Source organism: Hemitrygon akajei, chromosome 3 (genome assembly GCF_048418815.1).
Source record: "Hemitrygon akajei chromosome 3, sHemAka1.3, whole genome shotgun sequence".
Lineage (NCBI taxonomy): Eukaryota > Metazoa > Chordata > Chondrichthyes > Myliobatiformes > Dasyatidae > Hemitrygon > Hemitrygon akajei.
Window position 1 is genome coordinate 40,782,248 of NC_133126.1, and position 144,179 is coordinate 40,926,426.

General features: G+C 40.9%; 3 protein-coding genes across 5 annotated transcripts in view; 1 reads left to right on the forward strand and 2 right to left on the reverse strand.

Annotated features, from left to right (window-relative positions):
* Nucleotides 1-13,207: 13,207 nt before the first annotated feature.
* On the reverse strand, nucleotides 13,208-24,500 carry LOC140724887 (protein kintoun-like). The gene is made up of 3 exons (XM_073039636.1): nucleotides 22,576-24,500; nucleotides 17,374-17,520; nucleotides 13,208-13,930 (listed from the first exon to the last, which is right to left on the reverse strand). Exons 1-3 carry the CDS (start codon nucleotides 24,472-24,474, stop codon nucleotides 13,271-13,273), a joined length of 2,706 nt encoding a protein of 901 aa, XP_072895737.1. The 5' UTR covers nucleotides 24,475-24,500; the 3' UTR covers nucleotides 13,208-13,270.
* Nucleotides 24,501-26,629: 2,129 nt separating this feature from the next.
* pole2 (polymerase (DNA directed), epsilon 2) lies at nucleotides 26,630-75,914 on the reverse strand. Its single transcript, XM_073039637.1, has 19 exons — nucleotides 75,823-75,914; nucleotides 62,195-62,295; nucleotides 61,430-61,505; nucleotides 59,994-60,071; nucleotides 55,258-55,351; nucleotides 54,748-54,822; nucleotides 52,209-52,292; nucleotides 50,453-50,509; nucleotides 48,749-48,797; nucleotides 45,685-45,757; nucleotides 43,602-43,774; nucleotides 43,090-43,179; nucleotides 42,955-43,009; nucleotides 34,483-34,542; nucleotides 33,969-34,046; nucleotides 33,751-33,859; nucleotides 29,573-29,749; nucleotides 28,949-29,016; nucleotides 26,630-26,781 (listed from the first exon to the last, which is right to left on the reverse strand). The coding sequence occupies exons 1-19, from the start codon at nucleotides 75,885-75,887 to the stop codon at nucleotides 26,763-26,765; spliced, it is 1,581 nt and encodes a 526-aa protein (XP_072895738.1). The 5' UTR covers nucleotides 75,888-75,914; the 3' UTR covers nucleotides 26,630-26,762.
* An 8,118-nt stretch (nucleotides 75,915-84,032) lies between these two features.
* LOC140724889 (kelch domain-containing protein 1) overlaps nucleotides 84,033-144,179 on the forward strand; it is an 82,863-nt gene continuing 22,716 nt past the window's right edge. For 2 of the 3 annotated variants that reach the window (XR_012098205.1, XR_012098206.1), the window contains exons 1-8: nucleotides 84,033-84,227; nucleotides 110,812-110,882; nucleotides 117,297-117,414; nucleotides 123,619-123,737; nucleotides 130,312-130,390; nucleotides 134,382-134,465; nucleotides 134,813-134,893; nucleotides 143,560-143,618. Coding sequence is in view for 1 of the 3 variants with exons in the window: in XM_073039638.1 (XP_072895739.1) it covers nucleotides 84,132-84,227; nucleotides 110,812-110,882; nucleotides 117,297-117,414; nucleotides 123,619-123,737; nucleotides 130,312-130,390; nucleotides 134,382-134,465; nucleotides 134,813-134,893; nucleotides 143,560-143,618 (707 nt within the window). In the remaining 2 variants the exon portion in view is untranslated. The remainder of the gene's footprint in view (nucleotides 84,228-110,811; nucleotides 110,883-117,296; nucleotides 117,415-123,618; nucleotides 123,738-130,311; nucleotides 130,391-134,381; nucleotides 134,466-134,812; nucleotides 134,894-143,559; nucleotides 143,619-144,179) is intronic. The other variant, XM_073039638.1, reaches the window with a different exon arrangement.

Sequence of the window (144,179 nt, forward strand, 5' to 3'; positions counted from 1 at the left end):
CGAAGGGGGTCGGTGTCCGGACGAGGACGAGAGGCAAAGGGGGTCGGTGTCCGAGCGGGGACGAGAGGCGAAGGGGGCCGGTGACCGGACGGGGACGAGAGGCGAAGGGCGCCGGTGTCCGGACGGGGACGAGAGGCGAAGGGCGCCGGTGTCCGAGCGGGGACGAGAGGCGAAGGGGGTCGGTGTCCGGACGGGGACGAGAGGCAAAGGGCGCCGGTGTCTGAGCGGGAACAGCACGGGGACGAGAGGCGAAGGGCGCCGGTGTCCGAGCGGGAACAGCACGGGGACGAGAGGCAAAGGGGGTCGGTGTCCGGACGGGGACGAGAGGCGAAGGGGGTCGGTGTCCGAGCGGGGACGAGAGGCGAAGGGGGTCGGTGTCCGAGCGGGGACGAGAGGCGAAGGGGGCCGGTGTCCGAGCGGGGACGAGAGGCGAAGGGGGCCGGTGTCCGAGCGGGGACGAGAGGCCTCGCGTTCAGATGGATGAGTTGCGGACTATCGGTGAATTTGTGGAGGGGAATGAGGACTGGCCGGAGTATGAGGAAAGGTTGGGACACTTTTTCTGTGCTAATGGAATTACTGAGGAAGCTAAGAAGCGCTCTATTCTCCTGAGTGTGTGGGGGGCAAAGACTTACAAGCTGATAAGGATCTTAGCCACACCGCGGAAACCGGGTGAAATTCCATATGACGAACTGGTCAAGCTTGTGGGAAACCACCGCAATCCAAAACCCTCTGAAATAGTCCAACGGTTTAAGTTTCACAGCTATTTCAGGAAGCCAGGTCAGTTTGTGGCCGAGCTTCGGCAGCTGTCGAAGCAGGGTGGGATGGCGTGCTCCGTGATAGATTAGTATGCGGTATTAATAATGACGCCGTCCAACACCGCTTGCTGGGGGACCCCCCCCCCCCCACCGTTGACTTTCGAGAAAGCCCTAGAGATTGCCCAAGGCATGGAGATGGCGCACGGCTGCGATTAAAACGCGGCAAATGTGTGTTCCTGGCACCAAGTATGACTTATCTGGAACACCAGATCACAGTTGAGGGGCTCTGCCCAGTGGAGGACAAAGTCAGAGCTATCAAGGAGGCCCCAAGCCCCAAGAGCGTCACTCTACTCAGATCATCTTTGGGCATGGTGAATTATTATGGCAAGTTTCTTCCGGACCTCTCAAAGGTTTTGGCCCCACTGTATAAGCTGCTTCACAATGACAGTAAGTGGCGGTGGGGTGAAGAACAGGAGGAAGCTTTCAAGAAAGTGAAAGAACTCCTACACTCAGCGAAGCTGCTTGTTCACTATGACCCAGACAAGGAGATCACCCTTTCATGTGACGTCTCGCCCTATGGAGTCGGGGCAGTTCCCTCACACGTAATGGAGGACAGTTCAGAGAAGCATATTGGTTTGTTTCACGTACCCTGACGGCTGCTGAGAAGGGATATTCACAACTAGATATAGAAGGTCTGGCCATTGTTTTTGAGGTCAAATGCTTTCATCAGTACCTCTATGGATGTGTATTCACAATTTATACAGACCATAAACCACTGATGAGCCTTGTTAGGGAGACCAGATGCATCCCACCGCTAGCCTCAGCCAGGATACAGCGTTGGGCTCTCACGCTGTCAGCCTACCAGTGTATTATAGTGTACAGAGCGGGTGGGGGTAATGCAAACCCCGATGCGCTGAGTCGACTCCCTTTACCTGAGACGCCTGTTACTACATTTGTGCCTCCAGAGACTGTGTTTTCATTGAAGGGACTGTCAAAGACACCTGTATAGACGACCCAGATCAAGCAATGGACGGAGAGGGACCTTCCTGTCTCAAGTCAAGACTTTTCTTTTACAAGATTGGCCGAGAGTTGTGGGAGGAGAGGAACTGAGACCTTATGCCAAACGGAAGACAGAACTGAGTCTGCAGGATGGTTGCATTTTCTGGGGGGCGAGGGTCATCGTGCCTCCCCCTGGCCGTTCACAGATTGTGGGGGAGATTCATGAGACTCATCCAGGGGTGTCTCGAATGAAAAGCCTTGCAAGATTCTACATCTGGTGGCCAAGAATGGATCAGGATCTGGGGAACAAGGTAAAATCATGCACGCAATGACAGACCAATCAGAACGTGCCACCACCAGCTCCTTTGCACCCATGGGAGTGGCCAATCTACCCCTGGTCTAGGCTACATTTGGACTTTGCTGGCCCCTTTATGGGACAGATGTTTCTTGTAATGGTAGATGTGCATTCCAAATAGATCGAAGCTCACATCAGGAGCAACATCACAGCCCCTCAACCATAGACAAACTCAGGCTAGTGTTTGCAGTCCACGGGTTGCCTGACACTCTGGTCACTGATAATGGCCCGACGTTCACCAGTGAGCTGTTCGGTGAGTTCATGCTGCAGAATGGCATTCGTCACATTCGGACGGCCCCTTTCCACCCAGCCTCAAATGGTTTGGCTGAGCGGGCTCTTCAGACAGTGAAGGAAGGCCTGAAGTGGATAACAGGAGACTCTCTCAGTACCCGGCTTTCACGTTTCCTGTTTAAATACCGCCTCACTCCACAGACTACGACTGCACGCACTCCAGCAGAGATGCTGATGGGGCGTAGGCCCAAGTAAAGATTGGACCTGTTGTGCCCGGACATGAAGGCAAAAGTGGAGAGAAAGCAGGAAAAGCAGAAGGAGGGACATGATCAACATGCACGAGACAGACACTTAGAACCCGATGACAATGTGTATGTGAGAAACAATCAGCAATGGCTACCTGGGGTTATTCTTAAGCAGAGTGGTCCAGTCTCCTATGTTGTTAAGCTGACTGATGGGCGTGTTTTCCGCAGACATCAGGACCATGTGCGCCTGCGTCATGATTCCGGCTCAGAGGTAGACAGTTCCATGGAGTTTCCAATGGTGAGATGGACTACTGGGGAAGCGTGTCCTCCAGTGACTTTGCCAGAGAGAGAGACGCTGGCAGAGGGGGCAGAGTCCCCTGAAGAGGATGGACATTCTCACACGGATACACAGACCCCTCTCATGCCCCCAACACCAGATCCACCCAAAACATCCTCACCAGCGGTGCCTGCTGGGTCACCAGGGGTAGTGCGTAGATCGCAGCGCCCTCGCAAACCTCCTGACAGACTGAATGTTTGGCTGGACATTTTTTTTTGTGTTAGACTGAAAGTTGAATCTGCCACGTTTTTCAGGTGTTTTGTATTGGTAAACTTACTGAGACACTTGTGGTGAACTAGATATACCTGTCTGACTGCTCCTGTGGCTCCTCCCAAGACCCTGCTGACTACCCCTGTGGCTCCTCCCACAGACCCCTGTATAAAGGCGACTGTGGCCTGCTGCTCTCCCTCATTTTCCCCAGGATGTAGTGTTGTCCTTCAGTCAATAAAAGCCGATATCTCACTTCCTAAGTCTCGGCGTGAGTTATTGATGGTGCATCAACACTAGTACAAGTTTCAGGGGTACGCAAGCTAATGACACCACTGTTATTGTTTCCTAGTTCTTTTACATTTGGGGAATGTTGGAATTGTAAGGGGGAGAAGTGTTGTAATGTGAGCATTATAAAAATAAGTAAATACTAATTAGGATAATGGTAATATAGCAATACTCCTGCTAGGGGAAACTGTTTGTAAAGAGAGGCTGGTTCCAGGTTGGGGGGGGGGGGGGTTTACTTCCGTTTTCTGTCCGGTGTGCATGTGTTTCGCTTCTCTACCATGCAGTACGGTTCACTGAAAGCCTCTGCATGTAAACATTGGTTTTGCCGTCCCAGATAAAGTTGTTCCTTTGGGCATGAAGTTGTCGAGTGGTCCTTTTTCAAAGTAGAAGTTTCCACACTTAAGATTTCCCTTTGCTGTGGTGCATGAAAGATGATTGATTCATGAAGACCTGTTGTAAATAGGGCCTGAGGGTTCTTCTCAATATTTCCCTGATTCTGCTCAATAGGCCTTGGTCAACTGGGCTGTCATTCTGAATGCCTTTGAAAACGGTCACCAGAGGTTTAGGCTGGATACACAATACTCACTTCTAAGACACTACATTTAAATACCAGAAAATCAGGAAGTATAGTAATTTGATATTCTAGAAGTCAATCAACAACAAACAAGCAATACATTGATGGTCTTTTTTAGTAGTGCAAGGAAAGAATTTTCCTGTTGCTATTAGTTGATCCTCTGCATGTCTTGTACATGTGCGCCTGCAGTTTTTTGGGGAAATTCTTCTCCAACACAGTTATGTTTTCTTTCTGCAGTGCAGTAATCAGAATTCCAGTGGCCAAACATTTTAATTTTGACTCCCATTTCTGCCTGACGTGTCAATTCATGGCCTCCTCGTGTGCCAAGATGAGGTCTCTGCTTGGAGGAACAGCTTGTATTCTGTCTGAGTACCCTCCAACCCGATGGTACGAAGGTTGATTTCCCCTTCCGATGAACAACCCCCAGTCCCTACTGTGACTTTTTACTTCTTCTCACCTGCCCTGGGTACCCCCTCCTTTCTCCTACAGTTCGCTCTCCTCTCCTATCAGCTTCTTTCTTCTCCACCCGTTGACCTTTCTCACCCACCCATCACTTTCCAGCTCGCCTCTATCCCCACACCCACCTTTTTATTCCGGCGTTCCCCCTTGCTTCTCAGTCCTGAAGAAGAGTCTTGGCCTGAAACGTCGACTGTTGTACATTTCCGTAGATGCTGCCTGACCTGCTGAGTTCCTGCAGCATTGTGTGTGTGTGTGTGTGTGTGTGTTGCTTCAGAATACAACATGTCACCTTTAGTGTGCAGCTTTCCAGCTCTTGCATTCTATGATTTTTTTTTAAAAAAGGAAAGCATTTTTAAACTTATTGACTTGTACTGCTACTGTATAATGACTTATGTATGGATGTATATTTAGAGGTTCTCCACCTCACACAGTATCTTACTATGTACATTGTATTCCCTCACCTTGTTGCAGTTTCTGAAATGCATTACTTAATACTTATCTGGATTGGATTTCACTTGCCATTTTTCTGTCCACCTCACCAAACTACTTATGCCGTCCTGAAGTATTTAATGCTTTCATCACCTGTACTACACAGCTAAATGTTATAAAATGTGCGGACTTCTTTTTTAATCATGCCCCATATGTTTTAAGTCGATATCATAAATACAAGTAAGTTTAGCCCAGCTATTTGTCACTCTCCCTCTTTAAAAAATAGAATTAATACTGCATGGAAACATGTTTCTTTGGCCCAAGAGAGATGCCCATCTGAGCTTGACCTCTTTGCCGGCACTTGGCCCTCGTGCTTCGAAACCTTTCCTATTCGTGTACTTTTCCAAGACTCTTCTAAATGTTGTTATTGTACCTGCCTCAATCACTTTTTCAAGCAGCTCATTCCATATACAGAGCAGAAGACATAGGAACAGAATTAGGCCACTCAGCCCATCAAGTCTGCTCCGCATTCCATCGTGACTGATCCCGGGTCCTGCCTTCTCGCCGTGTCTTCTGATGCCCCGACCGATCAGGAAATGATCAACTTCCACCTTAAGTATATGCTCAGACTTGGCCTCCACCACAGTTTGTGGCAGAGCATTCCACAGATTTACTACTCTCTGCTAAAAAAAAAATTCCTCTTTACCTCTATTCTAAAGAGTTTGCCCCTCAATTTTGAGGCTGTGCCCTCTAGTTCTGGTATCCCCACCACAGGAAACATCCACTCCACATTCACCCTATCTGGTCCTTTCAACATTCAGTAGGTTTCAATGAGATCCCCCTGCATTCTCCTAAATTTGAATGAGTACAGGCCCAAAGCTGCCAAACGGTCCTCATATGTTAACCCCTTCATTCCCAGAATCATCCTCGTGAACCTCCTGTGGACCCTCTCCGATGACAACACATCCTTTCTGAAGAAGTTGCCCTTCGGGTCTCTTAAATCCTTGCCCTGTCACCTTAAACCTATGGCCTCTAATTAGAATTATGCCCTCCAATTAAAATTGTCCTCTCGTGAAGACAAAGAAAGGAGCCTCACCCACTTCGCATAGCAAGCATTTCCTTTTTGACCTCTGATAGCACCATCTGTAATTGTCCACTTGCTTTTTACATAACTATAAACATCTTTGATCTTACTCGCTAGTATTTTTGGACTTCTGTAAATAAAATCTCAAATTAAATAACCTAATATTTTAATTAGTTATTTACATGGCTTGAGATTGTGATTTTTAAAAATCCAAATCTGTACAGGTCATTCGGTTGTCTACCGTTTATCAAGAACAACTGATCTCATATAGTTCCAGGAACGTGTCATAAACTTGGTTATTGTTGAATCCCTCATAAATAATTTTAGCTGACAGAAGCATGGCATAAAAATGGATTTTTTTATTGAAATATTTATTTTTGGCTTTTAGATGATACTTTGATTAATTTGTGATCACAATTATTTCATTGAATCACTAATTAAATGTTTTTAAAATAATTGAATGTTCACAAATTGTGACTGAGATGTAGTGATAGTTTGGCCTAATTTCTAAGCTCTGTTAAACTAGAGGTGCTATTAAAGGTGGCATTCGCTATTGTATGTGCAAGCTCTAAATACCACTGCCATCGGTAAAATTTACTTGAGCTACACCTTCCAGTCTTTTCCTGCAGGATTTTATGATCGGACGTAAGCACAAGGATAGATACTATGAATTGTATTTAAAGGGAAGGTTAAAGAGGAAGCTCTAAGAGGGATTATACAGTTGAAACAGCAGGGACCAAAAAGTGTAAGTTCTAATTCTGTGGTGCAATAGAACTTGATTGGAAAAGTAGTGGATTCAGACAAGAAGATTCCAAAGATAGGTAGGGTCACTACTTAGAGATAATTTCTAATTTTTTCAAACCTTGCGTTAAATAATAGGAAGACATAAAGCTACATAAATTTTGTCTGTGACGGCTTATTGAGGCCATGGGATTCATAGATAAAGATAAATAGTGCAATCATGATAATGAAAATAAAAGAACTCTACTCAGATAGTGGAAAAGAGTAAACAGTCGACATTTCAAGGTGACACCCTTCATCAGTCCTGATTAAAGGTCTTGGTCTGAAACATCGACCGTTTACTCTTTTCCATAGATACTGCTTGGCCTGCTGAGTTCCTCCAGCATTTTGTGTGTTCCTCTAAATTGTTTACTGTTCCTCTTTTCACAGATGTTGTCTAATTGAGTTGTTTCAGCTCTCTGTTTTTATTTCATCTTAATTAATTTGTAACTTATAGTGTTATCAATGATTTTTCATATTAATTCTGAACATCTTTATTCTTTGATTTAGTGAAGAATTCTGAATCTGTAAAACTGCCATTTCCCAGCCTCACCCTTCAATCTTTTTCAGACTTCTATTTTATTTTCCACTTATCTTTGAAAACTATTAGCCCTACATTGGTTGGAAATGTTACATGACCAGATCTCTTTCAAGTCATCCTTAAGAATGTGTGTAATTTGTTTGTATAATTTTATAAAGCATTTCTAACTTTACATTTATTTGCTTAAAATTTCATTTTTCACTTTTCTCATTTAAATATTTAGTCGTTCCAGAATTGCCCCTCTAATTTATTCCACATCTTCCTCCAGAATCATCGATTTACAACACAGATATGCTGATTCAAAAATGATTCTAAATTAAGTATGAGCAATAAACTCTGGCCTTAAACATAAAAAATCCTTAATTGAATATAAGTAATTGATGTAAATAATACAGCATTGAAGATTCTTCTTAGTATCTTGTTCATCATTCAGGAAGGACGTGTCTTTGATTTTCACTGCTTTCCTGGCTACTCGTACTTGAGGAAAGTCTTATTTATGTTTCATCAGGTTGGCAATATTTTCCTATTTCCCCTTTTCCCTCATTGTACATTTAATATGTTCCCGTTTCCAGATTACAAGAATGGTTATACTTCAGAAGTTTCTTGATTCATTTTGGGTTATTGAGGAATAAAAGGCTCTACATACATTAGTGTTGCTTTCAGAAAATTCCTTACGGAATCTTATCCAACCAGAACATCGAACATTTAGGTCATCTTTTCACTTGAGATACTACTTCCAGGTATAAACGTACCCTGTAAGCTGAGCATTACTATGAAGCCACAATTGAAAAGTTTCTGAGGAACCCAATACAGTGACAATTTGCTAGATGATTATGATACTAAGTGTTTCACTATTTCACACAATAACAATGTTTAGCACAGAGATTAGACTGGGAAAGAGAATAGAAATGCTGGAATTGGGATGCCTGTAATAATGTTTGGTAAAATGCTGTCTGGCATGATTCCAAGTCAATTCAATAAGTAAGCAAACACCATTACCATTGTTCGGTCAAGTCCATTACCAAGCCAACAACATGCCTGTCTTCATGGGTGTAATCTTGATTTTGTGTAGCACTGATTATGAATCTAAAAGCTATTTTACGTCTCTTTCATTAAGATGATTGTTTAATCTCCATGACTATGATGAAATCAAAAATAAAGCCAGGAATGAGAACTAGCACCATACTTTAAATTTATTATGGTATTCTATTTCTCCTATTGAAAATAAATTATTATGCAGTTTTGCTATTTAGTGGTAGTGTGGAGAGTAAAATACAATTATGAGAATGCATTAGGAGAAAACTATTAGACTTCTGCAGCTACAGTGAGCTAGGTAAACTAGATCCAGATTCCAGATCTGACCCAAAATCAAGAATGAGATTATGTATTCTACAACAGATCTCAGCATATCCAGGTTAGTAAATAAATATATAAGGCTTATATCTGGATGAGGACAGGATCAGGTATGGCTTCAATCTCCCTCTTATTAATTGCTAAGAATTATTATTGGATCATAAACAGGAAAGCTGACCACTAGGACAAGTGGTGTGGGGGGCAGGGTTTCAGATTTCTGGACCATTGGGATCTCTTCTGGGGAATGGATGACCGGTACAAAAAGAACAAGTTACACCTGAACTCAAGACGGACCGATATCATTGCGGTCAGCTTTGCTAGAGCTATTGGGCAGAGCTTAAGCTAAGTTGGCCAGGAGGATGGGAACTGGAATGATAGGGCAGTTGGTACAGTCGATTCAGTGTGTAGTAAGACTGGGAAGAGTAAGCAGATGATAGAGCAAAATTGCAATCAGTGGGATGAGGTGAAGTGTAACAATTTGACAACATTGACAAGTGTGATGAATACAGGACTGAAAGTTATACTTGGATGTATACAGAATAAGATAGAGGATCTTGCAGTGCTGTTCAGCATTGGCAGGTATCTTGTGGGCATCACTGAGATGTGGCTGAAAGAAGATCATAGTTGAGAACTTAGCATCAAAGGATACACCTTGTATCAGAAGGACAGACAAGTAGGCAGAGAAGGTGGAGTGGCTGTATTCATTAAAAAAATGAAATCAAATCCTTAGAGAGAGGTGACATAGGATTGGAAGCTGCAGAACCCTTGTGAGTATAGTTAAGAAACTGCGAGGATAAAAAGATCCTGATGGGAGATAATGTACAGGTCCCTGAAAGATAGCCACAATGTGGGATATAAATTTCAATGGGATATAGCAAAGGCATATAAAAAGGGCAATGTTATGATAGTCATAGAGGAATTTCAAAATGCGGGTAGATAGGGAAAATCAGGTTGGTGCCGGATCCCAAGAGAGGAAATTTGTAGAATGCCTAGGATATGGCTTTTTAGAGTACCTTGTGGTTGAGCTCACCAGGGGAAAGGCAATTCTCAATCGGATATGGTATAATGAACCTGACTTGATTAGGGAGTTTAAGGTAAAAGGTAATGATCATAATATGATAGATTTCACCCCGCAGTTTGAGAGGGACATTTGCAGGGATGATGGCAGGACAGCAATAGCTGAAGTTTCTGAGGGCAACTTAGAAGGATAGATACATCCCAAAGATGAAGTATTCTAAAGGGAGGATGAGACAATCATGGCTGACAAGGGAAGTCAAGACAGCATTAAAGCAAAAAAAAAAAAAGAGGGCATATAATATAACAAAAATCAGAATGAAGTTAGGGGATTGGGAAGCTTTTAAAAACCCAACAGGAGACAACTTGAAGGCGACATCAGATATACGACAACTCTGGCAGGTTTTGCAAGACATTACTTCCTACAAAGCGAAACCCAATAGCATGAATGGAAGCAATGCTTCACTACCAGATGAACTCAACACTTTCTATGTCCACTTTGAAAGGGAGAATATAACTACATCTGTGAAGATCCCTGCTGCACCTGATGACCCTGTGATCTCTCTCTCAGAGGCAGATGTTAAGCTGTCTTTAAAAAGAGTGAACCTTCGCGAAGTGCAAAGTCCCGATGGTGACCTGTGCCAACCAACTGGCAGGAGTACTCAAGGACATTTTCAACCTTTCACTGCTACTGCCGGAAGTTCCCACTTGCTTCAAAAAGGCAACAATTATACCTAAGAATAATAATGTGAGCTGCCTTAATGACTCAGTAGCACTCACGTCGACAGTGATGAAATGCTTTGAGAGGTTGGTCGTGACTATATGGAACTCCTGCCTCAGTAAGGACCTGGACCCATTGCAATTTGCGTATTGCCACAATAGGTCACTGGCAGATGCAATCTGGCACTCAACGTCAGTAAGACAAAAGAGCAGATTGTGGACTTCAGGAAGGGTAAGACAAAGGAGCACATACCAATCCTCATGGAGGGATCAGAAGTGGAGAGAATGAGCAGTTCAAGTTCCTGGGTGTCAAGATTTCTGAGGATCTAACCTGGTCCCAACATATCAATGCAGTTATAAAGAAGGCAAGACAGCGACTATACTTCATCAGGAGTTTGAAGAGATTTGGTATGTCAACAAATACATTCAAAAACAAGGCTGCATCATTGTCTGGTATGGGGGTGGGGGGACTACTGTACAGGACAGAAAGAAGCTGCAGAGGGTTGTAAATTTATTCGGCTCCATCTTGGGTACTAGCGTACAAAGTACCCAGGACACCTTCCAGGAATGGTGTCTCAGAAAGGCAGCATCCATTATTAAAGACCCCCAGCACCCAGGGCATGTTCTTTTCTCACTGTTACCATCAGGTAGGAGGTCAGAAGCCTGAAGGCACACACTCAGCGATTCAGAAACAGTTTCTTCCGCTCTGCCATCTCATTCCTAAATGGACATTGAAGCCTTGAACACTACCTCACTTTTTAAAAATATATTTCTGTTTTTGTACAATTTTTAATCTATTCAATATACTTATACTGTAATAGATTTACTTATTTACTTTTCTTCCATATTACGTATTGCATTAAACTGCTGCTAACAAATTTTGCGACGCATGACGGTGATGATAAACCTGATTCTGATTCTAAAACATAAGAGAAAAGATGAAATATGAAGGTGAGCTAGTCAATAATATAAAAGAGGACATCAGAAATTTTTTCGGATATATAAAGGAGAGGTGAGTGGAGAAATGGAAGATGAACTTAATGTCTTTTTGCATCAGTCTTCACCGTGGAAGACATTAGTAGTAAGCCAGAAATTCAAGAGTGTCGGGGGAGAAGTGAGTGTAGTTGCTATTACTAAGGAGAAGGTGCTTGGGAAGCTGAAAGGTCTGAAGGTAGATAAATCACCAGGACCAGATGGACTACACCCCAGGGTTCTGAAAGAAGTAGCTGAAGAGACTGCAGAGGCATTAGTGATATTTCAAGAATCTCTAGATTCTGGAATGGTTCCAAAGGACTGGGAAATTGCAAATTTTACTCTACTCTTTAAGAAGGGAGGACTGCAGAAGAAAGGAAATTTTAGGCCAGTTAACTTGACTTCAGTGGTCGGGAAGATGTTGGACAACATTATTAAGGTTGGGGTTGCAGGCAACTTGGAGGCACATGATAAAATCGGCCAAAGTCAGCATGGTTTTCGTAATGGGAAACCATGCTGAGGGTGGCACAGTAGCGTAGTGGTTAGCACAACGCTTTATAGTGCAGGTGACTCGGGTTCAATTCCTGCTGATGCCTGTAAGGAGATTCTGCATTCTCCCTTTGACCGCGTGGATTTCCTCTGCATGCTCCAGGTTCTTCCCACAGTCCAAAGATGTACCGGTAGGTAGGTTAGTTGGTCATTATAATCTTGTGATTAGGCTAGGATTAAATCGGGGGATTGCTGGGTGGCATGGCTCTTATAGCTCTATCCCGCACTGTATCTCAATACAGTAAATAAAAAAAAAATTATAAATAAAATAAATAATAAGGGTAAATCTTGCCTGGACAAATCTGTTGGAATTCTTTGAAGATATAACAGGCAGGAAAGACAAAAGAGAGACAGTTTACTTGGGGTTTCAAAAGCCCTTTGACAAGGTGCCACATGAGGCTGCTTAACAAAGTAAGTCTAGGGTATTACAGGAAAGATACTAACATGGATAGAAGATTGGCTGATTGGTAGGAGGCAAAGAGTTGGAATAAAGGGGGCTTATTCTGTTCAGCTGCTGGTGACAAGTGGTGTTCCACAGGTCTGGGACTGCTTTTCACTTACATGTCAATGATTTAGATGATGGAATTGATGGCTTTATGGCCAAGTATGCAGATGATACAAAGATAGGTGGAGAGGCAGGTAGTGTTGAGGAAGTAGGGGATCTGCAGAAGTACCTGGACAAAGGCTGAGGAAATATACGATTATGAGTTAAAAGGAAAGAACTATTCTCCTCAGTAAAGGCATTGTACCACGCCTAGTAAAGCTGGTTCAATCCTGATCTCTGGTTCTGTGTGTAGAGTTTGCACATTTTCCCTGTGATCACTTGGGTTTCACTCTGGTCTCCTTCTACATGGAAAGATATGTGTGTTGATAGGTTAGTTGCTTGTTATAAACCTTGGTTCTGCCTGTGTAGATGATAGAATCTGGGGTCATTGTTAGGAATGTGGGACTCATGTAAATTGGTGCTTGGTTTGGACTCAGTGGCCTAAAGGACTCATTTTCATGCATCTAACTCTACAAACCAGTGGGCATTTGGAAAAAGATCTTTCATCATTTGTTTTTTGCTTAGACGTGGTGGGGGCTCTGCTAAAAGGACTTCCACTATATTAAAAAGTACTTGGATGGAACATTACAAGTTATGACCTACAGAGCCATGGATAAGGGGCTGGAAGATGGGATTAAGCTGGATAGTTATTTCTTGTCTGACACAGACAAGATGGGCCAAGTGGTCTCCTTTTGCATCATAAATTTTATGTGATTCAAGAAATAAATCTCTAATGCATTCTTCTGAATTTTAAAATAACACACATTACAATTCTAAACAAACTTACATTTTATTGTACAATAACACTGTAAATTTATAAATAAAAGTATTTCTTTAATCTAACTGATAAAGTTCAGTATTCTGAAAGATGAATGCAGAATGTGTTGTATGGTCACAAATAACCTTAACACTTTTATCAGCATGATCAATTTCCTCCAGAACTTGGAATGAAGCTGTTTCTTTAACAAACTCTGAATGATTGTCATTCATTTGATCAGCTGGAAGGTCATCTTCATCAAGAAACTCATTATCAACAGCCTCCCTTTTTGCACACACAGAAGTGGCTGAGGACTCATTATTCAGAGATATTGGATCCTCTGCTTGCAGTACATCAAGGTCTGAGGGTGATTGACTTTCAATTTCAATTTCCTTAATAAGCTCATTCCCATCAGTGGGATTCATGCAGCCACTTTCAGATACCTGGTCCACTCCAAGCTTCGAAATTACCCTTGTTCCTTCTGATGAATTGTGTAAATGTACAGAAGCATCACAATTCTCTGACAGGATAACCAGTTCATCTTGTTGATTAGACACAAATTCAACACAATCATCTGACAATGATGTATCCTTCTCTGTCTTTTTATCACTTGCAGTAGATTCAGTCAAGCCAATTTCCTCTCTGTGTTGCTGAAGGTTTGATGGAGCAGTGCCAGCTGTATTGTGATTCAGATCACATGCACGAGAGGTGATTTCATCCTTCTCTTGCTGCTGAAACTACAAAACCACAATATTTATCTAAATTTGTATTTTAAAATAGTAGTTAAACTTGTTTCAAATATCGCCACTGATCCATTTCAAATTTACAAGGAGCTGTTTTATTGCTGATCAAAGGACAGATGTATTACATTTGAGTGTACGTTCAAGATGAGGTAGTAAATTGGATTAGACATTAGCTTTGTGGGAGAAGCCAGAGAGTGGTCATAGATGGTTGCCTCTCTAACCACAAGCCTGTGTCTAGCGGAGTGCAGCAGGGATCGGTGCTGGGTGCATTGCTGTTTGTCATCTGGATGATAATGTGACTAAATTGAACAGCAAATTGTGGATGACACCAAGATCGGGGGTGCAGTGGACTGCAAGGAAGACTATCTAAGCTTGCAGTGAGATCTAGGCCAGCTGATAAAATGGGCTGAAAATGACAGATGGAATTTAATGCAGACAAGTATGAGGTGTTGCATTTCCATAGGACCAAGTAGGGTAGGTCTTACACAGTGAATGGTAAGGCACTGACGAGTGCTGTAGAACAAAGGCATCTGGGAATACAGCACCATAATTCAGTAAAGTGGCATCACAGGTTGAAAGGATTGTAAAGAAAGCTTTTGGCACATTGGCCTTCATAACTCAAAGTAGTAATAACAGGAGATGAGATGTTATGTTATATCAAAGTTGTACAAGACATTGTTGAGGCTTTATTTGGAATATTGTGTGTAGTTTTGGTCACCTACCTACATGATGTAAATAAAGTTGAAAGAGAGTGCAGAGAAAATTTACAAGGCTGTTGATTGGACTGGAGGCCTGAGAATGATTCAATAGGTTAGGGCTTTATTTCCTCGGAACGTAGAAGATTGAGGAGATATTTGATAGAAGTAATACAAAATTATGAGGGGTACAGATAGGGTAAATATAAGCAGGCTTTTTCCACTGAGGTTGGGTGGGACTACAATTAGAGGTCATAGGTTAAGAGTGAAAGATGAAAAGTTTAAGGGGAACATGAGGTGAAATTTCTTAACTCAGAGTTATGAGAGTGTGGAACGAGCTGTCACGCAATGCTTAAGAGAAGTCTGGATCAGTACAGGGACAGTAGGGGTATGGATGGCGATGGTTCAGATGCAGATCAACGGGACTACACAGTTTAAATGGTTCAGCATGGACTAGATGGGCCAAAAAGCCAGTTTCTGTGCTGTATTTTTCTATGACTTTATGTGATTTGTTCCTTAGTAGCTGGTATCATATTGCTTTTTACAACTTGTGTCCTTTGGCTTTGAGGACAGTTTTAGAAATAATGCTGTTTAAAACTAGCCAATGATTATAAGATGACAATTGTAAACAGCACAAACGCATTGCCAAGAACACAAGCTTAATACAAATCTAGACTGTGCTATTAGAAAAGGAGCTAGAAGAAGAATCAGCTGGATCTTTGAAAACAGAACTGATCATGAACTAGAAAAGGTAACATCTGTTCATAGTGGATTAAAAGCAGGGAAATGGCACTTATTTCTAAAAGGTCTTCCAACACAGGCCAAAGGTTTCTGAGAACAAGATGACACCAGCAGTACTGGAACATCTGGATAGCAAAGATGTAAACGTCAAGATGCTCTTTATCGACTACAATTCAGCATTCAATACCATCATTCCCCCCAAAAACAAATCAATAGCCTTCTAGACCTTGCACAAAGCATATTATAAGTAGCATTCAAAAGTAAAACATAAATTAAAAGATTAAATAAATCGTACACAATTTTTACAAGAAAACACAATTCCAACAAATGTCCATTTTAGTTCAAAATGGTCAAAGTGTTCATGGTGTTGCTAAATTGTCGTGACTAGGAATTTGCCAGATGGTTCAAGAACTGAATGGTTGAAGGGAAGTATTTGTTCTTTAACCTAGTGTTGTGGGGCTTAAGTTTCTGTATCTACTACATAATGGCAACTGTAAAAAAATGGCATGGCTCAGGTAGTGGGGATCTTAGATGAAAATGTTGCCTTCTTGAGGCAGCACCTCCTATAGATATTACCATTGGTGGGGAGGGATGTAGCCATGAGATACTGGGCAGAATACATGATTCCCTACAGCCTCTTACATTCCTGTGCATTCAAGTTGCCATACCAGACCATAATGCGAATACATTTACCCCATATGCCCTTGATTACCTTAATATCTCAAAAGATATTATTCCTGGCCTTAAATACACTCAGGGACTGGGCCTCCAACACCCTCTTAGCCAATGAATTCCATAGATTCACCATCTTTTAGCTGAAGAAATTGTTTCTCATTTCTGTCTTAAGTGGCCAAGCTCTCTTCTTAAGGCTGAGACATCATTGCCAAGGAGAGAACAGCTCTGTCTCTACCCAGCAAAGCCCCTTAAGAATATGTGTTTCAAAAAATGTATGATATTTTAAGTTAATATTTCCTTTCCTGCTTCATCTGACATGAATACTCTTTTCTTTCCGTTTCCAGCGAAATAGCAGAAAACCTGAAATAAAAATAATTGCTTTTTACTTTCTAGTTTGCTAACAATAAGAACTTATCGATGTGATTGTCTTCTTGGTCTTCCTGAACACATCATTGTTGCTGGGGCCATGGAGTCCATGAACTTATTCCTGACAGTAATTGATGTAAAGAAGAACGAATCCACATCACATGGATTACAAATCTTTGTGGGCTCCTGTGGCAGTGCAATCACTTCACTGTTGACCATAAATTCTGGATCATTATGTTCTTAATTAGACCTTTTGCTATTTTACAAAAATAGAAAATACCTAATTGTTAAACAATTTCACATGACCTGTTTTTATACTTCCAGTAACAATTTTTTTTTCTACAGGAAGTCAAATTACCATGGATGACAAGGCATGAGGCTAATGTGAGTTAAATGCCAAATATTTTGAGAAAGCTTTGGTATCCAGAAATGGAATTAGTAAGAAAAAAAATGATTAATGCAAAACCGTAAGAGCTGGGAGTTAGGTTACACTGCGCTAAATGTGATCAGCCAAGTGGTAGAATACACCTGCAAACGTCCTTGGTTCAAAAAAACTGGCTCGTAATCACAATCTTCTTTAAAACAACATCTGCCTGGATGTTGATGAGTTTACATCCAGGTTCAGCTGTAACAAGCTCAGCAATAAAGCTACCTAAAAATGACAGTGCAGTTACACACAAAAATAATGGGCACCTAAATGAGATATAAAGACAACCAGGAATCAACTTTGAACAAAATTGAAACCGTGTGGAAAAAGTTATTTAAGAATGGAGTGGAGGTAGAACAACCTCCATTGAGCTTTAAAAGGAACAATCTATTTCTGCTCTGTGAAATAATTTCCAAAGGTTTTCTGTAAAGTTTCTCACAATGGATGGATAGCAAGAGTATAAATACTTTCTTGTGCTTAAGAGTATAGTTTAATAAATGCTGGTTTTCTTTCTGTAGTTCTACATAGCTTACCTTTGAGTAAATAACCAGACCAGTTTCATAGACTTCTGACACCCTCAACTCTGCTGAACATTTCTCAGTTGGATCAGCGGGGTCTGCTTCCTTTAAGGATGTACTCAGGAATTGATCAGCATTTTCTGAAGTTACAAACAACTTGTGCTGAACAAAAAGAACAATTCATGTTCACATGATTAACAGAGAACATCCAACAAAGGCAGATACTTAAATGTACATTTAATGTTACAAAATAATTCTCCTGAAACAAACGTTAATGACTTAATGAATGAACTCAGCAGGCCAAGCAGCATCAATGGAAAAGAGTAATTTGTCGATGTTTCGGGCCGAGATCCTTCATCTGCCCTGACAAAGGATCTCAGCCCGAAATGTTGACTGTTTACTCTTTTCCAGAGATTCTGCTTGGCCTGCTGAGTTTCTCCAGCATCTTGTGTGCATTACTTTGATTTCCAGCATTTGCAAACTTTCTCTTGTTTGTCCTCAATGACTCAAGGCCAACACAATTAGCTTCCTAGAGACTAATGGATTCATAGCACCATTATAAAGTCCACAGTGGGTCCTGTGTAACCAATGACTAAATGAAAATGTTTTTGGTCCCTTATGGCTATAGTTGATGAATACAACCATTAGATATATAATTGTACTCCATACACATAAAGGCAAACTCAATCCTCCGAAACTGTTTGCTCAATATAAAGGAACCCCTAAGGAAGGAGAGATCATAATAGGACAGAATTCACCCTGCAGTTTGAGAAGGCAAAGGTAAAGTCAGATGCATCAGTATTACAGTAGAGTAAAGGAAATTATAGAAGCATGATAGGAACTTGTCAAAGTTGACTGAAAAGGGACACTAGCAGGGATGATGGCAGAACAGCAATGGCTAGAGATTCTGGGGCAATTGAGAAGGTGCAGAATAGCTACTTCCAAAAGAAGTATTTTAAAATGAGTTTGTGAAAACCATGACTGACAAGGGAAGTAACTGACAGCATAAAAGGAAAAGAGAAAGAATATAACAAAAATTAGTGGGAACTAGAGGATTAGGAAGCTTTTAACAACCAACAGAACACAACTAAAAAAAGCCATAAGGACAGAAAAGATGAAATATGAAGGTAAGCTAGCCAATAGGGATAGGCAAGTTGGCTGAGTTAAGTGGTTAGGAAGATGTTAAAGCCTATTATTAAGGATGAAGTTTCAGGGTACTTGGAGGCACATGATAAAAATCGATCAAAGTCAGCATGGTTTCCTGAAGAAGAAATCTTACCTGACAAATCTGTTGGAATTCTTTGAGGGAATAACAGGCAGGATAGACAAAGGAGGGTCAGTGGATGTAGCTTACTTGGATTTTCAGAAGGCCTTTGACAAGATGCCGCACATGAAGCTGCTTCATGAACAAGATAAGAGCCCATGGTATTACAGGAAAGATACTAGAATAGAACATAGAACTGAGAAATCTACAGCACCATACAGGTCTTTCGGTCCACAATGTTGTGCCAAGCATGTAACCTATTCTAGAAACTGCCTAGAATTTCCCTACTGCAGAGCCCTCTTTCTAAGCTCCATGTACACATCTAAGAGTCTCTTAAGAGACTCTATTGAATCCACCTCCATCGCTGGTAGTGCATTCCACACACCCACAACTGTGTGGGAAAATTTACCTTTGACATCTTCCTTGTAGCTACTTCCAAGCACCTTAAAACTATGCCCTCTCGTGTTAGCTATTTTAACCCTGGGAAAAGCCTCTCATATAGACCTCTACCAGGTCACCTCTTATCCTCTGTCGCTCCAAGGAGAAAAGGCCAAGTTCACTCAACCTATTCTCATAAGGCATGCTCCCCAATCCAGGCAACATCCTTGTAAATCTCCTCTGCACTCTCTCTATAGTATTTACTTCCTTCCTGTAGTGAGGTGACCAGAACTGAACACAGTACTCCAAGTGGGGTCTAACTAAGATCTTGTATAGCTTTAACATTACCTCACAGGTCTTGAACTCAATCCCACGGTTAATGAAGGTCATCACACCATACGCTTTGTTAACAACATTGTCAACCTGCGCAGCAACTTTGAGCCTCCTATGGACACTGACTCCAAGATCTCGTTGATCCTCCACACCGCCAAGAGTCTTACCATTAATATTATATCCTGTCTTCAAATTTGACCTACCAAAATGAACCACTTCACACTTAATCTGGGTTGAATTCCATCTGCCACTTCTCAGCCCAGTTCTGCATCCTATCGATGTCCCACTGTAACCTCTGACAACCCTCCAGACAATCCACAACACCCCCAACTTTTGTGTCATCAGCAAACTTATAACCCACCCTTCTGCTTCTTCATTCAGTCATTTATAAAAATCACAAAGAGGAGGGGGTCCTAGAACAGATCCCTGAGGAACACCACTGGTCACCGACCTCCATGCAGAATACGAACCATCTAAAACCACCCTTTGCCTTCTCTGGGCAAGCCAATTCTGGGTCAACAAAGCAAGGTCTCCTTGGATCCCACGCCTCCTTACTTTCTGAATGAGCCTTGCATAGGGAACCTTATCAAATGCCTTGATGAAATCCATATGCACTGCATCCACTGCTCTACCTTCATCAATGTATTTTATTACATCCTCAAGGAACTCAATCAGGTTTGTAAGGCATGACCTGTCCTTGACAAAGCCATGCTGACTAATCAGATTATGTCTCCCCAAATGCTCATAAATCCTGCCTCTCAGGATCTTCTCCAACAACTTGCCCACCACTGAAGTAAGACTCACTGGTCTATAATTTTCTGGGTTATCTCTACTCCCTTTCTTGAACACCTTCCAATCCTCTGGTACTTCTCCTGTCCCTATTGAAGATGCAAAGATCATCACCAGAGGCTCAGCAATTTCTTCCCTCACTTCCCACAGTAGCTTGGGGTGCATCTCATCTGGAGCCAGTAACTTATCTAATCTAAAAAGCTCTAGCACATCCTCTTTCTTAATGTCTATACACTCAAGCATTTCAGTCTGGTATAAGTCATCCACACAGTCCTTTTCACTGGTGAATACTGAAGCAAAGTATTCATTAAGTACCTCTGCTACCTCCTCCAAATCGCACCTGATTGGACGTATTCTCACACGGCTCATCCTCTTGCTCTTCACATACTTGTAGAATGCTTTGGGGTTTTTCTTAATCCTGCCCACCAAGGCTTTCTCATGCCCCTTTCTAGCTCTCATAATTTCATTCTTGAGCTCCCGCCTAGGTAGCCTCCTCCCTGCTGGCATGAACATTCAACTCACAGACCTCTGTTGATACCCTTGTCCCCCCCCTCCCCCTTACCCCATCCCTATCTATAATTTTAGTCTGGTTCTCTTTCTCTCTCTTTTGCCCCCTTACTATAATCTCCCCCCAGCCCTACCTTTCTTTCTCTTTTATTTCCCATAATTCTCCACCTTCCCCCTAGCCCATCACTTCCCAGCTCTCTACTTCATCCCTCCCCCCACTTCTTATCCCCCCCTCAACCATCCCATGTTACTTCACTCCTGATGAAGGGTTTCGGCCCGAAACGTCGTCACTACCTCCTCCCCTAGATGCTGTCTGGCCTACTGAGTTCTGCAGGCATTTTGTGTTTTTATACCATCTGGGAATCTCCTCTCTGTCCTCCTAATCAACAAATCCCCTATCACTACTTCCTTTCTGAGCTACAGAGCCAGAATCACTGCCAGTGATCTGACTGCTGTGGCCTTCCTCTGTTAGGTCATCCCCAAAGCAGTATACCTGCAGTTGAGGGAAACAGCCACAGGGATACTCTGCACTAGCTGCTTATCCCCTTTCCCCATCCTGATGGTCACCCAGTTACCTGTGACCTGCACCCTGAGTGCAACTGTAGGATAATATAAACACATAATTTACAAAAACTGACATTGAGTTGGGGTTCACTTTAAGAGGTGATGACATAGTTACTTAAGAGTTCACTTTAAGAGGTGATGACATAGTTACTTAAGAGTTTTAAGCGCGCTTTGTGTTCGGTGTTTGGTGTTCAATGAAATGTGTAAGTTTTTTCTGAAACATAAAACGCTTCACTTCATTTTATTTGTATGTCCTATCAATCCGTCAGCCTCCCAATTGATCAGGGGTTCATCCAGTTCCAGCTCCAATGTGGAGTGTTAGGAGCTGCAGCTGGCTGCACTTCACACAGGTGTAGTCGTCAGGAACACTGGTCATCTCCCTGCCTTCCCACATCCTGCAAGAGCATTCCACTATCCTGCCTCACATCCCCACCACTCTAAATGTGCAATAAGCAAGAATTATTAATGAGAAAATCTTATGGTTTACGCCTCTCCTCGCTGAGCCAAAACCTCAACTCCCCACTCTAACACTGGCCCACTCCACTTAAACTTAACCTTTTATTGGATTTTGCCAAGTGCCTAATTATGTGCAGTCCAATGTCTCCTTGGGAGCTGCTGTGTTCAAAACATATCAACTGCCCGCTTGCTTTTTTTTTTTAAATTCCCTCTCCCACTACGCAATCTGTCTCCCCGGAAACTGTGGTGTGCAAAATGTGCCAACCAGCCCCACTCACTTTTTTTAAACTCTCTTTCGCTCGACGCAATCCAACGTCTCCCTCAATGCAATGATTATTTGAAATTGATCCAGTTATTTTAACATCTAACACAACAAATGTTGCATTGTAGCTCAGTTCAAGTTGTTCACTGTTTTGTGATTGCTCCCAAGTGAAATCATCATAAGTTATATAAGCAACACTATTTTCTCATTCCAATGTTGACTTATCTGTCTTTGGATTCTTCTACAATACTATGAAAGCAATGCTGAATCCCAGCTACTTGGTCTAGACTTTAATATCCGGGGGATCTATTTTTATAAATACTAATTATCAATTAGATATGTCAAAATAACTGCAAGAATAAAGTTATCAAATAACACGTCCAAAACACCTTTCTTTAAAAGTAAATATACCATTCCACTGTACATTATTTCTACCAAGTCATTCTTTAAATATTTTATGTTTAGGTACTTGAAAGCAAAATTCATCTTTTAATAACCCAACTACTAGCTTGTCCCCAAAAATACCCAACTCAAGTTGAATTAAAATATTTTCAGTAAATATTCTAAGAAAAAAGTCAGATCACTTTAAAGATTAAAGAGGGAAAGCAAATGAATGTAAAGCCATGTTTTCATGACAGATGACATTTTGGGTTGGCAAGGTTACCTGCAATGAGTTGTGTGTACTTCCAGCACAAAAGCTTTGCCACAAACCTCGGCTTTCCGATGACTTCATTAATACCACTGTGGCATTGTCTTTTGATAGGTTCAGTCTGCTCTCTCTGGTGTCCAACTGATGTTCAGATGGAAATTGAATAATCAACGAATATAAGGTATCTGAGTGTGTTGTTCCAAAAGTTATGTTATAATTGTGGGTATGAAGAACAGATTTCAAACTATTTTCATTGATGTTTTTCACTTGCAGTATAAATGTAACCGAGTTTTCATTCTGATGGTAATGGAAATCTGGACACACAGCTTCATTTTCCTTTAAAGAGTCTTCTGAGCAGGATTTGGTATTTTCAGATGAATTTACTTGTGGGTGCTCAGTTATTTGCCCATCTAGTGTACTATTGCAATGCTTTTCCACATAACTTTTATCATTAGAAGTTACTGCAACTTCCTCAGGGAGGTTCTTCTGTCCTGAATCCACTTCTGAGACATTTTGGGGAGAAACAATCACATCATTTGTCTTCAGAAAATGGGTACTTGAACTAGAAGTAGTTACTTTCACATTTGATGTGATGGATGCTGTAATGTGGCTGAATCCAAGGTGTTCATTAGTTTGAGATTGCTCCCGATTAAAATCCTTACACCCATCTTTGTCATTTATACAAGCTGTATCACTTTCTCCATTTTTCTCTAGGGAATCTCCTTCAAATTTATTCATTTCTGGTATCAGTACTGACTCCTCATTCTCCATGGATTCACTGTCCTTCCCTGCCGGCTCAAAGTCACTATCGTGGGATTTTCCCAGTTCTAGGACTTGCTTTGCAGGAACAACAGGTAAAGTAACCACAAGCTGTCTCTTGGATTTGTTAAATTTAGCTGACCCCTGATTTTCATCTACCGGGTATGGGAGGGTCAAATCAAGTTTGTAAGCTGGTTTCTGCGACTCCAAACATAACAATTTTTCGGTCACATCCAAACTAGCATTCTCGACAGAATTAAGCAGAGGAAGGTCAATAGTCACCACAAGTTCTTTAGGTCTGGTACTCGGGACAGCATCGCGGGCATATCGATAATCTTGCAAGTCAAAAGATGATCGGTAAACAATGGAGTAGTTAGGTTGGGTAAATTTGTTGTCCTGCATTTCCTTATTCTGATACTTCCCAAAGGCATTTGATTTCTCAGTCGTACTTTTATTCTTGATATCGCTTCGAGTGGTCTTTTCTGATTTTGGAAACTCGTAGGGATAAGGGAACCGGAAAGGGCTGTCTTCTGGAATTTCCTTAGGGCCACCAGGAAGTGGTTTGCGGATAACAGCAGAGTGGGGCAACCCCTTATATTTTAGTTTCAAAGTTTTAACATTTCTCAAATCCAGCTTTGCATTTAATTGCTTCTCTATCGCGTCCAGTGAAATCTCATCCACCATTTTTCTAAACCTCTTATTCCTGTCAGCCATATACAGAGTGTCTGGGTGAAACACCACATCATAAATCAGATATTTTTTACCCTCTGCTCCCAGATCTTCCCTCCCAGGCGTGAGGCTGTAGGGCAGAGACCACTGCTGCCCCAGTGCCCCGTCGTTGCCCTTTGCCGGTTCGCAAGCGGGTTTATTTATCAGATCGTTGCTGCAGACGTTTATGAAACATTTTTTGTCACCGTTAACGCTGGTCTTCAGGACATGGCCCGGGTTGGGGTGCACAAACTTCACATCCACTCCTCTTTCCCTCTCCAGCTGGGTTATTTCCTCCTCGTATTTCTTCTTATTTTCTGGATTAGAGATTTCCTCCGCATAGTCCGATAGCAGTTTTCTGAACTTTTCATCTTTCAGCGCTTTAGAGAAGCGGTCCACTTCCTCGCGGGTTAACTCCAGCTCCTCCAGTTTGGACGAGGCCGCCATGCTTCAACGCGAGCCCGGCGTCCTCCGCCGATCAAGGCGCACGCCGATGACGTCAAGGACGGGGAGGACCACAAATATTTCAACTAAATCACTTTCTCCAACTTCTCAGTAATTAACAGGTCATCTTAAAAATTCCATTAAGCTATTTAAGGCTCACAGAATCGTACTTTAGGCCTTCAATACATATTACGCCTCAGGGATTAATTTGTTACTGCGGAAGACGACAGGAACACGACGGTGTGATCCATTGTGGTTGCCAAGGAGAAAATGCCAAACAAAACCTGACTGGGAACAGGCGACCTTAAAACATGCCATTGGTGCCTGCAATAGGAAACCTCTGTCTCCTAGGAGGTTCAGATCAGGTTTAGCTTTGGTATTTATATTATACATTTAGAAAGTGTATAACTGGCTCTGCACCACAATGATATGGAAACAAGATCACTGATTCTGGCGGGTAATCAAGCTCTAAGCAACAACTTCTCCCATCAAGTCGTTTATTGCAGGTACAATGGGTTGGTTAGACCCTGGCTCATCTCCTAGGAGGTAAAATCTGACAGAGCCTAGCACAAAGTAACTCAAGTTACGGAAAGGAAAATGATATACATGCAGATTAGCATATACTAAGCATTCAGCAGTTGTGCTCAATCTATAAAATTATTCAAACATTCATTTATCCCTTAGACTAACAAATGATCGTGTTACAACCTTACAGCTATTGTGGTCCTTTTTTGGACATCTGTTCAAAGTATCTTTATAATCAAAGTACAAATCTGTCACCATCTACTACTTTGAGATTATCTTGCAGGCATTTACAGGAAAATAAATAAATATAACATAATTTATTAAAATCCATAAACAACAAAGACTGAAAAACAACCATTGTGCAAAAAACAAACCCTGCAAATAATAAAAAGGTAAATAAATAATATGGAGTTATAGACTTCTTGAAAGTGAGTCTCTACTTATTCAGCAGGTTGCCATCAGTTTCCTGAAACTTTATCAAATCAACAAGTTTTAAATTGCTGATATATACTTTGGAATCAAATTCAATATTATAATACTTATTTTCAGTTTAATAGTTACTTTTGGAATTTAATTTAGCACAAAATATTATTAAATTTTCAGTGCATTTTGACTTATCAAGATTTAGCTTAGAAAATATTGCACCAGGAACAAGATCCACCTTTAGAATTAGCTTCTGTCCAAGTGAACTAATCATTATACAGTTTCTACAATTTCATTCATTTGTAGATCTTCAGTAAGGCCTCCAAATTAGGATGCATCTTTTGGGTAGAAGTATACATGTTGAAAAGCCATAAATCTTATTATTGTACTGGCACCTGATTATAAAATTGTTTTGTATGTTTAAGGAACTAATTTAAAATCTATCTAACAATATATTGAACTGCCTGTAATAAATGGCTTCCTAAATAAATAGCACTTACCTATGATTGGTTATGAAATAGTGATGGCCATTTATTGAAATTGTATTGTTTGATTGAATGAAGCTGATATCTGAGACAAGTTAATTTTCATAGAGAAATCTAGCATCTTTAGTGTCAAGAAAAATTCAACCACAAAACTTCTTTTAAAGCAGAAAAGGCTGCAAATATTATTTCTTTAAAAAATCTTTAGTTCGGAATAGAGCACTTTAATTGATCATGTGAAATCTATATTATGTACACAGCGTATCTGTGCCATTTACAAGTTTCAGTGTTTTTTTACTCATCAATCAGCAGTATTTTAACTATTTTAAGTGTAATTATAGGAAATATAGTTTATGCATTACAGACAACACACACAAAATGCTGGAGGAACTCAGCAGGCCAAGCAGCATCTATGGAAAAGAGTACAGTCGACACTTCAGGCCAAAGTGTCGACTGTACTCTCTTCATAGAATCTGCCTGGCCTGCTGAGTAACTCCAGCATTTTGTGTGTGTGTTGCTTGGATTTCCAGCATCTGCAGATTTTCTCTTTGTGCATTACAGAGTTTTTAAAAACTAAAACCACAACAAACGGGCAAAATATTTATATATTTTAAATAAGAAAAATGTTCACAATTAAAATAAAATGAAATTTTAAAGGAAAATGATTACACCAAGCTCACAAAAGTAAAGAGAGTTCTCAATAATCCACAAAAAAACTTAGGCACAAATTCTAATATTTAATTTATTTTAAAAGCATCAATATAAATATATACAAATAAACATGAAATCATCAATATTATCTCTAGATGCTGTGCATAGTTCTGCAATGTCCATACTTTTCCAACCTCTTGAAATTCACACTCAAAGATTCTGAAGTTTACTGAAAAGAAAGGAAAATCTAGTCAGTGAAGCGTTTTGAAAAAAAAACAATAAAATCATAGACACAAATTTCTGCCATGTTAAAAAATGTTGGAGGAACTCAGTTTAGTCAGCATCCATGGAAATGAACAAACAGTCTTCTTCATGAAGATGGGTCTCAGCCTGAAATGTTTGTTCATTTCTATGGAGCTGCCTGAACCTGCTGAATAAAATCACAAGGTATATCAAGAGTATCATGATCTATTCTTTGTTAGATCTAAGGCTGTAGCTAAATTGCAGCAACTGCAAAAATATTGTTGTTGAATTGCGGACAGAGCAAAAATTGCAGAAAATGCATACTTTCTGTTACTTGTGGTAATTTGCAGGTCAATAGGGAGGAAAATCCCCAAGAAGTGTGCGGGGGTGGGGGGGGGGGGAAGAGAGAAAACAGAAAGACACTGAATGACACGGGAAGCAGTTAAGAGAAGGGCTAGAGTCTCCTGGAGAGTGACTGCCAGTCATCCTCTAAAGTGTGGGGTCAGAGAGATGGACCGTATACTTTTCGACAGTTGTGGAAACCTGATACTGTACGCTCCAGAATTTCACATACTAATTATAGAATAATCAGTAGTCACAAATATAATTACATTTCGTTACTTCAGATAACCACTTCCAATTGCACAGAATTTTTCCCCCATCCCCATTTCCCAAGTGTGACACAGGTTCCTCCATGTTGTTTCAAAGGTTTGTAGCCAGAGGTCTTTATCACCTTGACATGCGTCTTCCCAGATGATACATGAAACTTGAGCATCAATACTGCATGTAAAGAAGTAATTAGATGTGGAGCTTATATTCCTAGCATAAAATATCATTATTAGATTTTTTTTTAAGTTGGAAGGAAAAGTCTACAACAGGAGAAGAGATTGTAATCCCAGGAGAACAGACAGACAGACATACATACTTTATTGATCCCGAGGGAAATTGGGTTTCGTTATAGCCGCACCAACCAAAAATAGTGAAGAAGTATAGCAATATAAAACAATAAATAATTAATAAGTAAATAATGCCAAGTGGACATTAGTCCAGGACCAGCCTATTGGCTCAGGGTGTCTGACACTCCAAGGGAGGAGTTGTAAAGTTTGATGGCCACAGGTAGGAATGACTTCCTATGACGCTCAGTGTTACATCTCGGTGGAATGAGTCTCTGGCTGAATGTACTCCTGTGCCTAACCAGTACATTATGGAGTGGATGGGAGACATTGTCCAAGATGGCATGCAACTTGGACAACATCCTCTTTTCAGACACCACCGTCAGAAAGTCCAGTTCCACCCCCACAACATCACTGGTCTTCCGAATGATTTTGTTGATTCTGTTGGTGTCTGCTACCCTCAGCCTTCTGCCATTTAGGAGTAGTCAGTAGGAGTAAATGGGTCAGCCATTTAGGAGTAGGTGATAGCTATTTCCTAACTTCAAGTTGGGAATGGTCAATCAATGATATGTTTAAGACTAACAAATGTTTGCACATTATTGCTCATTCTGTGTGGAATGAGCTTCCAGTAGAAGTGGTAGAGGCATGTTCGGTATTGTCATTTAAAGCAAAATTGGATAGGTATATGGACAGGAAAGGAATGGAGGGTTATGGGCTGAGTGCGGGTCAGTGGGACTAGGTGAGTGTAAACGTCGGCACAGACTAGAAGGGCCGAGCTGGCCTGTTTCTGTGCTGTAGTTGTTATATGGTTATATGGGAGAGCACTGGATTATGGATACTATGTAGGGCTCAGAAGTTAAGTTACAATTGAAGGTCAGACACAATAATAAAACGATGAAGACGGTTTATGAGGCCACTTGGACTAGTCCTCTGGTTGATTATGTAATAATTGTTATGACAATAACACATCACCTATCACAACTGGGGATTACTGGGATAGGAGACAAGACAATATCTTTCAAGGCAGCAGCAGACCTGCCTTCGGAGAGGTACAAGGGCAGGAAGGGATGACGTCAAGCGCACTTTCTCTTAAAATCCAGCAGCTGAATCCAAAGCAGACTTGACTTTCATTTGTATTAAGCAAAATAATTTTCAGGTTTACGTTACATATTCACAAATTCTTTTACATTAACTTTAAAAACCTTCTTGCACTATGTCCAATGCCACTAGGAAGAATATATTTAACAGTTTCTCTATTACCTGTCCTCCACAGTTTTACTTGAGGGATAGTACACCTTGAAGCAGAAACCACTGCGTGGAAATGAGCCCTTAAAATAAATAAACTTGCATGAAAGATGTACAGTTATAAGTAAAACAATTGTCATTTAAGTGTGATTTTAAACACACTTAAAAAGAGGAAAAGATCGAGGAAATGTTTAAAACATCAAAAACTGTTTACTTGGGTTTTCATTATCCTCCTTTCCAAACCTTTCCTTTGTTTTACGTCTTTCATCAGATTTACTTCCAGACAACTCAATGTAAACAAGATGGTATGTGAATGACTCAACCTTTCATTTCCCAAAAGTTCTAAGCTCCTAACCCCCACAAGCTAACTGCTCAAATTATGCTGTTGTGATTGAAAATCTCACTGAAAAGGAAGGAAAATGAAGGAAGGAAACATGCATTATAAATGGGGACAAAATAGTTTTCTTTAAAATATTCATGCTCAACAATCATCAAGATATTTTGCCAGTTATATTGAAACAAATTTTCACCTCATTAGAGAGAAATTTTAACATTTTTAAACAGTTCTTCTGACCAGTTAGACTTCCAGAATTTAATTCTGTGTAAAACATGGCAAGAATGTTACATAATAGTGCTTACAGGATTGACAGAGATGCAGTCTGTATGGACAATGTTGAATGGATCATATTTGTCAGCAAATACAAGCAGGTCTGGTACTGGGTACACACGAAGAGCATAATCATATGCCCAGTAGACTGGACTAACATACAGTGGCAGTGGTGTCAGATGGCTTTGTGCAACGATGGTCTTCACAAACTATAAAGATAACAATAAAGAGAGGGGTTAATTTTGTACTGTCCCAGAAAACTATTTTTTATGTTATACTTTGACACAATTGCAGACCAAATTTTTACAACTACAGCAGTACCAATTTTGTCCCTACAAACCAGAAATAAAATTGCAAAATGTTGAATGTAAGGGGAAAGCAAAACTAAGGCTAAGGTTTGAGGAAATGAACTGGGGTAGACGTGTACACAGTGTGTGTACAGGAAAAGGTTGTTTATATGTCGCAATGTGCCTGTGATGCTGCTGTAAGTTAAGCTTTCCTCTGTACTTGTACATACTCAGACGTGTGCACATGACAATAAACTCGACTGGAGGAATCCTGCAGCAAGCAAATCACCTCGCAACTCCCCAAAGCCTATCCACTATCTACAAGGTTCGTCAGGAGTATGATGGAATACACCCTATCCTCGTTATATGCGGGGGATACGTTCCTTGCAGTCAATGCATAGTATGGGAAACGCATAATGGGAATAATTATTTAAATGGAGAAAATAGGGATGTGTTCTGGACGGCTTCCTAAATATGTTTTATCTGTAATTAATTCACATTTTCATACCAATACGACACAAAAGCAGTACCACAAGGCAACATTTGTATTATATTTCATCAATTTAAAGTAATATTCAACGTAATAAATCATAAAATGTTAACCTGACGCTGTCTTTTCATCCTTGCTTATCTAAGTGTGTTTCGGCATACGCTTCCAAAAAAGCCCGGTCTCGTCTGCATTAAACACCTGCTTTGGTGTGATGCCTAACTCAGCTATCACAGCCCGCAACTACAAAGGGTAGCGTTAAGCAGTTTCGTGGTCAGCACTAGCTTACTCACCACGCACAGCTAAGTTGTGAAGCCTGTGACGATTAACAAACTTCTCCTTCTTGCATTAGAGCTAACAATATCACTTGACACTTCCTCACTAGCCTCTGAACAAAGACGACCAATAAATTTCCAAAGCTTTAACACAAAGATGATTGGAATTGAGGGTTTTTTTCTTTGTTTCATGCTCAATGTACAAACTCAACATTTCCTCCATTTTTGTCATATTCCGGTTATGCACTTTGGTAACAATCTTTGAAGACACTTGTGATGAATCAATCACTGCACTTTTTATTTCCTCAGCATTTTTCTTTATGTTTCTGATCGTGGACTCACCCAGGCTGAAGTAGTATTCCAGAGCTGTGTTACCTTCACCTGATGCCGCCCTGTTTATAATTTCCAACTTTTTTTTCAAGTGTTAACGCAGTTCTCTGTCGCTTAGCTGATGGCCCAGGACTTGACATAAGACGCTTTAATGCGCAAGATCGCACATCCACACACTACCAAAACCAATGCGAGACTGGCGGGAGTGAGACTGTGAGGCGTGCGCACGTGACTTGTATTGGCGGAAAAGCGGTGCTTCTCATCCCAGCAGCCTCGCATAACTGTGAGTTTTGGACGCATATAAGGAGAAGTTGGTAGAAATAGGTTCGACACATAACTCTGAATCTGCATTGTCTGAAGACACATATAACGAGGATAGGGTGTACTGTCCACTTGGATGTAGGACATGGCAGTCCGTTTGATAGGCACCCATTCTCAAACACTAGCAATTTGTACCATCTTCAGCAACTCAGCAAGACACATTAGCACCTTCCAAATTCATAACTTCTTCCATCAGAAGGGCAAGGGCAACAAAAAGCACTGGAACACCACCAGCTAGAAGGTACCCTCCAAGCCATACAGCTTCATGACTTGGAAATATATTGCTCCTCCTTCACAGTCACGGGGTTAAAATACTGGAATTCTATCCATTGTCCACCTCAAAGATTGCAGCTCGCCATCACCTTCTCAAGAATAGCCACGGATGGACAATTAGATGCTGGCTTAGCCCGCACAGTCCACATACCTTGAATGACTATTTTTGAAAAACTAATGGCTTTTCAATGGAACTTGGCAGAGGTACAATGACTAACCATAAGGATCAAAGGAGAATAGAGGATGCAAGAAAACATCATAAATACAAAAATAGGAAATGTGCTGATGCAAAAATACAATTAGTTTTCTGCTCCAATGAATAATTTGATTTCATTTAATACTTAAAACACCAGAAATTAAAACAAAAATTACATTGGGTACGCACTGTACACTAGTAAACCATATTCTAGTACATGTACAAGTACTATTGAAGAAAAAAAAACGTTTCCCCATGTCTCTACTAGAGAAATCTTAACTAAAGAACCAAATACTCATTTCCTGATCTAGTATCCTCGTATATCTTCTTTGGAACTTCTCCATTTTCTTAATTTCCTTTCACAATTCAGTCACCAAGGTTTACATTACACCAAGTTGTCTAAGCAATTTCACTGACAAAGTTCATGTGTTTCAATTGTAGATGAAAGGGCATACAGGAGGAGGCCATGGACCAACATGTTAGAATGGGAATGGGGACTGGAATTAAAATGCTTGGCCACCAGGAAATCCAGCTTGTTTGCAGATGGAGCAAAGGTGCTTGACAAAGCAGTCCCCCAATCTACGTCGGGTCTCATTAATATAGAGGAGGCCACCTCAGGAGCACCAGACACAGAAGACAACCTCAACAGATTGGTAGTGAAGTATTGTCTCACCTGGAATGACTATTTGGGGCTGCAAATGGAGATGAGGGAGGAGGTGAATGGGCAGGAGTAGCACTTCTTCTGCTTGCAGTCCTAAGTGCCAGGAGGAACAAATTAGACAAGGGAATCACTGAGAGGGCAACCCCCATAAAAAGCGGAGAGTGTGGTGGGGGATAAGGAAGGATGTGTTGGATGTGGAGGCTTATGATGGGATGGTGGGTAAGGACAAGAGGAACTCTATCCCTGTTAAGGCAACAGGAAGATGGAGTGAGGGTGATTGTCTGGAAAATGGTGGAGATGTGTGTGAGGGCAGCATCAAAGTGGGGGAAGGGAAACGCTGTTCTTTGAATAAGGAGGAGAGATGTTCTGGAAAGCCTCATCCTGGTAACAGATGCAGCAGAAGTCAAGGAACTGAGAAAAGGGAATGGCACCAGGTTATTTCCATGAACACTGTCTGCACAGTGGTCTTCAATAATTAAGCATTTTGTCACATATATATTGGAACATCAAAGCATACAATGAAATGTGTCGTTTACGTCACAACCACAGTCCGAGTGTGCTGGAGGCAGCCTGCAAGTGTCAGCATGCTTCCAGTGCCAACGTAGTCGCCTCACTACAGGAAGGATGTGGAAGCCATAGAAAGGGTGCAGAGGAGATTTACAAGGATGTTGCCTGGATTGGGGAGCATGCCTTATGAGAATAGGTTGAGTGAACTCAGCCTTTTCTCCTTGGAGTGACGGAGGATGAGAGGTGACCTGATAGAGGTGTATAAGATGATGAGGGGCATTGATCATGTAGCTAGTCAGAGGCTTTTTCCCCCAGGGTTGAAATGGTTGCCACAAGAGGTCACAGGTTTAAGGTGCTGGGGAGTAGGTACAGAGGAGATGTCAGGAGTAAGTTTTTTTACTCAGAGAGTGGTGAGTGCGTGGAATGGACTGCCGGCAACGGTGGTGGAGGCGGATACGATAGGGTCTTTTAAGAGACTTTTGGATAGGTACATGGAGCTTAGAAAAATAGAGGGCTATGGATAAGCCTAGCAATTTCTAAGGTAGGGACATGTTCAGCACAACTTTGTGGGCCGAAAGGCTTGTATTGTGCTGTAGGCTTTCTATGTTTCACTAGCATGCCCAAAACTTATGTCTTTGGAATGTGGAGGAAACTGGAGCACACAGAAGATACCCACTTGATCACAGCAAGAACATACGAAAATGCTGGTAGACAGCAGCAGGAATTGAATGCCAATCAGTGGTGCTGTAAAGTGTTAAGCTAACAGCTACACCACTGTGCTTTGGATCATGGGATTAAAAGGTCTGATTACAGTCATAACCAAAGACAATAAATACAATAAGCATTAACTCCATTAGAAAAGGATTAACTCACATGGTTTGGAATATCCAAATTACTGTTAGGAAATCGAATGCAATTTCTACACATCTTGTTAACCAGATCCTCACGAAAAATTATAATCTCCTGTGTGCAGTACTGAATCCTAAAAATGATGAAAACATAGTAAGTCTGATGTTTTCCTGTGAAAAGCTATTGAACAAAAAGGCAAACACACTGTAAAATTCTGATATATATATATATAGAAAGTTTACCTGCAGGGATTTGTAGTAAATACAGAATATGGAACTCTCTTACTGAACTCTTCTGTAATGTAGTTAGCTAGTGGAGGTCTTAAAGAAATGAAGAGAAGCTATTAAAATAATCCTTCATTGAGGGACTGAAGGCAATCATGTTTTACTGTGCATTCAATTCAACACCTTCAAGAGCATTTTAGAGATTAAGTGGAAAAGTCAAAATATAAAAAGACTATCTGGGCTATTTTAAGAATGGGAATAAAAAAGGCAGAATGCCTTTCATGACTCTGCATACAAAACAGAACAAGAAATGAAGGAAAGCCGAGGCAATACTGGAAAGGCAAGAATAAGAATGAATTGTCACAGGAAAGTATACAGGTGACTGATTGAGAACAGACAGCAATGCTGTGAATTCATTCAGTCCCATCATCACTGCTGAGCTAATGGATGGGTATTAAAAGCAGTAGCAAAACTGGGAACACCAAGAACTGTGGTGTCAGACTGAAAAAAAGTGTGAAAAACCAGTGATTACCTGGGTAAGATAGAACTTGGACCTGGATCTTCCGGACCAGGAACGAAAACAAAGCGGCTGCTGCAAATTGATAGAAGAAAAATACTTAGATTTATTGTTAACTATAATATAAAAAACAATATGAATAATGTTTTTAGAGATCTTCTAAAATATCCTTGATATTCAAATTGACGTGAAGTAAAATATTCTACATTTTGAAGAACGATGAAGAGCCCCGAACTAAAAATTTTCATTAAAAATGTCAAGAGTTTCATTATAATAAAAACAGAAAATGCTACAATCAATCAGCAGGCAGCGTCTACAGTACAAGATACAGTATAATAGTTCAGGCAGAGGACCTTCCTTCAGAACCACATCTGAAGTGTTACCATTTTTTAATGTTTTCACAGCGTTGAGGCCTAAAGGAAGACCTTACAGAGGTTTTCGAAATTCTGAGAGGGATAGATAGGGTAGACTCTTATACACCAGAGCAAATATTTTTGAGGTTAGAGGGGTTAAGTTTAAAGGTCAGAATCAGGTTTAAGTAGTGCAAAAATAGGATATAAAGAAGTAGTGAGATAGTCCTCATGAGTTCAATGACCATTCAGGAATTGGATAACAGAGGGGAAGAAGTGGTTCCTACATCACTGAGTGTGTGCCTTCAGGCTTCTGTACCTCCTACCTGACAGCTTGTCCTAGGTGGGGTGTCAGCTTTTTAAAAAAAAGTGTCTACAACTGGTTACTCGGAACAGCAGTGGAAGCAGGTAGTTTGTGGAGTTTAAGAAGCTTTTGGATTGACACACAAATATAAACAGAATGGAGGGATATGGATAACACACAAGACAAAGGCATTTAGTATAAACTGACAGCAGGATTGGCCCAATATCGAGGACAAATGCTCTATTCCAGTGTTGTATTTTTCTATGCTCTATTGAAGAACCAGAAGTCTGACGCAACATCTCAATGAGTTTAAACTTATTTTCCTTAATGCTGTCAAGATCCAAATCATTCTATTCCACAAATACTTTACATTTGAACAAATACCTGCCACATTGCAACTATTCATTCAGACTGAAACTCAAAACGTTGTACAAGTTAGCTGCCCGTGACATCAAAACACTTCTCTTTTTAATCCCAATCCTACTGTTGCAGTTACATCAACTTTCTTGTATTGTCAGGGATTTCAGACCCAAAACCCATCCAAAAAATCTGCAACTTAGAATACCATTGATCCTATCCTATGAGTCATCTTATGCATCATCCATTTCATGGTCTTTCTCTGGCTTGCCCACATGCCAAATTTTAAATTTTTCATTTCTCTTTATAAAAACTGGCCTCATTCCAACCTTTGCCCTAGTCCCAGATCAGATCCCATTCATCAATTTGGAAACATTTCGCATCCTTTTCTGTCTCACAATCGAACGCAAGAAATAAACTCAGAAGTAGGCCATTAGACCTTTAGTGCAAGTGCAGTCATTTCATAAGAATGTGGCTGATCTTTCACCTCATTATGACTTTCCTATACTGACTCTTAATCCCTTCAATATCTGAAAAGATCAGTTAATCTCTGTCTGGAATATAGGAGCAACGAGCTTCCAGATCTCAAGAGAATTCCCAAAATTCATTATTCCGAGTGAAGAAATTTCTTCTTTCCCGCAACCTGAATGGTTGGCTCCTTGTTTTGAATCTGTAACCTCTGATTCTAGACACATGTTCCTATTAGGGTGAAGGAGAGACCTGGCACATTTAGGGAACCTTGACTGACGAGAGGTATTGAGGCTCTGGTCACAAAAGAAAAACAAGTTTATGTTGGGTTTAGGAGGTCAGGATTGAATGAAAAAGATTAAGAATTGTTCATCAGTCACCGAAGGTGAATGAGCAAGTGCAGCAGGCAGTGAAGAAGGCTAATGGAATGTGGCCTTTATTACAAAGGGAATTGAGTACAAGAGCAAGGAAATCCTCTTGCATTTGTACAGAGCCCTGGTGAGACCACACCTGGAGTATTGTGTACAGTTTTGGTCTCCAGGGTTAAGGGAGGACACCCTGGCTGTAGAGGAAGTGCAGTGTAGATTCACGAGGTTAATTCCTGGGATGTCTGGACTGTCTTACGCAGAGAGGTTAGAGAGGCTTGTACACGCTGGAATTAAGGAGATTGAGAGGGGATCTGATTGAAACATCTAAGATTATTAAGGGATTGGACAAGATAGAGGCAGGAAATATGTTCCAGATGCTGGGAGAGTCCAGTACCAGAGGGCATGGTTTGAGAATAAGGGGTAGGTCATTTAGGACAGAGTTAAGGAAAAACTTCTTCTCCCAGAGAGTTGTGGGGGTCTGGAATGCACTGCCTCGGAAGGTAGTGGAGGCCAATTCTCTGGATGCTTTCAAGAAGGAGCTAGATAGGTATCTTATGGATAGGGGAATCAAGGGATATGGGGACAAGGCAGGAACCGGGTATTGATAGTAGATGATCAGCCATGATCTCAAAATGGCGGTGCAGGCTCGAAGGGCCGAATGGTCTACTTCTGCACCTATTGTCTATTGTCTATAATACTCCTAACAGAGAAATGTGATAGGAAATGGTTCTGGCAGGTAAGGTTAAGGAAAATCTCAAGACTTCTATAGCTACATTAAAAAAGATGGCTCAGGACAGAATTAGTCCCCCTTAGAGATCAGCAGGGCCGCATTCGTCCTTGTGGAGATGTTTGCTTTATCTTTAGCTACTGGTGATATTCCCAAAGACTGAAAGGTAGATAACGTTGTTCCATCGTTTATTGAAGGTAACAACGACGAGTTAGGGAACAAGCCGGTCAGCCTGACATTAGTAGTGGGAAGTTACTGGAGGGAATTCTGAAGGACAGGATCTATCAGCATTTAGATAGATAGTCTGATTAGGAGCCAACATGGCTTTGTGCATGGGAAGTGCTTTTGATGAACCTTTTGAAGGCTTTTGAAGTGGTGGTTGAAAGTTGTTTCTCAGAATGAAGGCCAGTGAATAGGGGCGTGCTGCAGTGCTTGGCGTTGGAACACTTGTCATTCGTATAAATGATCTGGATGCAAATTCACAAGGCTTGATCAGCAAGTCCACATAATTAGGTGTTGTTGATAGAGAAGAAGGCTGTTGTAGTTTTACAAGGGAATCTTGATCAGTTAGGGAAGCGGGCGAGGAGTGGCATATGGATTTCAATACAGAAAAACACACAAAATGCTAGAGGAACTCAGCAAGTCAGGCAGCATCTATGGAGGGGAATAAACTGTTGACATGTTGGGCCAAGACAGTTCATCAGTACTGGAAAAGAAGGGGGCAGAACCAGAATAAGAAGGTGTGGGGGGGGGGGGGGGGGAAAGAGTACAAATTGAAGGTGATAGGTGAGACCAAGTGAGAGGGAAGGTAGGTGGGTAGGGAAGGAGGGGGGAATGAAGTAAGAAGCTCAGAGATGATAGGTGGAAGAGGTATGTAAAGGGGTGAAGAAGGAATCTAATAGGAGAAACATGAACCATGGAAGAAAGGGAAGGAAGAGGGGAAGCGGAGGGAGCTGAGGTGAGGAGAAGGAGTAAGAGAGCTACCAAAATGGAGAATGAACAAAGAGAGAGAAGGGGGGAAGGCAGAGTAATTACTGTACCATCAATGTTCATGCCATCAGGTTGCAGGCTACCTAGACAGAATACAAGGTGTTGCTCTTCCAACTTTAGTTTGACCTCATTGTGGAAGTACAGAAGGTCATGGACAGACATGTCAGAATGGGAATGGGAAGTCAAATTAAAGCTGGTTGCCATTGGGAGATCCTACCTTTTACGATGGACAGAAGGTCTCACCAACATAGAAGAGGCCACACCAAGAGTACTGTATACAGTAAATGATTCCAACAGACTCGCAGGTGTGTTGCCTCATCCGGAAGGACTGTTGATGACCCTGAATGCTGGTGAGGGAGGTGTAATTTGTGTCACAGAAAGCAGAGGGGCAGTGGGTGGGAGGAAAGATGTCCATAGTAATGGGATCCCATTGGAGACAGCAGAAGTTATGGAGAATGAAGTGCTGAATTGGGCACCAACAATGGTGGAAGGGAAAACTTACTCTTGGGGGGAAAAAAAAAGGACATCTCAGATATTGTAGAATGGAAAGCCTCAACCTGGGAACAGATGCAGTGGAGATGGAGGAACTGAGAGAAGGGAAGAGCAATTTTACAAGTGAGAGGGTGAGAAGAAATATCCGGATTAAGTGTGAGGTGTTTCATTCTGGAAAGTCAAACCAGCACAGGAGCGCTTGTTTGATAAGGCATGAGGGAGTACAATAGAACAGAGGGGCTCAGCAGTACAAGCGTATAGTTCATTGAAACTCACAGCCGAAGTGGTAATTCTGGCTGCTCAACGGCTGTGGCAGAGCTTGAATGCTATTACCTCTGATAGAGTGAAACCAAGTGACACAGGTGACAGCAAGGCTTCGCTGCCACAAGCTCAATAACTTCTATGCTCACTTTGACCATCAAAACATGGCGGAACCTTCATGAGCTCCCACAGCCCCCGATAACCATGTGATTTCAGTCTGAGGTCAACATGATAGCACCCTTCAGGAGGGTGAACACACAAAACCGTCTGGCCCAAACGGTGTACCTGGCCGAGTACTAAAGACCTGACTTTTGCTGGTGAACTGGCTAGGGTGTTCACTGATATCTTTAACCCCTTGCTTAGGCAGTATGAGGTCTCCACCTGCTTCAACTTTACCAGTGCCTAAGAACATGATACTCTGCCTCAATGACTATCATCCAGTAGCACTTACATCCAATGTGGTGAAGTGCTTTGAGAGGTTGGTGCTGAAACATATATCAATTCCTGCTTGAGAAGCGACTTGGATCTGCTCCAAATTGTCTTCAGGTCCACAGCAAATGCCATTTCATTGGCTCTTCACTCAATCATAGTACGTTTAGATAGGAAAGGTGCATAGATCAGGATGCTCTTTACTGACTACAGCTCAGCATCCAATACTATCAAGCCCTCAAAACTAATCAATAAGCTCCAAGACCTTCACCTCAATGCCTCATTGTGCCAGTAGATCCTCAATCTCCTCACTCACAGACCCCAGTCAGTTCAGATTGGCAACAACATCTCCATCAGTACAGGTGCATCATAATGTCGTGCGCTTACTCTCCACTGCTGACTTTATTCTTATGCCTGTGAGGTTAAGCACAATTCCAATGAACTATTTAAGTTTGCCGATGACACCACTGTTATGGGCTGAATCAGTATATAGGAAGATGAAAACGCAGCTGAGTGGTTCCACAACAACAACCTCAGCGTTAGCAAGACCAATGAGCAGATTATTGAATTCAGGAGGAAGAAATTGGAGGTTCGTGAGCCAGTCCTCACCAGGTGAATCAGGTGGAAAGACTCAGCAACTTTAAATTCGTCAGTGTTATAGGATCAGCACTGGGCCCAGAATATACAGTTACAAGAAAAAGTTTGTGAACCCTTTGCAATTACCTGGTTTTCTGCAATAATTACTCATAACATGTGGTCTCATCTTCACTCAAGTCACAAAATAGACAAACACAATCTGCCTAAACTATTAACACAAAAACAATTGTACTTCTTCTCATCAATACTGAGTACACCATTTAAACAATCAGTCTAGGTTGAAAAAGGTATGTGAACCTCTGGGGTAATGCCTTTTACAAAAGCTATTTGGAATCAGGTGTTCCAACCAGAGATGAGATGGAGGCATGGGTTGTAGAGGTGCCCTGCTCTATATAAAATAATACACACAAAGTCAGGTTACTGACAGAGCCTGCTCTTTTCAAGAGAGTTTGGTTTATGTGCACCATGCCTTGATCAAAACAACTTTCAGAAGATCTTAGAAGAAGAATTATAGAGATGCATGAAGCTGGAAAAGGCTACAAGGCATTTCTAAAGACCCAAGTGTTCATCAGTCCAGAGTGAGAGAAATTGTCTACAAATGGAAGAAACTCAGTACTGTTGCTGCTCTCCCTCGGAGTGGGCATCCTGCAAAGGTCACACCAAGAGCACAACATGCAATGCTGAAGGAGGTGAAAAAGAACCCAAGGGTAACAGCAAAATCTCTAGAACTTTCTAGAGTCTCTATTCATGTGTCCACTATGAGAAAAACAATGAACAAGAATAGTGTTCATGGAAGGACACAACAGAAGAAACCATTGCTCTCTAAAAAAAACATTGCTGCATGTCTCAAGTTTGCAAAAGACCACCTAGGTGTTCTACGATTATTCTAGGACAACATTCTGTCAACAGGTGACACAGAAGTTGAACTTCTTGGCAAAAATGCACACTGATATGTTTGGAGGGAAAAGGGCACTGCACATCAACACCAAAACCTCATCCCAACTGTGAAGCATGGTGGAAGGAGCATCATGGTTTGGGCTGCTTTACTGCCTCAGGGCCTAGACAATTTGCAATCATTGAAGGAACAATGAATTCAAAATAATATCAAGACATCTTAGAGGAGAATGTCAAGGTAGCAGACTGTCACCTGAAGCTTAATGGAAGTTGGATGATGCAACAAGACAATGATCAAAAAAACACAAAAGTAAATCAACAACAGAAAAGGTTTAAAAAGAAAATTCATGTTTTGGAATGGCCAAGTCGGAGTCCAGACCTAAACCCAATTGAGATGCAGTGGTGTGACCCGAGAGAGCTGTTCACATAAGGTATCACAGAAATATTGATGAACTGAAATGGTTTTGGATGGAGAAATGGTCTAAAATTCCTCCTTGCTGTTGTGCAAGTCTGATCAGCAGCTACAGAAAATATTTGGTGGAGGTTATTGCTACTAAAAGAAGTTATACCAGTTATTAAATAAAAGAGCTTGCATACTTTTTCCAGCCTGGACTGTGAATGATTAAACAATGTGTTCAACAAAGACATGAAAAGTACAATTGTTTATGTGTTATTGGTTCAGGTAGATTATGTTTTTCTATTATTGTGACTCAGATGAATATCAGACCAAATTTTATGAGTAATTAATGCAGAAAACCAGATAACTGCAAAGGGTTCACAAACCTGTTCTTGCACTTGTAAGTGCAATCATGAAGAAGGCATGTCAGTGCCTCCCTCGACTTCCTTAGCGGTTTGCGAAGATTCAGCATGACATCTAAAACTTGGACAAACTTCTATAGATATGTGGTGGAGAGTACATTGACTGGTTGCATCACCGCCTGGTATAGAAAAACAAATGCCCTTGAACAGAAAATCCTACAAAAAGTAGCGGATACGGCCCAGTGCATCGTGAGTAAAGCCCTCCCCATCATTGAGCACATCTACACTGAGCGCTGTAGCAGGAAAGCAGCATCCATCATCAAGGACTCCACCACCCCTGGCCATGCTCTCTTCTTACTGCTGTCATCAGGAAGGTGATACAGGAACTGTTCCACAACTCATGGTCTCACTTTCAAGGACTCTTCATCTCACGTTCTCGATATTTGTTTATTTATTACTATTTCCTTTTTTTTGTCTTCTGCACATTGATTATTAACCTGTCCTGTTGGGTGTGGTCTCTTATTGATTCTGTTAAGTTTCTTGGATTTACTGCATATAACCCGCAAGAAAAAGAATCTGAGATGACATACATATACTTTGGTAATAAATTTACTTTGAACTTTAAAAGCAGCACCACAAATAGACAGGGTGGTGAAAAAGGCATTTACCACGCTGGCCTTCATCAGTCTTGGCTCTGAGTAAAGGAGTTGGGACATGATGTTGTAGTTATACTAGTCACCGGTGATACAATATGTGGAGTACAGTGTTCATTTTGGTCTCCCTGTTATAGGAAAGCTGTGGTAAAAACGGAACGAGTACAGAAAAAATTTACAAGGGTGTTGCCAGGACTCAAGAGCCTGAGTTATATGGAGAGCCCGAATGCTGCAGCCAAAATCATTAAGTAGAACTTTTTAACCTCTCCATTTGATTATTCCAGTGCTCTGTGCATACTACCCCTTTATTGTTCACCTTATTGAAGACTGGGCTGCACATAACACAATCTGCGTGAAGTTATGATCATTTACCTCTGCTGTTTTCACTAAGCTACAATGGATCTGGTCTTCCAGTTCTTCAAATTCCTTCATACTTTCAACTCTGCATATAGTCTCCTCCAACCGTTCACCATAAATGGAATGGTTGAGTATAATGGTTTTCCTTTGTCAGTAGTTTCCCCGATTCCCCATCTCATGGTAGGTGAGAAGTGTAATATGGAATAGGCAGTCATTAGCACGCTCTCGGATTACTGAAACTGAATGCTCACGTGCAAGTACAATCTGGCAATGTCTGAGTAAGCAGCGCTGACTACGGAAACTTAGGTCAGTTTATTACATTTATACAAATGCTAAAAAGCAAGTGAAAGTGCATAAGAAGAAGTCTTCCCATCAACCTCTTTTGAAGATTAAATTAGTTCCTCTGTCCACCGTGGTATTTTCACTGTCAACAATAATTTTGATGATTAAACAGAAGTCAGGTCAAGCCTGGAGCACTTACTTTTTATGGATATTGGGGTATTCACAGATAATATCTGAAAGGGTTTTCAGTGATTCTGAAAATGTAAGGAAAAAAATAATCAAGACAGTGTTCAAAGTAAGAATTCAAGTAATAGATTTACTGATTGTTCTTCACCTGTTAGAGCTTTGATCTGATTTTTTCCGTATGGAGCAGAGGAAAAATTACCACAGAAGATGAAGCAAGTGGGTGGCATGGACGAGTAACCTGCAAAGCAGAGTACAAGTGTCTGTTTCATTTATACTACAGCCCAAAGTATAACGCCTTACAAAGCATGTTCTTTATATCATTGTTAACAGTACTAATAACAAATGGTAGAAATGCCTAAGCTAACTTTTTTTTTTAAATAGTCAACTTTTTTTTATTTCTAAGCATCCAATCAATAAATATTCATATTACATTACTATTGGTAAATGTAGGGTTTAGTTTGGAACCTAAAGATTATATCAACAAGCCTGTTTTCTTAAAAGATCTCCGTAAGCCAAATTACAAATGGATTACAGGATTGACATCAACCAAGACGTTTCTACTCAAAAGAAAGTTACATAAACTCAGCGCCTATGCCCAATAAATCCATGAATATATACATTATCAGCCCCAGTTAAGCAGATGAGGTGAAATTAAAAAACCTGAAAACATCATGTGAAGTTTTTCAAGAACTTCCACCTGATCCAGCCACAAATCAGATACAAAAACAAACATGGCATCTTCATTTTCTTCCTCCAATTGCTTTAATTTCGCAGAAGATTTCACTGATGTCGCAGAAGGACCACCAAAAAAATTGATGTTGCCATAATAAGCTCTGTAATTTAGAACATGACAAGTCATCAGTAATATTACACTGTAACAGCCTGGATAATTGTAATGAAGGCCAGCCATGAATGCTCATTTTCTTAAACTTTGTTTCAAATAGCATGAATTTGCAAATAGGGAGAATGAGGACTATTTTCACCCTAAGCGAATCACTTTTCAACAAAATCAACTTCCATTATTGCAGAGCTCAAGTACAATTGCCGGGATAGAGGAGAGATAGAGGACAGTCATGACTCTGAGACAAGAAGTTTCACCTCATGTTCCCCTTAAGCATTTCTCTTTTCACCCTTAACCCGTGACCTCAGTAGAAAAAGCAGGCTTGCATTTATTCTATCTATATCCCTCATAATTTTGTATACCTCTATTGAATCGCCCCTCAGTCTTCTACTTTCCAGGGAATAAAGTCCTAACCTATTAAACCTTCCTCTATAATGCAGGTCCTCAAGTCCCAGCAACTTCCTAGTAAATTTTCTCTGCACTCTTTCAATCTTATTTACATCTTTCCTATAGGTAAGAAACCAAAACTGTACACATACTCCAAATTAGGCCTCACCGACATCTTATATGATTTCAACATAACGTCCCGACTCCTGTAGTCAATACTTTGATTTATGAAGGCCAATGTGCCAAAAGCTTTCTTTATGACCCTCTCTACCTGTGATGCCACTTTCAAAGATTATGGATCTGTATTCCCAGATCCTTCTGTTCCATAGCATTCCACAGAATGCCCTACCGCTCACCATGTAAGATCTACCCTGGCGGGTCCTCCCAAAGTGCAACATCTCACACTTGTCGCATTAAATTCCATTTGCCAATTTTCTAGCTGGTCCAGATCCTACTGCAAGCTTTGATGGTCTTCCTTGATGTCCACTGCACCTTCAATCTGGCCATCAATCGCAAATTTGCTGATCCAGTTAACCACATTATTATCCAGATCGTTGATAGAGATGACAAACAACAACGGGCCCAACACCAGCTCCTGTGGCACACAACTAGTCACAGACGTCTAGTCAGAGTGGCAACCATCTACTACCACTCTGCCTTCTCCTGCAAAGCCAAAGTCTCACCTAATTTACTACCTTATCATGAATTCCAAGTGACTATCCTTCTTGAACAACCTCTCCTGTGGGACTTTGTCAAAGGACTTGCTAAAAGTCCACGTAGACAACATCCACTGCCTTGCCTTCATCAACTTTCCTGGTAACTTCCTCAAAAAACTTTATAAGATTGGTTAGACACAACCAACCATGCACAAAGCCACGTTGACTGTCCTTAATCAGTCCCCGCCAATCCAAATACTTATATATCCAGTTCCTTAGAATACATTCCAATAACTTACCCACTACTGATGACAGGCTCACTGGCCTATAATTACCTGGCTTATTCTTAGAGCCTTTCTTAAACAATGGAACAACATCAGCTATTCTCCAATCATTTGGCACTTTACCTGTGGCTAAGAATGTTTTAAATATCTCCGCTAGGGCTCCCGCAATTTCTGTACTAGCCTCCACTAGGTTCGAGGGAACACTTGTCAAGCCCTGGGGATTTATCCACCCTAATTTGCCTCAGGACAGCAAATAGCCCCTCCTCTGTAATCTATAGGGTCCATCACCTCACTGCTGATTTGCCTCACCTATAGATTCCATGTCCACCTCCTGAGTTAACACAGAAGCAAAGCAAATCCATTAAGATCTTTCCCATCTTTCTCAGCATAGATTACCTCTCTGATCTTCCAGGGCACCAATTTTGACGTGCTGCTCTTAATATATGCATTACTGGTATGAGCACATCAATAGTTAATATCTTAGAAATTATGTTAAGTTTTATTCAATTAAGAGACTGAAATTAAGTAAATACCTTGAAGCAATTACTTTCTGGAAAATATGTGACAAAACTTACCTTGTAACAGTGGAAGGTTCAGTAGGTGGAAATCCAAATCCATTTACATGAAAAACTCCATCTTCATACGACCCTACAAAAATACTTTGAGTAATTATCATTTGCAGAGTTCATGCCAATTATGAAATTATAAATTAACTTTTTTCATTAGTAAGCTATGTATTTGTTAATTGGATTTCATCTTTTTATACATTACATTTGACAAAATGTTCCTTTGATACATTAATATATCCTTTCATTTAGATCAAGTTCTCCCAAAGTTTTACTCAAGATTTTAATAACTAACTATAACATCGGACAAAGATATACAATCTTGCAATATTTAAAAATGAACAACCAAGTGCACTGTAATTCTGCACATACAAGGGGAATTTCTGTGGAAACAACTAAAGTCACACACTATAACTAGAACTAGATGAATTACAAAGGGCCATCAAGAATACTATGACTGCTCCTAATCACAAACAAGAGAAATCTGCAGATGCTGGGAATCCAAGCAACACACACAAAATGCTGGAGGAACTCAGCAGGCCAGGCAGCATCTGTGGAAAAGAGTAAAGAGTCGATGTTTCAGGCTGAGACCCTTCAGCAGGACTGGAGAAAAAAAACGATGAGGAGTCTGAGTTAGAAGGTGGGGGAGGGGTGCAGTAAAGAGCTGGGAAGTTGGTTGATCAAAGAGACACAGGGCTGGAGACGGGCAAATCTGATAGGAGAGGACAAAAGGACATGGGAGATAGAAACGGGGAGGAGCACCATAGGGAGGCGGTGGGCAGACAAGGAGATAGAGAGGGAAAAGGGGATGAGGAATGGTGAAGGAGGTGGGGGGGACATTGCCCCCTTTTCTTTCTTTCTGTCCTCTCCGATTAATTTCCCCTTCTTCAGCCCTGTAGCTCTTTCACAAATCAACTTCCCAGCTCTTCTCCCCACCTCCCAGTTTTACCTGTCAGCTGGTGTTTCTCTCCTCCCCCCCCCCACCATTTTCCAACTCTGACTCATCTTTTTTTCTCCAGTCCTGTTGAAGGGTCTCAGCCTGAAACATCGACTGTACTCTTCCACAGATGCTGCCTGGCCTGCTGAGCTCCTCTAGCATTTTGTGTGTGTTGCCACGCAAGAACGTCAGCTTTTGCAAACAGGTCACTATGATAATACAGACTAGCTAGTTGATCCATTGATGAGAGTGGTGTGATTTTAGATTCACCTCTGAGACAAGTGAATTCAGCACTCTGGAAAGAATGGGCTCCATCACATCTCACAATTATCAAAGCTCTCTCTTGCAAAAATGCAATGACTTCTGTTATGCAGGTAAAAATGCCATTTTTCACCTGTGATTTCAGAACGCACAGTGGTTTGAATCACAATCCTGTTTTAATGATTACATGATTTTTGCAGCAAAATAACATTAATGTGCACAGTCACAAAAGGAGCACGGTATAGGAGGGAACAAACACCTGACCTAATAGGTGGGTATTAAGAAGAGGTGTATGCTAAGTAGTTCAGAATTCCAGAATGTGTGGCCTGTTAGACAATATTATTAGGCTTCCAACATTATCTGTATTACATAATAGACAATATTATCAACCTTTCCAAAGCAAAAGGGAATTCAATCAGAATTGGATGTTTGACAAGCAGTTTAACAGAGGCAATGGAAGGAAACGGGAGAGAACCTGTAATCCCTCAGTTACGCTTGGTCCCACATTTCTGCTGGAGAGCTGGGTGTAGGCAAGGAGAGAGCTCAGTCAGAAATAGTACATGACATCCTGGAAGAGCAGTACATTTATGAAGCTACTGCTGCAGACACCCTAGATATGATTGGAATTGAGAATGGAAACAAATTACAGCAGCTGCCCTGAACTGAACAACAATAGACTAACGTTGTAGAAAGAGAGTAAAATGGACAGTGCCAAAGACTCCAGCTGGGCAAAAGAGAATTAAGGGGACTTATGAAACTAACACACTATTAGAGGAGGTAGTTAAGCAGTAAGCTTCCAAGTAAACTAACAAATTGATGTCAGCCCCCTCTCAGTTTAAGTCATTGGTCGAGGTCAACCATGGTGCAGGCCAGGGCAGTACAACATGGAGAGCAAGCTGTTCCCCAGGCAGCAGGCTTCCCTTCTCCACACAGCTGATGAATCCAAAGGAAAGGCAGACACTGATACAGTTTGGCACCAGTGGCATCGCAGGAGTTGCCAGTCAGCGTTGAACTCAATGTAGGACTGCCTTAGGGACTCCTGCTCCGGAGTCCTCCCGAGTTTACTCCCGCAGCCTGCCCCATGAGCGGGTATAGACGCGAGGCAGCGGAGGTTTGAGATTAGCGTTCCTTCTCCTAGACGAGCTGTCAACCACGGCTAACCAGCCTCTTCTGTCTACAGCAACTGGTTTTAAGGCGCTAGTTACCCGCCTTTGCCCCTGCACCTGTCAGTGGAAAACGGTTCTGCCGGGCTTAGTAGCCGAGCCACACGTGAAAGCCAGAAGCTGGACTTGGTTGTCAGAGCCTATTTGAGGAGCATGCCATTGGGAGCATTTAATAAGTAGCGGGAGCTTTTCTCCACTGCACCACCACCCCACTCCCTTGGCTATAACAACCTTAAGGAACTCCCGTCTCAGTGATACCATTCTCACTCTCACCTACACCTGACTGTCCTGCTCTGAGATTAGTGCGTGCAATCGAGGCCGAGTCTCCAGAGTAAAACTAAGCAGCACACTGTTGGAAGCCTCTTGGAGTTTTACCCAGTATTTACGCTTTAACCTGCACTGGCCCCATTATCATTAACTTACTGGTTTGTAAAAACTAGTCATGAATTGAGTCACAATCGTATTTCTCCACACAACAGTGAGTACACTTCAGAAACAATTTGATGTTTGCAATGCACCCGTGGCAGCAAGTTCCCTCTTTATTGTAGTACTTTGTTGAAATATGGTCACAATTAACTTAAAGATTTTGTTAATGCTGTCAGGAGGGAATTGGTAAACAGCTTTACACAAACTGACCAATTCTTATGCCAAAACTTTTAGCTCAAGAATTCAAGATTGTTTCTCATTTGTCAAAGAATAAATTCTCCCTTACCTTCTGCAAGAACAAAGCAGGATTCAGTATATAAACCACTATGAAACTGGTGCTTTGTAGTTAAAGAAAACTATTAAGGGAAAATGGAATTACAATATCACACTATAAAGAAAAAAACAAGAATAATGTTTGATACACATCAAATTTGTGGGAAAACTCCTGTCATGATTGACCAAATTGCATACCCTCATACTTCGGTCATTTGAAAAGGCTACAAAACAAAGATCAGACGCTTTTTCTTAGCTGAGGGAAAACAAATATAAATTTTTTTAAAACTTAGCCAGTTGCATCTGTGGAGGCAAAGGTTGTGACTTAGCATCAGGCTCAATGTAAAGGGAAGTTAGTTAGATTATATAGGAGGGAGAGTGAGGGCTGACATCGACTCCATCTGCCTGTGAGACAGACACTACCATCACATTCTCTCTCACTTCCATATACTGGCTATCATCCCTTTACATAGCCCCGATGCAGAGTCTCAAACCATCCCTTTGCCTGCACAGATGCCGCTTGACCTGCTGGAGATCTTCCAGCAGTTTGTCCTTCTTTGGCTCCTGATAACCATATCCGTAGTCTCTTACATCTCAAATATAAAGGAAATCTGCACATTGTGAGCTCACAGCTGGCACTGGAACCATTAGGGAACAATTCTCCAAAGGCTGTAATTTAGCTCATTTGCTTCAAAGTTCCTACAATAAAATAGAATGAAGCTTTTCTAATCATTTGAGGAAAGGAAAAATATAACAAAACAGAAATCTATAATTGTTGTGATAGTACAGGATACTTTAAATCAAAAATGGCTATTACTTTTGCTACAACACTTTTCCAAACAAGTTACCCTTCCAGTATCACCCCTCTTGGATAAATCGCTTCAGTCATAGAAAAGTACAACACAGAAACAGGCCATTCAGCCCACCTAGTCTGAGCTGAGGCATTTAAACTGGCTATTCCCAAGGACTTGTACTGAGACCAGACCATAGCCTTCCATACCCCCACCATCCATGTACCTATCCACACTTCTCTTAAACGTTGAAATCGAACTCACGTGCACCACTTGTGCTGGCAGCTTGTCCATAATCTCACAACCCTCTGAGTGAAAAATGTTCCCCTCATGTTCCCCTTAAACTTTTTAACTTTCACCCTTAACCCACAATCTGCTTGCATTAACCCTATCTATATCCCTAATGATTTTGTATACATTTATCAAATCTCCTCTCATGTAGAACTAAAGATACTGACTGGCTTCTCAAAACTACAACGTATCACATCTTGACTCAACTGATATCAAAATATGTGTAACTTCCAGAGGGAGCCAACAAACAGCAGCAAGTGACAGAATACTTAGCTTTTCCTTCTTAGCTCAGAGCTTTGAGGTTAAATGCAGCATGTCAATTATTACCTTAGCACAGTCTGACTAGCTATGATTGGATGCTGCCATATTTAGTGACGTTACCAATTAGCTGTAATTTCTGAAGTTCTATATTTTAAACAAATCAATTCCATTTCTTTCTTTCTTCAGTTAATTGCCTCTGGAATTTTGGAGGAAATCAATATTTTTGAACATAATGGTAACCAATGGAAATCAATATTCTGTTTGAGTTAAAATGAAGTAAGCTTTCTCTACAACATTTCAAAACTCCTGAAAATATCGCACACAATATTTACACGAGTTTTAAACTCTATGATTAAGAGCAGATAAAAGGATATGGCTTTGCTGAGGTCAAGCTGGACTGTTCCAGTTGGATCTTCAAGGAAGAACTTGCCCTGAAATAGTAAATACAATCAATAATATTGTATTTCAACAATAACAACAGCATACTTTGCTGTTTTCAGTTTATAAAAGACACAAGAGTAGTGGCAGTATTATTACATCTTAATGATGATGATGGCTGGTTCTTCGTTTGTGAAGATCAGGAGGGAAGAAGAGTCCTCAGAGCAACAGCATGACTGTCGGTGATGGTAGAGACTAATCCTGGATCTGCAGACTCTAGAGCAGTGGGGACACAGGAACTGCTGGGATGAGAGCGCTTGAGTAGTAGAACCTTTCCTAAGTTTCCTCTCCTCTTCAGGATTCCTCAAACTTCCTGGCTGCTCCATGGATCAGTGTCCTCCAGCGGTCTCTGTCACAAGCCAGCCGCTGTCACTCCTTGACCTTGATATTTCCCTCAGCGAGCTGCTACTTAAGTTTGTCTTTGTACCACTTGCACGGGGCACCACGATCTCCCTTGCCCTGAGAGAGTTCTCTGTAGAATACGGCTTTTGATAATCTGGAGTTGTCCATGTGAGACAGGTGGCCTGACCAGCAAAGTGGCTTCAGTGCTTGGAAGTTGACCCTTCTCCAGGACCTCGGTGTTGGAGACACGATCCTGCCAGCTGATATCATGATGGAGCAGAGGCAGCACTGGTGGAAGTGCTTGAGCAATGAGATTTTCTCGTTGTACAAGACCCAGGCTTTGGAGCCGTATAGCAGTGTTGTGACAACAGCAGCTCTGCACACCTGGATTTTTCCTTCCACACACCTTTCTGGAGGCGGCCGAAAGCTCTGGTGAGTCGATTATCAACGTCACATACTACTGTAGTATTGTTAGAGATGACGTTGCCCAGGTAGGTGAACTGCCCAACCCTGGTGAGAGGGTGGTCGTCAATGGTGATCTGAGGCGGGTTGTAAATGCCACAAAGCGGCTTCTGATCGAGAATCATTGTTTTCTTCAGACTGACCATTAACTCAAAAGCCCCTGCAGCCTACTGTAGCGTGTCTTGTGTGTGAGAAGAGCACGGTCGTCCCCATATAGTAGCTCAAGAATGGGCTCTTGCATGGTTTTTGTTTGGGCAAGAAGGCGTAATAAATTTTACTTAGTCAAATTTCTAACTTCTTCTCCTTATTCCTTTTCTTCCACAAAAGCGCACCGTACCACCAACCATAGTGCCAAGTCCATGTTGCACCCCACCCTCTCTGAACCTACTTTAACTGGATAGTTAAAGCTTTTATTGTGACAGCATGTGCACTCACACTCACTGAAAGTCACTTCAGACAACTGTGTCATACGAGTCCAAGCCAAAGCTACTTCTCAGGCAAAGGACAATTCCGGCAGAGGTTACTAAACTTCAAACACCTGCAGCAACCTTGTTTAAGCTTTTCAGGCTGCAGCAGTGTTTCTGCCAACATCAAAGTTCTGACAGATGGCTCAATACTGATCTGGTATTAAAATTGGGACGGTCCAAGGTTGCATGACATGATGGTACATTATGTTGGATATTGAACATCTTCCATCAGCAGAAGCTTAAAATTCAAAGAGTGGGGAAATACATATCAGCTCGGATATCCAATTATTCCATCTGCTCCATAATGGGTGTAGCTATCGCTGTACATCTTCCAGTGATTTCAGAATCCAACAGGGAAACTCAGCTAATTTCAATGCAAAACACATTACTGGAAATATAAATGCTGCATATTTCATCCTACCTCTTTAAGCTGTGTTATCATTCCCAGAACAATGACTTCTCCAACTTTTGATATGCTGCCAAGGAGGGTTTCTATGGTTTTTAGCTAAAGATAAAACAAAATGTTTTAAATAATGCACCACATAACTCTAGATAATTTCCTTCTTTGTCCTTTTGAATTTGTCAATGCAAATGTTATTTCTTCCTTCTGACATTTTCCCCCCACTGGTTTTAAATAAGTTAGCAGAACTTGCACCCATTGTTTTACTGTCTGTAAACAGGTGGAGGAAAGCCAACTTTCCTCCAAGGAGCTGCCCAGCAACCATTCACCACTTCCCTATACACCACGGTCAAAATTCTTCAAATATCTATTCTGATATTTCATAGAGGAACATTCAAATTTACAAAAACAAAATTCAGAAGTTCACAACACATCTTTTATTGTAAAAGAAAAAAGGAGAAGAATATGAAAAGGAACACGGGAATGTGAACGAAGATAGAGACAACATGGAAAGTTCAAAGTACATTTATAATCAAAGTATATATACTATATACAACCTTATAATTCTTCTTACAGACAGCCACAAAGCAAAGAAACCCAATAGAACCCTTTAAAAATGACTATCAAACACCCAATGTGCAGAAAAAAATCATGCAAATAATAAAAGTAAACAAATAACATTCCAAACTGAAGTTCACACAAATGAAATAGAATATCAAGCTAAATCATTAAATCTCCAAATCATCTGGAGATTATTTTAGTCAGTGAATGCTATTGACAGAGCCTGCATTAATTGCCCATCCTTTTGACATTAATTGTGGGTGATGTTTAGCTAACTCCTGGGCACAGGAGCTTTCATACTGCTGTTTAGAGAATTCCAGGATTTACACCCAGGGGAGATTAAGGAAGGATGAGATACATCCAAGTCAGAATGGTGTACAGTTTGGAAGGGAGCATGCAGGTGACGATGCTCTCATGCACCTGAGGCTCTTGTTTTTCTCTGTGACAGATGTCGAGGGTTCAGAAGGCAAGTAATTCCGGTGAATTTTGTTAAACCATAGACATTGCAACCACTGTTCAAGAGTGCTGGAGAGACTGAATGCTTAGTGATGGATGGAAAATGTGGAAACATATTCAAAACTTTGTGATTTTTTAATGTATTTAATCTTGTGGTGTGACAAAATGGAACCTGTATAATCCCAGAGTGCTTAGCTATATGTTAAGTGCATATGCGACTGAAGGCATGTAAAGTTCTGATTATTACATAACTAAGGGGGAAGATTGATATATTGCGTGGGCTTGAATAGAGAGTGAATAGAGAGAAACAAGACTGTAGCTGCTGCTGAATGGGGGGGGGGGGGGGGTGCTGACTTAGCCAATAGATAAGCCAAAATAATTGTATAAAAACAAACTTTGTAAGCTATGAAGCCAGAAGCTGCCTGCCATCCATTCTGAAAAGTGGAGGTGGACTTCCCCTTGCAAGTATGTAATAAATGTGCTTTAATAGATCCACTCCCGAATTTACTGTGCTTTGTTATAAAACCTAGTAAAATGTATACGAGAAATTCCAGTCACGTGGATGTTAGAAACAAAGAGGAGTTGCAGTTTTGTATACAAGCAGGAGTTTGTAACTTCCAGTTATCAAATTTATTTGCAACATCCTGCTCACATAGTAAAATCAATTGAGGCTTTCTTTTATACAAAGGAAGCGAGATGTCGTGCTTTGCAGTACCTTAAAGTACTGTCAAAGCAAAAGTGATCAACTTTCAAAAGAGAATTGAATCCATGCCATCAAAAAGGACATTAAGTACAACACAACAAGTGTGAAGGAATAACACTAACCAGATGGCCTTTGAAAAAACTAGCACAATGGGCTGATTTACCTTTTGTGATTATGAACTAATTTAATTGCCTAGCTATTTCAACGATTAGCCTAGTTTATCTGCTGGTTTCCAACAACCATCTCCAGCTCCAATTTAAATTAGTTCTTTAGATTTACTGCAGATGGCTGTTTCATTTTGCTAGCTGTCTCACATAAAACACTATCCAGCTTGATGTATTGCGACAGGTGGAAAAAACATTAAACAAATTTCAAATTAGTTTATCCAATTACCCTAGAAACGACTGACTAAATAAGATATTATTTTGTGTTGTACCCTGTGCATATCACTGGCCTTGACAAAGATATGCATTGTGAATCACACTTTGGCTGAGTGCTTATCTGACTGGAAGCTGATCTGCATATTTGAGACAGTCTTTGGCTTGAAGCACGCCAGATTTCTGGTAAAGGACTTCAATTTAGGATGACAGCAGCCAGAGATGGAAAGTAGGTGATGCAACATTGTGATTAGAATATTGGAGTTTTAATACGTGCCAAACGGAAGACATTAATATTTTTCCCCAAACTGAGAAAAAGACAGCAGAAAAGATTAATGAGAGTAAACAGGGAAATAGTAAAACGCACAAATGCATCTGATTGCTATTTAGGAGAAATTCAATTTATCTTGCAAAGACAATTAATGTTTATATCAGAATTGTTGAGGCACACTTAATCTCTTACTTGAAACTTATTCCTGTTCTCATCGGGGTGGGACCCTGTCACAGGAGGCGTAAATAATTCATGCCTATGAGTTCGCTGTAAAAATAAGCATTAGCACAAACATTTCAACAAATCTTTCATCAATGCTAGTTTGATTAATATTTCACAAAAATTCAACCTTTGTTGATGTATCATGGTTATTTCAATTCTGAACATCATTTGCTTCTTCATAGTATCTAGCTTTGATAAATAACATTCAATGAAATGATTGAAGTATTCAAAGATTTTGACTCAATTCTACTTTGAAAATAGTGAATAAATCCTTTGTGAGATTAAGGAATTTGATTGTCTATTGAATCTATCCGAAATGGGCTACATTTGAAATGGTGACTTAAGTATATAAAATACATTAAAAAATGCACTGATCCTAAAATTGAAATCTTTCAGCAAATGGTACATTGTATGATGTAGTTTATTTTATGTATTTTCTCATTAAAGACATGTAACCTTTATATTTTCTTTCTTCCTTACCTGTTGCATAATGGCATAGCGCTCACAAAAAAGTTCAGCTTTGTTCCTGGCAGTTCCAAACAGACAAGGTTCACTATGATCTGTCATTGAAAGCCTAGTACAAAAATAAGATTTCATTGGAAAAAATGAATGACTTTTCTTTGTAACTTTGGTTTTGTATCCAAAATATTTTCCAAACTCACAAAGAAAATGACATTTTAGTACACGTACAACCAGTCTGAGACAAATGGTTGGGTTGAGTTGTTCTCCCATCCTGGCAATTTACTTGCAAACATTTTGTCACCATACAAGGAGACACCTTCAGTGCACTGCTGGCCACCTGAGCTATGCATTTTTCAAAGTTGAGACGAATGTTAATGCTTTAATGTACATTATTTGCCTGCTTGCTCTTTACCATTTTTGAGAGAGTGTTTTGCAATAATTTTCTCTTTTTAATTATTTCAGCATCCACTTAGCTGTTAGGGACATTTGTCCACCTAACAAGGAACATTCTAAGTAACTAATTAGATACTGAGTTTTCCTGACTTTTATGTAGGCAGTCAGTATCTAATTGTACTCAAAATATGCCATAAAATGCTAAAATTTGTCAGGAACGCTGCATACGCAGGGTCCTTTGTATTATCAAGGATCCCACCCATCCATCCAGCATCCTCTTGACTTTCTACCATCAGGCAGCAGATTCCAATGCATAAAGACAAGAACGGTCAGCATGGAAAACACCTTCTTCCCTCAAACCATTAGGCTCCTGAACTCCCTGATGCATTGCATATGAGTGTCACCGGTTAATTTTATTCTGTACCCTACAATATTTAGTGTACAGTCGGCCCTCCTTATCCGCGAATTCCGCATGCACGAATTCAACCAACTGCGAATCGCGAAAACCCGGAAGTGCTCTTCCAGCACTTGTTGTTCAGGCATGTACAGACTTTTTTTTCTTGTCATTCCATAAACAATGCAGTATAACAACTATTTTACATAGAATTTATATTGTGTTAGGTATAAGTAATCTAGAGATGATTTAAAGTATACGGGAGGATGTACGTGAGTTATCATGGATCGGGATCAAAAAAAATCAGAAGTTCTCTTACTCAGTAAGTCGGAACAGGTACATCCGGTATTATTTAGTGTCAGTTAGTCAAACGCTTGTCTTAGTATATAGCATATATTTTACCTTTCTATGCATATAAAACACTTAAGAACGTATGTTTCAGCGCCGAGCTCAGGAACTTCTTCCTGAGTTCGATCCAGTGACAGACCGCTATCGAGTGCACTCTCCACCGTGCCAGGTTGATGTGAGGATCAAAAACCCAAAACCCAATAATTAAACCACTGCGTTGCTCAGTAATAATTGTAGCTTTCATCCAGGCACAGCCTTTCTCACTTTATCCTTTAAAATCATTCCGATCGTTGACCAATTGTAGCCTAACGCTTTTCCAATGACTGATGGTGTTTCACCTCTTTCCGATCGCTTTATCATGAACAGAAACACTGCAGATTCAGATCTCTGCCGCTGGGTCCTAATGTCCACTGCACTAAGACAGGTTAAATAAGGTCTGGGGTTCCGCTGGGTCCTAAGATCCACCTCATTTAGACAGGTTGAAAAAGGGACTTGAGCATCCGCAAATTTTGGTATCCGCGAGGGGTCGCGGAACCAATCCCTCGCGGATAAGGAGGGCTGACTGTATACACTTTTACTTTGTTTACTTATGCATAATTCAATTATAGATGTAATTCTTATTTTTCTAAAGTTATTGTCTGTTATGCATGTTATGCGTACCACTGTGCTTCACACCCTGGTCCGGAGAAACATTGTCCCATCTGATTGTATACATGTATATAGTTAAATGGTACAAAACCACAGAAGACCATTTCAAATAATGCTCAAACTTCACAGAAGGAGAAAATAAACTTTAACTATTGACCATAAATGCATTATACAAGTTCCATAGAGAAAAAGAAATTTAGGGAACTATCCAAAAAACATATTAGAAAGGATGTATTCATTTAGGATACATTAAACACTAGAAGTTCCATCGCAGATTATCAACCAATAGCAAAAAAAAAACACCCATTAGGATTTATTCTAAGAGGTACAAAATTAAAAAGCAGGGAAATTATGCAAGATTTGTTATAAAATCTTGGTTTGACTATACAGTCCTGTGAATGTTTCTGGCAGGATGAAATGATACACATAAAAAATTCATGAGGAACATGTCAGAAATATGAAGGGATTTATTTTGAAAAGGATGTGCAAGCTGGAAAAATGTCTGGGCATTTTTCTTTTATAAAAAGACAAAGGCAGAACTAAAATCATGAAAGGGTTTGACAAGAATAGATACGGGAAGGATGTTTCCACTTGTGGGGAAAAGCACGCCTACAGGTTACCCATACAAAATAGAGGCCAGGCAATCCAACAGGGAACTCAGAAGAAACTTTTTTTACTCAAAGAGGAACTCACAGCCAAGGTGAGTGTTCAAATTAGATAGCACAGATTGTATTTAAGGGGTACCTAGACAAGCAATGAGGAGAAACAAGCTGAGAATTATGCTAATAGATTTAGATGCAGAGAGAAAGGAGGAAGCATGATTAGAGCATAATCACCAATTTTGTTTGATTGCACCGAAGAAGAAAAGGACTTATGAAAAGTTCAAAAAAAAACAGCAACGATAGAGATCTAGAAGATTATAAGGATAGCAGGAAGGAGCTTAAGAATTAAATTAGGAGAGCCAGAAGGGGCCATGAGAAGGCCTTGGCAGACAGGATTAAGGAAAACCCCAAGGCATTCTACAAGTAAGTGAAGAGCAAGAGGATAAGATGCAAGAGAATGGGACCAATCAGGTGTGACAGTGGAAAAGTATGTACGGAATCAGAGGAGATGGTAGAGGTACTTCATGACTACTTTGCTTCAGTATTCACCACAGAAAAGGATCTTGGCGATTGTAGTGATGACTTGCAGCGGACTGAAAAGCTTGAGCATGTAGATATTAAGGAAGAGGATGTGCAGGAGCTTTTGGAAAGCATACAGTTGGATAAGTCACCAAGACCAGACGGGATGTAACCCAGGTATTGTGGGAAGTAAGGGATGAGATTGCTGAGCCTCTGGCAATGATCAATCATCAATGAGGATGAGAGAGGTTCTGGAGGATTGGAGGGTTGTAGATGTTGTTCCCTTATTCAAGAAAGGGATTAGGGATAGCCCAGGAAATTATAGGCCAGTGAGTCTTACTTCAGTGGTTGGTAGGTTGATGGAGAAGATCTGAGAGGCAGGATTTATGAACATTTGGAGAGGCATAATACGATTAGGAATAGTCAGCATGGCTTTGTCAAACGCAGGTCGTGCCTTACAAGCCTGATTGAGTTTTTTGAGGATGTGACTAAACACATTGATGAAGGTAGAGTCATAGATGTAGTGTATATGGATCTTAGCAAGGCATTTGATATGGTACCCCATGCAAGGCTTATTGAGAAAGTAAGGAGGCATGGGATCCAGGGGAACATTGCTTTGTGGATCCAGAACTGGCTTGCCCACAGAAGACAAAGAGTGGTTGTAGACAGGTCATATTCTGCATGGAGACTGGTGACAAGTGTTGTGCATCAGGGATCTGTTCTGGGACCCCTACTCTTTGTGATTTTTACAAATGATCTGGATGAGGAAGTGGAGGGATAGGTTAGTAAATTTGCTGATGACACAAAGGTTGGGGCTGTTGTGGATAGTGTGGAGGGCTGCCAGAGGTTACAGTGGGACATTGATAGGATGCAAAACTGGGCTGAGAAGTGGCAGATGGAGTTCAACCCAGATAAGAGTGAAGTGGTTCATTTTGGTAGGTCAAATATGATGACAGAATATAGTATTAATAGTAAGATTCTTGGCAGTGTGGAGGATCAGAGGGATCTTGGGGTCTGAGTCCATTGGACACTCAAAGCTGCTGCGCAGGTTGACTCTGTGGTTAAGAAGGCATACAGTGCATTGGCCTTCATCAATCGTGGGATTGAGTTTAAGAGCCAAGAGGTAATGTTGCAGCTATATAGGACCCTGGTCAGACCCCACTTGGAGTTCTGGTCACCTCACTACACGAAGGACATGGAAACCACAGAAAGGGCACAGAGGAGATTTACAAGGATGTTGCCTGGATTGGGGAGCATGCCTTATGAGAATAGGTTGAGTGAACTCGGCCTTTTCTCCTTGGAGTGATAGAGGATGAGAGGTGACCTGATAGAGGGGTACAAGATACTGAGAGGCATTGATCATGTGGATAGCCAAAGGCTTCTTCCCAGGGCTGAAATGGCTAGCGCAAGAGGGCATATTTTTAAGGTGCCTGGAAGCAGGTTCATGAGAGGAGATCATCAGAGGAGATGTCGGAGTAAGTTTTTTTATGCAGAGAGTTGTGAGTGTGTGGAATGGGCTGTTGGAGGCGCAAACAATAGGGTCTTTTAAGTGACTCCTGGATAGGTATGTGGAGCTTAAAAAAATAGAGGGCTATAGGTAACCCTAGGTAGTTCTAAAGTAAGGACATGTTTGGCACAGCTTTGTGGGCTGAAGGGCCTGTATTGCGCTGTACGTTTACTATGTTTCTATAAAAATGCCCCTGTTTCTTTACCATACATTCTATCTAAATCAAAAGTTGACTCCAAATCTTATCTACTCTTGAAAGATTAAATCGCTATCTTGCAAACTACACTACTCATATAAAATTATTTAGAAGACTGGGCAGAGCATAAAAATAACCAACACTCACGGTAAAAACTTCTTCTTTTCCGAATTGTAGATATAACGAGGAATATCAAATGCACCAATTATATTGAAAACATGCTCTCTGCAAACATAATTGCGAATTTGCTTATTAAAATTAAAGATACACACTGATGTTATATTTAATTGAACAGACAAAAATGACATTATGAGTACTAATCCTCAATGATGTAAAAGCCAACTTGTTCGCTCCCATTACAATTTGCTTTTTACAACATTGCACACATTTCTATTTATCCTAGACCCTGTCATAGTCATTTGGCATTTTAAGGTATACGGCAGAAACTAAGGGATTAAGATCAATACTAAAATGGAATGAGAAGCAAGGACCAAAAATGAGAGATAATCCATACTCTAAAATACATCTTATCTTAAATTATAATCCCTGAATGAGGTAAATGAGAAAGCGATATAGGTAACAGTTCTGTTTGCTTCATATAGAGTTCCAATACTTTCACAAATCTCATCTCACTGAAAGAAGCTTCATGCACCCCTGGGTTTACATGACTAATACTGGACGACCCTAACCATTTGAATGCTGGCTCCTATGATAACATGGAATTTTATCACCAGTTACAGTTCTGTCTTTCCAGGTTGGATCAGTAAATTGGACTGTGGAATACCACAGCCATACTGAACTCAATTCATAGTCAGGAGACACGTCATTGATTCTAACATTTAGTGTCACTCGATCCCACATTTTCACGACCATTTCAGGGTTTGCAAAACTGCAGCTTCTTTGCTTTAACTCCTTGCGTCATTGTTTCTTTTACCAATCACCTAAAATTGTTATCTGTTGGTTGCTGACACATATCCAGTAGAACTGGTTTTACTTTGTTTACTCAACCATAATATATGGATAGTTTTGGTAATGTAGAAAATTTACTCTTTATCATCTCTGCTCAAAAAAAAAAGCTTAATTATTTCCATTGCAAAATGACTCAGCATGAAAGACACTGGAATTGAAAAGCTTTATCAGAAAATGAAAATGACTCTGGAACTAAACTTAAGTAGTCCCTCAAAACGGGAGAGCAGGAAGTTTCAGCTTTTACAAGTCCCAAATGAGAACAAGTTGAACAGACTTTGTGCCATGCAAATTTAACCTGCAGTGGACCTTCGCTGTTATTGAGGATTCAAATCATCAAAGTGGGTTTGCTTCCTACCCCTTTCAACACTTTCACCTTGAACACTCAAAATTCCCAACCATCTTACTTATAGGATGCAAATACCCCAATTTTAAAAACCCTAAACCCTTGAACCATTTTAGCAAACCATTGGTTCCCAAACTTTTACGACTTTGCTTGAAGGAGGTTAAAGTTTCTGTCAGCATATACTTGCATGATGTTGATAATTAGAAAACTACTGAGAATGTTATGCACATTTCTTGTCACGAATAACAAGCAAATTTTCCAGTTGGCGTACATTGTTTCGTCACACGTCTGACTGCATTCCTGGACCGCTGCTTCCACCATTGATTGCTCTATCATGTTACAACTCACTGAAAAACAGAAATGTACAAATCAAAGGGATGGCTTTTCTTCCTTTACCTACAATGTTTTGTTTTACAGAATAGGCGGATTTACCAGACCCAAGATCTTGGCGCTCAACCTGTTCTGGGCCCCCAAACATCCATGATTTCAAATAGCACATTGTTTTCATCCACCATCAGCGACTGTCACATCTTACCACCACTCCCTCTCACCCACATCACCAAACATCTCTGCTCCCTCTCCTCCTTCATGATGCCAAGCAGTTCTTCCTGGCCCTGACATTTGTTGATGTGGCAATGTAAAATTTTGTTTTACAATGCTTCATTGAAACTTGTCAGCATATTTATTTTACTAAAAGCAACTGCATGCTATTGGTATTGTTTATATTTCTGCTTACAATAGTGTGCACACAACTTCCTGGTTGGCATACATTTAACTCAAAGGTAAAGGAAGTCACTGTGCAGATCCTGAATTTTGGAATTTCTAGATGTATCCAAGGCTAACACATACACAAATTTTCACACAGATTTACAGATCCAAAAACAACTCTGGGTCAAGTGCACCGAATTCCAGAATTACTATTGCAATCAATGCAAACTTATTTCCATGCTAAAAGATTACAAGAAATCTGAGCCTCACATTTCACTCCACATCAAACTCAGTCCATAAATGTTCAGTACTTTCAAGAACAACTTACATGGCTGCTTTTCTACTGCATCAATAATACGTTCGATTGTATCTTCAAGCTCTGACTCACTGACTGATTCCAGGACATCCACGAGAAATTTGGCAGCGTTACTGATCAGAGAAAAAAAAGCAGAAAATTATGAAGGTTTTTACTAATTGCTAACTATCACAGTTTATTACTGGAGGAATGCAGACATAATCTGTTCAGCATTATTAAGATTAGGGCCTTTAGGGATCAAAACGCGGCCTTTGAATGGAGGAAGAGTGTGAAATATTAGGTGGGGCAAACTTAATAAGACGAACACACACGTTACTCATGCACTGTTTGCCCCATACCCATCAGGCGGAGGCTGCGTAGTATCCACACCAGGACCTTACTTACTGTCCATTGTGCTGCTGGCATTTAGGGCATCAATGAAGGTCCTCCATTCCTGATGATGCTCAGGACTTCCTTCATCACGTCAGTAGCTTTCACCACAGTCAGTCATGCAGACTCAGGAACAGTACTGCACTCAGATGTAGAAGGAATCTTCATTGCTGTTTCCGTAACAATTTATTTTACCAGTTAGGGTTGTTAGCTCTGGGCTGAACCCCAAACCTGGAGGACCGATGGACCACTCTTAGTCTGGCCTCTACCCTTTGACCCCTTTGGCATGGGTGACCCTACCAAGAGTCAAAGCATAAAGCCCTGACTCCAGCCAACAGAGCTCTCTGGGTCATTGAGACACGCAACCCTCCAAACCCTACGACAAGGATGTGGTCCTCTAGGATAACACCAGGACCACCAGACTCAAAATCAGTTAAATTTCCCCAAGCAGTAAGGCTGAAAACCTTCAACCACTAACCCACCCCCCATGCCCTCAAACACCACTTTCTGTCAGTCACCATATGTACAGACACTCCTCTGTCCTGGCATCACTTTATGGGCACACAATCAATCTATTTATACAAGTGATATATCTATTTATATTTATTGCATTTTTAATTAGTATTATTGTGTTCCTTATCTATTATGGGTTTTTTTGGTACTGCAACAATCATTTTGTTCTCTGTACAGAAAATGACATTAAAACATTTTGAATCTTGAAGGTTGCTTCATCTTGAAAACAGATGAAGAACCAGGCCTATAGTAAATATACTGTCATCTGATAAGTGATGCAAAGGAAGAAATTTTAGAAACCGATCATCATTTTCTAATCCTTCTAAGCTACAGGAATGATCCCAGTGCTACTAATGTACCTTTTTATTTAAAATGGAAGAGAGGAACCAAGTCATTAGTTTAAGAGTGAAGGGCAAATTATTGCAATCAATCATTAAGATATAGACATTTATCTAGAAGGGACATCGAATGTGAATGTCAAAGGAAAGTTTTGCTCAACTAACTTGAAACAGCTTTTTTTGAGGAAGTAACAAAGAAAGTCAATGAGATCAATGCACTTAATGTAAACTACATGGATTTTACCAAAACTCACAAGTCCAAGATGGCAAACTTGTGTAATAGATAAAGTTCCTGGATTTCCATAGAAGAGTGGCAAACCAGGTGGTGTGATGGTCCAGGGACCAGGATCTGATCACGACCTCTGGGGCTGTTAATACAAAGCTTGCATATCCCTTCTATGATATACAAGAAAGGATATCTTGCATATCATAGAAAGGACCTGGTCACAACATATCGATGCAGTTATTAAGAAGGCAAGACAGCGGCTATACTTCATTAGGCATTTGAAGAGATTTGGTATGTCAACAAATACACTCAGAAAACGTGATGAGCATTCTGACAGGCTGCATCACTATCGGGTATACTGCACAGGACAGAAAGAAGCTGCAGAGGGTTGTAAATTTAGTCAGTTCCATCTTGGGCACTGGACTACAAAGTACCCAGGACATCTTCAGGGGGTGGTGTCACAGAAAGGCAGTGTCCATTATTAAAGACCCCCAGAAGCCAGGGCATGCCCTTTTCTCACTGTTATCATCAGGTAAGAGGTACAGAAGCCTGAAGACACACATTCAGCGATTCAGGAACAGCTTCTTCCCCTCTGCCATCAGATTCCTAAATGGACATTGAACCCTTGAACACTACCTCACTTTTTAAATACATATTATTTCTGTTTTTGCACGATTCTTAATCTATTCAATATACATATACTGTAATTGATGTACTTATTTATTATTACTATATTGTTTTTTTTCTATTTTATATATTGCATTGAGCTGCTGCTGCAAAGTTAACAAATTTCACGACAAATGCCAGTGATAATAAACCTGATTCCGACCAGATGGATTTCCACCAGCGGCTGCCCTTTCCTCCCGCATCCCAAAAGATGTTCGAGTACGCAAGTTACCCTTCAGTGTAGGTTAATGGCAAAAAGAATCACAGGAGAATTTATGAGCATGTAGAAGAACAAGCTGTGGGGCCTAGGGGAAATTGGAGAGGAGGAATGGGACGTTGCACCCCAGGATCCTGCACATGCTCGATGCTTTCTTCTTTGGTTATGAACAAGCCGAAGATAAGAAACTGGACCTAAAATTGCCTCAGCAGAAAGGTACAGCAATTGTAATTGTCGATGGGCTGTTACCAGTGTGATTTCACTGTGCTCAGTACCCAGTTCCTTGCTTACATTGTATACCGCTGATATAGACTTGTCTAAAAGCACCACAAAGAGGCTCACAGCAAAATGGCCATGTTAGTTAAAACGAGACAGACTTCGAATTAGAGAAATGTATAGTAAAGTGGCATGTGGAACTCAGTCCAGGTTAAGTGTGAGGCAATGTTAAATAAGTACCAGGATAACGATCGCTAAGGAGAAACAGAGAGACCTTGTATGTGTACAGCTCCTTAAGGATAGCGAGGTGGATCAATAAGGTGGTTAAAACGGGGTACTGGGTGCTTTCTCATATGAGGTAAGGGGCAGAAGACAGGAGTAGAGGGGGATTTTACAGAACCGTATACAGTACAGTGCTAGGCCACACTACTGAAAGGTTATACTGGGGAAAGTATAGAGGATGATTAAAAAGACATTGCCAGGATTGGTCAAGGAAAGTAAGGCGATGCAACATCAATAACTCTCAGAGATGTGAGGCGAGAGATAGGCTTTTATTAGCTGGAAGAGAGAGCACTATCAGCAGCAAGAGACCATCACACAACATCCTGGAGACTGAGGGAGGAGCAGTGCCTCCAATCGCCTTTATACAGGGGTCTGTGGGAGGTGCCACAGGAGCAGTCAGCGGGGGGGGGGGGGGGGGTGTCCAGACAGGTATATGTAGTTCACCACATAAGGCCTATGAAATTATGGGGAGCCTAGGTGGATTACTACAGTTACGAACGTGCCACAACTCTGAGGGGCCGAAGGGTACAAAGTAGCCCCCTCCTGTTTGAGAATCGCAAGATCGCTATTAATTCGGGTCTGGGACCCAGGAAATGAGAGAGAGACGTCCAGAATACACAAGGCTTGGAATGTGTCCTGGCCTCAGCAAGACGGAACCACTGATAACGGCCATTGTCTCTTGGAGACGGAATTGTGTATTGAGTACTGTACTATTCATTGAAGCCCTCAGGGAATGACCAGAGTGGGCTGGTTGAGGGATTGCATCATCCCAACCTGCTTGACATCTGAGACCCCGTGAGTAAGGATAAAAGAGGGTCTGGGGAACAACCCCTTCAGACGCACAAGGAGAAATGCTAGAAATCCCGTGACAGCGTTTAATAGCGACAGCCGGTGGGGCTCGCGTGCATCCTTTTCCCTTGCCTGGGAATTGGCGGGCTCGCCACGGAAGAACGGCTTTAGCTAAAGGAGAGGCCACACCAACGGAACTCTCGAAGAATCGAAATCATAAAAAGGAAAAGTTGGCAAGTTTCTTTCTTTTTTTTATTAGTTTTTTTAATGCATTTTCTACATTGCTACAGATAAAAAAAACCCAAATCAAAATGAAGAACCTTAATACAGTGCAAAAATAAACATACAATAATAATATAATACAAAAAGAGATAGTTGAGAAAGCACCCAAATTGAAGACATGTAAAATTAGTATCCTCCCCAAGCCCCGCAACAATAAAGAGCTCCAGACCAACCACAACACAATATAGAGAATATAAATCAGGACATTCAAACCCCCAAAGCTGTAAGTACACTTAAAAACAGAAGGTATTAATGCCTACTACCAAAAAAAAAGGAGCTGAAAGCAAGGGACCGGAAAAAAAACCTTAGTTAAGAGGAAGGTTATGAAAGTACTCAATAAAAGGTCCCCAGACCTTATGGAACTTTATATCCGAATTAAGAACTGAATAATGAATTCTTTCAAGGTCTAAGCAGGACATAATATCATTAAGCCATTGAGCATGCGTGAGCGGGGCAACATCTCTCCATCTAAGGAGGATTAAACGTCTAGCCAGGAGAGAAGCAAAAGATAATATTCGACACTTAGTCGGACTCAAAAGTAAATCTGTCTCACCCAAAAAACCAAACAGAGCAATTAAAGGGTTAGGTTCTAGGTGGTGATTCAGAATATAAGATAACATTATGAAGACATCTTTCCAAAATTTCTCCAAGCTTGGACAGAACCAGTACATATGAATAAGAGAGGCCTCGCCCCTTTTGCATTTATCACAAAGAGGACTAATATTAGGGTAAAATCGAGATAGTTTAGATTTAGACATATGGGCTCTATGAACAATCTTAAACTGTAAAAGGCAATGGCGAGCACAAAGAGAGGTTGAATTAACCGATTTGAGAATCGAGTCCCAAGTCTCATCAGATAAGGAGATATTTAAATCATGCTCCCAAGCCATTCTAATTTTATCCGCAGGGGCACGTCGTAAGAGTGCTAATTTATCACGAATAAATGATATTAAACCTTTACCCAGTGGATTAATAGAAAGAAATAAATCCATAACATATTTCTCAGGCATTTCTGGGAAGTTAGGAATTAAAGGATTAATCAAGTGTCTAATTTGGAGATATCTAAAAAAATGAGCATAGGCAGATTGAACTTAGCAGAGAGCTGTTGAAAGGATGCGAAGCGATTATCGATAAAAAGATCTTCAAAATGTCTAATGCCCTTCCTATACCAATCATGGAATGCTGAATCATACGTAGTAGGTAAAAAAAGGTGATTATGTAAGATAGAGCTAGAAAAGGAAAAACCATAGAAACCATAAAATTTCCTAAACTGAGCCCATATACGCAAAGTGTGTCTAACAAGAGGGTTAACAATGAATCTGGACAAGCTACTAGGGAGTACAGAGCCAAGAAGTGCAGAAATAGATAAATCTTTAGTGGAACTCAACTCCATTGCCACCCAATTAGGGCACTCGGGTTGGCCATGGAAAAAAGACCAAAAGGTAGCACAACGTATATTGGCTGCCCAATAATATAAACGAAAGTTAGGTAGAGCCATGTCACCCTCTTTTTTAGATTTTTGGAGATAAACTTTATTAATTCTAGATCGCTTATTCTTCCACAGATATGACAAAATGATAGAGTCTAAGGAATCAAAAAAAGATTTAGGAATAAAAATTGGGATTGATTGAAATAAATATAAAAATTTAGGGAGAACATACATTTTAACAACATTAATACGACCTACCAAAGACATAGATAGAGGTGACCATTGTAACAGACTCTGTTTTATAGTATATGAAAGACTGGCAAAATTTTCACGAAAAAGATCTTTGAACTTCCTTGTGACTGAAATCCCAAGATAAGTAAATTGATTATGAACTACTTTAAAAGGGAGATCACGAAATGTTAATTCTCGTGCTTCTTTATTAATTGGGAAAAGTTCACTCTTATGTAAATTAAGTTTATAGCCAGAAAACTGGCTAAACTGATCAAGAAGTGAAAACATTGGAGGTAAGGATGTAGACAGATTTGAAAGAAAAAGTAATAAGTCATCAGCATAAAGAGAAACTTTATGCTCAACACCCCCCCTCCAAATCCCGGTCAGTTCAGGACAGTTTCAAAATGCTATCGCCAGAGGTTCTATAGCCAAATCAAAGAGAAAGGGACTTAAAGGGCATCCCTGACGAGTGCCACGTTTGAGGTTAAATAACTGGGATTTCTGAAAATTAGTTAAAACGGAGGCAGTAGGACACAAATACAGCAATTTGATCCAAGAGATAAAACTTTGACCGAGGTCAAATTTTTCTAAAACTGCAAAAAGGTAGTTCCACTCTATACGATCAAATGCTTTCTCCGCATCGAGGGAAATAACACATTCAGGAATCCCAGTTGAAGGTGAATATAAAATGTTAAATAAATGCCGAATATTAAAAAAGGGAGACGGTTTTTAATAAAACCAGTTTGATCATCAGAAATAATAGAGGGAATAACAGTTTCTAATCTATAAGCCAAAACTTTGGCCAAGATTTTAACATCAACATTAAGCAAAGAAATCGGCCTATACGAGGAACACTCTGTTGGGTCTTTACCCTTTTTTAATAAAAGAATAATAGATGCCTCATTAAAAGAGGGTGGCAATTTACCGTAATTAAACGAGTCAGATAATACTGAGAATAACTGAGGAGAAAGAAGTGAAGAGAATGATTTATAAAATTCTACGGGGAACCCATCAGGTCCAGGAGATTTCCCTGAAGACAATGCAGAAATTGCAAAAGATATTTCTTCTGATGATATAGGCGCATTAAGTTTGGCTTTAAAATCAAGTGAAAGCGAAGGAATGTTCAGATTATTTAAAAAATGATCAACAGAGATATTCTCATTCAGAGATTCAGAGGAATAAAGTCAAGAATAAAAAATTTTAAATGTGTCATTGATTTCTAAGTGATCCGATGTAAAGTCTCCATTCTCCTTCCGGATCTTTGTAATATGTTGTTTAGCTTTGGAACGCCTCAGCTGATTGGCTAGAAATTTACCAGATTTGTCACCATGAATATAAAAGCGACTCTTACTTTCAAGAAGTTGGCGTTCAACAGGATGAGTAGACAGAAGATTAAATTTAGTTTGAAGTTCTACACGCTTCTTGTATAATTCAGGATTCTTAGTTTGGACATACAGTTGATCTAATTCTTTAATCTAATTAATGAGGTCTAATCGATCTGCACAGGACTTTCTATTAAGATTTGCTGTATAGGAGATTATTTGACCCCTCAAATATGCTTTCATGGCATCCCAAACAATCTGGGATGACGTATTGGTGTTAAAATAAAAGGTTATCTGATCCTTGATAAATTTTAGAAAGTCATCATCCGATAATAAAGTCGAGTCAAAACGCCAGTATTTGTTCCTCTGAGGGAGACCAGGAAAGTTTAAAGACAAAGTAATTGGGGCATGGTCAGAAATCAGCATACTCTGATAATCACAAGAATAGACAAATGGAATAAGTTGATTATCAAGTAAGAAGTAGTCAATTCTAGTAAAGGTATGGTGAACATGTGAAAAAAAAGAATAATCTCTCTCAGTAGGATGAAGGAAACGCCATATATCAGAGATACCATAATTAGAGAGAAAAGAGTGAATAGCTAAGGAAGATTCAGTAGGTAATCTAGTAACAGAGGACGATCGATCCAAATTAGGATCTAACCAACAATTAAAATCGCCACCCAGTATAAGAGAGTATGAGTTTAAATCTGGTAGTGAGGAGAAAAAACGTTCAAAAAAATTAACATCATCAAAATTGGGAGCATACAGGTTTGCTAGTACAACTTTAGTATTATATAATTTACCAGAAACAATAATAAAACAGCCATTTGTATCTGATATCTTATTATGGAGTTCAAAAGGATTATTTAAATTAATAAGGATGGAGACCCCCCTAGCTTTGGCGGCAAAGGATGAATGAAAATGCTGACCCGCCCACTTTGACAAAAGCCGAGAATTATCAAAACTACGAACATGAGTTTCTTGAAGGAAAGCAATGTCAGCTTTGAGTTGTTTAATATGCGAGAAGACCTTCCTTCTTTTAACAGGATGATTCAATCCCTTTATATTCCAGCTCACAAATTTAAGTGTATTAACCATTATCAATTGTTAGTGCATAGAAGGTAGCAGGCATATAAAAAAATCAAGCAGTATAGTAACAGTCTGGGAGCAAAAATGTAAACATAGATCTGTAGAATCAAAACAGAGACATGTCCTGAATAACAAAGGAAAACAAAAGAAACAGTGAGTAGTGTTCGAACTGGAGAACTCACCCCCCCCTCGCAACCCAAAACTAGATAGCTACCTAAAAAAGCAGCTAGCTCTACCAAAAAGATTAACCCAAATATGACTTCCAGTTCCGTATCATTAACAAAAGTTCCGTATAGATAATATAGCAAATAATAACTAATTTATGCACCAGAAAACAGAATTACAAATAAGAACAACTTCAACAGAAGTATAAAACTTAATAAAAAAAAAATCAGAAGAGAACTAAAACTAACCTACCCGCGAAAAATTATAAAAGATTAATAGAAAAAAAGGAAGGGGGAAAAGGGGGAAATTATAAATTTAAAGAGACTACTTATCAACCATTTACAGAAAAAAAAGAAAGCTGGCAAGTTTCTAAAAATCTCTCTTGACTCCAACCAAAGGCTGCAGCCTGAATGAACTGAGTGACTTTTATATTTCCATCGGACAATACATTATCCCCTAGACAACGATAGAGCTATTTCTTCTTGATTATTATTATACCCGCACCTTTAGATTTAGAATTGATGACGTATATTATCTGTATGTTTGCATTGATATTATTTTTGTGTATTTTTACTAATAAATACTGTTAAAAATAGTACCATCAGACTTCAACGGACCTCTCTATCTTTGCTGGTAAGTGACCCAGTTACGGGGTTCGTAACACTACCTTTTACCCATTATCACTGATTTTGTAACACCATCAGTGCCCAAGCTGGCCAGTTGTACAGGATACAATTGCCAGACTCTGCCTGCAGCAAGAGTGAACCACACAGGGGATACTTGTCCTTGTCTATCTACCGCTGACAGATACATCAATCCATGACAACACTGGTAGGAGAGATCACTACACAAATGTTGAGGAGACAAAAAGTCCCATCATGTGTCCTAACATCAAAATGAGATGAACTCAAACCATATTCCAACTCAAAAGGAGGCAGTCATGGTCTGCTCTGGGACATCAGTAACTCCAGCATTGTATCCGGCAGTCTACCAGTCAGTGGAGAGTATATTAGGTATTGCATCATGGCTGGTATGGGAACTCCAATGCCCAGGAACGGAAATGGCTGCCGAAAGTGGTGGGTTCAGCCCAGTCCATCTCAGGCAAATCTCACTGAGAGCGCTGCCACGAGAAAGCAGCATCCATCAAAGACCCACACTATCTGCGCCATGCTCCCTTCCCACTAATATCATTCAGCAGGAGATACGGAAGTCTTAGGTCCCACACAACTAGATCCAAGAACAGTTATTACTCTATAACCATCAGGCTCCCGAAGCAGCGTGGATAACTTCGTTCACCACTACTCTGAACCTGCACACTCACTTTCAAGGACTCGTGTTGTTGGTATTACTTTATTTATTTGTACAGTTTGTCTTCTTTTGCACATTGTGTTTGACTGTATAGCTTTTCTACATAGCTTATCTACATCTATAGCTTTTCATGAAACTCTATTGTATTCCCCCCTGTAAATGCCTGCAAGAAAGTGAATCGCAAAGCAGTATATATGGTAACATGCAGAATATGTTCTTTGATAATCAATTTGCTTTGAATGTTTGAATTTTGAACTCTTGGTCCACTGTTACCATGGAGCCAAAACATCCATCCTTGGTCAATGAAGTTTTGTAGTGAGGCAGGGAAGGAGCTGCAGCAGGTATGAAGTCTCAAAGAGAAGCTGCATGTGCAGATGTACAAGAAACAGAACAAAACAATCCCATAACCAACAGACCAGATGAAAGCTCTGCAGTCCTGCCCCACAGAGTTATGACTTTGTGATCAGTCAAACAAAAGCTAACTTGTAAAACATTTAAATCCTGAATGATGGTGGGATCCAGCATGCAAGTATGTCAGACGTGGCTGAAACAGTTGTGGCCAAGTTGTGAACTGATTGTGGACTTCAGAAAGAGTAAGTCGAGGGAACACAAACCAGTCCTCATAGAGGGATCAGAAGTGGAAAGAATGAGCAATTTCAAGTTCCTGCGTGTCAACATCTCTGAGGATCTATCCTGGGCCCAAAATATTGATGCAGCTACAAAGAAGGAATGACAGTAACTGTACTTCATTAAGAGTTTGAGGAATCAGAATCAGGTTTATTATCACCGGCATGTGACACGGAATTTGTTAACTTAGCAGCAGCGGTTCAATGCAATACATCATCTAGCAGAGAGAGAGAAATAATAAATAAAATAAAACATAATAAATAAAACAAGTAAATAAATTACATATATTGAATAGATTATTTTAAAAAGTACAAAAACAGAAATACTGTATATTAAAAAAGTGAGGTAGTGTCCAAAGCTTCAAAGCTTCATTTGGGAATCGGATGGCAGAGGGGAAGAAGCTGTTCCTGAATCACTGAGTGTGTGCCTTCAGGCTTCTGTATCTCCTACCTGATGGTAACAGTGAGAAAAGTGTCTTGCCTTCTTTATAACTACGTTAATATACTGGGACCAGGTTGGATCCTCAGAGATCTTGACACCCAGGAACTTGAAGCTGTTCACTCTCTCCACCTGAACCCTCTGAGGACTGGTATGTGTTCCTTCATCTTACCCTTCCTGAAGTCCACAATCAGCTCTTTTGTCTTACTGACGTTCAATGCCAGGTTGTTGCTGCGGCACCATTCCACTAGTTGGCATCTCACTCCTGTACGCCCTCTCGTCACCACCTGAGATTCTACCAACAATGATTGTATCATTAGCAAATTTATAGATGGTATTTGAGCTATGCCTAGCCACACAGTCATGTGTATACAGAGAGAAGAGCAGTGGGCTAAGTGGTGTGCCAGTGTTGATTGTCAGTGAATATGATATATTATCACCAATCCGCACAGACTGTGGTCTTCTGTTTAGGAAGCTGAGGATTCAATTACAGAGGGAGGTACAGAGGCCCAGGTTCTGCAACTTTTCAATTTGGTATGTCATCAAAGACACTTGCAAATTTCTACTGTTGTACCGTGGAGAGCATTCTAACTGGCTGCATCACCGTCTGTTATGACAGGATACTGCACAGTTGTAAACTTAATCAACTCCATCATGAGCACTAGCCTCTGTGGCACTCAGAACATCTTCAAGGAGCGATGCCTCAAAAAGGCAGTATCCATCATGAAGGACCCCCATCACATGCCCTGTTTTCATTGCTACCATGAGGGAGGAGGTACAAGAGTCCAAAGGCACACCCTCGGCGATTCTGGAACAGCTTCTTCCCTTCCGCCATCCGATTTCTGAATGGGCATTAAATCCATAAACACCACCTCACTTCTTTTTATTTTTATACTATTTTAGTATTTATTACATATTTCTCAAGCTTTATGGATGGTGTGTATGTGCATAGAACATAGTACAGCACAATACAGGCCCTTCAGTCCACAATGTTGTGCCGACCCTTAAACCCTGCCTCCCATATATCTCCCCACCTTAAATTCCTCCATATACCTGTCTAGTAGTCCTTAAATTTCACTAGTGTATCTACCTCCACCACGGACTCGGGCAGTGCATTCCACGCACCAACCACTCTCCGAGTAAAAAACCTTCCTCTAATATCCCCCTTGAACTTCCCACCCCTTACCTTAAAGCCATGTCCTCTTGTACTGAGCAGTGGTGACCAGGGGAAGAGGTGCTGGCTGTCCACTCTGTATAACCATATAACAATTACAGCACGGAAACAGGCCATCTCGGCCCTTCTAGTCCGTGCCGAACGCTTACTCTCACCTAGTCCCACTGGCCCGCACTCAACCCATAACCCTCCATTCCTTTCCTGTCCATATACCTATCCAATTTTACTTTAAATGACAATACCGAACCTGCCTGTACCACTTCTACTGGAAGCTCATTCCACACAGCTACCACTCTCTGAGTAAAGAAATTCCCTCTCGTGTTACCCTTAAACTTTTGCCCCCTAACTCTCAACTCATGTCCTCTTGTTTGAATCTCTCCTACTGTCAATGGAAAAAGCCTATCCACGTCAACTCTATCTATCCCCCTCATAATTTTAAATACCTCTATCAAGTCCCCCCTCAACCTTCTACGCTCCAAACAATAAAGACCTAACTTGTTCAACCTTTCCCTGTAACTTAGGTGCTGAAACCCAGGTATCATTCTGGTAAATCTTCTCTGTATTCTCTCTATTTTGTTGACATCTTTCCTATAATTCGGTGACCAGAACTGTACACAATACTCCAACTTCGGCCTTACCAATGCCTTGTACAATTTATTCTATCTATTCCTCTTAATATCTTGTATACCTCTATCACGTCTCCTCTCATCCTCCTTCTCTCCAAAGAGTAAAGCCCTAACTCACTTAATCTCTGATCATAATCCATACTCTCTAAACCAGGCAGCATCCTGGTAAATCTCCTCTATATCCTTTCCAATGCTTCCACATCCTTCCTATAGTGAGGCGACCAGAACTGGACACAGTACTCCAAGTGTGGCCTAACCAGAGTTTTATAGAGCTGCATCATTACCTCGCGACTCTATCCCTCGACTTATGAAAGCTACACCCCATAAGCTTTCTTAATTACCCTATCTACCTGTGAGGCAACTTTCAGGGATCTGTGGACATGTACCCCCAGATCCCTCTGCTCCTCCACACTACCTAGTATCCTGCCATTTTTCCCTCAATCCTGGATCCTCTACCGGAGGCCGGGGAGCTTGAGGGTTTGGCACAGTATCCTTGCTGTTCCTAATAGCTCTTTTGGACTGAGATCTCAGCTGTTGTTTCCGGGATTTGTTGGAGCCACTGGGAGAGTGTGCCTATCACCACCAGGTTTACTCTGCCTTTAACCCTCCACATCCTTTCTATCCGCTCTTTCAAGCCCTAGTATTTCTCCAGCTTCTCATATTCTTCCTTCCTGATGTTACTGTCATTCGGGATTGCCACATATTGCTGTCTACTGCTCCTTGTCCAGTATAACTATGCAATATAGACACACATACCCACACACACTCTATAGTTTACTTTTTTCCCCATTATTATGTACTGCCTTGTACTGATGCCGCAAAAGACAAACACATTTTACGACATATGCTAGTGATAGCAAACCCGCTTCTGATTCAAGAACAGAAGACGGCACCATCTCAACGACAATTCCGTCAATAAATCCTTGTCAGCAATGATCGGACCGTGGAAAACTAACAAAACATTTGAAGTAATGTAGTCTGATGACTCTGCCACCAAAGGTCACTTGTGTTATATTTTCGCTGACTTCCCACTGATTTATTATAATCACCACACATATACAAGGAGAGAGAACAGCAGTCGCCTCGCAATATAAAGGCAGCACTGTGTGTACAACGAATACGTCGCCTGAGAGCTCGCTTACATTTCAACAAAGACAAAACTCTTTGCAATTAATTATAAGTTTGTACGGACTCGAGTATTTAATTACATTCGGGAGCGAGTCCCAATAAGTAAACATAAACCGTTTTATCGCCTACTGAAAAGTCTTTGCTAATACGGATGAGTAATCTATGACAGTCACAGATATTGCATTCTGGAATGTTCGCCACTTACGATCTCAGAATTAATCCGTGCATTTTAAAAGCAGCCGAAACTTTACTCTTCACTTGAGACGCCATCCTGTAGCTTTGGCGCCAAACTGCAACTCCGTCACGAACAGAGAGCGTACTGGGAAAGAGCGCCACCCCCGTTCATTCATGAACTTCACCCTGGTCCCGCTCGCCTCTCATTGATGCCATGTAGATAGATAGATAGATAGATAGATAGATAGATAGATAGATAGATAGATAGATAGATAGATAGATAGATAGATAGATAGATAGATAGATAGATAGATAGATAGATAGATAGATAGATAGATAGATAGATAGATAGATAGATAGATAGATAGATAGATAGATAGATAGATAGATAGATAGATACTTTATTCATCCCCATGGGGAAATTCAACTTTTTTCCAATGTCCCATACACTTGTTGTAGCAAAACTAATTACATACAATACTTAACTCAGTAAAAAATATGATATGCATCTAAATCACTATCTCAAAAAGCATTAATAATAGCTTTTAAAAAGTTCTTAAGTCCTGGCGGTAGAATTGTAAAGCCTAAAGGCATTGGGGAGTATTGACCTCTTCATCCTGTCTGAGGAGCATTGCATCGATAGTAACCTGTCGCTGAAACTGTTTCTCTGTCTCTGGATGGTGCTATGTAGAGGATGTTCAGAGTTATCCATAATTGACCGTAGCCTACTCAGCGCCCTTCGCTCAGCTACCGATGTTAAACTCTCCAGTACTTTGCCCACGACAGAGCCCGCCTTCCTTACCAGCTTATTAAGACGTGAGGCGTCCCTCTTCTTAATGCTTCCTCCCCAACACGCCACCACAAAGAAGAGGGCGCTCTCCACAACTGACCTATAGAACATCTTCAGCATCTCACTACAGACATTGAATGACGCCAACCTTCTTAGGAAGTACAGTCGACTCTGTGCCTTCCTGCACAAGGCATCTGTGTTGGCAGTCCAGTCTAGCTTCTCGTCTAACTGTACTCCCAGATACTTGTAGGTCTTAACCTGCTCCACACATTCTCCATTAATGATCACTGGCTCCATATGAGGCCTAGATCTCCTAAAGTCCACCACCATCTCCTTGGTCTTGGTGATATTGAGACGCAGGTAGTTTGAGTTGCACCATATCACAAAGTCCTGTATCAGTTTCCTATACTCCTCCTCCTGTCCATTCCTGACACACCCCACTATGGCCGTGTCATCAGCGAACTTCTGCACATGGCAGGACTCCGAGTTATATTGGAAGTCTGATGTGTACAAGGTGAACAGGACCGGAGAGAGTACGGTTCCCTGCGGCGCTCCTGTGCTGCTGACCACCGTGTCAGACCTACAGTCTCCCAACCGCACATACTGAGATTTTATGTCCTCCCCGCTCCGAGTTTCAGTCCAACGTGAATGGAATTCCCATCCCCTTAATGTTTGGCCACTTCTACAGGTATTTAGGGATTTAGTTATTTTAGTTAAATACCATATGAGTAAGATAAAGAGGAAATGTGGTTCTTAGTTGTGAAAGAAATTAAACATATTTGATAATTGAATAGAATTGAATTGACTATTACTTATATCCTTCATAAATGAGGAGTAAAAATCTTTGTTATGTCTCTACCTAAATGTGCAATCGATAGTAATTTATAATAAATATTATGTACAACAGGACAGTCAATATAGCTTAGAAATATAATTGCATCTGTGTGAATTAAGCAGTCTGACGGCCTGGTGGAAGAAGCTGTCCCAGAGACTGCTGGTCCTGGCTTTTATGCTGTGGTACCGTATCCCGGATGGTAGCAGCTGGAATAGGTTGTGGTTGGGGTGATTCGGGTCCCCAATGATCCTTCGGGCCCTTTTTACACACCTGTCTTTGTAAATGTACTGAATAGTAGGAAGTTCACATCTACAGATGCGCTGGGCTGTCCGCACCACTCTCTGCAGAGTCCTGTGATTGAGGGAAATACAGTTCCCTTAGCAGGTAGTGATGCAGCCAGTCAGGATGCTTTCAATTGTGCCCCTGTAGAAAGTTCTTAGGATTTGCGCCCATACCAAACTTCAACTGTCTGAGGTGAAAGAGGCGCTGTTGTACCTTTTTCACCACACAGCCAGTATGTACAGACCACATGAGGTCCTCGGTGATGTTTATGCCGAGGAATTTAAAGCTCGTCACCCTCTCAACCCCAGATCCATTGATGTCAATAGGGGTTAGCCTGTCTCCATTCCTCCTGTAGTCCACAACCAGCTCCTTTGTTTTTGCGACATTGAGGGAGAGGTTGTTTTCTTGACACCAATGTGTCAGGGTGATAACTTTTTCTCTGTAGGCTGCCTCATTTTCATTTGAGACTAGGCCAATCAGTGTAGTATTGTCAAAGCAATCTCATATCTTCTTACAGCTTTTCTAATTTATTTCTTAAGATTCTTTTACATGCTTTATATTCCTCGAGCACCTCATTTACTCCATGCTGCCTATATTTATCATAGCTCTCCTTTTCCGAACCAAGTTTCCAATATCCCTTGAAAACCATGGCTCTCTCAAACTTTTAACCTTTCCTTTCAACCTAACAGGAACATAAAGATTCTGTACACTCAAAATTTCACCTTTAAATGACCTCCATTTCACTATTACATCCTTCCCGTAAAATAAATTGTCCCAATCCACTCCTTCTAAATCCTTTTACATCTCCTCAAAGTTAGCCTTTCTCCAATCAAAAATCTCAACCCTGGGTCCAGTCCTATCCTTCTCCATAATTATATTGAAACTAATGGCATTGTGATCATTGGACCCGAAGTGCTCCCCAACACATAACTCTGTCACCTGACTATTTCATTCCCTAACAGAAGATCCAACACTGCCCCTTCTCTAGTTGGTACTTCTATGTATTGCTGCAAAAAACTATCCTGCAGACATTTTACAAACTCCAAACCATCGAGCCCTTTTACAGAATGGGCCTCCCAGTCTATGTGTGGAAAATTAAAATCTCCCACAATCACAACCTTATGCTTACTACAAATAGCTGCTATCTCCTTGCAAATTTGTTCCTCCAATTCTCTCTCCCCATTAGGTGGTCTATAATACACCCCTATAAGTGTTACATCTTTCCCATTCCTCAATTCCACCCAAATCTCCTCCCTAGATGAGCCCTCTAATCTATCCTGCCAAAGCACCACTGTAATATTTTCTCTGACAAGCAATGCAACACCTCCCCCTCTTGCCCCTCCGATTCTATCACACCTGAAGCAACAAAATCCAGGAATATTTAGTTGCCAATCACACCCCTCCTGCAACCATGTTTCACTAATAGCTACAACATCATATTTCCAGGTATCAATTCATGCTCCAAGCTCATCCACCTTTCTTACAATGCTCCTAGCATTAAAATAGATACATTTAAGAAACTCTCCACCTCTTACTCTCTGTTTATCTCTAATGGTGCAAACAACTTTATTCTCTTTTTCTTCCTTCTCCCCCTACATCTTCGGTCTGAGCACTCCCCTTCTCTGTCACCTGCCTATCCTCCCTCACACACTGTCTACTAGCTTTCACTATTTGTGAACTAACTTCCTCTCTCCTAGTCTCTTCAATTTGATCCCCACCCCCTCCAACCATTCTAGTTTAAAGCCTCCCCAGTAGCCTTCGCAAATCTCCCCGCCAGGATATTGGTCCGCCTAGGATTCAAGTGCAACCCATCCTTTTTGTACAGGTCACACCTGCCCCAAAAGAGGTCCCAATGATCCAGAAACTTGAATCCCTGGCCCATGCTCCAATCCTTCAGCCACGCATTTATCCTCCACCTAATTCCATTCCTTCTCTCACTATCACATGGCACAGGCAGTAATCGCGAGATTACTACCTTTGTGGTCCTTCTTCTCAACTCCCTTCCTAACTCCCTATATTCTCCTTTCAGGACCTCTTCCTTTTTCCTACCTATGTCATTGGTACTTATATGTACCACGACCTCTGGCTCCTCACCCTCCCACTTCAGGATATCTTGGACATGATAAGAAACCTCCCGGACCCTGGCATCAGGGAGGCAAACGACCATCTGGGTCTCCTGACTGCATCCACAGAATCGCCTATCTGACCCCTAACTATCAAGTCCCCTGTTACTCTGCCTTCCTCTTCCTTTCCCTACCCTTCTGAGCTACAGGGCCGGACTCTGTGCCAGAGGCACGGCCACTGTTGCTTCCCCCAGGTAGGCTGTCCCCTCCAATAGTACTCAAACAGGAGTACTTATTGTCAAGAACTTATTGTTATATCCAGAAGTATCTAGCACATGTACAAAATCTGTTTTCTTGGAACCAAAAAAATTGTTAAGCAACCATTATAAATGAGCTTTACTTTAAAATTTGCTAATACTTATGCACCATTGTTAAAAGTAACATCTTCGTTAATAATTGAGGCCTGTGTACTGGTTTCACTACACAAATACATAAATTCCATTCCCATTCTGACATGTCTATCCATGGCCTCCTCGACTGTCAAGATGAAGCCACACTCAGGTTGGAGGAACAACACCTTAAATTCTGTCTGGGTAGCCTCCAACCTGATGGTATGAACATTGATTTCTCTAACTTCCGTTAATGCCCCTCCTCCCCATCTTACCCCATCCCTTATTTATTTATTCCCCCTTCCTTTTTTCCCTCTCTCTCTGTCCCTCTCACAATCACTCTTTGCGTGTTCTCCATCTCCTTCTGGTGCTCCCCTCCCCCTATCTTTCTCCCTGGGCCTCCAGTCCCATGATCCTTTCCCTTCTCCAGCTCTGTATCCCTTTTGCCAATCACCTTTCCAGCTCTTCACCCCACCCCCTGCTGTCTTCTCCTATCATTTCAGATTTCCCCCTCCCCCTCCTACTTTCAAATCTCTTACTATCTTTTCTTTCAGTTAGTGATGCACCATCAATAACTCACGCTGAGACTTAGGAAGTGAGATATCGGCTTTTATTGACTGAAGAACAACACTACATCCTGGGAAAATGAGGGAGAGCAGCAGACCACAGTCGCCTTTATACAGGGGTCTGTGGGAGGAGCCACAGGAGCAGTCAGCAGGGTCTGTGGGAGGAGCCACAGGAGCAGTCAGACAGGTATATCTAGTTCACCACAGTTAGTCCTGACGAAGGGTCTCAGCCTGAAACATTGACAGCGCTTCTTCCTATTGATGATGCCTGGCCTGCTGCGTTCCACCAGCATTTTGTGTGTGTTGCTTGAATTTCCAGCATCTGCAGATTTCCTCGTGTTTGTGAATCACTACTAGCTGTTGGTTTTGTAGTTTACTTAATGATGGCAAACAGTATTGGTACTGGGCAATTAGAATTGCTATTATAAGATATTACCAATATATCCTTAACCATTTATAATCTATATAAATGACTTTGATGAAGGCACTGAGTGTAGTGTTCACTAATTTGCTGATTCAAAGTACATTTATTATTAAATTGTGCATACAGTATACTACAGTATATAACCTTGAGATTTGCCTTCCCACAGACAGTTACGAAACAAAGAAAACCATGGACCCAGTTCAAGGAAAAACACTAACTCTCCCCCACCATGTATAAAAAAATAACAAATCATGCAAACGGCAAAAAAGAGCGAAATGCAGAATACAAAACACCAAATCACAAAGTCAAAAAAATTCGGGTATATTCAATTCCGTTCAATCCATGACGCTTGCTATCTGCAGGCTGCGGAGCCAGTACGCCCCAAACAAATTAACAAATTTTTTTTTTAAAAAGGAGAAACCAGAAACACATCATAACATAAACTATAGAGTGCAATCCACAAACTGTGTTGATTAAACTTTGCCCAAGACCCATGGCTCCCTCACCATCATCCAGCGGGGGAGGAAGAGGGGGAGAGACTTTCCATCTTCTGAAGCAAAGATTGATGGATTATGAGGAAAAACCACAGGATTCAGATCATTAATTGAGGTTAATAGATGGAATATAATGTGTGTAAATTAGGTTTGCAGATGATACAAAGATTGGTGGAGGGGCAGATAGGATTGAGAAAACAGGTGGATGCAGAAGGACTTAGACAGATTAGGAGAATGGGCAAGAAAGTGACAAATGAAATACAATGTTGGAAAATGCATGGTCAACACTTTGGTAGTAGAAATAAAAGTGCAGACTATTTTCTAAATGGGGAGAAAATCCGGGAATCTGAGATGCAGAGGGACTTGAGAGTCCTTGTGCACCCTGAAGGTTAATTTGCAGGTGAGTTGGTGGTGAGGAAGGCAAATGCAATGTTAGCATTCATTTCAAGAGGTCTAGAATACAAGAGCAAGAATGTGATGCTGAGGCTTTATAAGACACTGGCGAGCCTCGCCTTGAGTATTGTGTACAGTTTTGGGCTCCTCATCTTAGAAGATATGTGCCGTCATTGGAAAGGGTCCAGAGAAGGTTCACAAGGATGATTCCAGGAATGAAAGGGTGAGGAACGTTTGGGTCTGAACTCGCTGGAATTTGGAAGGATGAGGGGGATCTCTGAAACCTTTCGAATGTTGAAAGGCCTAGACAGAGTAGATGTGGACAGGGTGTTTCCCGTGGTGGGGAGTCGAGGACAAGAAGGCACAGCCTCAGGATAGAGGAGCACCCTTTCAAAACAGAGATGCAGAGAAATTTCTTTAGCCAAAGCATGGGCGAATTTGTGGAATTTGTTGCCATATGCAGCTGTAGAGGCCAGGTCATTCGGTGTATTTAAGGCAGAGATTTATAGGTTCTTGATTGGGCATGGCATCAAAGGTTACGGGGAGAAGGCCAGGATCTGGGGTTGAGAAGAACAAAAAAGGATCATCAATGATGACTCGATAGAGTCTGCAGAGCAGACTCGATAGGCCAGATGGCCTGATCCTGCTCCTAAGTTGAATGGTAAAACATGGTCTTCATGCTCCTGTACCTCCTCCCTGATGATAGTAATGAGAAGAGGTTATGTCCTAGATGGTGAACCTCCTCAATGATGATGCCACCTTCTTAAGGCACCGACGTTTTGGAGATGCCCCCAATGGTGGTGAGGCTTGTGCCTGTGATAAAGCTGAATTCACAATTGAAAGTCAAAGACCTTTCATCAGAACAGGGAAAGTGAGAAAGTGGCTTTTTAAAAGTTGCAAACACAACTGGGAAGGGATGTATGAGACGAAAGGAAAACCACTGGGATGAAGCCGGAGTTGTCCGGGCAATTCAAATAGAAAGAATAGAGAATCTGGCACAGTTTGTGGAGACAGAAAAACAGAGTTAACATTATCAGTGGATAACCTTGCAGCAGAACTGACTGTTGTCAAATAGAGAAAATAAATTGCCCAAAATTATGGAATTTGATATCAAGTCTCATTGTAAGATGAGACTTACATTCTAAGATCAATGAAGGAGGGCCATGGATAATTAGGTCAGAGTGGGATAGAGAATTGAAATGGTGGGTATTTGAAAGCCCCTGTGGACTGAATACAGATACACCACACGGCAGTCATCACATCTGCATTTCCTTCCTCCGAAGATGAGAAAACCACACCGTGAGGACCAAGCGTAGTTCAGTTGTTTGCATGGGAGTAACTCTCGACTGGAAGGAGTAATTTAGGTTTATGGACGGTGGGGAAAGGAAGAAATCAAATAACGGGTCTTAAATCTCCTGTGAAAGCGGGAAAGACGGGGGAGTAGTTGCTGGTGCTGGAAGAACAGACCAGGGAGTTGAGAAAGGAATGGTCCGTTCAGAATACTGAACCGTGTGTTAGAATCTCGTTGAAGATGTTGGAAGTGATGAAGGGTGGTCTGCTGGAATGTAGGGGTTGGTAGGATTGGCAATGAGCCACTGATTGGTGCAGGCTCGCAAGCCGGTTGGCATGATTTTGGGCAGATATTGTTATGGAGTAGATTATTGACAAGTGGACTATTGAGGCCACGGTCCTGAGCACAAACACGTAGTCTCTCTGTCGTTAAATACTTGACAAATTAAGGAAAGGTATAACAAAACAGAAGGCGAAACGGGACTAAAGGATGAAGAGGTAGTTTCTATCTACCAATGGACTCGCGTTACTAAAAAGAACATTGCGAACTACTTTCATACTTTTAAAATGCGTGCATATTACGTAACTAAGAATAATATGACAAAGTTATAACGAGAGAAAAAGGGTAAATGTGCTCGTTCGTTTATTTGTTAATCGGCACACGACGCCGCCGATATGAAGGCGAGCCCGGACCCAGCAGCGGTCGCCGTTAGGTTTCGAGCCCTTTCGCTCTCCGTAGCGGCTCCTCCGGCTGTCCTCGCATATTGTTTGCATCAGGAAGGTGGAGTGAATTCGTGCGAGTCGCCGAGCGGCGATGGCAGAGGCCAAAGCGAACTGGGTGGCGGAGGAGAGGAGCGGCCACTGCGCTGTTCTGGACGGATGCTACCTGTATGTTTGGGGTGGCTATGTGGTAAGTTGTCAGCTGTGGACCCAACCACTGCGTCCAGCTGTGGCCTCCCACTCCCCAGCCGGGAATGTAAACATGTCCCGGTTCTGACAGTATTGCAACGTTACATGGTGTGCACCTGCTCTCAGCGCCAGCCACTTTTGCACAACTTGCTGAATACTTAGCTACTTTAGCTAAGAACTGAGGGAAGCAGACGGTTTCATGTCGTTATTAATATTGACAGGAAAACTAATGCAGAAGAGTGACATTTAGAAATAAGGAGTCGAGAAGTTAAGATGTAAGGCACCTAAAGAATGAGAAAATTAGTCAGAAATCCAAGAGTAAGAAAGTCATATTTAAAATTTTTATTTCTCACTTAGAGTCGTCTGATAGCTTTTGCATAATCGAGCATCCGTTGGATTAGCTTTTGCATAATCAAGCATCCGTTGGATTAGGTATTTGAAGAAATTAGGAGGAAACAACTAATAGTTGTCTGAACCGATTAAACAACATATTTTAAAATATGAAACAAGAAAGGGTAGCAGAAGGGTGTACTCTGCTGTACTCTGACCTTGCATTTATCTAACACATTCACGTATTTTATCTTATATGTCCTGAAGCCTTTTCATATCTTACCTCCTGTTTTGTATAACAGGGAAATATGACAATCATCAAAGATTGTGAATAACTTATCCATAACCCTCAATGCTCCCAGCCAACCAACCTAAGTAAAGACACGATTATTACCCAAATTCCATACACTCAACTATATTTAATAATGGCTCCTGTGTCAGCCATTAACCCATCTAAGCACAACAGCATCCATTTGTTCCCTTATCTGCTCTAGTATGCAGAGTTTTAAAGAGTGGATTAGTAAAATTTACTTTCTTTATGTAAATGTGTGCTGACTGCTTAATTTTATTATTTCTGGGCATTTTGTTATTATGTCCTTCATAATAGATTCTGTCATTTTCTAGGGACTGGTAGCTAAGTTGGTGGTTAATTGTCATTCATTTCTTCATCTCCCCACCCTATTTCTTTAATAATCAGGTTATATTTTCCATCTTTTAATCTGCAGGAACCATCTGAGAATATATGGGAATTATAAAATTTTGAAAGATGATAATCATTGGATCCACTATTCATATAGCTTGAGATATATGAACTTTTAACTTGAGATATATCAATGTATAACCAAGTTTCTTTCAACTTTAGTATAACCAAGTTATAACCAATTTTCCTTCATTTCTCATTATTTCTTGGTATTTCTGGCAGTTTTTCTTCTTCTCAAAGGTAAACAAAGTATTTATTTAATTTCTTTGCTGTTTCATTACAACCCTTTACATTTTCTTGCCTCTATAACAGCCATGCATTTGGCATTACTGGTCTTTTCTTTTGTGCATTACAGAAGTTCTTGCAGTCACTTTTCCCCCTTTTTCATGTGTCTTGCCAGTTTATTCTCTTATTCTATTTTTCCTTTATTAATTTCTTGGCCCTACTCTGCTGAGTTCTAAAACAGCCCCATTCCTCAGGCCTACTGCTACTTTTAGCAATTTTATAAGCCGTGTATTTTTCCTTGGGAACAAATATTGCTAAATTTAACTTATTTTTTAACTTGACAAGGATTAACCAGTGTGTAACATCTATTGTTGTATCTGTGAGTCATTAAGTTTGCCCTATTTAGAAAAATAACATAGCATTTTTAGCACTAGCACTTTTGCTAGTGCTTCTTGGGGGGGTTTAAACTAAATTTGCAGGGGTCGGGGATCCAGAATGTGAGAGAGGATAGCGAGAGGAAGAATAAAGGACAGTTGGGGACTACACGGTTCCGGAATATTAAGTGTGTAGTAGAGAAAGGTGAGGCAGAACAAGTGATAAGGAGGACTCGTGTACAGAGGGATGGTCTGACGGAACATGGAGTTAAATGTGTTGAAAGAATAAGTAAATTTAGGAAGGACAACAAAATTCTAGGGGTGTATAGCCCGATGGGAGTTCGGGGAGCTGGGTTAAGCACAATAGGCAGCGATTCAAACAGAGAGAGGAGAAATGGGTTAAAAATTCTATATCTGAATGCACAAAGTGTCAGAAATAAGGTGGATGAGCTTGAAGCTCAGGTGCGAATGGGTAACTATGATGTTGTTGGGATAACGGAGACATGGCTGCAGGGAGATCAGACCTGGGAAATGAATGTACAAGGGTATACGTGCTATCGTAGGGACAGAAATGTGGGCAGAGGGGGTGGGGTGGCCCTGTTGGTGAGGAATGAGATTCAGTCCTTTGCAAGGGGGGACATAGGATCAGGAGAAGTGGAGTCTGTGTGGATAGAATTGAGGAACAGTAAGGGCAAAAGGACCCTAATGGGTGTTGTCTACAGGCCACCAAACAGTAGCATGGATATCGGGTGCAAGTTGAATAGGGAGTTCACATTGGCATGTGGCAAAGGTAATGTCGCAGTAGTTATGGGGGATTTCAACATGCAGGTGAACTGGGAGAATCAGGTTGGTGCTGGACCCCAGGATAGGGAGTTTGTAGAGTGCCTAAGGGATGCATTCTTGGGACAGCTTGTACGAGAGCCGACCAGGGACAAGGCTATTCTGGATTTAGTGTTATGTAATAAACAGGATTTTATAAGCGATCTTGAAGTACAGGAACCATTAGGAGGTAGTGATCATAATATAATAAGTTTTTATCTGCAATTTGAGAAGGATAAGGGCAGCTCGGAGGTGTCAGTGTTGCAGTTGAACAGGGGAGACTATGGAGCTATGAGGGAGGAGCTGGCCAAAGTTGGATATCCTAGCAGAAAAGACAGTGGAACAGCAATGGCAGGTATACTTGGGAAAAATGCACAAGGTGCAAAATCAGTTCATCCCCCGGAGAAGGAAGGATTCAAAGGGGGGAAAGGGGCCTCAGTGGTTGACAAAGGAAGTCAGAGATTGCATAGCATTAAAAAAAAGGAAGTATGATAGAGCTAAGGTGAGTGGGAGGACAGATGATTGGGAAATTTTTAAGGAACAACAGAACTTAACTAAAAAGGCAATAAGGGGAGAAAAAATGAGGTACGAACGCAAGCTAGCCAGGAATATAAAGGAAGATAGCAAAAGCTTTTTGAGGTATGTGAAGAGAAAGAAGATAGTTAAGAACAATGTTGGGCCCTTGAAGAATGAATTGGGTGAAATTGTTATGGGAAACAGAGAAATGGCAGAAGAATTTAAAAAGTACTTTAGATCTGTCTTCACTAAGGAAGACACAAGCAATCTCCCAGATGTATGGATGGGCCAAGGACATAGGGTAACAGAGGAAATGAAACAGATTGACATTAGGAAGGATACGGTGATGAGTAGACTGATGGGACTGAAGGCTGACAAATCCCCAGGTCCAGATGGTCTGCATCCTAGGGTACTAAAGGAGGTGGCCCTGGAAATTGCGGATGCATTGGTAATCATTTTCCAATGTTCCTTAGATTCAGGATCAGTTCCTGAGGATTGGAGAATGGCTAATGTTATCCCACGTTTTAAGAAAGGAGGGAGGGAGAAAACAGAGAACTAGACCTGTCAGCCTGACATCGGTGGTGGGAAAGATGCTAGAGTCCATTACTAAAGATGAAATAGTGGCATATCTAGATAGCAGTGTTAGGATTGGGCCAAGCCAGCATGGATTTACCAAGGGTAAATCATGCTTGACTAATCTATTGGAGTTTTTCGAGGATGTAACCAGGAAGTTAGACAAGGGAGCTCTAGTGGATGTAGTGTACCTCGATTTTCAGAAGGCATTTGATAAGGTCCCACATAGGAGATTGGTGGGTAAAATCAAAGCTCATGGCATTGGGGGGAAGACATTGACATGGATAGAAAACTGGTTGGCAGATAGAAAGCAAAGGGTAGCGGTGAACGTGTGTTTTTCGGAATGGCAGGTGGTAACTAGTGGGGTGCCACAGGGCTCGGTATTGGGAACACAGCTGTTTACGATTTACATCAACGATTTAGATGAAGGCATTGAGAATAACATCAGCAAGTTTGCTGATGATACTAAGCTGGGTGGCAGTGTGACATGTGATGAGGATGTTAGGAGAATTCAGGGTGACTTGGATAGGCTGGGTGAGTGGGCAGATACTTGGCAGATGACGTTTAATGTGAATAAGTGTGAGGTTATCCACTTTAGGAGTAAGAACAGGAAGGCAAATTATTATCTGAACGGTGTAAAGTTAGGTAAGGGAGAAATACAAAGAGATCTAGGAGTCCTCGTTCATCAGTCACTGAAGGTGAATGAGCAAGTGCAGCAGGCTGTGAAGAAGGCTAATGGAATGTTGGCCTTTATTACAAAGGGAATTGAGTACAAGAGCAAGGAAATCCTCTTGCATTTGTACAGGGCCCTGGTGAGACCACACCTGGAGTATTGTGTACAGTTTTGGTCTCCAGGGTTAAGGAAGGACATCCTGGCTGTAGAGGAAGTGCAGCTTAGATTCACGAGGTTAATTCCTGGGATGTCAGGACTGTCTTACACAGAGAGGTTAGAGAGACTGGGCTTGTACACGGTGGAATTAAGGAGATTGAGAGGGGATCTGATTGCAACATATAAGATTATTAAGGGATTGGACAAGATAGAGGCAGGAAATATGTTCCAGATGCTGGGAGAGTCCAGTACCAGAGGGCATGGTTTGAGAATAAGGGGTAGGTCATTTAGGACAGAGTTAAGGAAAAACTACTTCTGCCAGAGAGTTGTAGGGGTGTGGAATGCACTGCCTCAGAAGGCAGTGGAGGCCAATTCTCTGGATGCTTTCAAGAAGGAGCTAGATAGGTATCATGGATAGGGGAATCAAGGGATATGGGGACAAGGCAGGAACCAGGTATTGATAGTAGATGATCAGCCATGATCTCAAAATGGCAGTGCAGGCTCGAAGGGCCGAATGGTCTACTTCTGCACCTATTGTCTATTATCTATTGTCTATAAACAGCAAGCCCAGTACTTAATGTCCATGATTAATCATCCTTGAAGATTATTGTCATTGGTGCATTGAACCAATGCAATTCTGAGGACTAAAGTATTATAGACATTGCCTTGAAAAAGTATTCAGCCCCCGCAACAATTTTCACATTACTGTCTCATTTTCTAAATTTAAAATATATTGAAATATTATTTTTGAGTGAATATACAAAAGATTGTGCATCATGTCAAATCTAAAGAAAAATTCCAAAACCTGACAACAATTTACTAAAAATTAAAAACCGAAGTCGTAAGACTGAAAAAGTATTCATCCCCTTTGTAATTACTGCACTAACTTTCCTCAGGTGCAATATGCTGTATTACCTTACAAAATCACCCAATTTGTTGGTGTAGAAAATTGGAGGATTATCTATTTTCAATGAATTCATAGGAATATATGTTCCCTCTCTCTCTCTCTCTGTAAAGTCCAACAATATGGTAGATATTTATCATGCTAAACCTGTGCTCACTTCTAAGGAAGCAAAGGCACTGCCGTGCTTACTTCATAATTGCACTTGTATGTTGGGCCAGGAGAGGTCCTCCAAAATGTTAACATCGAGGAATTTAATGTTGCTGACCCTCTCCACCTTTGATCTTCTGAGGACTGGCTCATGAACCTCTGGTTTCTTTCTCTTGAAGTCAATAATCAGCTCCTTGGTCTTGCTGACATTGAGAAAGAGGTTGTTGTTATGGCACCACTCAGCCAGATTTTCAATCTCCATCGTGTGTGCTGATTCACCCTACAACATTACATATTCAAGTTACCATCTTTGATTCGGCTTACTAGTGGTGTCGTCAGCATACTTGAATATGTCATTGGAGCTGTGCCTAGCCACACAGTCATAAGTGTAGAGCAGGGGGCCAAGCACACAGCCTTGTAGTGCACCTGTGCTGATAGAGACTGTAGAGGAAATGTTATTGCCAATCCGAACTGACTAGTGTCTGCAAGTGAGGAAATCGAGGATCCAATTGCACAAGGAAGTGGTGAGGCCAAGGTCTTGGAGTTTATTGATTAGTTTTGAGGAGATGATGGTATTGAATACTGAGCTGTGGTCAATAAGGAACATCCTTTCGTTTGCATCTTTGTTGATCAGATGTTCTAGGGTTGAGTGAAGAGTCAACGAGTTGGCACCTGCTGTGGACCTGTTGCTCCGGTTATCAAATTGGACCAGATCCAAATTGCTTCTCAGGCAGCAGTTGATATTTTCATCTCCAGCCTCTCACAGCACTTCATCATTGTGGATGTAAGTGCTACTGGACGATAGTCACAGAGGCAGGTTACCAAGTTTTTCTCAGGCACTGGTATAGTTGAAGCCTTCTAGAAGCAGGTGGGTACCTCAGACAGCCAAAGTGAGAGGTTAAAGATCTCAGTGAACACCCCAGCCAGTTGATCAGCATAGGATTTTAGTGCTTGGCCAGGTACCCCATCTGGGCTGGATGCTTTTTGTGGGTTCATCCTCCTGAAGGCTGCTCACACATCAGCCCCAGAGACTGAAATCACAGAATCATCAGGGGCTTTGGGAGTATGTGATGGTTCCTCCATGTTTTGACAGTCAAAGTGAGCATAGATGGCATTGAGCTCATCTGGAATCAAAGTCCTTTTGTCACTAATGTTGCTTGATTTAACTTTTTACATGGCGAAAAGCAGACTCGAAGCAATCCTATAGCTCCCCCTTTGCTCCCACACCATGTTTTTGTTGTCCTAATCTCTGGAGTTGTTCTTTAGCCTCTGCCTGTAAGCAGGAAGGAGAAGGGCAGCAAAGTGATCTGATTTACTGAAATGTGGCCTGGACATGGAACAGTAGGTACTCCTTATCTTAGCATAACAATGGTCTAGAGTGTGGGGACCTTTGGTGCTACAGGTTATATCCTGATGATAATTAGGCAGGGTTTTCTTCAAGTCTAGTCGAAGTCCCTGACTATAATTTTAAATGCATCAGGATGGACTGTGTCTTGTTTGGCAATGGCATCATGCAATATCTTAAGCATTTGATTATAGTCAGCCGCTGGTGGTATGTGAGCTGTGGTCAGGATTATGGGGGAGAACTCCCTAGATAAACAGAATGGACTGCGTTTGATCATTATGTGTTTAAGGTCAGGGGAACACAAGTTCATCATAACAGCCACATTGCAGCATCACCAAGAGTCTATCGTGAAACATACACCTCTTCCTTTGCCTTTTCTTAATCAGTAGTTTGGTTAATTCAGTAAGCCAAGAAACCTTCTGGTTTGATCGCTGTATCTGCTGTGCTGGAAGAAAGTCACATCTCACTCAGACATAGAACACACCAATCTCTCATTTCCCTCCAATACGGCAATCTTGCCTTCAAGTCCTCAGTTTTGTTCTCCATTGACTTTACATTTGCTAACAAGATGCTGGGTAGAGGGAGCCTCATCTCTCTGTGTTTCAGCCTGGTTTATAGTCACCGGCCCTCCTGCTTCACTTCCAGTCATAGCAGTGGCAATGTAAGGCACTGTAATAAGATAGTCTTGGAATTTGATTCTGCAGTTAAGTGAAGGTGGTTTGTAGCTTTAAGTGGAATTTGCAGTGTTGATTTTCCTTGTGCCCTCTGTCCTTACAGATGGTATAGTTTGTGAACTAAGAAGAGATTATAGAAGAAATCTCGCCAGATTGATGCAGTGCGTTTTCTTTCAGATAGTATTGCAGCCAAAGGTGGAGGTTGTAAATTTTCAGAGTTCAGAATAGGATCTCTTTGGTTGAACTTTTTCTGAATGATATTTTTGTTTGGGGGGGGGGGAATAATTTTTATCATCCCATGGCAGTCACCTTGAGGCTGGATGCATAGCATTGAAGTTCTGCTTGTCCATGAAGGAACCAATAAGGAGAGCCTGCCTTTCCATCAGTCCAAGGTCTTTGTGTTTCTTTGAAAGTTCTCATAATGAGTCATTCTGCCAAATAACTTTGATAGTCTACTTGGGAACCATCTATCATGATCCACTCTTGCCCAAAGGTCCTTCTGTATACTGTAAAGACTATTGTTTGACTGGTCAAAGTGTTCTTCTGTGCAGTTTTCTACAGTGGACAAGTCCCTGTCCAACTGAATGGAACATTCCATGGCAATATGGTCCCATCCGCCTGTTGTGGACTTGGAAAATAACTCGCCCAACTTCGTTCTCAACACAAACTAAAACTTAGTCTCTCAATTCGCAGAGGGAGAGGGAGGTCTATTCATCTTACTAATATACTGTACCTGCTTCTTGCTTGGTTGAACAAAACATTTTATACATATTTAGAGATAAGCTGCAGCATTTTCACCATTGCACTGGCACTTAATTAATAATTCTTGACTAATCTAAGACAAGACAGTGCATGATTAATGGCTTCTTCTTCCCTACACAATTTCATGTGCCTTACAGAACTGTGCCTCTGGTTGAAGTTTGGTGCAGTCGCAATGACAGTATGCCTTTGTTCAGATAAGGCCTTTGATGTATGAGGCTCATTATATTCAGTTATCACATTCCTTGAGGGGCCTTGTTAATTCTCTTATCTGCTCAAACCAGGTCTGACTTACTTAGTGGAGTAAAAGAACACTTTTAGTCTTGCTCATAAGAGATTCTGCAGATTCCAGAAATATTGAACAACACATAAAATGCTGGAGAAAGTTGGCATGTTGAGCCACATCTATGGAAGGAAATAAACCATCGAAGTTTATTCCCCTTCATAAAAGCTGCCTGACCTCCAGAGTTCCTCCAGCAATTTTGTGTTACTCTATCTTGCACTGTGTTTTATAGCATAGTATACAAAATATTCTTTACATTATTTTTCCTGGGTCCATGGTTGTATTGCCTCATGTACTTTGGAAAACCTAGGATAAATAGAACTTGTCACTCTGCTGTGTAGTGATAGTGTATCCTTGGCGACACAAAGAACGATGCTGCTCTACACATTGGAATTGAGGTCACTTTGTGTATATTGTTTTCCTTCCCTTTTGGCTGGAGACATGAACATTGCCACCATGACCTGTTTTGGTTCACTGGATGAAATGGAACATGGCTCAGGTGCTTGCTGCAAGTCAGGAGCAGGGTACAAGGCCACACCTACACCACACAACGGGGTGAAAGCCTTGCACCTGTTAACCAGGTCATTTTCCACAGATGCAGTTCTGCTTCCACATTCCCAATATCTGTTTCACCTTGGCAATGAGTTCTTTCTGCATTCAATTGCTCCTGTGAACTATGTACTTACCTTTCACAGCAGTATACCAGTGTCCTACCTGGTTCTGTCATTGAAGAAATAGTGTACCTAAGAATCTGATCAGTGATAATCCTGAGTGTGATTATGATGGAGAAGTAAATACAAAATTATTCTCTCGTTTGACAATGAGCATCACTTTGTATTTTTGTTGACTTACCACATCAGCGATGCTGAAGCATGAATGCTTATCAGGAGCAAAATGCACTTTTATCTGAAGGGCTGTGAACACAAATTCAGTTTGGCAAGCATTCCTATTTATTACTTCAGGAAAGAGGTATGGCAATTTATGAAACAAATAAAGATGATTAGGTTTGGAATACTGTTGTGAGGATCTCCACGAGCAAGTTGCTGAAATATGACAAACCTCTAACCCTCCTTGTGCTAATTATGACTCCACTTGAATTTTCTTCTTACCCAAATTGGGCACAAGTTTTCCCACCATTGAGGACATTTTCCAAAGGCAGTGCATCAAGAAGGCAGCATCTATCGTTAAGGACACTGACCATCCAGGACATGCTCTCTTCCAATTACTGCCATTAGGGAGCAGGGATAGGAGCCTGAAGACCCACACATATCTTAGGAACAGCTTCTTCCCCTCTACCATCAGAGTTCTAAATGGCCCATGATCAACTGGCTGGAGTGTTTAACCTCTCACTTCAGCAGTCTGAGCTATCCACTCGCTTCAAACAGGCTTCAGTTATACCGGTGCCTGAGAAGTATGTGGTAACCTGCCTCAATGACTATCATCCAGTAGCACTTGCATCCACGGTGATGAAGTGGTTTGGAAGGTTGTAAATGAAATATGTTAACCCCTCACAGAGAAGCAATTTGGATCTGCTCCAGTTTGCTCACAGGCACAACAGATTCACATCAGGTGCCATTTCATTGGCTTTTCACTCAACCGTGGAACATCTGGACAGCAAAGATGCATGCACCGGGATGCTCTTTATCGGCTACAGCTCAGTATTCACTACCATCATCGCCTCAAAACTAATGAATGAGCTTCAAACCCTTGGCCTCTATACCCCCTTGTGCAACTGGATCCTCGATTTCCTCACTTGCAGACCCCAGTCAGTTTGGATTAGCAACAATATCTCCTACACAACCAACCATCAGCACAGGTGTACCACAAGGTTGTGTACTTAGCCCCCTGCTCAACTTGCTTTACACTTCTGTCTGTGTGGTTAAGCACGATTTCAAAGCCATAATTAAGTTTGTTGATGACACCACTGTTGTAGGCCCAATCAAATGTAGTGATGGATCATTGTATAGGAGGGAGATTGAAAATTGGCTGAGTGGTGCCAAGACAAAGGTACTTGTAAATCAGCAACTTTTTACTCAATATCAGCAAGACCAAGGAGTTGATTAGTGACTTCAGAAGTAAGAAACCAGAGGTCCATGAGCTAGTCCTCATCGTGGTGGAGAGGGTCAGCAACTTTATATTCTTTGGTGTTATAATTTCAGAGGCCTTGTCCTGGACCCAGCATGTAAGTGCAATTATGAAGAAAGCACAGCAGCACCTCTGCTTCTTTAGAAGTTTACAGAGATTTGGTGTGGCTTCTAAAACTTTGACAAACTTCTATAGCTATGTGAAGGAATGTATATTTACGAGCTGCATCACAACCTAGAGTGGAAACACTAATGCCCTTGAGCAGAAAATGCTACAAAAAATAGTGAATATGGCCCAGTCCATCGGGGTAAAGCCCTCTCCACTGTTGATCACATCTACACAGAGCGTTGTCACAGGAATGCAGTGTCCATCATCAGGGACCCCCATCGCCCAGGTGATGCTTTCTTTTTGTTACTGCCATCAGGAAGAAGGTACAGGAGCCTCAGGACTTACAGCACCAGGTTCAGGAGCAGTCATTACCCCTCAGTCATCAGACTCTAAAAACCAAAGGGAATAGCTTCACTTGTCTCATCACTCTTCATCTCATGTTCTCGACACTTACTGCTTATTCATTAATTATTATTATTTATTTTTTTCTTTTGTATTTGCACAGTTTGTTGTCTTTTGTCCACCCTGTTAGGTGCATTCTTTCATTGTTTCTTTTATGTTGGATTATTTACTATACTTGCAGAAAATGAATCTCAGGATTGTATATGGTGACATATATGTACTTTGATAATAAATTTGCTTTGAACTTTGAATTCCTGAACACTACCTTGCTCTCCCTTTTTGACCTGTTTATTTATTTTTATTTCAACTTATAGAGATTTGTTATGTCTGCACTGTACTGCTGCCTCCAAACAATTTCACAACATGTGTTTGTGACAATAAACGATTCTGACTGACTGCTGTTGATCTGAATATTGTTAAATCTCACTAATACCATATGGTCAAAATCTGCATTGATGTTAAATCCATTCACCCTCACTTTATGAAGCAGTGCTGAGTGGTCTGGGCAAAAACTAAACTGGGCAAGTGCCACTTTTTAGCACTGTTGATAACATCTATTGCTTTCCCAGTGAGTAAGGAGACTGCTCAGAGAGAAATTAGCTGGATTGGATGAATTCTGCTTTTTGTAAGATATATACATTTTTCAGTCATTAGGTTATGTTGTCAGGACCTATTGTTGCATCTAATACATTCAGATAATGTTGATACCTGAAATGAATCAAATTAGCTGAAGACTTGTTTGATACTGAGCCCCTAGGAGGAGGCCAAGATGGATCAACCACTGGAACCAAAGCCCCAGGTGTTTCCAAAGACTCCGGTCTTTTGTTTGTCCCGTATGTTGGGCTCCTCCATAAATAAAAATTAGGCTGGTCATGCTGGTTGGTTGGTTGGTCTATTGTCCAACACAGTTTATAAATGGATGCAGTAGGGATGTTTGCTATTTGATACATGGTTGTGAGATTGCAGTAGCTCTGTGGCTGTCTTTTGTGATCTGCTGTGTATGGTCTTTATGGACAGAATGCAAAAGAAGCTTTTCATAGTACCTTGCTACATGTGATAATAATAAACCAAAAATAGCTACAATAATAGCTTAAGTAATCCCATGTTGCTAACTCGTTCATCTGGTTGTCACTTCTGTTTTGCACTTTGGTTGTTTTGATCTAGGATTAGTAGCTGCGGTACAGTCTGTAACAATGAGGTTACAGATTGCATTGGAATCTTTTAGCTCTTTTGGTCCATCTGCTAGATGGTTAGAGTTTCCAGATTATCTGTTCTAAATCTATTCGATTTTGCATACTTGTACTCTTACTTTCTTGTGTAGGATTGCCAGTGTGAAGATCGCATTCTGATAATACTGTCATGGGTGTTCACGTCTAGATGAAATTTAATCTGGCAATTGTGTCTTCATCTTTTGGTCAGTTGGATCACTTGTGTTACATGTAATGAAGGATACTGACACTCCCTGTGTTTCTAAGATGTTTTTATTCGAAAGGGGTTTGTTGGGTGAGCAACTTGGGAAATATATTGCTCATATTTATTTAATCAAGTCAGCAAGCTGTAATACTGTTTTGCTTAAGGATTCCATGTGTACACTGAAGTGCCAGTCTCTACTTTGCAGTCTATTGATTGTTACTTTTTTCAAATTACTACGTCGTTTATCTGATGATCAGTCGTGCAGGAGTAGAAGTCTCTCCCATTTTCATATCACAAAGATTGAAGCCATTATCTTTGCTTTCCACCATAAACTGTAACTCGTAGCAAACAGAGTTTGAATTGTGGCCAGTCAGTGATGAGAGTGTGAGAAGAAGAGACGACTTCACAGAGGTCCACAATTGAAAATTAAAAAGGCAGCGCTTCACAGCAGTTTTCAGAGTTTGAACTGCGGCCAAACAATGAACGGGATTCATTAGTAAGGGCAAATAAAAATAAGGCAGGGTCGAGTGGAGTAGCCATTGTTGCAGTGGGCCAGTGTTAGATGGGCTTTGGCTCATCCGGCTTAGCGGAGGTAAGCATCTGGTAAGTTTCTTCTTTATTCTTCATTCCTCATCTGTTAGGGTTTAGTTAGAGCAGTGAGAATGACCTCCAGGGGAAGTGTTATGTTCTTTGCATAAGACCTGTAGCCTCCCAGATAACCATATCTTCACCAGGTGCACTGAGCTGCAGCTCCTCAGAGAACATGTGGGAGAGACTGAAGAAGTGATCGGTGCTATAGGGAAGTAGTCACCCCTAGGTTGCAGGAGGCAGGTAACTGGGTGACTACCAAGCAAAGGAATGGACAGCGAGTACTGAGTACCCCTGTGGCTGTTCCCCCAAAAATAAGTATACAATTTTGATACTGTTGAAGGGGATAACCTACTGGGGGGAGCCACAACAAATGGGTTTTGGGCACTGAGTCTGGGGTCGTGGCTCAGAAGAGGAGAGGTCTACAATAGTGATAGGAGCTTCCATAGTTAGAGGAATATAGACAAGATTTTGTGGCTGCAGTAGACATCGGGATGATACACTGCCACCCGGGTGCCAGGGTCAGGGATATCTCAGATCGGTTCCATGCCATTCTAAAGGGGAAAAGCGAGCAGCCAGAAGTCTTGATACATAATGACACCAATGGCATAGGTAGGAAAGGTGCGAGGGTCCTGGAGAGAGATTTTAAGCAGCAAGGAAGAAAGCTGAAAAGCAGGACCACCAGAGCAGTAATCTCTGGATTGCTGCCACATGCCATGAGGGTAAGAATAACATCTGGCAGATGAACATGTGGCTGAAGAACTTATGCAGTGGGCAGGGGTTCAGATTTCTGGATCACTGGGATCTCTTCTGGGGAAGGTACAACCTGTATATATATATTTTTTTTTAAAAGGGATGGGTTACACCTGAACCCCTTGACCAATATCCTTGTGGGCAGGTTTGCTAGAGCTGTTCAGGAAGGTTTAAACTTATTTGTCAGGGGGATGAAAGCCAGAGTGATGGGGCTGAGGATGAGGCAATATTGTAGTCAGCGGGAAGAGTTGCAATGTAAAAGGGGGACAAAATCTAAAAGGATTATGCTGATTTCACCTTAACTTCTGAACAAGCCATTATTTATATTTTTCACTGTGGACTTCACTGTTCTACTATTTGCTGAGCTCCAAAGATTCAGTTTTTTTATATGGTAAATTATAACACCATTGTTCAGGGAGTAATTATTGTTGGCCACTCCCAGTATGGGCATGCTTTCATTTAAAGTGATGCCTTCTGAGGCAGGTGTAGCACAGCATTGTGAACCTGAAATAAAGTCACCTTTTTAATTATTTTGAAATATTTCCCAGCTCTGCTCAGATCTCTCCATTCCTGATTATTCTCTCTCTAATATCACTCTATCACTCTTCCTCTAATACCCATCCTCTTGTCATCAGGAAAAATAACACTGTATTTAAAAAGTATTCACCCCGCCTCTCCAGAAGTTTTCATAACATATAACCATATAACAGTTACAGCACAGAAACAGGCCATCTCAGCCCTTCTAGTCCGTGCCGAATGCTGACTCTCACCTAGTCCCACCGACTTGCACTCAGCCCATAACCCTCCATTCCTTTCCTGTCCATATACCTATCCAATTTTTTTAAATGTCAAAATCGAACCTGCCTCTACCACTTCTACTGGAAGCTCATTCCACACAGTCACCACTCTCTGAGTAAAGAAATTCCCCCTCGTGTTACCCCTAAACTTTTGCCCCTAAACTCTCAACTCATGTCCTCTTGTTTGAATCTCCCCTACTCTCAATGGAAAAAGCCTATCCACGTTAACTCTATCTATCCCCCTCATAATTTTAAATACCTCTCAACCTTAAGTCCCCCCTCAACCTTCTACGCTCCAAAGAATAAAGACCTAACTTGTTCAATCTTTCTCTGTAACTTAGGTGCTGAAACCCAGGTAACATTCTAGTAAATCTCCTTTGTACACTCTCTATTTTGTTGACATCTTTCCTATAATTTGGTGACCAGAACTGTACACAATACTCCAAATTTGGCCTCACCAATGCCTTGTACAATTTTAACATTACATCCCAACTCCTATACTCAATGCTCTGATTTACTTCCTTAGAAGGTTGGCGTCATTCAATGTCTGTAGTGAGATGCTGAAGATGTTCTATAGGTCAGTTGTGGAGAGCGCCCTCTTCTTTGTGGTGGCGTGTTGGGGAGGAAGCATTAAGAAGAGGGACGCCTCACGTCTTAATAAGCTGGTAAGGAAGGCAGGCTCTGTCGTGGGCAAAGTACTGGAGAGTTTAACATCGGTAGCTGAGCGAAGGGCGCTGAGTAGGCTACGGTCAATTATGGAAAACTCTGAACATCCTCTACATAGCACCATCCAGAGACAGAGAAGCAGTTTCAGCGACAGGTTACTATCGATGCAATGCTCCTCAGACAGGATGAAGAGGTCAATACTCCCCAATGCCATTAGGCTTTACAATTCAACCGCCAGGACTTAAGAACTTTTTAAAAGCTATTATTAATGCTTTTTGAGATAGTGATTTAGATGCATATCATATTTTTTACTGAGTTAAGTATTGTATGTAATTAGTTTTGCTACAACAAGTGTATGGGACATTGGGAAAAAAAGTTGAATTTCCCCATGGGGATGAATAAAGTATCTATCTATCTATAAAGGCCAGCATACCAAAAGCTTTCTTCACCACCCTATCCACATGAGATTCCACCTTCAGGGAACTATGCACCATTATTCCTAGATCACTCTGTTCTACTGCATTCCTCAATGCCCTACCATTTACCATGTATGTCCTACTTGGATTATTCCTACCAAAATGTAGCACCTCCCACTGATCAGCATTAAACTCCATCTGCCATCTTTCAGCCCACTCTTCTATCTGGTCTAATCTCTCTGCAAGCTTTAAAAACCTACTTCATTATCCACAACGCCACCTACCTTAGTATTATCTGCATACTTACTAATCCAATTTACCACCCCATCATCCAGATCATTAATGTATATGACAAACAACATTGGACCCAGTACAGATCCCTGAGGCACACCACTAGTCATCGCCCTCCAAGCTGACAAGCAGTTATCCACCACTACTCTCTGGCATCTCCCATCCAGCCACTGTTGAATCCATTTTATTGTTTTTCAACATTGAATCACAATAGATTTAATTTGGCTTTTTTTGACACTGATCAACAGAAAAAAGACTCTATGGTGTCAAAGTGAAAACAGATCTCTACAAAGTGATCTAAATTTTTTTTACAAGTATAAAACACAAAATAATTGATTACGTTAGTATTCACCCCTTTACTATGACACACCAAATCATCACTGGTGCAGCCAATTGGTTTTAGAAGTCACTTAATTAGTTAAATGGAGATCGCCTGTGTAGAGTCAGGGTGATTCAACAGATTGTAGTAAAAATACACCTGTGTCAGGATGGTCCAGCTGCTGGTGAGTCAGTATCCTGGCAAAAACTACACCATGAAGACACAAGAACACTCCAAGCAACTCCACAGAAAAGGTTATTGAAAAGCACAAGTCAGGAGATGGATACAAGAAAATTTGCAAGTCACTAAATATCCCTTGGAGTACAGTTAAGTCAATCATCAAGACCTGGAAAGAATATGGCACAGCTGTAAATCTGTCTAGAGCAGGCTGTCCTTGAATACTGAGTGACTGTATTAGAAGGGGACTAGTGAGGGAGGCCACCAGGGGACCTATGTCAACTCTGGAGGAGTTACAAGCTTCAGTGGCGGAAATGGGAGAGACTGCGCATACAACTGTTGCCCAGGTGCTTCACCAGTCGCAGCTTCATGGGAGAGTGGCAAAGAGAAAGCCACTCTTTGGGGGAAAATATTCTCATGAAATCTCGGCTAGAGTTTGTCAGAAGGCATGTGGGAGACTCTGAAGTCAGCTGGAAGAAGGCTCTATGGTCTGATGAAACCAAAATTGAGCTGTTTGACCGTCAGTCTAAATGGTATGTTTGGTGTAAGCCGAACACCACATATAATCAGAAAACACAATCTGTACCGTGAAGCATGGTGGTGGCTGAATTATGCTGTGAGATGTTTCACTACAGCAGGCCCTGGAAGGCTTGTGAAGGTAGAAGATAAAATAAATGCAGTAAAATACAGGGAGATCCTGAAGGAAAGCCTAATGCAGTCTGCAAGAGAACTGTGACTTCGGAGAAGATTTGTTTTCCAGCAAGACAATGACCCCAAGCATAAAGCCAAAGCTACACAGCATCAAGCACAAAGCTTAAAAACAACAAAGTTAATGTGCTGGCGTGGCCAAGTCAAAGTCCAGACCTCAATCCAATTGAAAATTTGTGGCTGGACTTGAAGAGGGCTGTTCACTCATGATGCACATGCAATCTGATTGAGTTTGAGCAGTTTTGTAAAGAAAAATGGTGAAAAACTGCAGTGTCCAGATGTGTAAAGCTGATAGAGATCTACCCATACAGGCTCAGGGCTGTAATTGCTGCCAAAGGTGTGCCTACTAAATACTGACTTGATGGAGGTGAGTAATTATGCAATGAAATATTTTGTGTTTAATAGTTGTAATAAATTTAAACTAATTTGTAGAAATTTATTTTCACTTTGTAACAAAAGTCTTTTCTGTTGATCAGTGTCAAAAAAAGCCATATTTAATCCACTGTGATTCAATGCTGCAGAACAATAAAACATAACTTCCAAAGGGGGAGGTGAATACTTTTTAAAGACACTGTATGCTTCATTCACAATGGATTCATTGCCTAATAGATTTAAAAGGCTCAGTTATATCCACTTGATGTCACCTAAAATGTTTTCATCTCAGACAAAATTTCATAGAAAAAAAAATATTGTCCAACAGAGTTGGCGTATAGCTAACAGCAATTTTTCATTTGTAAAAATGTTGTGATAGTAGCATGATGTGTTTGCTTTGAACATTTACAACGTAGTACAGGGCCTTCTGCCACAAAGCCATGCTGATTTTTAAATCTACTCTAAGATAATCTAACCCTTTCCTCCTACATAACCTTCCATTTTTCTATTATACGTGTGCCTATCCTCCCTATACTTTCCTCCATTCACCTTAAAATGATACCCCTCTCTTTAGCCACTTCCACCGTGAGAAGATTGTTTGGCTATACACACTATCTTCCCCTTTATCATCCTGTTATAACTATTGGGTTACCTCCCATCCTCCTTTGCTCCAAAGAGAAAAGCCCTCGTTTGCTAAACCTATCCCCATCTAGGTAGACCCTCTAGTCTAGGCAGCATCCTGGCAAATCTCCTCTGCACCCTCTCTAAAACTTCCACATACTTCTTAGAATGAAGCAACCTGAACTAAACACAATACTTCCAAGTGTGGTCTAAACAGGGTTTTATAGAGCTGCAAAATTACCACATGGCTCTTGAACTCAGTCACCCTACTAATGAAGTCCAAATTATCAAATGCCTTCTTAACAGCCCTATCAGCTTGCATGGCTACTTTGAGAGATCTATGGACGTGGACCCCAGGATTCCGCTGTTCCTCCACACTGCCAAGAACCCTGCCAATGACCCTGTATTCTCCCTTCCCATTCGACCTTCCAAAATGAATCATTTCACACTTTTTGGGTTGAATTCCTTCTGCTACTTCCCAACCCAGCTCTATATCCAGTCAATGTCCCGTTGCAACCTTTAACAACCCTCCACATTCTACAAAACTCCATCAACTTTCAAGTCATCTGCAGATTTACTAACCTACTCTTCTAGTTCCTTATCCAAGTCATTGATTAAAGATGAAAAAGAGTAGGGGGTCCAAGAACAGATTCATGCAGAACACCACAGGTTGCCGATCATCTACTGTGCTCTGCTTTATACAGGCCATCTAATTCTGTATCCACACAGCCAGGTTTTCCTGCATTCCATGCCTTCTTTCTTTTTGAATGAGGCTACCATGGGAACCTTATCAAATGTCTTAGTAAAATCCATATATACCACATCTACTTCTCTACCTGCATTAATGTGCTTTGTTGCACTCTTGAAGAATTAAATCAGGCTTGTGAGGCATGACCTGCCACTCTCAAAGCTATGCTGACTATCCCTAATCAGGCTGCTTTTCCAAATACTTGTAAATCCTGTCTCTAGGAACCCTCTCCAATAATTTGTCCACCACTGAATTAAGACTCATGGGTCTATAACTCCCAGGGTTATCCCTACTTCCTTTCTTGAACAAAGGAAATAACATTTACCACCCTGCAATCATCTGGTATTACTCCTTGTGTCACCTTGTGATGGCACAAAGATTATCGTCAAAGGCACAGCAATCTCTTCCCTTGCTTCCTGCATGCAATAAGCTGGAGTATACAGTAACACACACAAAATGCTGGAGAAACTCAGCAGGCCAGGCAGCATCTAGTAAAAAAGTACAGTCGTAATTTCAGGCTGAAACCCTTCCCAGTCCCGTCGAAGGGTTTCAGCCCAAGACATCGACTGTACTTTTTTCCACAGATGCAGCCTGGCCTGCTGAGTTCCTCCAGCATTTTGTGTGTGCGTTGCTTGGATTTCCAGCATCTGCAGATTTTCTTTTGTTTGTTATTGGACTATCCAGCATCTTGTTTGGCCCTGGGGACTTATCTAGCTTAATGTTTTAGCACATCCTTTCTCTTAATGTCAACACGTTCAAGCATGTCAGCCTGTTATAGGTTGTCCTCACAAATGTCATGGTCTCTCTTTGGTGAATACTGAAGCAAAGTATTCCTTAAGAACCTCTCCTGCATCCTCCAACTCCAGGCACATGTTTCCCACGCTATCCCTGATCAGTCCTACCTTCATTTTGTTCTTCACATATGTGTAGGTTTTCCCTAATCCTACTCCCCAAGGCCTTCTCATGGTGCCTCCTAGCTTTCCCAAATCCACTATTCAGCTCCTTCCTGCTACTTTGTAACACTCTAGAGCCCTTTCTGATCCTTGCTTCCTAAATCTGAAGTATGCTTCTTTCTTCCTCTTTACTAGATGTTTCACGTTTGTCAACCTTGGTTCCTTCGTCGTAGCATCCTTTCCCTACCTAAATAGGACAAACCCCCAACAAATGCTTACTGAACAACCTCTACATTTCTATTGTGCCTTGCCCTGATGTAAGTCTGTTCCCGATGTAAGTTCACCAGTCCCCCCTCTCCTAATTAAATGCTTTCCCATACCATCGGCTCCTATTCCTCTTCAAGGCTATATTGAAGATCACTGTCTTCAAAATGCTCTTCCATTAAGGGATTGGACACCTGACCTGCTTCATTGCTTAGCACCATATCCAATATGGCCTCTCCTATTGTCAGCTCAACTACATATTGTATCAGGAATATTTCCTGGACATACCTAACAAATTCTGCCCCATCTAAACCTTTTGCATTATGGAGGTCCAATCAAAATTAGAGAAGTTAAAGTCCCCCATGACAACAAACCTGTTATTTTTGCATCTTTCCAAAATCTGCCTCACCATCTGTTCCTCAGTGTCTACTGCTGTTGGGATTGTATAAAATATTCCCAATAGACTGATTGTTCCATTCTTGTTTCTGACTTCCACACACATTGACTCAGTGCAGAATCTCTCCATGACGTTCTCCCTTTCAGCAGCTCAATGCCTTTGATTATGGTGAATCTGGAATTCATTGTCACAGATGGTTGTGGAGGCCAATTCATTTGGTATATTTTATATTTAAAGCAGAGGTTGATTGGTTCTTGATTAATACGAGCATCAAAGGTTATGGGGAGAAGTCAGGAGAATGGGTTTCAGAGGGATAATAAATCAGCCTTAATAGAATGGCAGAGCAGACTCTGGGCTGAATAGCCTAATTCTGCTCCTATGTCTAATGGTTTTAAAAGGTATATTTTTAAAGTGTATATTTTAACTAGCACAAAACCTCCAAAAATAAACTACCAAGTTTAACGCAAATATATTTTCTTTCGCTATCTTCATTTGTATTGCCACGTTGAGCAATAAGTAATCAAAATCTCTGATCTAAGCAAATTATATGGCATGGGAGCAGAATTAGGCTATTCAGCCCATTGAGTCTGCTCTGTCATTCCATCATGGCTGATTTGTTATTCCTCTCAAACCCATTCTCCTGCCTTGTCCCCATAACTTTTGATGCTCCCCTTGATTAACCAAGAACCTATTAACCTCCACTGAATAGGTATACTGTATGACTTGGCCTCCACTGCAATGATTTACAGAATTAACACCATCTGGCTAAAGAAATTGCTTCTCATCTCTGTTCTAAATGGACGTCCGTCACTTCTGAGGCTATGCCCACTTGTCCTAGAGTCATCCACTATTGGAAACATCCTATTGGAATGAGATCCTTCCTCATTCTTCTAAACTCCAGTGAGTACAGACCTAGAGTGTATTTATCATGATGGAAATTCCTGCTTAATAGATTTATAAAAATATAATGATTTTGCTAATATTAACATGGTAAATGTGATGTAGTCAAGACGAGACCAGTGAATACGCAATGATATTAAGTTTATTTAAAGAAATATTACTTTCCTTCAATAAGATTTTATAAGTCCCCTGGCTACCAAAGGTTCTTTTGCACCTCTACAAATTGTCATTTCAAATTCCCATGAGAGGCAGGGAATGCGCGTTGTTTAGGAACAGCTTCCAAAAATCAAATCCAAATGTGTTATTTGCCTGCCTCCTCCCTTCTTAAAAAAAACACCAGATCAATGTCCCTTTGTTGCCCCAATTGAGGAGAAAGCCTGCGGCTTTTATCTGAGGAAAATAATAAAGGAGAAAGCAGATGCACGTGCAGCAGGCCAACAGTTGCCCGGCGACTCACGCCGTGCGCATTTTTCCCTGCTCCACATGGACGGCGTCTGATTGGCCAAGACTCCCAAAGGCCTTGCTTGATTGGTTGCGCGGAGCATTGAGCGCGGGCTGAGCGAAAGGCGGCTGCGATGGGTGTGATTGGGCGGTGGGCATCCGTCGACGACTGGGCAAGTGCCGGCCGAGATACGCGGTGCTGAATCAACACCTGGCCTAGCTCAAAATGGCTGGAGCTCAATATTGGTCTCGGAAAACACAGGAAAATCATCACCACGCGGTACTTAGTAACGGATTCCTTTACGTATGGGGAGGTTATGTGGTAAGTATTAATCATTTCATCCAGGTAAAACTTCATGTGGGACTGTTCATTTTAAAATATGTATTCCCCCCCCCCCCCTTTTCAGTTGTGCCGTTTATATATGCGCGCGTGTATTGGGGAAAGAGCACGTAAAGAATTGCAGGTTGCCGCCTTGTGAAACTGTACATTTGGGAATGGTTTACCGTGTTGCTCATGAAGTCCTCTAGGTCTGCGTCCACGTCGTTCCTTTGTGGCGTCGATTTGTCTCTGGAAATTAAACCGTTTGATTTACAATGTTGCTTGAAAATGAGAGATCAATTCACAAATTATCTGCCGACTTACATAGTTTGAACCGTGTGGTGTCAAAGTTCCAATGAAAAATGTCTTGAAGCAAGTTCATCCGTTGAGTTTGAAGTGAAAGAAAATTACTTCCACGTCGTTAATTTAAGTAACTTTTAGACTTGCATAGCGAAGGATCATAAATTCTTATGTTATAGAACCCAAGGTTCTATAACTTGGGTCATACTAAATCATGAAACAGCGCATTTTATTTCTTGCCAGACATTGAATTGGCTAATAAATTTGTCTATTTAAAGATGTATACATGTGTTAATGTAATTAAAACAGTTGAATCTCTTTGTGATGTCATGAAAGGGAGCTTGTTAAAGCAAACTGGTTAATGTAAATATGAAAACTTTTTTCAAACAAATGTAGTAGTTGGTAAGTTGTAAAGCAATAATAAAAGAATTGACTTTCACTTCCTCAGCCCTAATTTCCAGAATGGTCTCCGATGAAAGCAAACAGATTATAACATTTATACTTGTTTAATTTGAATTAATATAATTGGTTTAACCATATTGTAGAGAATCAATAAGTGTTTATTTACCCATCAATTTGAGTGTTTATCCTTGTTGATGAATGTTTTATATGCGAATAAAGGATTGAAATATTGACATGCTTGTTACCTACCTTGTGGATTATTTTGCTTTTCCGTTCATGTCAGCATAGATTTATTTACTAGCCTTTCAGGATTTTCCTTTAGATCTAGAAGTTAATAATCTAAGCATTACTACAAGCAATTTTAAATAATATTTTGAAAGCTGAAACGAGAATGGGAAAGTGGCTATTTGGATTGGGTAGTTCTGAGAATTAACAGTATAAGAACATAAGTAATAGACACTAAGTCATTTGATCTAAGTGATTATGTTTCATCTTTCCTTAGTTTGGTCCCCCGCATGCAGATTTTTTAAAAACTGAAACCTGAAATTTTGAGACTGTGACCCTGGCATCTATTCCAGCAAGCCCCTTAGGAATTTTGTCCATTTTAACACAATCACTTCTGTCCTAAATTCAACCATGGGCCCAGTTCACTTAATCTCTATGGGGCAAGCCTGTCCAGAAATCAGTTTTCACTAAGTGGATCTTTACTGCATTCTAATTCATTATTTTGGGAATTACATTCAAAAACTGCAAGGTAATGTTGTATCAGTATAAAACCACACTGATAATATTGTGTTCACTTCTGGTTGCCTCATTATAAGAAAATTGTGGAAGCCTTACAGAAGGTGCGGAAGAGATTTACCAAGATGCTGCCAAGACAAGAGGGTATATTTTATGACGATAGGTTGAGTGAGTTAGGGCTTTTCTCTTTGGAGCAAAGGAAGATGAAAGATAGCCTGATAGCGATGTACAAGATGAGAAGAGGCATAGATGGAGTGATAGTCCAGAGATGTATTCCACGGGGGTGATGGTAAAGGCAGATACATTTAGGGACATTTAAGAAACTCTTAGATAGAAACATGGATGATAGAAAAAATGAGCTATGTAAGAGGGAAGGATTACATTGATCTTGGAGTAGATGTGATTCAAGTGGCCTGTAGTGTGCTGTAATGCTCTGAACAGAGAGATCAGTTGTTTCACAGTGTTCTCAATAGGGCCCTGTATAATTGCATCAAGTCTGCAGGTGACAGCGGGGCAGCACAGTAGTGCAGCTAGTAGAGTCATTTTCTCACAGTGCCAGTGACCTGAGTTTATTCCAGACTTCCAGTTCTGTATTTGTGGATTTTGCAAGTTCTTCCTGTGATTGTGTGGGCTTTCTCCCACATTTCAAAGGTGTCTAGGTTAGATTAATTGATGACTATAAATCACCTCCAGTGTATAGGAATGGGAGCATTTGGAAGGAATATGTAGGAAGAACAAAATCTGGGGAATAAATGTATGGTAATGTAAGTAGCATAGACAGCGTGGGCCAAAGGTCCCTTTTCCATTGTTGTATCTCTCTATGATTCTTAAGTTCTTGCATCAAAGTCTAATGTACCACTTGTTATTGTGTACAACCCGTATTATAATGCCGGCTGGTACCAACAAGAAATATGAGTACCTTATACTTGGTCCCCTCATCCCGATCATTGATAAAGACTGTTGAATAGCTGAAGCACAGACATTAATCAATGTGGCACCTGTTGGTTACAACCTTTCAACTTAAATTTGTTAATTACTCTGCAACATCAAATAATTATTCCAAGTAGAATTACGTTTGTAAATTAAAACCTTTAAAAATAAAATTGGCTGACTTGGAGAGAATGTTAATTTTAAGTTGAGATTATTCAATAGTTGCCAAAATAAAAATAATTTTATATCGGCAGCTCTGCTTGTACATTATTTAATCTCCAGGACAGAAGATCTTGCATTGGCATTGTTTTTAGGATTTTAGAATTTCCAAAAATACTTTACAGGCAATGAAGTACTTTTGAATGTCTTAATAAATGATCTAAATGTGGTATAAAAATTGCACAGAGCACAGACTCACAAACAGTTTTTCTTCCAGTTAATTAGAAATTATAGTGTATGACCATCTTCCTTGTTTAGCCAAGGAAAATGCTATTGTAATTTAAATCACAATATTATAAAATATACTTGTCCGATTTGAAGATAGATTTAAATCCTGAAGAAAGTTGATGTGGAAAGTAACGATATGCAGGTATAATTTATGCTAACAGAAAACCACATAGGCAATCATTTAAACGTGTGGTATTTTACAATATGGAAGTTTAATTAATCATGATCAAGTTTGTATTAATTATCCTTAATGAAATGTTTCAGAAAATCTGATAAGTACCTATTTATTTTGCATCTTTGCCCATCCATCTAAATCAATAGCAATTCTTGAAAAGAATCATCTTGAATATGATACTCTGAAATTTTTGGTCCTGTATTTTGTGTAGTACAGAACCAGCAATTAAAATTGAATACAGGTTGAGTACTCTTTATCCGAAATGCTCAGGGACGGAAGTGTTTTGGATTTTGGACTTTACTGTATAATGAGATAGCTTGGAATTGCCATCATTTTTGTCTCTGAATTTATGTGCTACTGGTAAGCAGTCTTTGCCCTACATTGTTCATCACACATCTGTACTTAACAGTAAAAATTATTACGTACCATCAATATAGTTAAAATATATGTGTGCAGGGTAACAGTAGCAGCATTGGGAGAATACCTATATCAGCTGTTTACAACAACAGGCTTTCAGTCTCCACCTACAATGCTGTGTTTTGATCAAAAGGTTACAGTACACTGTATTTACATTTAACTATTGCTTTTATACCTTACATAAAACCTATCAACATTGTAAACTTGTTCTGATGTTAGATTTTCACCAGCAATGAGCTTTGCAAACTTATCAAGGAATTTCTCAGCTGCCTTGCGATCAGCATATATTTTATCTTTAAAATGTTATGTAATTTTTAAAATTTTAATTCTATGCCTTTTTCTTAAATTTCTGTAACTGGCCTGCTGAATATTCACATTTGCCTTCAATTTTCAGTTTCTCGTGATTAATCTTTGCTTGGTTCATGATCGGCAATCCATTAGCAGCATTTGTTCACTCAAGACACTGACGAACCCACTCTTTCAATGCACGATCGGATTATTCTTTTTTCACTTTAACCAGTGTTATCTATTTTAATTAACTTCCATTCATTACACATGTAAGGTTTCTTCTCAGAACTGTCTGGTGCTCATACTCTGAGAACTTTCCCAGCACCTTATGGAATTTTCCATTTGTGACATCATGTCATTGCTCAAAAATACTTCAGACTTCGGAGGTTTTTGGATTTTGGAATTTCGGATAAGTGGTACTCAACCTGTATTAAGTTTTTAATAAATTTTGAAGAACCGTGCTTCACTCTAGTGTCTAGTAGATAAGAACATGATTAGCTATTTTGGAGTGAAGAACTGGGCTTAGCAAAGTTACATCTGACCCAACAATGAGCTTATTATCTTTCTGTGTTAATGGAAATTTTTAATGTAGCAAATACGTGTTTTTTTTTGTTTCTTCCCAGATGATTCTGCTTTTTAAAAAACATTGTTTTTGTTCAATACCAATTTAATAATGAAAGATATAAGTTATCACAGTGATTATAGAAAGGTGTAACTTTTTTATTGCAGACATATGAAAATAATGAAGTTTATTTACCCAATGATGAAATCTGGGTTTATGAAATTGAAAGTGGTGTATGGTAAGCAACTTCCTCTTACAAACTTCTTTTTTTTTAAATACTGCATTGCTTTGAGTGTTTCCCATAATAGCAGTTAGTCCATTGTTTAATGCAGCAAGTGAATTGTAGCAATGTCTCATGACTGAAGTAAAATTGTTTCCCGTCAATAATAACAAACAATGAAAGTATAATGAGTAAGAATTTGTTGTAGAAATAAACAGGATGAATTGTGTTAACCATTATTAATGCATATATTAGAGTATCACTACACACTTCAACATATCCAGAAGTTGTCATCCATTTGTAAATTGTGCGACTATGTTATCTACACAGAGCTGTGAGTGCATGGAACACACTGCCAGGGAGGTTGGTAGGGGCAATTACATTAGGGGTATTTAAGAAACTCCTAGGCACATAGATGTTAGAAAAATGGAGGGCTCTGTAGAAGAGAAAGTTTAGATTGATTGTAAAGTCAGCTAAAAGGTCAGCACAATATTGTGGGCTGAAGGGCTTGTGTTTTATGTTAGATATCTGAAATAAAATCATTTTATATAAATATTAAATAAAAATTAAGAAATTTTAGCCTTTTCAGGGTTCTTGTTAAATAAAATATACAAAATCCTGAGTAATTGACTGGGTTGACACATCCTCTTCTGCAAAACTGTGGAACTAGCACCAGATTAAGGCCTGTTTTAGATAGATGAGTCTTTTTTTGTGTTGTTGAGTCTTTGGAATTCTTTATTAAAGGCTAGTGAAATCAAAATTTTTTTTGAAGGAAATCCTTGATAAACATAGAGGTAATAGGAGTAAGTAAGAGGGAATATATCAGAATTAGATCAGTCATTTTCTTATTGACTGTCAATAACAGCAGACATAAAGGAGTGAATGGTAAATGATTTGTTTTATGTCAAGATGGTGATGATAGTGAACATCATTTGATGTTTAAGTGATGATGGATGGAGTTTACTATATTAAAGGCAAATATTCTTAACTGTTCCTGGCTACAGTTGAATGGGCCTTGTGAACTGGTTAACTGGACATCCAGTGGAATGGTTGCTGATGAGAAAATCTATGTTTTGTTTACTCTTTGCACAATATTGTTTGATGACTGGGGCAAAAAGTGGAAGAAATAATCTTGGATGAGTAATGAGCTATTCAGGCTTTTTAAGTTGTCACAATTATAAGATTGACCATAGAAAATCTAAGGGCTTTAAAAAGTATTCAGATATGTAAGATCAAAAGTAATATAAGATTACATTTATCTTCAGTATTGCTTCCAAGGATAAGAATAAAGAGGTTTTTGGCCGCTCTAAAGCTTGGAGTAGTTTTCTCATCCCTCAAAATGAACATGCATAAAGATATCTTTGATGCTAAACACTTGCGTGAGTGTCCACCTTCCTTGATAATTCATTTAAGCTCTACTTTGGAAAAGGTTTCACCCTCATGTAGTCTATACTGCAGTGATACTAATATATGCATGTTTGCTCACTTCTTTGAAGCATTCAGATCAGTCATGCTGCCCTTGAAAATGTCAGAACTTGAACAAAATTTGTTGCCTCCATCATGCTCTTTAAAGTCCATAACAATATTGCTTTGTCTGATTCATTCACAAGCTTTTGTGGCACGGAGCAACCTGCTTAACGAAAGAGGTTAAGCAGATACTATGATATTTTTGAACCACCTGCTTAACCTTTATGTTCATTTCTTCCCTGTATACTGTCCCCATCCCTGACTTTCATTACATTTTCAAAGGTACAAAAGTAGTTAACAGCAGTCCCTTTTCAATTCAATTGTCAATCTTTTGTTGATTAATAGTCTTAGATGACACAGCCCACCTTGGATTTCCATTGTAGTTTATTCCTAATATGGGTATAATCTGTACTTCCACCCTGTAATATTTATCTATTGTTCGAATTTGTGAAAATACTTTGTTAAACTGAGAACACTGAGTTGATATTCCTTATTTTTTAAGCTGTTAGGCTGTTCAGTTGCATTTTAAATTCTACATGAAATGTTGTGGAAATTGCACAAGAACAAAACAAATTAATGAAGGAAATGGCAAATGTGGTATTTATGTTAAGACATTTGACAAGGTTCCCCACAGTAGGTTCATCCAGAAAGTTGTGAGGCGTGGGATCCATGAAAACTTGGCTGCATGGATTTGGAATTGGCTTGCCCACATAAGGCAGACAGTGGTAGTAAATAGTGTATCCTGCCTGGAGGTTCACAGAGGTCTGGTTTGGGACCCCTTCTCTCTTTTTTTTAAATATATAAATGACTTGGAGGAGAAAGTGGAGGGGTGAATTAGAATTTGCAGATGACACGAAGGTTGGAGGTGTTGTGGATAGTGTAGAAGGTTGCCATAGATTGAAGTACAACCTTAATGGCAGAATTCTTAAGTGTTGAGGAATAGAGGGATCTTGAGTCTAAGTTCACAGATCCCTCAACATTGATAGGCTGGTTAAGAAGGTGTATGTGTGTTGGCCTTCATTAGTCGAAGGATGAGCTCAAAAGCCATGAGGTAATATTGCAGGTCTATAAGATTCTGGCTAGACCTCATTTGGAGTATTGTGTTCAGTTCCGGTTGCTTCATTATAGGAAGGATATGGAAGCTTCAGAGAGGGTGCAGAGGAGATTAGAGAAATTTCTTATAAGGAAAGGTTGAGTGAGCTAGGGCTTTTCTCTTTGGAGCAACAAAGAATGAGAAACTATTTGATAGGGGTGTGAGTGGTGTAGATAGTGGACAGCCAGCACCTTTTCCCCCCAGGTTCAATGGCCACTATCAGAGAATATCTTTTCAGTTGATTGACAGGAAGGTTAGGGGAGGTGCCAGAAGTAGTTTTTTTAATATACAAAGTGGTGGGTGCCTGGAACTCACTTCTGGGGTGGAAGTAGAGACTGATACAAAAGGGACGTTTAAAAGACTCTTTAGATCGTTCATGGATGTAAGAAAAATGGTACATTATGAGCTGTGTAGGAGGGAAGCATTGAACTAACCAAGGAATAGATTTGTATTGGTCGGCCGAATGGCTTTTGTACGTCCTATGACAAGTCCATCATTTGTTTTGTACACTGACCGCTTCCCACAATAATGGGTGAAAGTTCATTATTGTGGGGAGTGGTCAGTGTAATAATCTCCACTTGTGAAGAAATTGATGAAAAAAAAACATTGTAGTTGGAATAGGAGTGGGTTATATGACCCTTCAAATCTATTCTGCCATTCTGTAAGATAACTCTGGGCACCACAGTAGAAAGCGGTTAGCACAATGCTATTATATTTTCTGGCTGTCTCACTACAGGAAGGACGTGGAAACCATAGAAACTTGGATTTACAAGGATGTTGCCTGGATTGGGGAGCATGCCTTATGAGAAGATAGATAGATAGATAGATACTTTATTCATCCCCATGGGGAAATTCAACATTTTTTCCAATGTCCCATACACTTGTTGTAGCAAAAACTCATTACATACAATACTTAACTCAGTAATAATATGATATGCATCTAAATCACTAACTCAAAAAGCATTAATAATAGCTTTAAAAAAAGTTCTTAAGTCCTGGCAGTTGAATTGTAAAGCCTAATGGCATTGGGGAGTATTGACCTCTTCATCCTGTCTGAGGAGCATTGCATCGACAGTAACCTGTCGCTGAAACTGCTTCTCTGTCTCTGGATGGTGCTATGTAGAGGATGTTCAGGGTTTTCCATAATTGACCGTAGCCTACTCAGCGCCCTTCGCTCAGCTACCGATGTTAAACTCTCCAGTACTTTGCCCACGACAGAGCCCGCCTTCCTTATCAGCTTATTAAGACGTGAGGCGTCCTTCTTCTTCCTGACACACCCACTATGGCCGTGTCATCAGCGAACTTCTGCACATGGCAGGACTCCGAGTTATATTGGAAGTCAGATGTGTACAGGGTGAACAGGACCGGAGAGAGTACGGTTCCCTGTGGCGCTCCTGTGCTGCTGACCACTGTGTCAGACCTACAGTCTCCCAACCGCACATACTGAGGTCTATCTGTCAAGTAGTCCACTATCCAATCCACCATGTGAGAGTCTACTCCCATCTCCGTTAGTTTGTGCTTTAAGATCTTGGGCTGGATGGTGTTAAAGGCACTAGAGAAGTCAAGGAATGTAATCCTCACAGCACAACTGACCCCATCTAGGTGAGAGAGTGATTTGTGCAGCAAATACGTGATAGCATCCTCCACTCCCACCTTCTCCTTATACGCAAACTGAAGCCTTGAAGCGACGGAGAATGAGAGGTGACCTGATAGAGGGGTACAAGATAATGAGAGGCATTGATCATGTGGATAGTCAGAGGCTTTCCCCAGGGCTGAAATGGCTAGCATAGTTTTAAGGTGTTTGGATGTAGGTACAGAGGAGATGTCAGGGGTAAGTTTTTTTACGCAGAGAGTGGTGAGTGTGTGGAACAGACTGCCGGCGGCAGTGGGGGAGGTGGAAACGATAGGGTCTTTTAAGAGACCTCTGGATGGCTACATGAAGCTTAGAAAAATAGAGGGCTATAGGTAAAGCCTAGGTAGTTCTAAGGTAGGGACCTGTTCGGCACAGCTTAGTGGGATGAAAGGCCTGTATGTGCTATATGTTTTCATATCCTGGAGTTCAATTCCTGCGTCCTCTGTAAGCAAGTTTGTATGTTTCTTCCTGTATGTATGCAGGCTTGCTCGAGGTGCTCTGATTTTCTCACACAGTCCAAAGATGTACCAATTAATAGGTAAATTGGTCATTATAATTGTCCTATGATTAGGCTAAGGTTAAATTGGTAGGTTGATGGTTGTGCAGTTCAAAGAACCAAAGGGCATATTCCACGCTGTATCTCTAAATTTAAAAAAATAAAATAAACTCATTTTGTTATTGAACTCCAGCACTTTTTGCTCGATCCCAGTGAGCTTATTTTTCTGTAGTACGATGCAAATAATTCTTGGCCTTGAATGTAAATCTTTCTAAATCTCTGGAAAACAGTTCCAAAGATTTGCAATCTTTCAGAAGAAATTCCTTCTTGCATTTGAATGAAATAGGTAACCTATTACTCTGCCATTGTGCCCCCTAATTCTAGAAAGACTTGAGGGTAGATATTCTTATAGTATTAAACCCTGTTTAGCACCTTCTTTTAACTCATTTTACTAAACTCGAGAGTTTAGGAGTCTAATCAATCAATGTTCATAAAAGATTATTTTCATCCCTGGAATCAACCTAGGTATCTTCTCCAAAATAACTAACGCAAGTGCATCCTTTCTTAAATTAGGAGAACAAAACTGCACGCAGTACTGCATATTATCTCAAAATTCTGCACAGTTTTGGCAAGGCTCCTTTACATTTTCACTTCTATCTCTCATCATCAAGAAAACATTCCATTTGTTTTTTTTTTATACTTGCTGTATTTCATTGCTAATATTGAATTTAAAGAAAGAAGACATCAAGATCTTTTTAACAGCAGCATTCTATTGTCCATCTTCGCTTAAACAGTGGCTAGCCTCTGATTTCCTCACGTGACACTCAGAGCCGCACAGTTAGTGGGGCCTGTGCAGCACTAGAGACCTTCAATTGGGTTCAATCCTGACTTTGGATGCCATCTCTATGCACTTTGCACATTTTCTCTGTAATCAAATGCTACAAGTTCCCTCCAGGTTTGGTTTCCTCCCCACGTCACAAAAGCATGCAGATTGGAAGGTTAATTTGTCTGAGAGTGTAAGTTAATTGGTAAGATCTGGGCGGAGTGGGGAGGGAGAAGTGGTGGCATTGATAATACAGGGAGAATAATTTTAAAAGGGATGATTAATGTATAATTACTGTAACTGGGTGGTTGATAATCTGTATGGAGTTGGTAGGCTAAAGGACCTGTTCTGTGCTGTATCTCTGACATTATACTATGTTTTACCAATTTCTGAGCCCTCGCCCCACTTAATATAGCTTTTTCTCTTACATCCTTAATGACAATCTCAGATTTGCTTTGCCAACTATTATTGCAAAGTTAGCTATACTACATGTGATTCCTTCATCTAGTTACAATCTGGCAATGTAAGAATTACCTGTTTATCCTGACTCTTTCTGGCTCTGTGAGCCTCCAGAGGTCAACATGCAGTTGGAAAACCTCTAACAATTTGGTAAGCTTGGGACTTCCATGTTCACATTTGGATCTGCAGAAATCCTAAAAAATTGTTGGCACTTGGCCTGGGAACTGCTAGTAGTTTTCTAAAGCCTTGGCTCAGTTGTCTTTTCAGAGACTTGTTAATGCAAGTGTTACCATTAAGCCAAAGCATGACATTAGAAAGTGGAATGTAGCCATCCATCTATTCAGATGTAATACAAGGAAACTTGGAAAAATATGGAGGATATCACTATAAAAGTAATTTGTTGCCAAAATTCTTGGAATGTTATTTTGCCATGTCATCTTTTATTGCTTTCTTCAATACAGGCAGAGGCAACCAATGAAGGGAGATCTTCCTCGTCCAATGTCAGGAAGTTGTGCAGCTTGTCTTAATGGGATCATGTACATTTTTGGGGGATACGATGATCTTGGATATAGTAATGAAGTACGTCTCGTTTAATACTTTTTCCTTCTTTGTTGTGTCATCACCTACTGTGTTTAAACTTTCAAGCGAGAGAACACTTTTTCAAAATGCTTCATCTTGTCTTCAATAAACAGTGTTTAATGCAATATTGTTCAAAATTCATAGGCTCAAAAGGAATGCTAAGTGGATAAGCAGGAAGTGCTTTATATTCCATCTACATTAGTACCAATTTTAAATTTATCTTTTATTCCATGTTGCAGTGCCAACCTCATAAATTATTTTAGTTTCCTCCTGTTTTTCCCTTTTTGCTGCTTCCCACTACACCCTTCTTTTCCTGAAAATGCTGGTCTATTTTTCAGATCTTTAATGGTGCTGGTGCTGAATGACTGGATAAATTGCAAAATCAAAATCCTTTCAAGCTCAGATATTCATCAGGAAAACTGATTCGCCTGTGGCTGATTGGAGAAATTAAAGCTGTGTTAATTCCAAGAAAATGGCTTCTAAATTGGGAGTAATAACAGTAGGCATAAACCATTACACAATATTTCAAGTAGGCATAAAATTTGGGAACATTTTAGAACTTGACAAAGGAGGATCAAGAGTGTTAAAGGAAGTTGAGATGGAATATGAGAGTCAGCTGGAAATAAACATAAAAACTAAATGTAAGAGCTTATATACTTACATAAAAAACAAAAGGCTAATGAAATTACTTTAGAGGCAGTGAAATTTCTGGCTTTCATCTCCCTAAGTTCTAAATTGTTCCTGTGGTTTATAGTATATTGCATGTAATCACTTTTTGGAACAACATACTTGGAATTAGTAAAGAAATCTATAATAAAGTAGGTAGTAAATAAACACCTTGGAAAGAATCGAGCTAAGGTCAGCATGGAATTATGAAGGAAGTCACGTTTGACTCATTTACTGGAATTCTTTGAAGAAGTGCCTAGTAAAGTAGGTAAGGAAGAACCAGTAGATGGAGTGTGTTTGATTTTTCTTTTTGGAAATGGCTTGATCAGGTTCCATATAAAAGTATGTTCAATCAGTTTAGAATGCGTGGAACTGATGGTAATACACTGACGAGGGTTATTAGAAATGAATCATTCTCAGTTTGAGAAACTGACTAGTGGGGTACCACGGGGATTGGTGTTTAGACATAAGCTATTCACAAACATTTGGGTGAGTGGATAAAATGTCATATTTCCAAAACAAAAGAAGCCTGGAATCTAGAACACTGCAGAACTGATGTAAGTTCTGAACTCAAGAAATTGATTTAATCTTTTGCCTCCCAGATGCTGCTTGGCCAACTGAGTTCTTCCAGTGTCCTTTTCCCCCCCTCATATTTCCAACTTTGCTGTTGATACTAAATTAGAAGGGGTTGTGAGTACAGAATACAATATAAGAAACTTTCAAGGGATTTGTGAACAGACTAGGTAGCGGGCAAGCTCATGACTACCGTAATAGAATATTAAGTGGGGAAAAATGAAGTATTGTAGCGATGTGCCACCTTGTGAACCGGACTATCATAGTTAGGAGGTACCGCACTCCTCGGGACACAGGTATCGAATGTGGTCGAACCTCCGGTGGGTGGGTTCGAACTGCTGCGGCGGGGCTTTAGTGCACATTCTGCCCCATTCACTGACCTGCTTGCGAAGTCCGTGCCACGCGAACTTGCTGGAGACCAGCCAGACGGTTGTCCTGATAGATGGGTGCGCCAAACCGTGTATGGAGTCAAAAACTCGCCGCCTCCAGGCTGCCGGGATGATGGGGCGAGGTTGGCCGGTAGCCACATCGCACAGGAGGGTCCTATCACCTGGGCCTACAAGAAAGTCCTGCAGCTGCAAACCCGAGACTGCAGTCCTGTAGCTGGGCATCTCGTTGTCTGCCTACTGCACCTCCGCCAGCGCTGCATAGTCCACACTCAGGGACAGGGCCTGGACAGCTGGTCTGGAGAGGGCGTCCGCCACGACGTTGTCCTTTCCTGAGACATGCTGGATGTCCATCGTGTACTCGGAGATGTAGGACAGATGTCGCTGCTGGCGAGCCGACCAGGGATCGGACACCTTCATGAACACGAAGGTCAACGGTTTGTGGTCCGTGAACGTGGCGAATGGCCTGCCTTCTAAGAAGTACCTGAATGCCGGATTGCCAGATACAGTGCCAACAGCTCCCGGTCGAAAGCACTGTACTTGAGTTTGGGTGGTCGTAGGTGCTTGCTGAAGAACGCCGGGGTTGCCAGCGCCCCTCGATGAGCTGCTCCAGCACCCCACCAACTGCTGTGTCGGATGCGTCCACCATGAGGGCGGTTGGAACGTCCGCATCGCGGCATCTGCCAAGGTTTCCTTGGCTTTAATGAAAGCGGCCGCGGCCTCCTCGTCCCAAGTAATGTCCTTGCCTTTACCCGACATCAGGGTGTACAAAGGGCGCATGATACGGGCTGCTGAGGGGAAGAAACGGGGGTAGAAGTTCACCATACCAACGAACTCCTGCAGGCCTTTGACCGTGTTGGGCCGGGCAAAGTGGTGGATCGCGTCTACCTTGGCGGGCAGAGGTGTTGCCCCGTCTTTGGTAATCCTGTGGCCCAAGAAGTCGATGGTATCGAGACCGAAATGGCATTTGGCCGGGTTAATCGTGAAGCCGAAATCACTCAGGCGGGAGTAGAGCTGGCGGAGGTGGGACAGATGCTCCTGATGACAACTGCTGGCTATAAGGATGTCGTCCAAATGGATGGAACGCAAAGTCCAGGTCACGTCCCACCATGTCCCTTAGCCGCTGGAACATCTGTGCGGCACTCTTCAGGCCGAACGGCATTCGGAGGAACTTGAACAGGCTGAACGGGGTGATGAGTGCTGTTTTGGGGATGTCTTCAGGGTGCACCGGGATTTGATGGTATCCCCGGACGAGGTCTACTTTGGAAAAGATTCTAGCCCCGTGCAGGTTTGCTGCAAAGTCCTGTATGTGCGGCATGGGGTAGCGGTCTGGAGTGGTAGCCTCGTTCAGTCTGCGGTAGTCGCCGCATGGTCTCCAACCCCCGGCTGCTTTGGGCACCATGTGCAGGGGGGAGGCCCATGGGCTGTCGGACCTCTGTACGATCCCCAATTCCTCCATCCTCCTGAACTCCTCCTTCGCTAGGCGGAGCTTTTCCGGGGGGAGCCTTCGTATGCGGTCGTGGACGGGTGGTCCCTGGGTCGGAATGTGGTGCTGTACCCCGTGTCTGGGCATGGCTGCCGTGAACTGCGGTGCCAGAATGGATGGAAAGCCTGCCAGAATTCTGGTGAATTCGTTGTCCGACAGCGTGTTGGAGTCCAGGTGTGGGGCCGGCAACTTGGCTTCACCCAGGGAGAATGTCTGGAAAGTCTTGGCATGTACCAGTCTTTTCCCTTGCAAGTCGACCAGCAGGCTGTGAGCTCGCAAGAAGTCCGCCCCCAGGAGAGGTTGGGCCACAGTGGCCAGTGTGAAGTCCCACGTGAACCGGCTGGCGCCGAACTGCAGCTGCACTGTGCGGGTGCTGTAGGTCCGTATCGTGCTGCTGTTTGCGGCCCTCAGGGTGGGTCCTAGCTTCCTGTTGCGGGTGTCGTACCCCGTCGGGGGCAAGATGCTGATCTCCGTTCTGGTGTCGACCAAGAAGCGGCGTCCCGACTGTTTGTCCCAGACGTACAAGAGGCTGTCCTGGTGGCCAGCCGTCATAGTCATTAGCGGCAGCTGGCCCTGGCCCTTGCAGGGCAGGCGACAATGGCGGGCTTTTGTGCCCCACCACTGGTGGTAGAAATACCACTGTTCACTGGCCTCCTCACTCCTGCCTCTGTGTTGTGTGCGCCCCCCTGCCGGGCCTGGTCTGGTCTGCTGTCAGGCACGTGGCCTGGTAATCTGATGGATGGACGCCGCGCTCTCCCTCTTGGCTTTCCACAGCACGTCTGCCCAGGCCGCCACCTTCCGGGAGTCGCTGAAATCTGCGTCAGCCAGCAGCAGATGTATGTCCTCGGGCAGTTGCTTTAGGAACGCTTGCTCGAACATGAGGCAGGGCTTGTGTCCGTCAGCCAGGGACAGCATCTCGTTCATCAATGCTGACAGCAGTCTGTCTCCCACACCGTCCAGGTGAAGCAGGCGGGCACCCCGCTCACACCGTGAGAGGCCAAAGGTCCCAATGAGCAGCGCCTTGAATGCTTCATATTTGCCTTCTTCCGGAGGCGTCTGTATGAAATCCGCAACCTGGGCGGCCGTCTCCTGGTCAAGGGTGCTCACCACGTGGTAGTAATGTGCGGAATCAGAGGATATCTGCCGAATCTGGAACTGGGCTTCTGCTTGGCTAAACCACACGCGTGGTCACAGCGTCCAGAAAGTCGACAGTTTTGGCAAAACTGCGTGAACAGATGAAGAGTCGGTCATCTTTGGTCCAAATCCCATTTGGACCGTCGGGTCCACCAATGTAGCGATGTGCTACACATAGCGCTGAAATAATGACATGCAGTCGGTAAGTCATTTTGAAATTAGTTTATTCAAACTTCGCGGCGCTGGCATTTAAGTCCCTAGCGCCCGCCCTCTCCGGGCGGAAATGACGTCAGAGGTGCATTACCAAAGTCTCCCCCCGCACGCTGGCTATTTGTGAGCCGGTTCACCTGCGCAGAAAGTGGGTCGCCACAGTATTTATTAAATGTTAAGAGATGGTGCAGTGTTGAGGTTCAAAGAAACCTCTGTGCTTGTACAAAAATCACTGCAGATATAATAAATGATTAAGATTAAGAAATGGTATGATAGCCATTATAACAAAAGGATTTCAATATAAGGGTATAGATGTCATTGCAATTGGATAGGATATTGATAAAACGCAACTGGAATATTGCATACAATTTTGACCTCTTAAAGTAGTTTGGAAGAAAGGGAGCAGATCACATCGAAGTATAAAAATGTTCTTAAATGCCTTAATAGATTATTTGTAGGTCAGTTGTTTCACCTGACAAGGGAGTCCACAGCAGGAAGAATATTTCAGATAAGGGATAAGCCATTCAGGACTGAATTCTCTCCCTAAAATGACTTGGGGGGCAGGGGGAGATCAGTTGTTGTATTCACATAAGACGGGTCAGTGGATTTTTATATATTATGAGAAACTAGAGAATGAACTCTAATGAATAGTAGATCAGCATGAAGATCCACCATTTGTTACTCCTGCTTGTATCTCCTTCATTCTTTGTAACAAAGTTCAGCAGTTCTATTAGAATAAATAGCATCTTAAGCTTGTTCAGTTCTTCTATGCTGGAATACATAAAAATAGGCTTTTCATCTGGCTCCCTTCTGATATCTGTCTTTATAGCAAAAACACAAAACGCCAAGATGAAACATCTCGGCCCAAAACGCTGACTTTTTATTCCCCTTCATAGATGCTATCTGAATTGCTGAGTTCTTCCAGAATTTTCTGTGTTACTCAAGATTTCTAGCATTTGCAAAATCTCTTGTGTTTATGATTTCCTTTGGAAAAATATTCTATTTAGTATGAAGTTGTTACTGCATTTCCAAAGGTTAGAGGTTTATTATTTTTCTACTTAATTTTCAGAAAGGTGGCATATGCATATGTCACCATATACAACCCTGAGATTAGTTTTCTTGTGGGCACAATAGTAAATCCAAGACATGTAATAGAATCGATGAAAGACCATATCCAACAGGATGGACATATTGACAAAAGATAACAAATTGTGCAAATACAAAAGAAATGGTAAATATCAAGAACATGAGTTGAAGAGTCCTTGAAAGTGAGTCCATAGGTTGTGGGAATAGTTCAGAGATGGGGTGAGTGAAATTAACTCCACTGATTAAAGAGCCTGGGGTTTCGGGGGTAATGACTGTTCCTGAACTTGGTGGTGTGGGTCCTGAGGCTCCTATAGCTCCTTCCCAATGACATGAGAAGAGAGCACTGCCTGGTAGTGGAAGTCCATGATGATAGATGTTGCTTTCCTGCACCAGCTCTCCTTATAGATGTGCTCAATAGTGGAGAGACTTAACTGTGATGGACAGATTAGGTCATATCGGTGGAGAGAGCAAAAGTGTTATGTTTTCAGGTCAATGATGTTCAACTGAAAAAGATGTGCTGTTGATATTGCAGCAAAGAAAATTATTAATTGTAGTTCCTATGGATGATTTTCAAAGCTTCTTGTGAACCAATTAGTAAATTATGACTTCCCATGTGGTTTGACATTAGAACAAAACTGACACATTGTTTTATGTTTTATACAGCTCTATTGTGTTAATTTAGAAGTAAACAATGATATGTTTACTTGGAAGAAGATCTGTAATTTCCAAGGAAATCCTCCTACTCCAAGAGATAAACTTTCTTGCTGGGTATATAAAGACAAGTAAGTTGCTAAACTTTAAATATTGATATAATTGATGTTCTAATTATTCTCTTAAATTACCTCACGGTTGTAAGTATTATGTAGTGAATGCATTGATGCTCACAGAATCAACATCAGGTTTAATCTCACTAGCACTTACCATGAAATTTGTTGATCACAGCAGCAGTACATTGCAGTACTTCAGCCAGACGGTATTAAACATATGGAGTTCATTGTTACAGGAGACCTTGTCATTGGGTTTACTTAAGGCAGAGGTTGATGGGTTCTTGATTAATTAGGGTGATATAGGTTGCTGGGAGAAGACAGGAGGATGGGTTGAGAGAGAGCTGGATCAGCCATGATGAAATGGCAGAGTAGATTTGATGGGTTGCATGACCTCATTCTGCTCCAACGTCATATGGTTTATGTCATAATTTTAAAAAGCTTATAAATTACCATAATGTATATGAATTAAATTAAAACAAGTAGTGCAAAAATGTGAGGTGGCGTTCATGGGTTCATTGTCCATTCAGAAATCAAATAGCAGAAACATTGAGTGTGTCTCTTTGTGCTCCTGTACCACCTCATTGATGGTAGCAATGAGAAGAGGGTATGTACTGGGTGGTGAGAGTCCTTAATGATGGATTCCGCCTTCTTGAGACAATGCCATTTTAAGGTGTCCTGGATGCTGGGGATGCTAGTGCCTGTGATGGAGTTGGCTGAGTTGCAACTTTCTACAGCTTTTTCTATTCCTTTGCAGTGGCCTCGCCATAGCAGACAGAGTTGCAACCAGTTAGAATACTCTCCACTGTACATTTGTAGAAATTTGTGAGAATCTTTGGTGATATAACAAGTCTTCTCAAACCCCTAACTGTTATGCCTTCTTTGTAATTGCATCAATATGTTAGGCCCAGGATAGATCTTCAGAGATGTTGATGCCCATGAACTTGAAACTGTTCCCCCTTTCAGTGTTGATCCCTTGATGAGGACTGGTGTATATTCCTTTGTCTTACCTACCTGAAGTCCACAATCAGTTCCTTAGTCTTACTGACATTGAGTTCAAGGTTGTTGAACTCAACCACTCTTGGTACCAGCTGAAATTCTGCCCACGACAGTCATTGTTGTCAAATGTGTGGATGGCATTTGAGCTCTGTCGAACTACACAGTCATGGATGCAAGAAGAGTAGAGCTGTAGACTAAACGTGTCCTTGAGGTGTACCAGCATTGATTGTCAGCAAGGAGGAATGTAATTTCTGATCTGCTCTGACTGCAGTCTCCCAGTGAGGAAGACACAGATCCAGTGGCAGAGGGAGGTATAGAGGATCATGTTTTGGAGCTAGTTGGTTAGACCCAAGGGTATGATTTTGTTGAACGAAGCTGTAATCAAACAGCAACCTGATACGTGTTGCTATTGCCCAAGTGATCCAAGGCAAGTGGAGAGCCAGTGAGGTTGCATATGCTGAAGACCTATTGTGGCAATGGGAAATTGCTGCAGGTCCAGGTTCTTACTTAGGCAGGAGTTGATTCTGGCCCTGACCAACCTGTCAAAGCACTTCATCCCAGTAGATATGAGTGCAACTAGGTGATAGTTGTTGAGACTTCTCACTCTGCTTTTCTTGAACACTGGTATGATTGTTGCCCTTTTTGAAGCAGTTAGGAACCTCTGACTGCAGCAGTAAGAGATTTGAAGATGTCATTGAATTCTCCTGCCAGTTGTCTGGCACAGGTTTTTTTGCCTTACTAGCTACACCATCAGGGCCTAACACCTTGCGAGGGCTTACCCTCTTAAAAGATGTTCTGATGTTGGCTTCCAAGACAACGATTACAAGGTCACCCAATGTTGCAGGGATTCGCACAAGTCTAGTTTTATTCTCCCTTTCAAGGTGTGCATAAGTGGTATAGAGCTCATCACACCATTCATGATGTCAGGTTTCACTTTACAGGAAGTAATGGCCCGCAAACCTTGTTAGAGCTGATGTGCATCTGATTCCATCTCTAACATCAATCAGAATTGTTTATTATTTTGCTTTGAAAATAGTCTTTAATTGGTCATACCTGGACTTGTATAGTTGTGGATCACTGGTCTAAAATGTCACAAATCTAGTGCTCAGCAGACTACACATCTAGTTCATCCACGGCTTTTGGCTTGGGTTTGTCTGATATGTTTAAGGCACACAGGTCTTGATGAAGTTGTTGACAACTGTGGCATATTCATTATGATTTGAAGGTAGATATCTGGATATTGTCCAGTCCAGCAAGTCATAGCAGTCCTGTAAGTGCGTCTCCATCTCCCTTGACTTGATCACTGGTGCTATGTTCTTTATTCTCTGCCTATACTCTGGGGAGTTAGAAGTACAGCCAGGTGATTGGGCTTTCTAAAGTGTGAACACGGGATGATACAGTAAACATTTTTGATGCTGTTATAACAATAGACAAGTGTGTTAGCTTTGGAGCCACAGGTGATCTGTTAGTGGTAGTTGTTAGAGACTAATTCAAACAATTTCCTTTAACAATAGGGAAGGCATGTGGGTGCATTGTTTCCTGACTGCTGATCATGGAGCTCAGCTCCTCCATGCCGCCTTGATGTTAGCATGAGGTAGAATGTACACCACAGGATGGTGTCAGAAAACTCCCTTGGCAGATAAAATGAACATCAGGATTGAGACAGAACCGCCACGTCTGTGTACCATGATCAGTTAATCGTAAAGCATGCTCCACCTCCTGTCCATTTAAATGACTCAGTTGTCCTGTCTTTGCAGAGAATGGTTAAGTTGTTGGGCTGCAGTGCAGTGTCCAAAATGATACGTTTTAGCCATGTTTCCATGAAGCAAAGTTCTGGTCCACAGTCCCTTATCCGAAATCCTTGGGGCCAGTTGCATTTCGGAATTCAGAACTTTTCGGATTTCAGAATCCCTTCTTATCGGTTCTGGGACCCCCTGCGGATACCAAAAAGCATGTATGCTCAAGTCCCTTATTAAACCTGTCTCAGTGCGGGTGGATTTTAGGACCCGGCGGAGCTCCGGACCTACGCACATCCTCCCGTATACTTTAAATCATCTCTAGATGACTTATAATACCTAATACAATGTAAATGCTATGTAAATGGTTGTTATACTGTATTGTTTAGGGAATAATGACAAGAAAAAAATTATTTTCAAAAACATTCAATAAAACAAAAATATACAACTTCAAACTAACTGAATCAAACGCATGCTTAAATGACTTATTGGAATAAATATAGAACATCACTGTCACTATAAAACTTCAGTAGCTTGTCTGTTTCTTTAAATCATATGCAGTGGTAGTTCTGACACCATATTCTTCAGTAAGACGCTGCACAGACACACCACGATCAAGCTTCTGCAATAACACTTTCTGCGTTACTGATAATGATAGATGCTTCCTTCTCTTCTTTTCATTGTTACCCATAGGGGTATCTGTGACTCTTTTTGACATTTTCACAGTGAAATTAAACACAAAGTCAACAATGAACACAAAATATCAGTGAACAGCATGTAACCAGTACCAGCGCTGAGCCTCAACTGACATCTGGCGGCCTCTGCTAATGCTGCCACGTCACACGTGAGTGACGTCAGCTGTTGGTGAAAATAAACTTTGATTTTCGGAGCTTTTTGGATTTCAGAATTTCGGATAAGGGATTGTGGACCTGTACACAGCAGTCTCTGGTGTGTACTTGAGTGCACTTGTTATATTTCATCATGGGAGGTGGGGGAAGATGGGACGTGTTAATATCTTGTTCAAGAGGCAATGTGGAATAGTTGATAACATAATCCATGGCTACATTGGAAGTTCCGTTTAGATTATATATTTGTATAGGCAATCCCCTGTATTGCAATTGTATGGTATTGGAAATTCACCCTCAGAAAATGCACGATTTGCTACTGAAAGTTTTGAGATTCTGAATAAAATTTGCCATGATGGCATTTCTGTGAGAATACAGGGTGGGGGGGGGGGGTGAGTGGGTGTGGAATAAAAGTATATAAATGTTTTAATCCATATAGAATAGACTGTTCATGTTTTCATAATGGGGGAAGGATTTAGTGTGATGAGAATTGGGTAACAAAAGGAAAAATAAATGATCATGAGCATAATTTCTGAATGTGGATACAGACTTATAATTTGAGCACAGTTGATTTATCCTGATTCATGGGATCAGTCTATAGCAAAGCCTATAATGAAGGATTCTTTTATTTAAAAGTGAAATATGATGAGTATTTTGCTCAGTACTGAGTCTTATGAAAACAGCCAAACATTCTTGTACATTTTCAGGACTAAGCAATTTAACTTTTGTTAGGATTTCATCTGATTATTTTTAATTTAAAGAATTGTCCTTTTTCATAATTTGTTTAAAATCCTTAACCAAATGTTTACATAAATGACCCAAAGGCACAGACTTGCTTCAGACTTGCTTCCAGATCTTAAAAGTATTTTTCCAAATTAGTGATAGCAAAAACTACAAATATGTTTGATTGTGAGGCATATTGTACACAAGGATAATTTTAAATGTCACACATATGTTTTGATAATATGCCAAGTATTCCCAGACACATTGGCCTCTATATGGACAAGCAAAGGTGCTTGTCTTTAAAATGTCTATTTTATGATCATCAGACCCTGCCGAACATTAAGAACTTCAAGTTCTGCAGGTCTACCCCACCCCGGCTCGTTAGTAGAGGAACTGGACTTGGTGTGAACCATGTTGCAATCTGTTGCAGAGAGGCATTGGGGTTGGTGCACAAAGCTAGTGTGCAGTCCAACAGTGAGTGACTATCTTAATAATTTTTCTTGTGATCTCAAGACCCTGTTGGACATTGATAATGTGGAGTGCTCCAAGTCGAGTTCACTGGTTTATTGGTGGGACTGATGGTGGGGAGCCATGTGGCCTTAGTTGTGATGCTGAGTAGGCCTCATGGTGCAGGCTTGTCTTTTGCAGTCGTCCTGGAGAGGTGATGTGGCACAGTATCCATGCTGATATCAGTGTTGCTCTCCAGTGTTTGTTTAGTGGAAGACGAGCTGGATTCTTTTAATCTGCAGACTGCTGCAAACATTTTCTTGCCGACATCCATGGACTGAGGGACTTGCGCTATGTTACATATATTTGTGTGATTGTATGTTTACTACAATCTTAAACATGCTATATATGCCTTGTGCTGTTGGGACTGTGATTTGCATCTCTACACTCAGAAGAATGCTATTTTGTTTGGTGGTATTCATGTATGGTTGAATGTCAGTTAAGCTTAATCTTGATCTTGCAGCAGCCTCAGAAAGTCAAACAGCTTGGAAATGGCCCTATGCCTGACTTGTTGAAGCTGTTGAGATGCTTATATGTGCTTAGGCCATTTTCCTGTATTTGGCCCATATTCCTATGTTCCTTTCTTGTCATGAACCTGTCCAGTGTTTGTTAAATACTGTGATTGTACCTGCCTCTATCATGTGCTCCAGCAGCTCCTTCTGTATACCCAACATTTTCTGTGTGCAAAAGATTATTCTTTGACTCTCCTTTAAATATTCCCCTCTCACTTTGAGCCTATTTACTTTGGTTTCAGACTCCTCAACCCTTGGAAAAAGATTGTGACTCTACCCCATCTATGTCCCTCAGAATTTTATAAACATCTATAAAGTCATTTCTTAACTTCCTGAACTCCAATGAGGACAATCCCAGACTATTCAATCTGTTGTAGCCTGAACCCTCCATTCTAGGTATCTTGGTGAATCTCTTCTGCATACTTCACTGTTTTCATATCCTTCTTGTATTGTGGTGACTAGAACTGTGCACACTATTCCGAGTTTAGCCTAACAGTTGAACAGTTGCAACATGACTCTTACACTGAATACAGTACCTCTGTCAGTGATCAGTGACTTCTTCAGTACTTTACCCACCTGTGATGCTATTTTCAGGAAGCTATGAACTTGCATTGTAAGGTCTCTCTGGGCATGTTGTTTTGGTGCTGGAATGTGTAGCGACTTTTGTGGGCTCCCCCAGAACATCCTTGTGTTGGTTGTTAATGCATTAATAATTGCATTGTGGGGTGTTTTCTAGTAACATATTTGAACTCTTCCCCCCCCCCCCCCAAGCACAATACATAATTTCACCTGTAATCAGGTGTTTGGTGTAGAATATCAACCCATTGACCTCAGCCAAGTTTGCTAACAATGGATTGACTGTCCTGTTGTACATACTATTTATTACAAATTGCTATAAGTTGCACATTACATGTTTAGACAGAGATGTAAAGATTTTTACTCGTATTCGAAGGATGTAAGTAATAAAGACAATTCATTCATTCACTAAATGATAACAAGGTTTGTATTATACAGTAACTGACCTTTTTAATTTTCTGAATGAGTTGTGTACCTTTTCATTCCAGTTAAAATGGGCTATGCATTTGTTAGAAAATTAATTTTAGTTTGGCTTTTGAATATTTTGCCAATAATTGAAAATGTGTAGGAATTTTTTTCTTGTGGTTTATCATTAATGAGTTAAATGGAACTTGCTAAGATGTGTCAATCAAGTATTAAATCAATATGGGTAATTTTTTTCTTGATTTTTTAAATATAATAAATGCTTTGACAGGTTGATTTACTTTGGAGGCTATGGGTGCAAGAAAATAACTGAACTAAATGATTCATTTGATGTGAATGAAGCATCCTGGGTAAGAGCTTGAAATTTCAATAATGAAGATTTGTCTATTTGGTATTTCTTGAGAATTGTTATAAACCACTGTTATTTGGTGTAAATTTCTGCCTTGCAGCAACATTTTTTAGCTAATTTGTTGTAGAAAATGCTTAGGATACAAAATAGATACTATAGGTCAGAACTAAAATGTGATTTATTATCGCTGATATATGACATGAAATTGCAAATGCTGGGAATTTGAAATTGTTGAAAATACTCAGTTGGTCAGACAGCATTTGTGAAATATAAACAGTTAATTTTTCAGGTCATCATCAGATATAGACAATATGCTTTTACCGTTTAGTTTATCCTTAGTTCAGAGTGGATTAGAATTGAACTGAAGTTTATTTATCATTGTTCTACAAGTTCACATTATGTATTGTTTTTGTCAGTATTCCCTACTTTCTAATGAAAGGTCAAAGACCAGAATCGTTATCTCAGTCTGATGCTACTTAACCTGCCAATTATTTCCAGTATTTTCTGTTTTTAAATCTATTGATTGAAGCTAGTGGAATTGAAAAAAGATTATTGACCAGGCTAGGAAATTAGCTGAGTAGGAGGGAGCAATAGAAGCAATAAAAGCTATTTAGGTTGACAGAATGTACAGGTGGTCTGCCACAGGCAGCATTGTTGGAAAGTTATCAATTCAGCCCAGTAGGTTCCTAAGGTTGTCATAGCCGGGGGTGGTAGTGGGGATAAGCTCCCACTATATAAAGTGCTGTCAATGGCATGCATCTCTAAAACCTCTGATGACAACCAAGTCCAACTCTTGGCCTTCACATGTGGCTTAGCTACTAGGCCTGGCGGAACTGTTTCTACCAACAAGAGAAGGGGCAAAGGCGAAACACTAGTGCCTCAAAACGAGTTGTTTTGGGCAGGTGGGGCTCGTCAGCCCATCTAGGAGAAGGAAAACTCTGATTTTAAACCTCCACTGCCTTGAGGTCATACCCACCCATGGGAAAGCCTTCAGGACTAAACTCTGAGGAAGAAATCCAGAGCTGGGGTCCCTAAGGCTGTTTGAAGTTGTTTATAACTTCACTCTGGCAACCTCTGCGATGACACTGGTGCCAAGCTGTATCGGTGCTTGCTCTTCCTTTGGACTACATCAGTGATGTGGAGAGGGGTATCTCACAGCATGGGCAACAGTCAGTTCGTCAAATCTTCCTGCCCAGGCTTGTGCCCTGGAGAGGACACAATCCACCAGAGGTGCAAACCCATGATCCTCAGGATTGATGGCTGCCGACAGGGAAAATGCCATACTAGATCTAGTATTAGGTAACGAGCCGGGTCAGGTCACAGATCTCTCAGTGGGTGAGCATCTGGGGGACAGTGACCACCACTCCCTGGCCTTTAGCATTATCATGGAAAAGGTTAGAATCAGAGAGGACAGGAAAATTTTTAATTGGGGAAGGGCAAATTATGAGGCTGTAAGGCTAGAACTTGCAAGTGTGAATTGGGATGATATCTTTGCAGGGAAATGTACAATGGACATGTGGTCGATGTTTAGAGATCTCTTGCAGAATGTTAGGGATAAATTTGTCCCAGTGAAGAAGATAAAGAATGGTAGGGTGAAGGAACCATGGGTGACAAGAGAGGTGGAGGATCTAGTCAGATGGAAGAAGGCAGCATACGTGAGGTTTAGGAAGCAAAGATCAGATGAGTCTATTGAGGAATATAGGGTAGCAAGAAAGGACTTTAAGAAGGGGCTGAGGAGAGCAAGAAGGGGGCATGAGAAGGCCTTGGCGAGTAGGGTAAAGGAAAACCCATGGCATTCTTCAATTCTGTGAAGAACAAAAGGTTGACAGGAGTGAAGATGGGACCGATTAGAGATAAAGGTGGGAAGATGTGCCTGGAAGTGAGGGAGGTCCTCAATGAATACTTCTCTTTGGTATTCACCAATGAGAGGGAACTTGGTGATGGTGAGGACAATATGAGTGATGTTGATGTTCTGGAGCATGTTGTTACTAAGGGAGAGGAGGTGTTGGAGTTATTAAAATACATTAGGATGGATAAGTCCCTGGGGCCTGACGAAATATTCCCTAGGCTGCTCCACGAGGTGAGGGAAGAGATTGCTGAGCCTCTGGCTAGGATCTTTATTTTCTCATTGTCCATGGGAATCATACCAGAGGATTGGAGGGAGGCGAATGTTGTCCCCTTGTTCAAAAAATGCAGTAGGGATAGTCTGGGTAATTATAGATCAGTGAGCCTTATGTCTGTGGTGGGAAAGCTGTTGGAAAAGATTCTTAGAGATAGCATCTGTGGGCATTTAGAGAATCATGGTCTGATCAGGGACAATCAGCATGGCTTTGTGAAGGGCAGATCATGTCTAACAAGCCTGATAGAGTTCTTTGAGGAGGTGACCAGGTATATAGATGAGGGTAGTGCAGTGGATGTGATCTACATGGATTTTAGTAAGGTATTTGACAAGGTTCCACACGGTGGGCTTATTCAGAAATAAGAAGGCATGGGATCCAGGAAGGGTTGGCCAGGTGGATTCAGAATTGGCTTGCCTGCAGAAAGCAGAGGATCGTGGTGGAGGGAGTACATTCAGATTGGAGGGTTGTGCCTAGTGGTGTCACACAAGGATCGGTTCGGGGACCTCTACTTTTCCTGATTTTTTTATTAACAACTTGGATGTGGGGGTAGAAGGGTAGGTTGATAAGTTTGCAGATGTCACAAAGGTTGGTGGTGGTGCGGATAGGGTAGAGGATTGTCGAAGATTGCAGAGAGACATTGATAGGATGCAGTAGTGGCAGATGGAGTTCAATCCAGAGAAGTGTGAGGTGGTACACTTTGGAAGGACAAATTCCAAGGCAGAGTACAAAATAAATGTCAGGATACTTGGCAGTGTGGAGGAGCAGAGGGATCTGGGGGTACATGTCCACAGATCCCTGAAAGTTGCCTTACAGGTAGATAGGGTAGTTAAGAATGCTTATGGAGTGTAGCTTTCATAAGTCGAGGGATAGAGTTTAAGAGTCGTGGGTAATGATGCAGCTCTATAAAACTCTGGTTAGTCCACACTTGGAGTACTGTGTCCAGTTCTGGTCGCCTCACTATAGGAAGGATGTGGAAGCATTGGAAAGGGTACAGAGGAGATTTACCAGGATGTTGTCTGGTTTAGAGAGTATGCATTATGATCAGAGATTAAGGGAGCTAGGGCTTTACTCTCTGGAGAGAAAGAGGATGAGAGGAGACATGATAGAGGTATACAAGATATTAAGAGGAATAGACAGTGGACAGCCAGTGCCTCTTCCCCAGGGCACCACTGCTCAATACGAGAGGACATGGCTTTAAGGTAAGGGGTCGGAAGTTCAAGGGGGATATTAGAGGAAGGTTTTTTACTCAAGAGAGTGGTTGGTGTGTGGAATGCACTGCCTGAGTCAGTGGTGGAGGCAGATACACTAGTGAAATTTAAGAGACTACTAGATGGGTATATGGAGGAATTTAAGGTGGGGGGATATATGGGAGGCAGGGTTTAAGGGTCAGCACAACATTGTTGGCCGAAGGGCCTGTACTGTGCTGTATTGTTCTATGCTCTACTGCTACTATTCAGTGTAGAAGCAAACCAGTGCTTAATTCAACTGCTTTCTGGAAGATGGAAGTCCACCTGCAATATCACAATAGAGACCTAAGATTACAAGTGCAGAGTACATTGAAAACAGCAAACAGGAGAGACAGGTAGGGTTTGGACTTGGAGGGATATGAGCTGAGTAGACAAAATTGTGACTAGCTGAGAGTGGACTATTTGGACCTTAAGCCTGTGACTATATTGCTTTATGTATATACAGTATATAATACATTTGCAGTTCTTGTTAATGTCTTGTGGTCATATTATTGCATGTCATGTCTTGATAAGCAAAACTGTCCTGATAATCTTGATAACAGTGTTGAACCCAATGGAATTACTACCAGACATATTTTTTAAACATCCTTAAAATTAATCTTTGTAACATTTATTTCTTTTCAAGGAAGAAGAGATGTTCTGGGGTTGGAATTATGACATCCATGTCTTTGAACCCAGTATGAATATCTGGTACCAGCCAACTATTAAGGTATTTTGAAACTAAATGTCACTTCATTAATTTGAGTTTTGTACTATGTAATAAAAGAGTAAATTCAGATTTTCAAATAATTGATAAATGTGAGCTTCCTGTTTCAGATTTTATGTTCATAAAATGCAGCTTTGTATATATGGCATTATTTATATTTTAAAAATCTGGGAAACTGTTCAGATTTAGCCAGATATTTAATAGATGATGTGTTCAGTACATTTGATTTCCTCATGTTTAACTGAACCATGTGAGGCAAGATGATGCAATTTTAGCCATATAGAAGAATGCCCTTATTTACATTTTATCTGAATAATTATGACATAACTTGATCATTTATTGTTTGATAGGGCACATCTCCCCGACCTCGAGCAGCTCATGCGTGTGCGACAATAGGAAATAAGGGTTATTTATTTGGAGGAAGGATACTGGTGAGTTGCTTGCTTTCAACTACCCTAATATGGCAAACATTAATGACACAAAATTAAGGTATGTTATTGATAGTGAAAAAGGTTATCATAGATTACGGTGGGGGTGATCAGATAGGAAAGTGGACCGAGGAGTGGCAGATATGTGCAGGTAATGCATTTTGGAAAGTCAAACCTCTGAATGGTAGGGCATCAGGGAGTGGAATGGAACAGGAGACAAAGGAGTACAAGTACATAGTTCGTTGAAAGTGGCGTCGTTGGTTGACCGTGATGAAAAAGGCATTTAGCACATTGGCCTTTATTAGTCAGGGCATTGAATGTAGGTATTGGGACATTATATTGCAATTGTAGAGGTCATTGGTGAGGCTGCACTTGGAGTATAATCTACAGTTTTGATCACCCTATTGTAGAAAAGATTTAGATAGATACTTTATTCATCCCCATGGGGAAATTCAACTTTTTTCCAATGTCCCATACACTTGTTGTAGCAAAACTAATTACATACAATACTTAACTCAGTAAAAATATGATATGCATCTAAATCACTATCTCAAAAAGCATTAATAATAGCTTTTAAAAAGTTCTTAAGTCCTGGCGGTAGAATTGTAAAGCCTAATGGCATTGGGGAGTATTGACCTCTTCATCCTGTCTGAGGAGCATTGCATCGATAGTAACCTGTCGCTGAAACTGCTTCTCTGTCTCTGGATGGTGCTATGTAGAGGATGTTCAGAGTTATCCATAATTGACCGTAGCCTACTCAGCGCCCTTCGCTCAGCTACCGATGTTAAACTCTCCAGTACTTTGCCCACGACAGAGCCCGCCTTCCTTACCAGCTTATTAAGACGTGAGGCGTCCCTCTTCTTAATGCTTCCTCCCCAACACGCCACCACAAAGAAGAGGGCGCTCTCCACAACTGACCTATAGAACATCTTCAGCATCTCACTACAGACATTGAATGACGCCAACCTTCTTAGGAAGTACAGTCGACTCTGTGCCTTCCTGCACAAGGCATCTGTGTTGGCAGTCCAGTCTAGCTTCTCATCTAACTGTACTCCCAGATACTTGTAGGTCTTAACCTGCTCCACACATTCTCCATTAATGATCACTGGCTTAGTTATTAAGTTAAACTGATTTAGTTAAACTGGAAAGAGTGCAGAGAAGATTTATGAGTATTTGCCAGTGCTAGAAGGCTTGAGTTATAGAGAGAGGTTGGTCAGATGAAATTTTTATTCCTTGGTATCTAGAATATTGAGGGAAAACATTTAAAATTATGAAGCACAGATGAGGTGGATAACAATGGTCTTTTCCACAAAGTATGGTATCCGAAAACTAGGGGTATAGGTTTAGGATGAGAGAAGAAAGATTGCAAAGGACCTGAGGGGCAACTGCTTCATGCAGAGGGTGGGGTGAGTATGGAGTGAGCTACCAAAGAGCATCATTGTGGCAGGTACAAAAAATTAAGAAGCACTTGGATGGGTACATGGAGCAACTAGCCTTGGAAGGATATGGGGCAAATGCAGGAAATTGGGATTAGCTGGGTAGGCAGTGTAGTTATTGTGGTCAGGTTGGGCTGAAGGGCCTGTATCCGTGCTGTGTTGCTCTGACTCTTGAAGTCCTCGTATGTGAAACTCAGATGTTTAAGAAAAAGAAAGTTACAATTGAAAGAATATATATTTTCAGGTATAATTTTATGTCTGTTAATTATCATGACTATAAATATACCAAAGTCACATCAGAATAGACAGTGTTCTTTTAGGAGCGTGTTACCATATTGGTATATTTTTCCAGGCAGTTACAAAAAAAGAAAGTATTCACTAATGAAGTAAACTAGCATATCATGAATTAGGCAAATAGGACTAGGTTGGTGGACACCATAGTCGGCATGGACAAATTGGACTGAAGTTCTTATTTCCATGCTGTATTAACGTGTGGGTCACTTTGTAATCATTGTCTGAATCCTTCTATTAGATGACTAAACTTCCATATCTTTCTGCCATTTGTGAGGACCCTTGGTGTCATTCATAACCTAGTGCCGGCTTACCTAGCACAAATTATACATTGGTTATATTCTTCTGCTACACTATAAACTTGAACAGTGTGGAATATTAGCATCAACATCTATTTACAATGTAAGTTTGTGTTTGTTAACTGTAGAAAGGGCTTGGTATCCAGATTTGAATACCTAAAAACCAAAACTTGTATCTGTATGAAGGGTGCTAGATGACATTATAGCTTAGAGCTGTCTGTTGCACAGTGGCAAGATGGTCCAAGATTATTGAAGAGTAAGTTCTGCATGGACATTAGCTAAAACACATTGACATGCCTGTAAACACCTGTTTTGTGTCCCTAACTTACCCAACTGCCATCATCTTCCTCCACTTCAGCCCCAAGAAGAATGTAATTTTTTTGTTGTCCAGCAATTTGTTCAAACTTTTAAGAAAGGTTTCCAATTGCAGTTAGATATTGCCAAATGTTGGTTATGTATCTTCTATCCCAAACCATATTGTCACCCATGTTCAAGAAATCGTACACAAACATCATCCGCTCCTCTGCTAAATTCAGCCCCTGAAATGTTTAGGAATTCGTAGGCAACCTCTGTCATGGCAGATCTGAACCTAACTTTACCAGTGATGTCTGATTACGTTATTCAAATAGTGATGTTACTAAGCTAAGTGCCACATTACAAGCAATGGGTTCTCGCTTGTGTTACGTACCCCGTAACTGGGTGTCTTACCAGCAAAGATAGAAGTATCCGTTGGAGTCTGGTACTATTTTCAAAACAGTGTTTATTAGTAAAATATACAAATCAATATCAATAATGCAAATATACAGATAATACACATTAGCAATACTAAACCTAAAAGTGTGGGTATAATAATAATCAATAATAAACAAGCTCTATCATTGTCTAGGGGATAATGAATTATCATGGGAAAGTATACGGTTCAGTTCATGAGGTAGTTGTTGATACTTTTGTTGTAACCGTTGGAGGGAGAGAGAGAGCGTGAGCAAACAGTGACAGCCAGTCATTCAAACCTTCCTTTACTTTCTTGATCAGTCGATGTGTTGTTGTGGCCATTCAGGTATGACCCCTCTGTCCTTTAGCTAGACCGTTCTTCTATGGTGGACTCGTCACCCAGGCAAGGGTGGACACACACACAAGCCCCCACCAACCTTGCTATAAACACTGAGTTAAAATTGACCGATCTTTCGTTCAGTCTCTGATTCCCCACACTTTCTCGTGGGTTCCAACACTTAAACAGTACTCACTAGTGTGTCTCTTGGTGCGTCTGAGGGGTGTCTCCCCAGCCCTCACTTTTATCCCTACTCACGGTGTCTCAGATGTCAATCAGCTTTGAATGGCTTAGCCCATCAAACCAGCCCACTCCGGCTGTCCATTGAGGAATTTTAATGAACAGAATAGTACCAAGTAAACAGCCCTCTCCGGAGCCGTGAGTCTTACAGGAGTCATAATATGGTCTCTCTCCCCCGGTGTTATCTCGCCCTTGTCTGAAGCAAATGTTCCAGTCCCAGTATGTTTTGTTCCATCTCTTTCTCTCTCATTAACAGCCTGGCAACAGTAACGGTTTGTAATTCTCCCAGGGGAGGGGGACATGGGCAACCCTGCACCCTTCTGCCCATCAGAGCTGTTCATCCTTCGTAACACTTGAAAGAAAAAGGATGGTCAAAAATTTGGATAGAAACCCTGCATTTCCTCCCTCAGATGCTGTTTGGCCCACTGAATTCTTCTATCTGATTATTGTTCCAGATTCCAGTATCTGTAATCTCTTGCATCCCTCAAAGAAAAAGATGATGCATACATTTGATCAGGATTGCTTTTCTCAAAAGATGACTTTTTTTTCTGCACTGAAGGTGTCCAGGATGCTTTTAGTCCTATTCTTTTATGGTTATGGGCTGAGTGCAGGTAGGTGGGACTAGGTGAAAGTAAGCATTCAGCATGGACTAGAAGGGCGGAGATGGCTGTTTCCATGTTGTAATTGTTATATGGTTTTATTCTGTGGGATGTACAGATGTTTCATAACCCACCTGCTCAGTGATTCATTATTTTCATCAGCCCAGTCCCAAAATGAAACCGAAAACTCTGCTATAGGAAAATTAATACATGGAGATTTCAAAAATTCTACAGAGAAAGTTGTTTTTTTTTTGGACGTACTTCAGAAAATCTGCCAACTCTTGAACAACAGGAGTTGTGTGTTTACAGTGTCAAGGCTACATTGAGGTCCACCAGGATTAATACCTTTGAAATAATTCTTAGTTTTTCTATCAGAAAACACCTGAACTGGTTTGATGACATTCTTGGATTAGAATCTCCATCACATCTTTGCTTTTTAGGGTGTGGGGGGGTGGGATGGTGACATGATAGAGTTATTACAGGCCTCTGAAGGCTATAGTCTTTTTTTTTAAAAAGAACTTTTGGGCTAAAGAACAGGTGGAGGATGATGTGGAGTTACAGTGTTTTTTTTTATATAGCATTCAAAATGTTGATGCAGCTGGTATAAAGTATGTTATGACAGAACAAAAACTTTTGCCCCACTGAGGAAGTCAACCTGATGGAAGTATAAATAAATATAAGCAGCTCATTGGAACGTTCTCTTAAAGATGTCATCCTTTGCTGAGACTTGTAGAATTGCAGTAATCTCCATCTTAAACAAATACAGTGGAAAGGTTTAATAGGAAAATAAGGGAATAACTACATCTCTAAAAAATATAAAAGAAGCTATAAACTTATTTCCAAACCAATTATCTGTGTAGGAATGCAAGAAGAAATGTTTTTCAGCAGACAACAGAAGAGGAAATATGGCTTCTAGTGATATTTTTGAAGGTTTATAACATGAGTTGATTGAATCAAAGGGATCTTCTTTAATGGTGGAGCACTTACCAAAAGCAAGATTTCATTTCCAATTGATCAAATAGTAATAACAGACTATTTGTACTTTGGTCAAGGAAATGCTTGTTTTTTTCATGTATGACCTTAGATTGGTTCCAGAGGTCACATGAAACCATGTTTAGGATATTACAATCAGTGAATTAGTTGTTATTTTACGTCATCCTGAAGCACTGAGTGACTTCCTTGTACTATATATGGTCTAACCTCCAGAATTCCACTATACAAGTGTCCTATCAGAAATAGGTTTATTATCACTGGCATGTTATGTAAAATTTGTTACCTTAGCAGCAGCAGTTCAATGTAATACATGATATAGAAGAAGAAGAAAAAAAATAAGTAAATCAATTACAGTATATACGGTATATTGAATGGATTAAAAATGTGCAAAAAAACAAATACTGTATATTTTTAAAAAGTGAGGTAGTGTTCACAGGTTCAATGTCCATTTAGGAATTGGATGGCAGAGGGGAAGAAGCTGTTCCTGAATCACTGAGTGTGTGCCTTCAGGCTTCTGTACCCCCTGCCTGATGGAGGTACCAACCAGTTGCTCTAACATCGAACATGAAGTGCTTTAAGAGATTGGTAAAGGACACTTAAGTGCCAATCTCCAAAATAATTTAGTCCCCCTGTGATTTTGCGTACAGAAAAAATAGATCCACAGGGAACACCCTCTCCCTCACACTTCATTCAGCTCTGGATCACCTTGATATTAAGAATACGTATGTCAGGATTCTACTTATTATGTTGCGGAACAAAATTTTTCGGAAGCCTTGCTTCTTCAGAATTTTTTTTGTTTATGATAGACTGCTTGAAGCTGAACACCAATATAATTTCAGATTACTTGTAGGAATTTGGAGAAACAAATTAACATCTGTTGAATATAATGCATGTAATTGCATAATGGTTCTGATTCTTTGCAGAAGTTTAACTAAGATAAAAATGTTTTGTTGATGATTTTCATTTGTACTGTGTCTGAGGCATCTCGCTTAGGTGTCCAACAATAATCAATCAGCATTGATGGATTCCAGTTGCCCTAATACTGTTTCTCCATGACCGCAATGTCCTGGTGAAACTTTTCACTTTGCCTATCACTGACAGTGTTAAGGTTTTAAGGGAAGAAGTCTAAATGGGAATGCAGAAAATGAATGTTTAGTGACATGTCATACTTCATGGTTTTATATGCTTGAAGCATGTTGTCAACCAGCTGCACATAGTTTGGTTCTCTGTAGTTGCCAAGAATATTTTCAACAACATCCTTGAATGATTTTCCTCTGGTCCCACCAGAAGTTCTTCAAATTGCCTGTCATTGATGACCTGTTTGATTTGTGGACTAACAAAAATGCCTTAAGTTGGCATCAGTTATTCTGACTTAGATTATGAATTGAAATAACTAATATAGGCAATTTTTTAAAAAAGGTGCATGATTCAGTAATTTCATGGTGATTTTCATGATCTGCTGCCCAAAATCCACAAGATATACTCAAAAGAATTCAAGAAGCAAAATTTTTGTCCACTGTTATAGCTCAGCTTTCAACACTATAATACCCACAAGGCTCATCTCTAAGTTCTTGCACCTTGGCCTTGGTGGTGGTGGTGGTTTGAGACAGTCAGGTTGGGTGGGTGTGCGTTGGATGATGATCAGCATCTGCATCTGGTTTCTAGACTTTCTAACCAGCGGATCTAATTTGATTAGAATTGGACATAGTATTTCATCCAACCTGACCATTGACACTGGTGTTTCCCACACCTGTTGTGTGCTCAGTCTCCAGATTTCTACCTATGGCTGTGTGGACAGATACAGCGCCAGCTCGGTTGGCAATGATACCACTGTTGTAAGCTAGATTGACAACAGTGATGACGTGGAGGACAGGAGGTTGTAAAACTTGTGTTATGTGAGCATAACTTAGCCCTTAATATCAGCAAGAATTAAGAGCTCATTGTTGATCCAAGGAAGTGGGTGTCTGAATACCATCTTGTACTCCTGAACGGAGCTGTTGTAGAGATGGTTGATATCTTCAAGTACTTTGGCATCCATATCACCAACAGCCTCACTTATGTCCTCCATATTGATGTGGTAATTAAGGAAGCACATCAGCATATGTACTTTATTGGGCATTTGAGAAGATACAACTTGTCACAGGATTTTCTTGTATTTCTGATCTGCAGAGATTGATGGATTAGGCAGCATTTACCACAGACTCGTCACATCCTTTCATCCAGTCATCATTATGGTGCTTAACCTCAGGATTGTTAAAGTATTGTCAAGGATACCTGCCACCCTGGCCATTTCCTTTTATCTCTTCTACTTCCAAGAACTTGTATTTTCCATTTCACTTCCCATTCCCAGTTGTGCTACCACATTCCTAGGCTCTTAATTCTACATCTTTACAATATTTTGTTTCTTCAAATTCATCTTTGACCTAATACTACTAACTGCACCCTTTCCTCTAATTGCTTGCATTCTATCATTTTTAACCACAAACTTGTTTCTTATCAGGAGAAATAAAAGAATAAATTTCAATCAATGAGAATTTGTTTTTTAGAACACTAGAAAAATGAGGATTGTTGCAATGACTTTCAAAAGCTTTCCTTGTTTCATAGTATTTAATGTCCATCTTTTATTGCATTTTCTATCACTATTGAGGCCAGAAGGGCCAAAAGTTATGAAAGTACATTTATTATCAAAGTGATAAATATAACAATTAGTGAAAAGCTGCTGACAAATAATCAATGTGCAAAAGACAAACTGATAGTTGAAGAGTAATACTGTTTCTGAACCTGGTGGTGAAGAAACTAAGGCACCTGAGTCTATGCAACAAATGAGGCTGGGGAAAGTAGAAAGGAGATTGAGATGGCCACATTGCTGATGGTTCATACATCCTTTGTATGTAACAGATTTTAATATGTGCAAACAGGAATGTTGTTTTAACAGCACCAGGATGCATAGCATGTGGTAGATTTTCAAGGTTCCTCTGATTAGCAAAATGGATGTGCTTTCTTTGGTGACTTAACTGAGCAAAGTGAAATGCAGTATTCATCTGAGTACCTAGACTGTGTAAATTTAAGAATGGTAGCCTGTACTGTCTTCACATCAGCATCTATAAGCTCACTAACTAGGTTGATCTGTATTTTGTTTAGGCCATGAATTTCAATAGGTGGTCATGATAGTTCATTACAGGGTTTGCTGACATTGAATTGTGGTGGATATACTTTTCAGAGAATTTTAAGTGGAGGTGTTGTGGTTGTTAGGTAGTTTGTGAAGTGGAATGTTGTGATAAGTGGAGGCCTAGCCACAGCCTCCACTTCTGGGCATCCACTATAGTTAGATATGTGGTCAGGGGTTTTGCCAGATCCCTGAAACTATTTGCATGTCAGTACAGGCAAATTTCCTCAATGTTACAGTAGTCAAATTATCTGATTAGATTTAATGCAAGTATAATCCTCATTATGTGAATGTGATAACTTGGATCAAACAATGGAAGAATACAATCCCTGTTTGAAACCCAACTCCATTTCTGAAAATGCCATCTGGCGGTTTATGAATTGTGAATTCAATATCCTATACCACCCATGTGGATTATAATAGGTGAAGGAAATGAGAGTCTTATTCACAAATGACTGAATTATGTGGTTGTGCTGCTTCTGTATCATTGGTGTGATTGGCAATTTGTAATTTCTTAGTAAAATTGTGACTATATCACATATTAAAGTTGATGTGCAAGGTATTTCTGTTTAACTCAATTTATTTGATTTTTCTTAGGAAACAAGAATTAATGATTTACATTGTTTGGACTTGGACACATGGACATGGTCTGGAGAGTAAGTAGTTTCATAAAATGCATACCAAGTACAATAACAGTGAACCATTTTTTTAAAAGTTCACTTTTGTTCCAACTGTTGCTAGAGCGGATGATTTAATTTTTTTCTTAAAATACTTTATTTGACATTGGGGAAAGAAATTGAGCATGATGGCCCATATGCTCTTACACTGTTTTGGATTGTCTACCTAGGACAAGAGGGCATAGCCTCAGGATAGAGGGGCACCCTTTCAAAACAGAGATGCGGAGAAATTTCTTCAGCCAAAGGGTGGTGAATTTGTGGAATTTGTTTCCACATGCAGCTGTAGAAGCCAGGTTGTTGGGTGCATTTAAGGCAGAGATTGATAAGTTTATGATTGGACATGGCATCAAAGGTTACGGGGAGAAGGCTGGGAACTGGGGTTGAGGAGGAGATAGTAAAAAAGGATGAGCCATAGTTGAATGGCAGAGCAAACTCAATGGGCCAGATGGCCTAATTCTGCCCCAATGTTTTATGGTCTTAATCAAATCTGTTTCTAATCTTTGATACAAGGACATTATTAATGCTATGCTTCCCTCATTC

Bases quoted from the DNA above. Each gene is read 5' to 3' on its own strand.
- pole2 (XM_073039637.1), bottom strand. From the start codon at position 75,887: ATGGCGTCTCAAGTGAAGAGTAAAGTTTCGGCTGCTTTTAAAATGCAC. The intron at 62,296-75,822 runs GTAAGTGGCGAA...TTCTCTGATCAG, and splicing joins CACGGATTAATTCTGAGATC to TAACGCTGCCAAATTTCTCG. The intron at 29,750-33,750 runs GTGAGTTAATCC...TTATCTTTATAG, and splicing joins ATTTGGATATTCCAAACCAT to TTTGTGAAGACCATCGTTGC.
- LOC140724887 (XM_073039636.1), bottom strand. From the start codon at position 24,474: ATGGCGGCCTCGTCCAAACTGGAGGAGCTGGAGTTAACCCGCGAGGAA. The intron at 17,521-22,575 runs GTAACCTTGCCA...CTTTTTGTTCAG, and splicing joins GTACACACAACTCATTGCAG to CACAAGTTGTTTGTAACTTC. The intron at 13,931-17,373 runs GTAAGCTATGTA...GTGGTTTTGTAG, and splicing joins GTCTGGTTATTTACTCAAAG to TTTCAGCAGCAAGAGAAGGA.